General features: G+C 43.3%; 3 protein-coding genes and 1 long non-coding RNA gene across 7 annotated transcripts; 1 reads left to right on the plus strand and 3 right to left on the minus strand.

The window, feature by feature from the left end:
- Positions 1 to 8,581: 8,581 nt before the first annotated feature.
- LOC136297078 (uncharacterized) lies at positions 8,582 to 23,299 on the minus strand. Its single transcript, XR_010723088.1, has 3 exons — positions 23,215 to 23,299; positions 9,313 to 9,382; positions 8,582 to 8,878 (listed from the first exon to the last, which is right to left on the minus strand). It is a non-coding gene; the product is annotated as an uncharacterized lncRNA (long non-coding RNA).
- Positions 23,300 to 36,099: 12,800 nt separating this feature from the next.
- On the minus strand, positions 36,100 to 46,438 carry LEO1 (LEO1 homolog, Paf1/RNA polymerase II complex component). Of its 2 annotated transcripts, none has more exons than XM_066196368.1 (12): positions 46,335 to 46,438; positions 44,838 to 45,563; positions 44,489 to 44,596; positions 43,877 to 43,971; positions 43,079 to 43,224; positions 41,601 to 41,685; positions 41,178 to 41,272; positions 40,770 to 40,904; positions 39,954 to 40,089; positions 39,476 to 39,662; positions 39,114 to 39,211; positions 36,100 to 36,376 (listed from the first exon to the last, which is right to left on the minus strand). In XM_066196368.1, exons 1-12 carry the CDS (start codon positions 46,390 to 46,392, stop codon positions 36,308 to 36,310), a joined length of 1,938 nt encoding a protein of 645 aa, XP_066052465.1. In that variant the 5' UTR covers positions 46,393 to 46,438; the 3' UTR covers positions 36,100 to 36,307. The 2 variants fall into 2 exon arrangements, with proteins under 2 accessions (XP_066052465.1, XP_066052464.1); XM_066196367.1 differs by having other exon boundaries at positions 36,100 to 36,380; positions 46,335 to 46,437.
- Positions 46,439 to 46,863: 425 nt separating this feature from the next.
- Positions 46,864 to 72,989, minus strand: LOC136296649 (tropomodulin-3). Of its 3 annotated transcripts, none has more exons than XM_066195922.1 (11): positions 72,926 to 72,989; positions 66,451 to 66,648; positions 64,928 to 65,084; positions 56,455 to 56,577; positions 55,772 to 55,861; positions 55,175 to 55,305; positions 54,126 to 54,233; positions 52,543 to 52,686; positions 52,049 to 52,193; positions 50,873 to 50,959; positions 46,864 to 49,903 (listed from the first exon to the last, which is right to left on the minus strand). In XM_066195922.1, exons 2-10 carry the CDS (start codon positions 66,574 to 66,576, stop codon positions 50,904 to 50,906), a joined length of 1,080 nt encoding a protein of 359 aa, XP_066052019.1. In that variant the 5' UTR covers positions 66,577 to 66,648; positions 72,926 to 72,989; the 3' UTR covers positions 46,864 to 49,903; positions 50,873 to 50,903. The 3 variants fall into 3 exon arrangements, with proteins under 3 accessions (XP_066052019.1, XP_066052020.1, XP_066052021.1); XM_066195923.1 differs by lacking the exon at positions 72,926 to 72,989 and adding an exon at positions 70,952 to 71,168; XM_066195924.1 differs by lacking the exon at positions 50,873 to 50,959.
- A 5,711-nt stretch (positions 72,990 to 78,700) lies between these two features.
- LOC136296858 (tropomodulin-2) lies at positions 78,701 to 113,508 on the plus strand. Its single transcript, XM_066196350.1, has 10 exons — positions 78,701 to 78,789; positions 88,854 to 89,078; positions 90,882 to 91,038; positions 102,294 to 102,416; positions 103,484 to 103,570; positions 106,241 to 106,371; positions 106,973 to 107,080; positions 107,361 to 107,504; positions 107,828 to 107,972; positions 110,043 to 113,508. The coding sequence occupies exons 2-10, from the start codon at positions 88,953 to 88,955 to the stop codon at positions 110,075 to 110,077; spliced, it is 1,056 nt and encodes a 351-aa protein (XP_066052447.1). The 5' UTR covers positions 78,701 to 78,789; positions 88,854 to 88,952; the 3' UTR covers positions 110,078 to 113,508.
- The last annotated feature ends 15,915 nt before the right edge of the window (positions 113,509 to 129,423 follow it).

Raw genomic sequence — 129,423 nt, forward strand, 5'->3', positions numbered from 1 at the left:
TGTGAGGCAGGCAGGGGCTCAGCACTGAGGCTTCTCCTGAGAGCAGGGCCATGGGGCACCACGGGGCTGGGGACACCACGGGGCTGGGGACACCGCGGGGCTGGTGACACCACGGGGCTGGTGGCACACGGGCAGTGGCTGGGCTCTCCAGGTGCTGACACATGCCCAGGCAGTGTGGTGGGGATGAGGTGAAGTGTGCCCAGGGTTACTCAATGCCAGTGCCTCCAGCTAAGTGAGGAGCAGCAGGAATAGAGTCTCTGGAGCCTTGTCCAGCCCTGCTCCTTCGGGCAGGCAGCAGCTGAACTCAGGCATTGTGAAAGGTGAGAGGACAGGGAAGTGCACGTCTCCATGTTTCCCACAAAAATGAAATACCTCAAAGATTTTCCTACAAACCAACAGTTACTTGGATTTCTCACTACTGGTCACATATTGCTGTGAATCCCAGAGAGGTGTGGTGTGCAACCACTGCTGGGAACAGGGAGAAGCTTCACTTGGATCCACAGACGAGGTGAGTCTGTGTGAAGTGCATAAAGCCACAAGTGACAGAAAGCTGCTATTCCCATAGCTTCCAGTATGAGTTTTGCTAAGAAACAAAAAAGGGTCAGAATGAAGCCTTCAGCTGAGCTTATTTCCAGATCTTTTTCCTCCAGGTGTCCTGGGATCCCAGGTATCACCTTCCTGTAACCAAAGCCTGCCACCAGGGTCAGGGCACCAGGGTCAGAGCCTGACAATGACCCAGGGTGAGGACTGCTCTCTCCATGCTGTTGTGTTGGCTCCAAGGAGAGCCCAGGGAGGTTGATCAACCCCTTGGAGTTGAGACAAACCCAAAACAGCTTTCAGAAGCATGCATCCTTGCCCTGCCCTGCCAGGGAGGATCCATGCCTGCACAGCAGCCAGGCCCGTTCTCAAGAGAAGGCACAAACCCCCCCAGGTTTCTGTGGTGAGCTCTTGGGGATCCCTGCCCAGCCTCTGGCAGCAGCTGGGTAAGGGTGAACAGACCAGGCCTTCTCAGTGTGGAGAGGTGAACTGGGAATCCTCCTGCCACCTTTGTAAACTGAGTCATCTCCACAGGGGCATTGCTTATCTTAACAGAATAAAAGTGAGGACAGAAAACATGGAGCAGCAGTGCCCCATTCCGTGGCACTGGTGAGCAGGGCTGCCAAATTCCCCCTCTGCAGTCACAGTCTGAATCTGGCAATGTCTGTGCTGCAGAGAAGCCTTTGTCCTCTACATCTATTTATCACAGAATATGCTGAGATGGAAGGAACCCACAAGGGTTGTCAAGTACAACTGGTCCTGCACAGGACCATCCCCAAGAGTCACCATGACAATATTGTCCAAACACTTCTGGAACTCCACCAGGCTTGGTGCTGTGACCACTGCTCTGGGGAACTGTTCCAGTGCCCAGCCACCCTCTGCTAATGCTAAGCCTAAAGCCCCTGACACACCTTCAGGGGATCCCCTCGTGTCCCGTCACTGTCAGCAGAGATCAGTGCCTGCTGCTCCTCTTCCCCTCACGAGGAGGCTGCACCTGCAGTGAGGTCTCCCCTCAGCCTCCTCCAGGCTGAACAGACCAATTGACCTCAGCCACTCCTCATATGGTTTCCCTTGAGGCCCTTCACCATTCTTGTTGCCTTCATTTGATCAAGTTTGACACAGGCTGTGCCAGAAGCAGCCCTTAGTGGTGACTCAGGTCCACATCAGCCCTGCAGAGGTGCAGCACAGGCATGTAGGCACTGGGGCAGCAGTCAGGTCAGAACCAGCCAACTCCACATCACTGAAAGCAGTTACTCACAACACATTCCTTCTGCCTCCATTTTAAATGAGATTTTTTAATGGGTACTCCGGAGCCAAGAAAAGACATCTTTAGAAGGTTTTCTCTAAAAGCAAAGACTGATACTGGGCTAGAGGTTCAGGCAATGTTACAGCAGAGCTCTACCAATGTTTACCACAAAAAGAGAGAGAGAAAGAGGAAGCGCCTTTAAACAACACAGCCAGAATTATCTGTAAGGTGCTCTGTGATCAAGGTGGTGTCCTAAGAAAAAGGGACCCGGTGCATCAAAGTCTTTAGGAGATATAAGGGAGAAAAAATTCCAACACCCCCACTCCTGAGGTGCAGTTGAGGTCTTTGGCAAAATCTAAGCGATGAGAAGACTTGTGTAATTGCTCTTTAGATGCCAAACCAGGGCAGGTTTCAGGAGCTACAGAAGAAAAGCCAATTGTGCTGCAGTGCATGAGAGACGAGGCACAGGGTCATTGGCCTCTGGGGCAGCTGGCTCCTGTGACTTTGATCAGTTCACCAAAGCTGGAGACAGACAGTTGGCAGGTCAGAGTATTCTCTGGAAAGCATCAGAATTCTTGCCATGGCCCCTTGCAGTGCCCATCCCACTAGTGCGTCAGTATGAGCAACAGAGTTCAGAGTTATGCAAGTTTCTACTCCTGTTAGATCCAGCACAGGGGCTATTCAAGCTCTGCTTGGTCAGAAATGCTCTTTGAACTGCCAGTTCTGGGGATTTTTTTTTGATTCAAAACTGGCATAAGCACGTGTATGGTTGGGTTGTAGTCACTGGATTTCTCATAGGCTTTATGGAGCTCTCAGCCACCAGGAAGGTGGCACAAGGTGGAACTTTCATTACACACAAGAGCAGTATTTTGCTTACCTACCTACAGGCAAGTGCAGGCTGCCCATAGGGAAGTTCATGCTTGGCAAAGAGAATTATGAATTTGATTCTAGCAGCACTACAGAACCTGTTTGCCTAATCAGAAGAAGGGGTCACCCAAGTTACCAGAGGATCCAGAAGGAGAAATTCTTGGCCTATACCAGGAAACCTTCAGGATGTGTTGTTGAGATGCTTCATTCCTGACAGGATGAACACCAGGTGCAGGGTTCAGGCTGGAATGCCATGTGCCCTGCCTGGGAGCACAGACAGAGCCTGTCCTCTTGCTCCTGCCTTCCCAGCACAGGACGCTCAGGGCAGGGCAGGACTGCAGGACCAACACCTTGCACACCCTCTGCACAGACAAAAGCAGAACATTACACAGGCTGCCCTCCAAGAAGGCACTCAAAACAGAAAGGATTTTTACCTCTGCCCACTCAGAAATGAAGAGATTAAGTGAGAAATCCTGACTCAAGGAAAATGAGCAGGACTTTGCCACTGATTTCAACAGGCCCAGCTTTTCACGCCGAGAGCCTGCTCTGCTGTTGAGTAAGGAGATAAGCTGCCAGCAGCAATAGTCTGGCCTCGGAAATCTGTAGGGGTTTGTTGGCTGATTGCAGAAGCAGCAAATGTGCAGCTCTCCCACAGTGCAGATGTAATTTCTCTGCCTTCCACTTTCAGGAAAGCTGAAGGTTCTGTGTTGTTTATTGTGCAACAGGAAGACATTAATAATCATGTCTGATAATGTTTAAGAATGGAGATAAAATTCTCTATTATCATGGATTATCAGTTTGTCAAAGGGTACCCTGGCAGACAGAAGCTTTACTGGGATGAGGTTTGCATTTCAATGAGCAATCTGCATGGAGAGCTTTCATCTCCTCTGCCATCAGATCCAGGCAGAAGCAGATCTGAGCTGAAGCGTCCTTCCAAGATGCCCTACAGTGCTTATAGAGGTCTGATTCCAACCAGGTCATGGTCAAGGCTGTCAAGGCTAAAAATTAGAGACAACCGTAGCTATAGAAGATGCTATGCTGCAGGGTGAGTAATCAAGGATTTAGGATAGCACACTGGAAAGACCATATTTCCTGCTATTTATAAAATGCTGCAGAAATACAAACTGGAAGCACTGGCATAATGATTAAACTTCAGTGCTCCCTCAGACCCAAGGTGCTCAGATCCTTTCCAGAAGGGAACAGTAGAAGAACTGCCTTGAAAAGACTTTAAGGGCTTTGCTGGGAGTCAGAGGCAATCGTGGCAGTATGAAACTTTGCACAGAACTGAACTTAAAACCAAGGCTCAGCATGACTAAGAGATTATCACCACTTTGCACTTTGAAGTCTCTTTCTGCAAGCACAGGAGCTGGAGACATCCCTCATTTCCTCATCTCCCTTTACAAAAGAATACTGAGATTTCCCTGAAATATTGTGCATCAAAGAGCTGTGTCTTTGCCAAGCTACCAAGTACCTTGAGAGTCACAATAGTCTCACGAGCTGATAAAGCTGAGCATGTGGCTGAGAAGGCTCTGGGAGATGAAAGGCAAGCCACGTTCCTGCTTTGGGCCTTATTTCTACAATCCACAAGACTCACACAGGGGATAACGCTGGCTGCATCAATTCTCATGGTCCCGAGGATCTCCATGCAGGAACCAGCTGACTGCAAAATCAAATTCTTCTTGTGTACAGCACCAACCCTCTGCCACGCTTTAAAACAGACCTGAGATGCCAGCAGCTACAGTGACAGAGTCACAAGACAAAACACCGGCTGCTCTCCGTTTGCTGGAGGAAGCAGCCACCAGCTTGTGTGGCTGTACGTGCAGGGAGCATCTGCTGTGTGCTGGGAGTGCCGTGGGCTCGGGCACACACACACACACACACACACACACACGCACACACACGCTCACCAGCCACAGCCTCACACCATAAACACAAGCTGCTGCTCAAGTGTAACGCTTGGCTGGGCTCCCTGCCACTGATAAAGCACTGGAGTGGTTCAGAAACAAGTAGATTGCTGGGATAAAAGTAACCAGCCATTTCTTCTTATCCTCATTCCTTGGGTGAAGGAAGTCAGCGTGTTGCACCTACTATGAAGACCAGATTCGCTGAAGCAGAAAGGCAGCAGTACAGCCCTGGCTCCTCCTGCCTCATGCCAGCCCTCCTTGCTGCAGTTTTGGCCACTTTCTTGATGTGTGATCCTCCATGGGCCTGGGGCACAGACCCTGACTTCATACTTGAAGCCTGTTCTCTGCTTCTTTAGCCCTTTGTAGTTTAGGCTGGACAGCCTTTATTTCAGTTATTCCATGCAGAATATGGTGTGGGAGGAGGAGAGCTGCTATTACTTTTGCATGGCTTTGCCATTACTATTTCTGCTTCTCTTCTGTAGTGTGATCCACCACTTCCCTCAACTACTGTACGCAAAGCCCAGCTCCAGAATTTCAGCTGTAGCTGCAGCTATGCAGAACATGGTAACTGTTCGTCTGGGTCTTGCTGGCTGCACGGCTGTCTGAGGCTGTGTGACAGTGCCCTGGCACAGTCCCCTGCTGTGTGAGGTGAATGTGCAGTTTCACTGCATCCAGGCAAAGCTAAGGCAGTCGGGAGCTCAGGAAGGTAAGTGCAAGGAGCAGTCCCTGACTGTGTCCCCATTTATCTCTGTGTCTGTTTCTACATGGCAGGGGAAGAGGAGGTTGGAAAAGCATTTCCCGTTGCAAGTCACAATGACGTGAAAGCGCCCCAGCAGGCTGAGCCCCAGCAGAGTTGTCTGCACCAGACAAAGAGCAGCAACGACTGTGGCTGCACACAATGATTGGAGGCAGCAGAGCCTGCATGCATTTGACAGACAAAACCCTAATAGACCAAGCACGCAGCGTGGGTTGACACAGCTGCCGCCCTCTCGCTGTCTCTCTGCCCTCCACAGAAGTGCACAGTTTGTGCTTCGCTGTGAGGGCAGAGATGTGCTGGTGGCTGGGTTGTACCTTCCCCCCTTCCCTCGCAGGGGCTGAACCGTCCCAGAGCGAAGGGGTGAGGTTTAACCTGCCTCTCTCCACCGCCCCTCGCTGCCCTGGGGCAGGGGTTGCTCTCCCCAATCATCATTCCTGGTTCAACACCACTGATACACTGCCAGCCTCCACAGATGGCCACGGAACAGGGCTTTCAATACAAGAAACAGTTGAAACAACAAAAACCCTGCCGAGGCTGATTCAGCTCGTGAGCCTGCATCCCATTAAGCAAGTAATTTTTTCCAGTTGTTCAGCACAGGAGCCACATGGTCGGGCAAGGCTTCCCAGGCAGTGGCTGGCCACACTGAATCAGCTCTCCCAGCCAGGCTGCCGGCAGCCAGCTTACTCCAAACTGGACCAAAGTTGCTGCTTCTACTCCAGGAATCAAGTCCTTGTGAAAACAAGTCCTTATGATGAGGACTTCCAGCCAACTGAATACTGAAGTCACCCTGGCAGTCCAATTCCACCCCTAGCAGCCCTCTCCAGAGCACACTGCTGCCTTTCCATGCTGATGGAGACCTGCCCAATGCCAAAAGGAGGGAGTTTCTTAATGTCCCCAGCTGGCAGGCTCCAAACATGGTCTGGAAAACAAGAGAGGCAGCTGCGAGGCTCTGTGGGGTCCAAGGGGCAGCACAGCTCCTGAGGGGTGTGAAGGAGGCAGCCAGCTCCTGCACACCATCGTGCTCCGGAGCCAGAGCAGACACATTAACTTGACTTTTCCCCCTTTGTATCATGTCTTGGACTTTGATCACCTCACAGACAACTTCACACAAATTTTGTCCTTTTGAGACATGCTAAGTCATAGTACTAAAAACGTTTCAAGTGCTTGTAAAACCTACAGCTGGTGGAACAGCTCTCAGACTGTTTTTCTCCTTGATGACTGCTGAGCTTTTTGCTGTCCATGAAGTGATGCATTCTCCAGCCAGGATGAGGTTTGTGCCATTCTGCATCTGTGTCACCCACAGAAGATGCTAGACAGAATCAAATCTCATCAGCTGGGAGATTTCAAGCAGGACTTTATAAGAAAAGAACATATTTTTTTAAGGGATGGGGGGGGTACATATCTGTAGGAATTCAAAGACCACAAAGTAAATTGGGGATTAAATTCTCTTCCAAAAGGATAGGTGATAGGAACTATATGTAACTGCACCTTTCATGGACTGGCTGCATTTGAAAATATGTCCTTTAGTCATTTAGCTCAAGCCACATTTGCTTTTAATTTAGCTTGGGAGGCTTTGACTCACAATTACTACTGACGTACATACTGCTCTCTGAAGTGAGGCGCACTGAATTGTGCCTTTTAGTAACAATAGGATAAATATTAACTGGGTAACCATTTTGCAATTGTTAAGCAAAGTCTAGAGATATGGGAGTTTGCTTAACGAAACTGCTCAGAGGAGTTTGCCATAGCCCTGGACATACTTTTACTTAAAAGTCATTACCAGCTTGCACTGGAATCACATGAAGATGATGACTGTAGAATTACCAAACTGTTTGAGGATTTGAACTCTGAAGCAGACTGATGAATGGTTTTGGATTGAAAACGAAGGCTCTTCTGCCCTGTGCAAACACCTACTTGCTGGAAACATGAGGAGTCGTGTAACTGATAGTGCCAAATCTGATAGAGATCACAGAACTGATCCAGAGACACAGACACATGCAGGGTCCTTCCTCTGCTCTGACACAGTTTCAAATGTTAACCGTGAAGCTCTGGATGACCCTTGGGTGTTGGGCCAACTACTAACCTTTGGAGCAGCCCAAAATGTCTCTCTCACTTTCATGGGGCTCAGCCTCCATACCTACAGATTTCTGCTGCTTTTATTTTTCTATTTTCTTTCACATTTGAGAGTTACGCAAAGTACCCATGCGAAATGCTGCAGGCATTTCTGTACTGCTAACGCAGTTCCCTGAAAGCACCAGCGCTGGCCTGATGCTGCACTTCTGCTCATGTGCTCAGGTGTTGTTGCCTCCCCAGGCAACTGTGCAGGACCCATGCCAGAGCAAAAAATTAAACACTGTGTTTGGGTGCATTTTGTTTTTGCCAGGCTATGGTGTTTTGAATTTGGATTGTATCACATTACAGAGTAGTGTCTGATCTAGATAATCTGAAACCAGAGCAGTGCCAATCTTGCAGCGATCCATGTCAACATGCTTATTCATGTCTGCTGGGTTAGGGAATGAGGCACTTTCCCTTCAGCCTGAGGCTGGACCAAAAGTACCAAAGGGGTGCAGGCAGAAACTGCAGTTATAAATGAAGACATCACATAACCAGCCCTGCATAGAACCGAGATCATGCTCCAGGCTCGAGCTGGCTGCTGCATTTAGAATTACTGAATAAAGCAAGTACAAAATTTACCAGTTTATCACTGGGAGATATTAGCCCTGCCAAAAGCCATTATACAAAGGTATAAAGTGTTACAGTATGTGGAGGACCATGACACAGTTAAAAATAAACCAAAAAAAAAAAACCCAAGCCAAACACAGAAAACCTCAACAAGTCATACCCAGGATTTTTTACTGAAAGAAATTTAAAACTTGGTTTTATCAATTTTCTGGAACAGGATAGGAAGTTTTTAGCCCACATGAAAATTCAATTTTTTAATTTTAGCTATGAACTACATAACATTTAAACACTGATATAAGAAGTGAATCATCTCAGATATTTTTCTTCCTTCAGACTAAGTATATATTTTGGAGAAGGGCCACTGGCTATCCAGTAAACAGTGTACTTCACTAAATTACCCATTTCCTCAGCTAGACCATTTAGAGGAGATATTCATTTGCTTCCTGTAAGTAACACTTGTGGAAGAATTTTCCACTGTGAAACAGGTCAAGAGCCAGAAAACAGCCCTGAAGCTCTGGGTAAAAACCCACAGGGCAGAGCAAGTTAGAGAATGCTTACACTGAAGCAGCAGAAATGGGAAAAGCTGGAATGGCAGAGCCTGCCCAGCACTGGCTGGGTATGTTTTCCTTGATAGGAGGCAGTAGGAGAAGTGTAACAGAAAGGTGTTGAGAGAATCCTGTTTTTTCCTGAAGCTCAGAGGCAGCAGCCTGTACCACTGTAGAGGTCCTGCTTTGAGGCCTGACTCAGATACAGGCAGTGTCTGCTGTCACACCAGGACAGTCCTGTTCCTGCTGTGGTCTCCTCTCAGCAGCAGCCCATGTCTGCTCACTCTCTGGGGCCTTCAATGGTCTTTGCACCCTTCAATTCCTGCAGGGGTAGGTTCACCTTGAAGAGAAAAACAACAAAAAGCCAACCTCAAATCCTTCCAGCTCTCAGGGGTTGCAATGCTAACGAGCAAAGACTCCCAGCACAAGAGCAAAAGCCACAATCTTCACAAGACTCTAAGAACCACCACTGTGGGTCAACTGGATCAGACCAGCAGCCAGTGTACCCCAGCCCTGTTCCTGACACTGGCCAGTACAGGACAGCAAGGACAGAGCAGGAGGAGAGGGTGAAATCAGGAGGGATTTAGCAGCATGTTTCTTCATTCCCTTGGAGATGATGGAGAAGACCAGGACTGCACAGATGAAGGTACAGGACTCTCTCTGCTGACATGTCCACTTTGCCTGTACTCGATGTTCTCTTTGCCACAGACAGCAAGGCACCTGCAGCTCACTGTCCTTGTCCCCTGAAACACTGAGACCCTGGTGAGCCCTCACCTCCTGGATTTACAGACATTCCAGATTCCCAACAAATGTGCAAAATGTGCGGCTTCCACTTGGATAAGACCTGTAGGTGGAAGAAAAGACACATTTAGAGGGAGGCCTCCTACCTAGAGCAGGATGGAATCTTGCTGTTAGACCTGACTGAAAGATGCCCAGCAGACACTGAACCATATCACCTCAGAGTCCATTTATGGAAAAGTTTTCACAAAATGATGATATGACACAAGACTTCTAGCCAATCTGAGGTATAGGGGAAAGTGACAAGTGGGTGCTATTGTGAGAAAGCTTAGGAACACTGTGAAATTCCATAGTACTCCTAAATTGCAGATGAAATTTGACAATTACAGCTTTCTGCTTTCAACCAAAGACTCTGTAGACTCTTCAGAGTGCTTTCTTCTGTCCCCAAAAATGCTCTTTGACTGCCTTGGACTCTGGTTTTCCTCCATAAGCTGATCTCATGCAAGCTGTAACCTCACAGGGGTGGTGGTGTGGTTAAACATAATGAAAAACAGCCACAGAAGTCTCTCACTGTGATCCTACTGGCATTTGGGTGAAGATGTCCATGCCAGTTCAGGTAGTGACTGCTGGGGATGCTAAAAAGCAATAGCTTCTAGAGTCTTTGCTATGAGAAGGAGCTGGTAGGTACCTTTACAACGTTTTGAAGGGATATATATATTAAACTCAAACTTTTTAAAAGAAAGATAACATTAAAAAAAAAAAAGGGTGATCAGTCATTAACGGCAACCCCCACAGCAAGGAGTTGGATCTAGATGATCACTAAGGTGCCTTACAACTCAAACCATTCTATGATTCCATGAAAATAAACTAGAAGAAAACATTTTAAAAGGGACTTGTATTCCACTGTGGTTATTGTTGAACACCAGAGCCCTTTCTCAGCTTTGTTGTCTCAAACCCGGTGAGGTAAAGGTTATGCTGAGACATTATACTTTCTTTTAAAGATATAATCTTGAATGCTTATGAGGTGCTACCTACTTAAGAGTAGAAAGCACACACAGTAGAGGCAGTCATGTGTTACAAATAATAAATAAAGGAAATAGAGCTGAAGTGTTAGCAAAGACTTTCAGTACTACAAGAAAAAGAGCTTAAATATTGAAGTAATTTCTGAAAGGCTCCTAGAAGTATGCACATGGACAGATCATCCAGGAATCCTATTCTCTGACTAGAATAAGATTTTGCTCCCTTAGATTTGGCTCCTAACCTCCTCTTCACTGCCTTTTCCAGGTATATTTTCTAAGTAAAGGGTCTTTCTGAGCAGCCTCCCTCTGTATTTCTTTAAAAATAAACTTCAGGTAACCATTCAAAGGCTCTGAAAAGTCTATGATTTGGAGATAATCCAGCTTTTTTGATCATCACAGGAGCAGTTACAGTCAAAGGAAAATAGAAACAGAGCCTACCAATGTCTGGCTGAAGTAAGATCCAGACTCACATTCACTGCACGGATGAGTTTTATCACTTTTTTAATGTGGACCATTGTTGCCTAGTTTATTCACATGTATTGCCTTCTGGAAGAAGACTAATCTGGAATATTTTTACAAAAATGCAGTGTTTACATAGGGCTTCCTGACACAGTCTTTGAAGGCAGAGGGTCCAGCTGGAAGTGTGCTGTCTGTGACATTTGCCATCCGTGGTTTGAGAACCCCACATCAGTAACAGGGACCTGCAGCTCCAGCATCTCGCATGGCCCTGGCTGAGCTAGAGGGCTCTGTCAGCTGGCAGGGCTTCAAAGCACTGCTCGAGCAACTTTATAGCAAAACTGGCTAATTACCACAGTCTGCAGCCAAGATGGTCTCTCATATATTATTATACTGTCAAGTAAGGAACTGTGGCATCCCTAAAGATCTGAAGAAATTCCTGAACTAATCACTATTGTATATACCCAGTTACATAGCAGAACATTAAAACACTATGATATTTCAAAGCTGGAAAAAAAAAGAGTTTAAAAAAAGAAAGCCACTAAATACCTGACATCACAAAAATTCATTATAATGGATCAAAAGCAGCTTTCAATTTGACACCACTTCACTGTCCTCCCACACACCCACCAAGCAGGAGCAGCCCCTCCACTGCCAGCCATTGCTCCAGATCCCATCCACCATTTCCAAGTGCCTTTGTCCCGTGGCCAAGGCTTTGCTGAGGGAACACAATGCCAGCTGTGGGATATAGCATTTACCCCAAGGTAATTCCCTTTAGGGCAGTTATTCACCGCAGCATGTGAAAACAGCTCTGGGGGAAGACATTCTCATTTGAGCCCTGACCATCCACAAGCCAGAACCAAACTTGAGCAGGCAGTTTGGGTGATGACACAGCTCTGTGAAAGCACAGAGTCTCTCTGCTGCTCTGTCACCATTGAGCACGCACAACACACACATCAACAGGACCCAACAAATCCTTCTCACCAACGTGCCCCAGTTTGATGTGGTGATGTCTGTTAGGATACTACTTCTGACTAGTTCTGACAACCCTCTCACCGGGCAGTGCCATCCAGCCCGCCAGGGATTCTCAGGAACCACAGCAGTAACAGTGTCTCAACATTAACAGAAGGAAGCAGGGATAACAGAAACTCAACTTAGATAAAGTGATGCAGCAAATTGACATCAAACAGGGCCAGCACCTTTGTGTCTTGGTTCCTTGGTAAATACTTTTAAGCCAACATGTTCCTTGCCCTAATTTCCATTGCTCTGAAAATATTAATTTATTGTTGCTTTCAAATCAACTTTCATGTGAGATTTTGAAACACTTGGCAATAATTACTGATGAAATTAACTTAATATGGTGCAAATCCTGAAGTATGCACCAGGATACAGAATGATTTATCTGCCAGTATCTGAAAGCACCTAGCTCAGCACAGCTTAAAATTGGGCACATGCAGCTGGGCAGACAGCACACAGCTGAGTGAGAACTTCTGTACAGCCAGCCTTAGGAGTGTAGAGCTGAAGCCATGTAGCCAGCTCATCCTAGAGAGGATGGAGAGGAAAACACTGCCCAGTCCTGATGACCCAGAACTGCCTGGGAGAAGGCTGGTACTGCTGCAGACACACGGGTTTCTTCTTGCTTTTTCAATTTCATTCACAAGGCTAAGGATGCTTGGTACTCCTGTTTTTCTGGGAATATTGTCAATTGCTCCCTACTGAAGTGGTGAAACATTATTCTGTGAATCCAAATTAATCCTTCTTAGGAAGAAGCTGGAACAAGTTTCTTATGTAAGGGACTTGCATTGCTACTCTCATTTCATGTAAAATGGGGCAAATTTTTTTCTGCTTTTACAAAGAAACAGGGAATGCTCCACAGCCCCAACCTAAAAGCAAAGCAATACCAAATTGAAAAATTTGCTGTGCAGATCAGGGAGTCCCCATAAAAGTTACTCTTCTGGAGAGCAGAGTCATGGATCTGCATAGAGATCCAGGAAAGTCACGGAGCTAGGAAGAAATACTCCCTCTTTCACTGGAACAAATACCAGCTACTGGTGCATATCTGTGAATATATCTGAGATGAAATGAGTCCTGAAGGACTGTGGGCCTATATTCAAGGTACCCTGCGGAGGAAGTGACTTGCAGCATCATTTTCTCCTCTGGGGAGAAGAACAACTCACAGTACAACCATGTAATAACAGTTATTTCTTCAAGATTCCTTCAAAAGAAATCCAATCCCCCACCAGGCTCAGACCTGCAGTGAAAAGGCTCTGATCTCACCTGTGCATGCCAGAGCAGGCTGGGACACAGACAGGGCACCAACTGGTTACAGCACAGTACCATGGGGGGGTAAAGCTTCTGCTGGGAGGAACTCTGAATGCTCAAGCTACTTTCACATGGCAAATACAACACCAAGCCGAAGGACAATGGGATATTAATTTACATCCTGACATGTAAACAGCCAAGCAAGAAGGGCAGTGAAAGCAGGCAGAGGGAAGAGTTGCTCAAAGATGACTTGGAGATGACTTGAAAGTCCAGAGGGAGCCTCACCACTGAGCAGCCATTCCCATCTACAGGGAACCAGAGGAGAAACAAGCCCTGGTAATTAACAGGGTACTGGGGTAAGGTAGAGAACTGAAACAAGCTGCCTACAGCAGAAACCAGTCCACCCTATTAAAGTCCACATAAAGCTAAGTCTTGGTTTTAAGGATTTACACTGCTTTTTCTCCCGTGTTTCTGAGCCGACAGAAATCTTACCCTATTTTAGACTGTGTTATTGCTTTATAAAATGATTAATACAGCTTAGCTTGCCTGAAAATAGAGAGGAAGACCAGTCTAGTTAGTTCAGAAAACCATGCAGGCTTGTGCGAGACCATCACATCAGCATTTCTCCCTTAAATTCTCTCCTGAAACACTGGAAAGCTGTGTTGCCTTTAACAGCCATGGGCATTTGTCTTGGCCACAGCTGTATCAGGTTGCTAAGGCCACAGGAGAGTGAGGGGGAAGGCAACGTGATGCCTGGTGTCACATTGTGCTGCAGTTCAAAGGAAATCAACTTCTGTACAGGAGAAAGCAATTAGCTGGGAACAATGTGGATATCTGTAATGGCAGTGTGGGGTAGGAGCCTTGGGCTGCATCCAGTTGTGGCCGGGAGGGCTGACTGAGCAGGCTCTTGCTTGGCTAGCTAGGGCAGGAAAAACAGACTGCCTCATTTTGTACTTTTACCTCTCACAGTGTCTAAATGATATGTCTGCTCATCTAAGTTTTCCACTTAAACACAGTTAAAATAATAAGTAAAACAGCTACCAGAAAAAAACCCTAGTGAATGAATCAGAGTTGTTAGAGAATATTTTCAGGCACCAATTTAACTGGATGCAAAGCCAAGTGCAAAAGCAGCAATCTCAAAATAGCAATGTTTTACAGATCATGATGCAGTCGAGCTCACTTACACGGCTGTCACCTGTCAGTGAAGCACAGCTTCTGAGGTTACAGCAGAAATTCACCTGCAGCAACGTGAGGTCTTACCACGGGCTAAGTGTGTGTGTTCATTTATCCAGCTCCTGTAGGCTGTGTTGCCCTGATGATCTGGGGTGCTGTCTTACCTGCACTAACCAGCACAGAGCTGGCTGAGGTATGCCTGACATACCTACCTGCCAGGCTTTACATCTGCTGGCTTCCAGAATAGCAGTCCTTTTATTTCTTTTGCCTGCTCAGACATGTTTTAAGTGACTTGCTGCATTTCATTCCACTTCAGATGGGTCTCGAACAGCAGAAGGAGGAACTTGAGTAATACCTGGGAGCAAAGACTACTCTGTAATCTCAGTGCAACACTCCTTGCCTCATATATTATCTAAAAAGATTGTTCATAATGGAGGAGTCAGAGATGAAGTAATTTTCTGTTTCTTTCAATTTTTCTGAGGAGCTTCATGTGACTCCATCCCACAATGACAGTCTGTGCTCGCTGCTGCCTCGGAGCACATCATTCTCCCCCAGACAGGTTCAGTGTGACTGCAAGGGAGGCATCACAAACCATATTTTAGAGAAAGGGAAACCAGAACATGGAGTCATAAGGTCTCTTCCCCAAGGCCATCTGCTGAAACCAGTGACTGCTCTCCTGGCAGGAGTGGAGCTCCCAGCACATGCTGAGTCCCAAAGACAACACAGGAAAAGCCGTGCGGACAGCCCTCCTCTCAGACTGGACAACTCCCTCAAGAAACGTTTTGTCAGAAAGTCTCGCCCCTCTGCATTGTCCCTGAGGATGCTCCCCTGCAGATGCTGCAGCAGGGAGCTGGGTGCCAGGGCCAGACTCCTGAGCAGCACCAGCAGGGCTCGGGGCACAAGGCTGGCTTTGAACAGCGGGTCAGACACAGGCTCTGATTGTTCCTGCAGCACTGAGCAGGAAACCTCACTCCAGCAGCCAGAAACGAGGCATTAAAGCACAGATTTCAAAACCTGTTGCCACAGGAGAGGCCTCCAACATGTGGCCCTCGAAGCTGTGATATGATTAGGGGGCTGTGAAACACTTGTCAAGGGCTGGTCTTTGTTAGAAAAGCTTGCAAGCAACATTTACAGCAAAACAGCTGCTGTAAGCTTTGCGAGTCCAGCTGCACACAGAAGTTATAGGTATAAAGATATAAACAGTAGCTCCAAAACCAATTCATTTTGACTGGAGGAGGTTGTGCAGCTGCAGTGGCACATCTGAGGGAGCCTCTGGAAAAGCAGATGGTTCTGCTATGAAGGCAGGAGCTGGAAGAAGGAATTTGCCCAAGCCCCTACCAGGACTAGCCAAACACAAGTATACCAGTTCTCAATAGATGAGCAGCCAGAGAGGATTGGTGCTCTATTAGTTTAAAACCACTTCTTTGGCTACACTGGTGCAAAGCTGTTTACAGGTCAAGCCTCAGATTCAATATTCCTAAAGTGCATTTTCACCAGAGAGCCAGAAAACTGGCATTACCTCGCTGCTCTCCCTTGGAAGGTGGTACTCCTAATCCCTGAATCTCTGCTGCCTTATTTCTGTTATCAAGAGGTGCCAAGCACCCCTTGGGGTACAGCCTGCAACTCCTCCACAGCAGGTCCCCCAAAGGCAGCCAGGTCTGTGTGACACCATGCAGGGGCTGGCACAGGACCGTGGCTCCTGCCCTGCAGCTCAGGTGCACCCCAGAGAGTGAAGAGGTCTCTGCAGGTGTGCTCTGCTCCCGCAGGCAGCTCCCTGGGGAGGGTGAGCTCATCCAGACTCTGTCTGCCTCCACTGCCAGGATTTCTTCTCATCTCAAACATCTGAATACCTGTGTCAAGCACATGTGCAAGAGTTGCCGATGCCAAGATCACTCAAAGCCACACAATTTATGTCTGTTAGCCAAAAAGCCTGCAGGTCATGTTGGCCTGGGGAAAAAAGAGGCAAGAATGAGGATACATTGTGGGAAGGATTGCTGACCTGGCAGAGAAGAAAGTGCAGTTCAGCACAAAAAATAATGGTAACACGAGGAGAACTGTGGAAAGGTTCTCCTGTTATGCCAGTGGGCACCAGAGACACGTCAAGAGATGGATTCCTACAGGAGCAAAGCATGCCAGCACATCATAGAAATTGATCCTATGGGCACAGACACAGCTGCTAAATGCAAAACATTTGCAAAACTACAAGCTGTGGCCCACAGGCTGACCTCTCCAGCTTGTCACACAGCCACTGCCACACTGCTGGCTTCACAGAGTGGCTTTGTACTGACAGCCTCAGCAGGGATGTGGCAGGTTAAGGTCACCATCCCACCTGAAGTGCTTCAGGAGAGCATTTCCCTGAAGCATCTCCTCAAACACTGAGAAATCTACAGCTGCAACACACACCTCTGTGGGCTTCTGCTGAGGGTGGAGCAAGCTGAGGAGAGAAACTTCAGTGGAAAGATGTAACTTTCTGTGATTTGTAGCACTCTTAATCCGAAAGCAAGAATAAACCTGGACTGGAATATCCTCTTGCACCACCATCTATCACCAGCAGCTCTCTGCACTGTTCTCCAGGTCCCAATTCATCAGCTGAATTTACACCTTTACTGAGTCATTTTTTGCCCTTTACATAACTCAGCACCAACTCCAGTGGCTCCTTGCTCTGAGGGAGAAGGCCTTTCCTTTTGCAAGACTCTGCACAACCCTTTCAAGGGCTCAGATAGGTCAGTGTTTTTCCTAAGCTCTAAACAGAAATGAAAACATAGACAAACTGCTATTTGACCAGCTATGCAAAACAAAACCTCCTTCAGCAGGGTATGATTTGTGGATTAAAGGTTTTTCCCTTGAGCTCAATGCAACCCAAAAATCTCTTCCGGCAGCTTATCACAATTTAGCTAATTCCAATCCTTAAAAGACTTCTCTATCTCAGCACACCAAGGAAGGTCTTTGTCAGGGACTTTCCAAGAGCCCTTGGCAAACCTGCTGCACACAGGGCACAGTGCAGGCTACTGAGCTTCACAGAGATGCCAGAGTGAGAACTCAGGGGGTTGATGTCAGGAACAGAACAAGTCTGGGCATTATTTCACTTTGAAACCTTTCGCCTGTCATCTGGAAACTCAGCGTGTTGTTCCAGAGGCATGGAAAACAGGGGGCTTCAGTTGGAGCATGCTGCTCCTCACAGCCAGGCTTTGGAGAGGTGGCAGCAGCTCCCTTGGGTAGACTGGAACTGGTCAGTGAAACAAAAATGACAGGAAAAAACTCGTAACATCTCTCCTGATTTCCAGCTGCTTCTTCACAGGCTACACTTCTTTTACTCTCCAAGACATGCGTAGACACGAGACTAAAATGTGTGCTGTGAATTTGCTGGGAGAAAGCAGGACAGACATTGCTATTAAACACTCACAGGCTTTTTTGGTCATTTTTGTCTATTCATAATAGTTCCGTTTCATAGCCCTCTTAAAACCCAGAAAATGCTATCCTGATGTAATCTTACCAGTTTCACAAACAGGAATGAAAATACCTCCAGATCTGGATAGGCAAACAGAGTATTTTCATTATAATTAATCTAAAGAACAAGATAAACTCCACAACCAGCAGAAAACGCATTCACACTAATTTATTTGCAGTGGAGCTACATATTGTTGAACAACGCAGAATTAGGAGCTAGAGTTCTATGAAAACATGCCTATAGCTCCTTGAGAAAGCAGAACATCACATAAAAGTATTCATAGCACACACAGAGTTAACCGTTGTGTGCTGCCCCCTCAAACAGAACTGGGTTTGAGATGTATTTGTTTAAACAAGTTAAGAGAAATGTCAGAGGCCATTTCACCAACAGCACATGACGACAGCCTCCTTCCTCCTCTATCAGCAGAGAACAATCACACACTGGGCACCGAGGGCTTACTGATGTTGAGTCAGAGCAGGAAAATCCATCCAGAAAATACATGCAAATGAAGGAAAAAGAAGTCGGGCTTTGTATTCTGCTTTCCCCCTCTTCCTCCTCTCTTCCCTCAAACAGTGTGAGCCAAGCAGAGACTGCCTGTGCTGCTCCTGCTGGAAGAGGCTCATGGAAGAATTTGGCCCATCAACAGCCTCCTCAGTTCCCACAGCTCCCATGTGGGTACTACTGGTAAATCGGATGTGTGGACAAATCCTAACGAAAGTTAACGGCTTCTGGTTATCTCAGGGCAGAAAACTGTTTTCCAGGAGTGGCAGGAAACTGTTTTCCAGAAGCATCAGGAAACAGCACACCATTCCAAGGCTGGGCTTGTGCATAAAGCACAAGGGCTCTTACATCTACTCCAACACGAGGAGTTTCCTATGACCACATGGACAAAGCATTCTGGTGTTCCCCTCCAGCCACAGGGGACATGGGAGGCTGCCTTCCTTCAGCTCACAAGGCTTGTTAGGTATGGAGCATGATAAAGGCAGAGAATTCCTTTTTTTTCCCCACTGCTGAAACTTACACTGCCAATGGCTTTGCTCTGCCATCCTTTCACAGATGGATCCATTGCCTGTCACAGGGGCTCTGCAGCACCTCTCCAGACTGCAAATGGACAAACCACTCTAAGAACACTACCAGCCTCCTAACTCACTCTAGTTTTTATGAGCAATGCTTGCTCAAAACAAACTAACAAAAGAAACGCTACATTTGAAATTTCTGATTACATGGTTAACTTTTTATTTTCAGGAGAGGATAAATACCAGGTGAGATGCAATGAGTTACTCTGATGCAGTACCATTTAATTTCTTTCAAAAAACTTAGCCATAAATAACTGAATCCTCCCACGTCTTCCAGGAACACCAGCATGGCTCGAGCCTCAAGAAAAGATGTCATGGGCAGGTCACTGCTAGAGTCAGGAGAGTTCACCTGTTCTCATTAGAGAGGGTAAAGGGTTCTATTGAGTCAGTAGTTGTAATCAGAGAAGCCTATTAAAACATATTTTTTCTCCCAGCCACTGCACTATTATCTCCTGTTAGCGTTTTTTAAAGTCAATCTCTCTTTCCCATGTATTTTTTTAAAACTTGCTCTCCTAAAATTATCACAGTCACTATTATTTATGTACAGCTTGTACTCCAGAAGGAAACCAGAGGCTGAGCAAGCTGTGTGTGACCCTATCTGTACCATGAAATGATCCAGGACACTTTTCTCAGAACTGTGACCCCACCAAGATCCCTGGAACCCCGAGCTGCTTCTCCCTGGTGTGAGCACCAGCCACCTTGCAGCTGAAGCCCACTGAATTAGTGTCAGGGCAAGCAAGGGGAAATTTATTAACAAATGAATTCCTGCTATTACAAACCACTTCCACCGCACTGCCAGGGCTTTTAAGGGCTCATGACAGGATAAGCCATCTCCATTCCCAAGAGTGCAGTTGAAGGCTGGATTTTCATGATGCTGAGTTGTAACTGCACCTCCCATTAGCTGCAGCAGAAGCTGTGGGTGTTCAGCTCCTCCAGAAAGCAGTTTGATGAAGGGAGGCAGGGTCCACACCCTGGCTCTGGCAGGAGGCTCCAGATGTAGTCAGTCAGAACTCCCAATGTGAGGGGCAAGAGCAAGTAAATGCTCAAGGAAACCTGTCCCAAAGTGTGGCCATGGGCCCTGAGCAGGGACAGGAACAGGCTGCACCTGCCAAGAAAGGTTTGTTTCCAGTTCTTGCCCTGGTCCCTGCAGTTCAGGGCATCCAGAAATGGGCAGAACATGCCAGGTCTGGGTGCTGTGGGACGTGTCTTGATCACAGCCTTGCACCAGTCTACAACACAACTGCAGCAACAAGCTGATGTGCTTGTGAGGGCTGGACCCCCTGAAACTTCACAGGAGCAGCAATTTCAGACCTAAATTTAATTGGCAAGAGGAAGATTTGATAGACATCTGCTTTCAGTTAGAAAGTGCTTTAGAGAGAGAACAAATACTTCAAAGTAACTCTCCTGCATCACCTACAGTTCCTCCTCTTATCTAAATGCAGTATCAGCAACCTGATATTGATGCTCCACAGGGGTTTAATTATTTGCAAGAAAAGACTGTTTGCTGCAGCCAGCAGCCAGTGCTGGGTAAGGTCCTCTGGGATCAGACTACAGGCTGCTTTATGGCTTGACATCAGAAGGAAATCACCTGAAAATAAGTCTTCTTGTACATGATCAGATAAATGCACTTGTCAAGCACAAAGCTGAAAGCTCTTCAGTGAAGAAGAAGCGGCGTTATTTTTTTCTTTTTCAAATACTGATACAAATTATGGTGTCAAAATGAACTCATGAAACACTTTTCAAGCTCTAGTGTCTGCCAAACTCATACAGACTTCTGTGGGAGGTCTGTTTTGAACAAGGCTATTTTCAGCCATCCACCTGGGGAAACCTCAACCAACCAATAAAAAAAAAAATTAAAAAAAAAAGAAAAGGATTTTTGTCTCAGTATAATCTAGTTTTACCATGTGATGCTGACTGATGTGTGATAAAATTTCCAGAGCTCAGCAGGTGTTTGGGGAGTGACTGCAGCCACCCATTCCACATAACAATACACAACCACAAGAAAAAGATCTGAAACAGCAGTCAAGGGAACAAGCGTGTAGGAAGGTAGGTGTGAAGATGAATGATGACAATAGATGAAACTTGTGCCAAACATGATTTACAGTAGAGAAACTGAATTCTCTTTCTGGGTGAGACTGGTCCTTGTTAGAAGTTCTCCTACATCACGCTGACAGTGACACACACTGAGATACCCTGGGACAACTGGCTGACCCCAGGGACCCAGGCCAGAACACTTCTTGCAGCACACTTTGTCCACTTACTTCTTGCACATCGTTGCTACTACATTTGGCAAAGGAAAGGGATTTTACTCCTTCTCTTTCAGAGTTCCTAATGTCACAGAGAAGCTGAAAAACAACATCAGAGTGATGACATAAACTCAAGCAGAACCAGTTCTTTGCTGATTGCATAGCCCAAACACTGATGACACAGAAGAAAGTTCCAGCTCACTGTTGGTACTCAAACACCCAAGCACTCACAGCCCAGACCTTCTGGCTGTCAGATGTTTCAGAACCATGTACTAAGTATAGTCATGACCCTAAATATACCCCATGCACTGTCTGCAGAGAGTGGAGCACTCTGCGTGCACCAGCCAGACAGATCTGTGATAGTACTGGTGTCATGTGCAGGATAACTTATAACTTTGCTAATCCCAAACTGCTGCACTCCTGCACAGGCTGCTGTGCTGCACAAACCCCATTTCAGAGTTAACTACAGAGCAACAGGACTTAGAGCAGCAAGGCTGCTTAGGGCTAACAAGTACAAAGGCAATGACATTAAGGAGATAACCTGGGATCGAGTTACCAGGCAGAAAAAAGGATGGATACAGAGTCCCTGCACGTAGGCTGGCTTCCCTCTCGGAAAAGAAGGCAAGCACCATTTCACACAGCTCCCTGCTGGCTCTCCTGGAGCCCCTTCCCAACACACAAGCAGAAAGGCTGGTGCAGCCCTGGGCAGCAGGCACAGCCCCACATTCCCAACACAGGGAGCCAGCCTCCCCTCCTCCGTGGGGGGATCTCAGACCAAATAAAAAACTAAACATTTCCCAACAAGGCTTGCATGTACCAGGAACTTCATTGTCCAAGGAGCAGCACACCAACCTCAAAGTCTTTCCCACAGAAGCTGGGGATAGTGGGTTTATGAAAGCTTGGTCATTTCACTTTCTGTGCAAGCTGGTTTTACTTCTTGCAAACTCTACCCACTGTATTACTGAAATTGGAGCAACCTGGTCCAAGAGAAGCACATGCTCAGCAGCACCAAGTCTTGCTCCTATAAAGGGAACGAGCAAAACCAAATCAAACTCCTCTACTACAGAAAGCTGCACTTTGTCTGTGTATAGATATTAAAGATTTTGGAGTATGTCTCTTCAATTGGTGTGGGATACTGGCAGTTGAAAAATACAATCATAATTTTATTTTTCTGAATCCTCAAATCTTGTGCTCTGCTCTATTTTCTAATACAAGGCAATAAGAAACTAGAAAAACCCCACCACAAACAACCCAAAAGATCTGATGGGCGAAGCTTCTCCAAAGAAATCTGCAACAAAATGGTCTGACCAGCCTGTACAAGGGCTGCCCTAGTTGCTGCCATGACTTGCACATGCAAGGACTTTAAACCTGATTGCTACTGTAGTGACGAATCATTGCCTAACTGAGGAGGCCTTGAGTGTCGTTGGCAAAGGGATCACCCTCTGCTGGTTTTTCAGTTCCCTGCTAATTTTTTCACTGCTGCAACTCCAATCCCCAGAGAAGGACCAGAAACACCCCAAGGTAATGACCCAGCTAAACACGACTGTATTTATAGCACTATTATTTCCCCTTTAGTACATTTCAGAGTACAGAGAGAGCAATCAGACCCCTCGAGGATTATATTCCAACATTCGTACTATAAATATTTATCTGACTGGCTTAATTTTAGCTTTACCTAGGTCTTTCAGGGACACAGAGTGGGCCTTAGCTTGGGAAAGCAGAGAGGCAGCACAACATGACCTTCTCGTGTTGCAGGCAGTTTCCCCTGACTCCAGCTGGGTCGTGTTACCTGTGTGCAACCGGCCCCGCAGCGTCACCGCTTTTCCCAGAACGGATCCCAGGACTCTCAGTCCCTGCATTCACTGCTTAACTGGGTGACAGAGAAGGTAACATGTTCTATCTTACTTCAGACGACTCTTTGCCATGACATTGGAAACCTGGCACTGCCCAGACTGGTATCGCTCCAAAGAGGTAACTCCTTTCTGCCTATCGCAGTATATTCTCGGGAGAGAAAAATGTTCGTTCAGCTACTAAATAATAGAAAAGATAAAATCCTGGTCCCAGTCACATATTGGTATTAAATTGCAAGTTGGAATAACAACATATCTTCTGGAGCATGACTTGAATGTCTGCAGTGGTGCCTGTCTGGGCGCCTCACACCTTGTCCTGTAACCCACAGACTCACAAGCGGCTCCCTTCTCCAGCATGGTTTCTCACCATGTGCCAGATCCCACCCAGGAGCCCCCACCCCAGCTTACCTGGCACACCTGTGCAGCAGGAAGACTTGTGGAAAGGTGGCCCAGGTTTCTAGAACCATCTTTCCCAAAACAGGGTTAGCAGCTGCCCTACCCGAATATGGCACACTGAGCATTGGCAGTGTGTGCTTCTGCACTCCGTGCCTCCTGCTCTGTCCCAAGCCTCTGCTCTCAGGCAGCCTTTAGGGCTGGCAGAGACACCCTAATTAAAGGCTGTTGTGAGCAGCCAGTGCAACCAGAGGAGAACCCCTGCAGTGCCCACTGCCCTTGCTCCACACACACTGCCAGCTGCAGAGCGGGAGCCCCGGCACTGCAGGCTGGGACAAGGACTCACTGCAAAGGGGAAGGTCAGCAACAGCTCCAAAACAGCCCCTGAGGAAGCAGAGCATCAGCTCCAGCCCTGATGAACCGCCATGGGGCTCAGCTAAGCCCACCTGCCTCAGTCATCACTCCCAAGGGTGGCCCAGTGTCACAGCTGGCTTTTGGATGGGTTTTCCCTACCGCAGTTTCCCAACTCAATACCACTGCCCTGAGGATGCTGGGGCAGTCCAGCATGGTCTTCTCAGCTGCTAACAACAAATTTACCCTAACAATGAACTCGTGACATGTATTTACACACTACTTCACTGCCAGGAGGAAAGATCAAGGAGGAGTGTGATAAACTGAAAAAGTAAGACAAATTTAAACAGCCTTAGTTCTGCATCTCCATGCTGCACCGCAAAGCTACCATGAGGCTGGATGAGGAAAAGAGCTCCAGATTAACTGAATCACTCAGATTTGGCCATTACAGGCAATTCATCTCAGCATAAAATGTAAATACACAAAGTAACCTGTGCCAAAAATACAGTTCCTCCTCTCCTCCCCCTGGTTTCAGGGTGGAGACAGATTCCTCAGACACACTTGCAAGGCCAGTGCTCTCTCCACTGCTTTACAATATTATGAGGTACCATGCAGCTCTCAAATGAAGGAGCTTAGTTCAGGAACAAATTTTCCTATGTTTAAAGAAATTTTTTTAAAACTTTGACTATTTCAATATTCCCACTTACACTGTGGATCCACAGGTAGGTCAGTGACAAGAGGAAAAACCCAGGCTGTTGGAGCAGGAACAGTTTTGTCAAGTGGCTTTGGCTTGTTTTGTCAGAAGGTTTTATTGCTAAAGAAAACATGGCACTGAGCTGCACCTTGAGTCACATTTTGGTACATGAAATACTCCCACAGGCTGCAGTTCCCACTTGCTCTCCCTGCACAGGCCAATGATGAAGAGCTGGCTGACTCCCACTGCACCAGAGCACGTGAGGGGTGGTGACTACAGGCTCTGAGGTAACGTCAGGAGACATTTGGCTCTTGACTTGTGACTTTTAAATCCTTCCTTCTCCAGACAATTGGTTGAATTCTCAGTGCTGAAGGTGGCACGAGCCACACAAATTGCCACAGAAGTTCTCACTGTGAGTTCCACCTCCCCTAGGGATGTTCATTCTCCAAGAAGGTAAAGTCCTGCCTAGTTCTGCAGCCAGGTGTGGTTAACCCCACCTGGGCTGCAGAAGTGGCTGGCACCTCCTCACCTCACAGCTGGCTGCTCCTTGAGCTGTCACTGACTTTTTGTGGGGCTTCACTAACTCAGGAACAGATCTATGCCTTAAAATTAGTAACATTAAAAGCAAGTAACATAAAATCAGCCTTGTGTTTCCTTTAAACACAGAGCTGCAGGATTCCAACGTGCAGTTGTGTCACCACAAGGGGAGGTTCACTCAGTGCCAGAGCCCAGGACAAGAAGCCAAGGGCGGAGTGGAGGATATTGCCCCCACAGCACCCACACCATGAGACTACAGCCACACCAACTCACTGCCAGAACAACCTGTCCCACTCCCACAGGCTCCGAGGAGCCCTGTGGCAGCAGCAGCAGCGGCACTGAGCAGGCTGAGCAGCAGGAGCTGCTTCACACCTCATCCAGGCCCCCAGAGCCCTCCCAGGCAGGGCAGCAAAGCAGTGCCTTCAGCACATCCCAGACCGCTTCCAGGGAAGGCTCCTCTCTCTTCCCTGCTCTTCCATGTGGAACAGGTGGCCATGGCAATGAGCAGCATTGCAGGAGGTGATGCTGTTGACGGTGCCCCTGATCTCCTTACACTGACAGTGTCCTGCAGCACAGTCAGGATCACAGCTCCACAGGCTGCTGGCCACAGCCTGCATGGATCTAAGGGGACAAACATATCCTTAAGGGCTGTTTCAAACACGATGCAAGAGTGGATTTATCTAAAATACCACAGAAAACAGCATTTCCACCAGACACTGCGTGAGAGGCATCTCAACACCGAGGGAAAGTGTTAATTGGGCTGGCAGGGCAAGGGTTAATTGGCTGCTTTGGCCACTCAACCCCAACAAGCCCTGGGTTAAAATACTGCAGAGGCTGCTGGAGGGACAAGGTAGAGGCCAACAGACAAGGATGGGTGTGGGATGCCTGGGGAGAGCAGCCTGCCTTCCAGCCCCTGGCTTGTGAGGAAACCACATCTGCAATGCAAATTGACCATGCACAGGCAAGTTACAGTCCCAGACAGGCTGGCAGGCCTGATCTCTCACTTCTGAAAGGGAAACCTGGGTTCTCACCACTGGTGTTCATACTGTAAACGCACTGCCAGCAGCCCACTAGTAGAGGAGGGATCAGCCAACTATATTAAATGCAATTAAAAATAAAATGAAATGAAATGAAATGAAATGAAATGAAATGAAATGAAATGAAATGAAATGAAATGAAATAAAATAAAACCCAAAGTCTTGGGCATGCCCCTGTCACTCTCAGCCTGTCAACAACATAAGAAGATGTTTTGACATTGCATATCCACAATAAGTAGACTCTCCCCAGTGGATGGGAAAAGTCTGCTTCTGTGGCGAGACCCAGTCAAATCAGGCAGGTGACAGGGACAACCACAGGTGGAAGATAACAAAGGATCTTTCTTGGGTGCAGTTTTACACAGTGCCCTCAGAACTTGAAACCTAAACCACTTATCTGTGTCCTAGAAGGTTTATACTTGTGCAATGAACCTAAGCATTAAGTGACTGATGCACCTGGTCCAGAAAACAAAACAAAACAAAAAAATAACCAAACCCCACAAGTCCTGATACAAATATAAATGTGTCACATCGGACAGCAACCAAACTTTCTGTAGAAAAACATGCGACACACAATCTCTCCAACCAAACAAAAAGACCTTAGGGCTGTTTGCTGCCGACAGAGCTGTGTGCAGCCCTGTGCAGAGCCCACTCACCAAGTGACCTGCTGACTTCTGCTGCAGGTTACCTGCCACTGCCACAGCCCCATCAGCCCCAGAGGTTGTGCAAGCCCAGCTTTGGGCACACACAGCTGGGTTACCTGAGGTCACCACCCAGGGCACGTGCAATTAATTATCTGTTGTACTGAAATAACTGTGGCAGCGTTGAACTCTGGGGCAAAAACGAAGGGTAACATCTTTAATACACAGAGTTAGCAGCCCTCGGAGGCTCTATCTGGCCTCGCTCCAACTGGGAATTGTTTAAAGAAGATTTCAAGCCTTTACCAGACCTTCCAGGCTCTCACCTCCCCTCTTGTATCACCCACAAAGAGCACAGCAAACCTTTGTACCTGCACCAGAGGTGAGTGAAGCAGAAAAGCCCCCTCAGCAAGCTTGTGCACCGGAGCACACCAACCTCCAAGTGGTCAAACACATTATGTGATAAGAAACACCAACAGCCCCTGAATAATTTATGTGGTAAACTATTTTTGGAGCATTTGATCAGCTCTATTGGCTACCATTACTTTTGCTGAATCAACAGCCTCCATCAGAGCATATGCTGCAGTGAAAACAAGCGCTGTGACAGGTTAGGAGAGACATTTACTAAATTAAAGGCTCGCTCCACTGAGCCATAACGCGGCGCATCCATGGAAATGCAGGCGGCCAAACGCTTCCTCGAGCACTGGCTGAGCACACACCGTCTGTCCCTGCAAGCCTTGCCATTAGCATAACCACGTGTGCAGCCATAAATCAAAACGAGGGAGAAGAGAGCAGGCTGGCAGAAGAGCAACAGAGAGAAAATACATTGCGGGCCATTTTGCAAAAGGTGGTGATTAACCATCGTCAGCTAAAAGCAGCCGCAGAGGGAACAGCTCTGCTCCTCGGCGGCCTGGGGGAGTGGGAGGAGGCTGGGGAGAAACAAGGTGTTCAACTGCTCTTGAAAACGGAAACAAACACGACAACGTCATTTTTAAAAGATACTAAACCCTTTGTTTTGTTGCTAAATGCACACCTCATGTCGGAATTTACAAGCAGAACGAAGCTACCGGTGCTGAGTCCTGTAGAAGAGTCAGAGGACCCAAAGCAGTGGGGAAAATGCAGTCAGGAAGCACGGGAAGGGCCCTGGGGAGAGGCCACTCTGCACAGCTGCCCTGGTACCTCCCTGAGGCCACTCAGGGCTGCTGTGGCTCAAGGGCTGCCTACAATCACACAGGGTGGAATTTCCAGGAGCCACCCCTCCACTTCAGGAAGCAGTGCCCTGGATTTGCTAAGGGCAAAGTGATCAGGTTTTACTACAAACATTCTCCAGGGACACCCCTCACTCCTACAAAATCTGAAATCCCTTCCTGCCACCACCTTTCTCTAAATGGCAGCTGGGAACCATACTTCTGGTTGTACAGAGTCGGCAGATTTTCAGAAAAAGAAAGAAAACCAGCCATGAAGTGCTGCTGTTGGACAGGTGACAACCTGATCAGCACTGGGATCGGAAACTTCTCTTGCAAGTGAAAGAGCACAGAGGGCACACGAGCCCCTGTGCTTGTACCCAGCTCCGTGGAAGCGCCTGTGGGATCACCTTGGTAGATCTGGCAAGAAAACAGCCACTGCTTGTTTCCCCAGAGGTCCATGGCTTTGGAGAAGAGCAATCCCAGCGTGTGCTGGGGCCTACGGCTCAGACTGTGAACCCCCTTCATATTTGGTGTTAACAAAGCTCCAGCACTGCAGGAGGGAGTCTCACAGTCTCCCCTGGATCACGCCGAGGCTCACGGGGCTCACAGGAACACCCTGGCCCAGCAGGTTATTTTGGGGCGGTGAATCAGCCCCGAGCCTGCCAGCGCGCATGACGAGGCAGGAGAGCTGCCAGCTGCCCTTCAGCTGCTGGAGCAGCTCCTCTCTGCACAAACACACTGCCACAACACCCACTCTCTATCTGCCATCAGTAGATTTGACACTGCTGTTAAGTACAGGAATCGTTCTAGAGCACAACAACAAAGTCACACGCAACAGGTTTAACCAAAGCTGCATATTTCCCTGCTATGGAAACCAGTCACAAGAACCAAAAAGCTGCCTAGTGACAAGAATTTTGTGTGCTGCTCTCTCCTAATCTGTCCTGTTCCCTTCTGAAACCCTGAAACTGATGAACAGCAACATGAACTAGTTACAGCTGGCCCACAGCAGCAATCTCAGCTTTTCACATCTGAGCTCTACCAATGCCTTTTCAAGGTCACACTGAAGCACAAGGATATTTCATCTCCCACCTCCAAATGACCTCATGCAATGTGCAGCCTTGCTTCATCTTCACAAAACAGACTCCCCACATACAGACAGACAATAGAGCTTTCAGCTATAAGGCCTAAAGGCATCTTATTTTTTTTCCCAGAAGCAGGAATAATCCAGGGATCTGAGCAAATTGGAGCTGACAAGTGCTTGGTGGTCCACAGCTGAATGAGAGAGACACCACCAGTTTAGGAAAATGCTCAAAGAGCAGCTATGTAAATTGCAGCCCTTCCTTGTTCACAAAATATAGTACTAACTGAAGCTATAGCAAAAGGTGAGCTGAGACTCAGAAAACCTCTGGGAAGTGGGACACAGCTAAGCAGCACAATCAGCACTGTGAAATCACAGTTTAAAATCTATCAGAAAAGCTTACATCGAGTTTATCCTGTCTCAGAGGACAGAGGTCCACGTGCAAGCCTATTTTTCTATGAACTTAAACCCACTGGTGTTTTATGCCAAGCAACCCGATGACCAAGGCCATCAGAACTCTGTACTGCAGAGTTGTGGCTTTAGAGATGTGCTACTCTCCACATCTCAGCAAACATTTTCCTGCTTTCTAAACCTTTAAAGGGTTTGTAAGGCAAGCTGCCATGTAACACCAGTCCTGCCATGCCACACCAGGGCCCCAAGCTCACCCCCTGAGCCCCAGAGAGCCTTCACACACACGTGTTGGGGGTTGAGTGCCCACTAGAATTATCTACCAGCAAATGTGTCCAAAACCAGCATGACAGGCTAAACCCCAGCACTGTCCACAGCTCACGGGACCCTTCCCACAAACTATCTCGGAGCAGGATGAAATTACACCTTGCCTGAGAAACACCATAACTCAGGCAACAGCCAAACACTTCAGACTAGAAATGCAGCGCAGCCTGGCAGGAGCAGCAGCACAGGGCGAGCACACAGCCTCAGGTGGAAGGATAAAACAGTGAGTAATAGGAGGCAGGCACGTGTTGGAGCTGCACGGGCCGGGCTCAGGAGCTCAGACCCACGCCGGGCTCTGGCAGCACCAGCCTGGGGCTGCACCGCTCCCTCCCAAGCTGCCAGGGCACGGCACCCAGGGCTGTGGGGACGGGCAGATTCCTCATGCCTTCCTTGCTGAATACAGGTAATTTTTTTCAGCCTAAATTGCACTGGTATGTATTCTTTCTTTTCTTTCTTTTTTTTTTTTTAATTTTTAATTTTTTTTTTCTTTTTTTAATGCACATTTTCAGTTTATTTTATGGCCGCTTCTGTCGCCAGTTTTAAAACACATATATTTCTATGGCTTGGAAAGAACCATCTGGAATAACGATTTGAAAAACACATCCTTCTGGCAAACAACTTGTGTACTTCTGAGTAATTAGGGTGTTTATAAAAAGCTGGGGCGTTCCTGTCTTTTAATTTTTTTTTAATTTGTGAGCCCACTCTTCATTAATTGCCACCTTTTCCGAAGCCCAAGAAGTAACATCCTGCCTCTCTGAGCCTCAGCTGCAGCAGCCCCCGGTGTGAGAGGCCAGGATCTGACACACACCTTCCAAAGGTAGGTTCTCCCAGCCCTCCTGCACCTTTGTAGGCTCTGCCCCAGGGCAGGTGGGTCCTGCAGAAGGCAGCTGCACATTCAGACAGGCCCAGCTTCACCCAAGAGAGCCCCTCCGTGAGGTTAAACTCCTGCTAGGAGTTCTGCCCCTTCCCTGCTTCCAAAACAACAAGACTTTACCCCTCTATTTAATTTCAGATTTCCTTTAATCCTAAAGTTTTTCAGGATTTGGAAGTAACGTGGTGTAAGAAAAACCTAAAAGCTGGACGTGTTCAAGATCAAAGCCCTTCGAAAAGCCAATCTACCTAAAATCTCTAATAACTTTGGAAAGGCTATATACTCTTTTAAATTTTTACAGTCACTGGGGAAAAAAAGGTTTGCTCAGAGTTCAGCCCCACAGCATGCAATACACCAGTCCTAAACCACTCGCAGAGATCCCTTCACACAGCTCAAATGTGACACCTTAACTGTGTCAAAGCCGGAGATCTCATTTCTAGATCCCTGGCAATAGAGCTGATCTGGCAGCGCTCCTCGGATGATGTTGTGTAACTACAGAAACCTGTTTGGCCCAGGAAAGTCTGAAGAGATTTAATAAATTGTGAAAGGAAGGCAAGAAGGAAAACAGAAACAGGGGTAAAGAGCGGCTCAAAAGGAGCCCATGACACTCAAAATAATTTCTTTCCCTTTACAAGCTTCCTCCCAGCTTATCTGGGAATGGTATTTCTGTGCAGGAAAGTGAGTGTCAGATGAAAACTACTGTCATATCCAATGCTATTCCCCAACTATGAACTATCCCAAGCATCCAGGTCAGCATTCTCAACCTTTTCCAACTCACAGCCTCAATTCTTGACAGTGGCATGAGCTCCTCTGCATTTCCAGCAGAAGCCTCTTCCCAGACATCCAGCTCCTCTTAGTTACCTGGTGTGGATCTCTGGCAAGTAACTTCAGAGACAGAAATCAGACTTAAATGCTGCTCCACACAGTGTGACTTATGCAGAGGTGTAAGTATTTGTAGGGAACACGCTGCAATCACAATGCTTTGCACATTTATGTAATTCCCATCATGTAAATCCAGAATGCCCTTAATAACTGTCATTGCGCATGTATTAAGGACATTTAAATGGCTTGAAAAATCTCAGATAATCCAGCTTACTCAAAAATTTTGCTGGCTAACTGAAGGGAAAGTTGTCCCAAGAAAAAACAGAAGCAGAGGTAAACAGCTGAGGAACACACCAGCCCTGAAGTCCAGCAAAGTGCCAAATTACAAAGTGACTCAAGTCTTCAAACTGGCAGTGCAGCATTCAGAAATTTATTTTCCCCAGTATCTAGCAATGTTGTGCTGTGGCAGGACGAAATCTTAGACAGACAACCACATACATGGTTCTGCCTGCTACATGCCAGCAGCTACTCAAGTTTAGTGTTTGAGCAAGTCTGAGAGCCAGAATAATCCTATTTATTTCTGAGAGATCAAACAGGATTTGCAAAAGGGTAACATATCCACAGATTACTGAAATTTTCTCAGTTTAAATGTGGTCACTTTGCAATCATGTCCAGTAAGTATTTTCATCTGTAGATTTAAAGGACGTTTTTGACCATGAGAGACATGAGAAGTGGAAAATACACATTCATATATATGGATATATGTGAGAAAAACCTGGAAGTGGTATTCATAAAACACCAATCCCCCCTTACATATTCCTCATGCATTTTGACTCACTCATACAGGAAGGTTCTTCTGCTATGAGCAGAGGGAACACACCAACAGCTCACAGCATCTCCTTAGCACAGAAAGAATCAACATTCTCTGGTAACTGACGTTTCTAAACAAGGTTTTCTTTGGGAGAAGGAACTTCAGGACACTATCAAGCCAGCAGTTGTTTAGAAAGATAGAGTCCAAGCTGGTATTATCTACAATTAATTCATAATGAATCTAAAATGATGCCCAGTTGCATGTGCCCCACAGCCAGCAGAGCCATGGAGGGGGGCACCCTCTCCATCTGCCTCGAGAGGCTGATCTCTGGAGAGAGCCACAGACACGAGGAAATAGGGGAAATATGTGTCAGGGAAGCTCAGCCTGGACTTTAGGAAAAGGTTCTTCACCCAGAGGATAGTTGGGCACTGGAACAGGCTCCCCAGGGAAGTGGTCAGGGCACCAAGCCTGACAGAACTCAAAAAGTAAATGCTCCTAGTCCTGTGGTTTAGTTTTAAGCAGCCCTGTGAGGAGCAGCAAGTTGGGCTCACCAATCCTTTTGCTCCCTTCCAGCCTGAGATACCCTGTGATTCCATGTGCCAAACCACACCTGCAGCTACAGCAACTCCCTGTTCTGAAGAGCTTCCCAGAGCTCACTGTCCACAAGGGTCTTAACAAGGGCTTAGGTGTGAGACTTCCCTGTCTTTGTTGTTAATTCTTTGTGCACTGACACTACTGTGAGAACAGCAGTATCAATCACTCAGCTCACAACAGAAAAGCCTTCACCCAACTCTGAACCCACTGCTTCCGAGAGAAAATGCAGCCCCCTTAGATGATGGGAAAACACAGCTCAGTTTACAGCATCAAACCCCTGATGTGAGCTGAAGGGCAGCAAGGAATCCTTCTGAAGGAGCTCTGTACAATACTCTTGTTCTAAAAGCAAAAACCAGCCATTTGCAAGTGGAGATCCTGGGAAAACATTACCTAACCAGTCACAGCAGACACAAACCTAATTATCAACCAGACAAGCACCATAAATAACCTAAACAGATGCACAGATGTTACCTCTGTGATAAGAACAGGAGCAGTTCTGCAGCTCATTCAGTCACTACAGGACAACTCTTGAATATTCATTCCCCTGCCCCATATTGTTTCCATCCCACTGGAATGAAGGATATTTAAAATCAGATATGGCTATTTCAATACCCATCATACATGGGTATTAAAATTTTATTCACAGCAACATCTTATCCGGCACGTCTACAGTAAGGGCAGCCAGATCGAATTAGCTGGCTGTCAAGATAAAAGTCAATATATTCCCTATGTATTCCCAGTATCCATGACTGCAAGAGAAGGAAGTGCCCTTGGGTTTATCTGAAGATGTAATTCCATAATGGAATACTTTGGCTCAGCGGGTAGCAATGCCTTCAGGGTGCTGTGCTCAGCTGGGCAGCTCTGCCCTGACCTGAAGGCTACACAAACTTCCAGAACATCTGGGCTCACTCGCTGACACATGCCCTGGGCTCTGACAGCCCCTACTCAAACCTGCCCTGAGGCAGCTGTGTTGCTCTCCCTGGCTTGTTTGGCAAACTTTTGGAAAGGCTTCAGTCCAGACCTGAAATGAACACAGACAGTGACCAGGCACAGCCTGTAACTGCACGCTGCACTGAGTGCTGAAATAAAGATCATTTTGTCCTGATAACTTCAGAGAACATCTAGTAATAAATTCCTGTACTTCCCACTGGAGGTACTTGCCTTTCTTCCCAAGAAAGCTTCATTTACACATCTTACTTAGGCAGGAGAAAACTTATTTCCGCAGGGAATCTGCCCTTCCTCCGACCTGAGCAGGAGTATTTTGCTTTCACAGCAGTGCCCACAGGCAGTGAGAGGTCAGGGCTGAGCTCTCTTGACACCGTGCAAACACACCTGAATCTTCTACCAACCTACTATAGGTACTCAGCAGGCACTAGAACAGGCTTTATTCACCCTCATTCCATCAACAGACAGACTGGGAGGCTGGGAACAGGGAGAGCAAAAATTGTCTTCGAGTTAAATAAAACCATACATTAGACACACAGCTAAAAAAATACTGGGGATAAGGCTAAGTTCATTCAAGTGACTTTAATTACAAGGCGATTGTTAAACCAATTTAAGCTGAGAAAACACTTTCTAGAAGTCCACATTTAAATAAGACTTTAAAAGAGCAATTTACAAAAGACGACAGTGTAAAAAATTACTTCTTTTCATCTTCGTAATCCACAAAAAGCCTCATTTTTGGAAGCTAAAGTGGACCACTTACTTAGTAAAGGCTTAGTCAGCATCCAACTTGCGAAAGTGATTAAAACATTTTCACTCTTAGGAGTGTAGTAAAAATAAAAATAGCCGATTTTCCATTAAACTGATATAAAAGTAAACACATTACCAGTGAAATGGTGCTGTGTTTCCATATGCCAAATTTGTTGGTGTAAGAAGTATCTGGGAGGCTTTTATGTGAAAGTACAGCATGTTACATCCATATAGAATGAGTCCCTTCCCAAACAGCTGGCTTCTTCCTGAGAAAGTTAGCAATGGAGAGCAGGTAACCTCATGTAAGGAACCAGTCTCCCAGCAGAGGTCTGAACTAAAAGGATTATAGGGTCAAAATTCCAGCAGCTGGAGGACTTTATCTGCACATTAAAGAGGCACAGAAACTCTCAGATAACTATTTAAGAAAAAAAGAAAGTTTCTCAGGCACTCAGATATCCAAGCTGAAATTTTTCACTTTTTCTTACTGCAGTCAGCTGCTCAGCAGAATATATTAGCACATGCAGAGCTCTTTGCTCTGCAGCCAGAACACTCCTGTGCCTTCCAGACAGAGAAGTGGAGGTAGAGCATTGTGGCAAACAACTATCCTAGTTAAAGATGACGAAAGCAAGATGTCCAGGATGGAAGCTCTAACTCAAAGAGCCAGGGAATGTCACAGGCAAAACGTTCACTGTGAGGCACTTTCTCACTTCTGTTTTAGGAAAAAGCCAAATTCAGTTTGGCAGGAGAGAGATGGGGACCAGTCCCTCTTCAGTAACTACCAGCTACTTTACTTCAGCTTATGTAACACAAATGCACATCATAAACCTTGTACAGCATCACTCAGTGGATTTGTTTATAGGGAGTTCAGCTACTTCTGCTTTCTCAACTTCAAATCACATTCAGGCTCTGCAGGACTGTGTGAGAAAAAAAATGACTGTGTCAGCCAAAAAAGCAGCACAGATAGCATATGAATGCTCTCTCACCAGTGAGAAAATCTGCACTTGGGTATTTCATCTCTGAAAGGGTGGAAAAGTTCATTTACTTCTTTTACTGCTTTACAGCTGGTATTGCATCGTCAAAAAAGGTGTTTACAAAAAGTGTAAATGCAGAAATGGTTCTGTCCAGAATATTCTCCTCCAGTGATGTTCCAGCTGAACAAAAGAATTTTTAAAACCTACCAGAAACAAGAGGAAACGGCTCCAGAAGAATTACATGAGATTGAGACACTATTGTCATGTTGTATTTTTTGATCTGTGATTCATCTCACCTTTTAAAGGAGACTTTCAGCTCTGCTTGCAGAAATGTCAGTTTTGTTAAAATAAATGCTTTTACTCTGACATTTACATCACTAGCACATGACTATTATTGTTATTATTATTATTATTATTATTATTATTATTATTACTGCTCAGGCAAGATGCAGATACTCATTCTGGTCTTCAATGCATGAAAAATAAATGTTTTCTGTGATCAGTTAACTGTGAAATTCATGCAGTTAAAATGATTTACTCAAACATGGCAAGAAATATTTTTAGTCAGCAAATTATACCAGCACAGCAGTGTACTGTCCAGTAAACAGGAAATAAGGAATATCTAGGGAAGAAACAGAATTGTACTCTACCACTGTATGTTCTTAGCAAGCTCTATCATCATAGCCTTGTGTCAGGGTAACTTCTCATTTAGGCATTCCATAGAGATTAGCATGGCTTCTCCTAATGAACTCACCAATTTACTGACCAATTCACTTGGTAACCAGCTACTACAGTTCTCAAAACTGAAATACACTGTGCAGGGTAAAAATCAGTACTGTGATGATCCCTGGTGCAACATTTGCTGCAATGAGACAAAACTCTTAAGAGTCAAAGGAAGTCAAAAAAACTTTATTCACACCAGAAACGCAGACTTAGGAATTTTCCTTTATCAAAATAAGCCCCTTATGGTTACTTACATCTGTGCTCTAACAGAACTGTACAATATATATAAACATATATATATAGAAAAAACAACAACAAAAAAAATCAACTGCTGCGCTTCCTTAATCATCATCTTCTTCCTCTTCATCACTGATCACGTATTTCTTAGGCTTCTTACTTGCTTTGTCATCATCATCTGCTTTTCTCTTTCCAGAAGGTTCACCTTCCTAAAGGCAAAAAAAAGGACAAAAATAAACCACCATATTTCCAGCTAAAATAGAAAAAACACAGAACAACAAAAAGACCTCAAAGTCTTTCTTGTCAGAAAAGCAAAATTACTAGTTCTAGTTTTTCCATTCTTTGCTATTGTGAGGCAGGGCAGGTTCTACAGGGCTGGTTCTGTGCCAGTCCTTACCCTCGGCACTGAGTGGCTGCTCCCAGTGTCACACCCCAGCCCAGGAGGGTCCAGGAAGCTGCAGCTCTGTCCCCTTGCTGGCCATGCATCCACACCTGCTCTGCCTGAGCATGGCAGGCACAGAGCCCCTGCATTATCTGCATTTACAGCATGTGCAGAGGCACTCTCAGCAGGGCTCATCAGCATGGACACCACCTCCAATTTGCAGTGAATTTCCCAGCATACAGACACATTTCCTTCCAGCAGCCCCTGCAGCTTTACTAAGTTTTCCAACAGTTTATACCTGTATGGCCTGAATCAGAGCTGCTGAAGCAAAGAATAAATTCAGGAAGTCGGCAGGCATTTTGTCCATTAGGAAGACAAAACTAAACTAACCACTCTCTGGCATAAAGAAAAAATAAATAGGAGGAATCACTGGCACTCAGAATCAACACCAGTTTACAGTCCAAGAAATGTAACAGTTTATGAGGCTTCAAAGTGCTGGTTAAAGGAACACAAATCACTGAGTTAATTACCTGCTTACAAGCAGTACCATAAAGAGTTTTATAGGGTTGATGTTCAGTTTTTAGTTCATGGAGTCAACAGGTTGATTTTTGCTCCATGTACATTTCCACCAGTTCAGTTTGAATCATCCTTCCAAACATCATTTTAAATCACGAGTTGTTCATGCAAAACTCATCAATTGTGACATGAGGAACAAGTGGTAACTCAACTGTTGTTGAAAAAGAAGAGTATCTTTTAAAATACTCTCAGGTCTAAGTAACCTCATCCCCTTTTCCATTTGTTGGTTTTGGAAGTGTGGGTTTGGTTTTTTAATTTTATATTTCTTTAAAGCAACTTGCTTGGATTTTAAGGAGGAAAGACTGAGTTCTAGAACTTCAGAGTTTCAGAACTCTAAGGCATAATTATTTATCCAAAAGCATTTGATTCTATATTAAGTAAGTACCAAGAGAATTGCAGTCACAAAGGAATTTTAAGCATGGAAAACAGAAATTAACAGGGGTGGGAATCTCAATGATAGCTTCTTCCTCAGAACAAACATTTTCTTGTAATCTAGCTGGGCTATTGTTCAGTGAGTCACCTTCCTGTTCAACAGAATATCCCCATAAACTGCAGCAACAGGGAAACTACTTGCTGTGTGGTGATAAAGTGTATTATTAAAAACAGACTGACATCTGCAGTAACAGTAACAAATTGTTATCAGCACAAAGATTTGTGCTGTGCTGTTGACTGGCAACAGGTGAAAGTGAGTGTACAAGGAAGCCACAAAAGTTCCACGTGTGGGTATGCACTGAACACTCCCCGTGTGGGGACTGAGCACAACAACTCGAGCACCACTGGGGTGTTCTGTGACACTGCAGCACCACTCCCAGGCCCCGGAGGAGCATTACCTTCCAGTCACTCTAAAATGGAGGCTGCTGGTCCTCAAGCAGCAGAGAAATGCTGTTGATTAGACCTTTCCTACTGAGAGAATGGGACTGCCAAGTCCTTACATTGCTGTACCATGAACTAACTCATCTAGTAAGAGTCTTAAAAATAAACAATTCAATTTCTACTAACAAACACTCACAAAAATTACAGTTTTGTCTACATGAGTCACTGTGGCTGTTATATCTTCTGAAATACTATATTTTCCTGATGTATAATAAAAAGCCAGAATGTATGTCTTTAGAAGACAAAATTAATTTTCACTTCCACTTCACATTACAATGCTTGTTAGTGCAAATAACTCAGCTGACTCTGTAGGAGGACTAAGAACCTGCATTCAGCACACAGAAAACACCCAAGGGGCTAGGGAGTGAGGCCACCCAGGGACTTTACAGGAAACACAGGACAGAAATGAAAATGAGAGCAGCTTTCTCCTTGTGTACCACTGCAGTGCTGTATCAGCAGTGACAGGACTTGAACTAAACCTCAAATGCAATGTTCACGAAGACTCATTTAATAATACCCAGCAGTCATAAATTACAAACCAATAAAACACCATTTTAGATTAGGAAACAGCACTACTGCTGTAGCTAACAGTTAATTTGATCAGGCCCCAATGTTTCACATGATACTGGGGTGATAGAAAATGTATATTTAGCAATGGACAATCAGTCTTTTTACATCTTTTATTAGAGGGTTTTTTACCTCTTTTATTTAAAAAGAGCAGAAATGCCATGTGAAAATGCTTCCACTATTTCCATAATAAACAGGAGAGGACCATGTAACTTAGGTAACACCGCACTAGGATTCCAATATTAAGTCTTCTTACTCCTTGCATAATTTTGGTAAAGTCATTTTACATAACTCTGCATAAATTTTTCCATCTTTAAATCAGCAATAACAATAGTGTCCTCCTTTGGGAATCGCTCAGGTCTGTGAACTAATGCAGTGCATAAGAAATTGGTGATTAATTACCACGGAAAGCATGCCAAGTCAAATAACACATTCATCAGGGCGTAAATGAAACCACGTAAGTCCCAAGTTTAAACACTAGATTTAGTGAAGGAAATGTTCCTCATTAAAAATGAGCAGCTTAGGAACAAAGTCCTTCTCTTACCTCATCACTATTAAGTTTCTTTGCCTTGAGCAGTCTTTGGGTTTTATCTTCATCTGAGCCTTCGTCACTGTCAGAAGAGTAGATTCTAGCACGTTCCTCTGCACATTCCAGAAAAAATTAAAAGGACAAATATATTAATCTGAAACTGGTGAGGAAGAGAGAACATTAAAAATGCCTTACATTTAATGCCACAAAACGTTTGCAGAAGCTAAGTCCAGAGTGAACAAAATAACCTTATACAAACTGAATTAGCATCTCTTCACATATCAGAACTGGCAAAATCCTGTCTAACCAATGCAATCAGCCTATGCGAATGACACAGGCCTATGTGAATGACACATGCTGTTAAGGCTGATGGTTACCTCTGATGCCCCCTTTGTATCTGTTTTTGATGGCTGCCAGGCTGATGGCGTCGTCGCCCTCGTCCTCCTCATCGTAGCGGTCGGGCTCCAGGTAACTGGCGCTCAGCCCGCGCTGGTGCTGCTTCTCGCGCATCCGCCGCTGCTGCGACTCCCTGCGGATGGACGCCCGCAGCCTCTCCTCTTCTTTCTGCCCAAACAAACCATGCGCTGAGGGATAAAAAAACACCTCAGGAGCACCTCGTGTTCTACTGCAGCTTTTGAAATCATCTCACAGCAGTGTAAGGGCTCCAAATGTTCTCCTTGTTTTGTCGTCTGCAAGGTTAGGCAAGCCACGCCCGTGGCTCGTAGAGCTCTGGCTTCAAACGCCAAAACATTACTGTTTATCATGAATCACACAATATTAAAAAATGTCCAGCTGTACTACAGTTGTGATAAATTAGATTAAACCAGCAGATCAGAGAGTTCCATGCCACAATACCTTGATCATTTCTGTGCGCTGAGACTCTGGATCACGGCCTGCCATTGGCAAAATACGAATTTTCTGGGTCTTTGAACATCTGTCTGCCAGAGACAGAGTCATCTTCCTGTGAGTGGCACTGTCTGTAGAGTGTGGCCTGGTAAAAAATTGATAGGGGTTAAAAACTTCTTTAAGGAACATACCCATTTTCAAAAGACAATGGTAGAGCCAGCATACTTGAGAATTCAGAGATTCATCTGCACAAAGTAAAAGCATCAACCCTTTTAAAAAAGTATTTATGTGCACTGTAACAGCTACTGGAGACAGCAAGTCTTCTCTCAGAAAATCACCAGTCCAGCCATTAACAGTTGGACTCAAAGACCTCTAAGGCCTTTTTTTACCCTTAATGATGCTACAATCCTACAACCTTTGACCCTTATCAACCTAGACGTCTGTCCTCACAGTTCACATCAATATCTCAAGAGGCAGTTGCCATCTTGATAGCAACTGTACCTCAAACAAAAGATTCATTTCAGGGAGTAGTAATATTTTTTCTGACTCAAATAAGGACTTGCATGTAAAAATGCAAATTAAAACATATACAGAAAAAACCTATACGTAGCCTACATAATGCAGGAAATGGCACATTAACATTCCCAACTTAGACACCTAATGTAGGACAAATCTTACTGAAAAACTGAGTTTGGAAAACAGCACTTTGTTACTAACCAGTGAAGCTCTGAAGCTTTACAAACTGGTATATCTAATCTTTATATACTAGTTACAATACTTAATTGCAAAAACAGTATCAACATTTGATATAGAACAGCAGTTTACCTGAAGGTTAACTTGGTCTTGAAAACAGCCTGTCCTTGCAGGCCTGTCCCTTGTCTGATGAACAAATGATTGTGATCTCCTTGTAGCGGCGCCTTGTACACGTCGAAGACCTCATTGCCCAAGTGGAGGGACATGCTTAAAAGAGATTCCCACATCAGTTACTTGATAAAGCCACTGCAGTCTACTTTTTTTGCCTCATTTATAAATGGAGAAAGCCTTCATGTTTCCTTTTTATATCTAGCCAATAATTATATTTCAATCTAAACTAAGCAGACCATAAACCTTTCAAAGCACTGAGACTAAAACAATTTGTATCATGCAGAACTGATGTTGAAGTTTGCTGACCTTCCAATTTTGCATGCCACTGCAAGAACTGCATTATTTCAGTAACAAAGAGTGCAAACTAACCTTCCATCTGACCATTTAACTATCCGTGCATTACTTTCTCTGATCTCGTTCCCTTCTTCGTCTCGTCGCATCCGCCATCGTATCGTGTTTTCTACCTGTAGGGGGAAATAAACCAAACAGTTTTTCTAGCTCATAAGGAATACTCTGGTAAAATATACTCTATATAGGTCAAGAACTGCAGTTAGAAAGGCTTGTTAATTTGTGGCATAATGCAAAGAAATAAAGGTGAAAAGTATTGCTGTTATAGGTGAAATGCAGCTGTCAAGCTTTTTAAAAATTTCTGACTAAAATAGATCAACTGTCCTCAGTGCCCACACTTTCATAATCTGAAAACTCAAAACACCATTCCAAAAGATCTGAAATAGACTTTGAAGGAAAGTGCCTAAGTGAATGTAAAAGACAAAAGGAAAATCAATATTATACCTTGAGTTTTAACCTAGTTCTACCCTCTTCATCAAGCATCTCCTCATCTTCAAATTCATCTTCATAATACTGAGGATCAAAAGGTCTGCAACAAATTTTACAACACATTCTTTATTCTTCCAAGAAAATTAATCCAGATTACTGCAGAGTTGTGCAAGTTAACAGGTGCTTGAGAGGTTTCTTCCCTGCCCACAACAGCAGGCCCTGCAGTGTGGGACAGCCCTTTCTGCAGCCGGGAAGTTCACTGCACTAATGCCCAGCCTGGGGGCCCGACCCAAGTGTACTCTCTACCATCAGCTACAGGGTAACATTCACACCCTTGGAATGGTTCCAGCTGAAAAAAACAAGTCTGCCTCAGAAAATTCTGTTTCCTTATATCAGCATGATGAGGTCAGGGCTAAGTGTGGAACAATAAATATATGAGATCCTACAGGGAAAATAAAACTAAAGAAGTATCTTATAAATGAGGTGAACTGGGGATTTTCTAAGAGCGATCTTTGTTAAGTTTTTTCTTTTTGTTTATTTCAATCTCAAAACCAACCAAAGAGAAAGGAAGATGAGGTTGTTTTTCCTCCCTTCCATCAAAAAATCTGATGACTGCGCTGGGAGTGAGTAGGGGGGAACCCTTTCCCCAACCTCCTTCCTAATAGCTCCCAGGCAAGGGGAAAGTGATAAACAGACTCTGCTACTGTACAATTCTATTTTCAATCCTGTCTGACCTCCAGAGATCACCAGGACTCTCTCACTAGTAGCAGTCACCACCCAGATTTTGAACAGTTCTCCACTGAAACAGCTTGGAGCCCCAGGCCAGAATAACTGAGCTGAGGTGTGACACCAACAATGCTGAGCTGTGCAGCTGAAACTGCAGCTGGGGAACAGGGCAAGAAAAGTGCTCAGCGGAACACTCAGATTCAACAGCATTGTGCTGCAAGTGCTGAAGGAGGCCTTTAGGGAAAACCTAACGTCATAAACAACTCTAATAATGGATTTTGCTGCTCCTTATGCATTCCAGTAAATGTCTTCAGTTTGGGTTGGGTGAATAGAAAAACATGTAACCAGGCTCTCCATAAATAGTACATGCAACATACACAAATAAAAAAGGCCTTATTCTGAAATTCAAAATGATGTTTTTAATCACTGGAAAGTGCATAAAGGTTGTATGCATTTGCCTTTCACATCTCTGAGCACCTAAACTTATGCTTACAATTCAACTGATAGCATGTGCTTTCAATTAAACCACATTTTTGTCTGTTTTTTACAGACAGTAAGTTATTCAATCAAGCTGAAACCAAACTTAATAATAAAATTACCTGATTAGAAAACAACAGCCATTACTATTGACTAATCACAACCCAAAACATGCATCTTAATGTCAACAACTTTAAACAGGACAAACACATTTAACTGTATCACTAAACAGAAGCAATTTAAGGAAATACAAGAAGACTTTATCAATCCTGTATGTAACATGTGATTACCTGGGCTCCACACTGAGGAAGTTGGGCAGCTTCACAAAATACAAATCATTACCCAAGTCTGTGTTTACTTTTGGTATTTCTACCTCTATTCTGGTCTCTGGAATAGGCTCTTCTTCCTGCTGTTCTTGACTCAGTCCATTCTCATCCTAAAGAAAAAAAAGAACAGAAGCATAAGTGAGAAAAATCTATCTGGCTACTCCTCCTCTAATAATTACATTTTACTTAAAGAAAAGTCATTCATAGGCACAGAGAGATCAGGAAGATTTGAATAAAAGAATTCAGGCATTTTCATTGAAAGGAATTCAATTCAGCATTGTCATGTGGCACTTCAAGTGACTTCAAGCACCAGTGTAAACTCAAAAGACCAAAGACAATAAAGAATAGCAAAGAAGCCAACATACTTTTCAGCTGAGAGACTCAGTGGACACCTTCTACAAGATTAAAGAAGGTATTTTTATCTATTATCAACAAAAGATGAAAAAATATAAAAATATTTCTCAAATAGCTGCAATAAGGTACCAAAGACAGCTGTTGGCTTTGTATTTTACTTGGTAGCAATCAAACTATTCTTTTTATTTTTTTAAGTACAAAAAGTGGGGCAGGGATGGGGGAAGCCAGATAAATCTGATATTGTTATGTATAAAAATGTAATAATTCTTCCAGATAGGACAAAATTAAGTGTAATGCTACTTAATGTCACTGTTCTTTTTTTCCCTAGAATATTAGCTAACTCAACTGCTGTTATGCATTTCAAAGTGGAATGGCATGTTAATTATCTCAAAAGTCAAGTCCACTCACAATGGGCTGTCCTGGGGTTGGTGGCTTGTCTTCTCCATCACTCCCCGAGGAAATGTCATCGGCACCTCCAAACAGATCCATGACATCTGCATGCTCTTTAGCAGAAAAATTACAATTTTAAACCACATATATATGGTTTAATATATATGCACACACAGCCCCAATGCATTTATCAAATAAGGAAATCAAGTTGAAAAATGGCAACAGAAGAGTTGATAATCCTTATTCAAGTAACTAAAAAGAGGTAAAGAAATTTCATTACTCATTTTGGAGGTTTTACATCTCAGAAAACAAACGCCTCCTCCTCAGCCAGCTAAACCCTCACAAAACACAGTACAGGTTCCCTGGGCTGTTTTGATTAAAGGAACCCTTTTTCAGTATCTTTCAGTAAAAAAAGCAAGAAAGAACATTTGCAGAGGAGAAAACTTGACAGAGCTAACTGGAGAGTATCAGTGTGTGCCTCCCACAGAAAACTCCTGATGTCTGTTTTGTTATTTCCATGGCACTGTACAGCAAACGCTACCAATTCTACCAAGCCCTGTGGCTGATGAATGGCACTCTAAAGAGGAGAATTAAAGGACCCAAAACCCCACCAACCCCCCCACCATCTACCTTTCTGCCCTTCTGTGTCACTCTCTGCTTCTGAATCTGATGTAATCGGTTTCTTCCTCTTCATTCGCAGAACCTCGTCCTCGCTATCGCTGCCTCTTGCAGACTCTCCTAAGGAGCATAATTATTCTCAGCAAATTAAAAATTTTGGTCCGCAAATTTTAAAATTCCTCTTTATTAATAAGCTCTAAAAGCGCTGCATAAAAGAAAAAAATTGCAAAGATGACTATAGTTAAAAGCTGCATAATTAATGTCTTTACACTGAAGTTTCAATCTTTTCAGGCCAATGTAAGCAAAACAATAAAGAGAGACCAAACCAGCAGCAAATCATTATTTCTGTATTCAGTCCTACCAGATTTGTGCTCTTGCTCCTCTTCATCAGAGTGCTGGGCCCTTTCCTCATCATCAGAGTTCTGCATCTTCTCCTCGTCAGACCGCTGGGCTCTTTCATCGTCGTCAGAGTTCTGCATCTTCTCCTCATCTGAGGCCTGTGGCCTTTCTTCATCATCAGAGTTCTGCATTTTCTCTTCATCTGAGTTCTGGAGTCTTTCCTCATCATCAGACACCTGTGGCCTTTCATCTTCATCCGAGTTCTGTGCTTTCTCTTCATCATCAGAGTTCTGCTGTCTCTCCTCGTCGTCAGAGTTCTGCTGCTTCTCCTCATCATCTGACTGATCACTCTTGTCCTCCTTGCCCCACTTCTCATCCTCTGAGTGTGCTTTCTCAGACCCATCTCCCTCTGAGTGATGGCTGCCCTCCTCTGAGCCGTGCTCGCGCTCATCCTCATCGTCGTCGTGCGCGGCCTCGGAGGCGCTGTGCTGGTCCCCGTCCGACGGCTCGTTGTCCTCGTGCTCCGAGTGCCCCGAGGCCTCAGAGCGGTTGTAGGACCTCTCAGAGTGGTTGTCACTCCCCGAGTGATGGGATGCCCCTTCATCCTCGCTGTCATCTCCAAACAACTCCTTGTTGCTGGGTTTGATTGCCTCCCTGTCGTCGTCCTGGTCGCTGTCGCTGCCAGAGGCGTTGCTGCCAGAGCCGGCGTTCTCCTGCTCCGAATCCGAGTCAGAGCCAGAATCCGAATCTGCAAAACAAACGTCACCCTTTCACGAGTCAGATGCCCCTCTGAGAATGCAGAGATGATGTGCACTGCTTTAACAAAAACCCTGAAAACACAACCCAACCCCCAGAGAGAAACCCCAGAGAACTGTAGGCAAGACCAACAAAGTTACCGAGAATAGTAAAATAAAATGTCTGCTAATAAAAGCACAGCCAAAGAAAGGCACAATGAAAAATGATGGATGTCCCAATAAGTTTCTGACCACAAGCGGTGAGCTAAGATTCTAAAATTGCAGAAAGTAAAAAGAATTACACAAACGAAAATAACAACTGGAATAGTGAGGGCTTAAACAAGTAATTATACAGACGCGGCTTATAAAATCCTACAAATCCAAAACTGTCACTCCGTATTTAATCCAGGTCATCTACCCAGGGAGGTTTATGACAATGGAGCTACTCCTCAGTAGCTGGTAAATGCGCTTTCCAACAGGAAAATAATAGAACACCTGCCTTGAAAAGTAATTTACAGGAACGCGGGCAAGAATTTTGAAAACGTCAGGGACTTAAACCAGGTGTTCCACGGTTTCCAGAACTCGGCTGGAGGCGAACAACCTCCCCTGCAGTCACCGACCCCCCGGCCCGCGGCTCCGCGCCGCTCGCCCTGCTCCCTCCCTCCCTCCCTCCCAGCCGCCCTCACTCGGGGGCCGCGGCAGGGGCGCGGCGGGGCGGGCAGCGCAGCCCGCGGCGGGGGCACCCCGGGAGGAGGGAGGGGGAGAGAGAGAGAAGCGCCCCAGACCTTTGTGCTCGGGCTCCGAGTCCGCGTCGCTGCCGAACAGATCCGCCATGTCGGCCATGGCGGCAGCGCGGCCCCGCCGGCGCCGCGCAGTGACGTCACACCGGGCGCCCCTCGCGCGAGCCGCCTGCAGCCGGGCGGGGGCCGCTCCTAAAAGGGCCGCCTCCTCTTAGAGGGGCCGCGCCTGCGGCCGTGAGGGGACATGGCCCGGCCGGGGAGCGGCACCGCGGCGACAGGGCCGGGGCCGCGGGTGCCCGGCTGCACCTCCGCGCCCTCCCGGCGTGGCTGCAGCGCTCCGCACAAAGCTGCCGCCCGCCCGTCCCCGCGCCGCTCGCTCGGAGCCAGCAGGGGCCGCTGTGGCGGCGCCGCTCCCGCGCTCTGCTCGCCCCGCCCCGCCCCGCGCCGAGGGAAACCCGCCCCCTCAGCGCCGCCGGCTCGCTCCCTGCCCTGCCGGGGAGGGAAAGGTGCTGCTACAAACACAAGGGTTTCAAGGAAGTCAGTACAAAAAATGCAAACAAACAAAACCCCCAAAGCCACAACAAGAATACACTTCTTTAATCATCCAAAAATTAGTAACTGTTTTACAATCTGACAGCATATAGTGCTGATACGCTAAAATACTCAATACCTGTTTCCCCAATGGAAATTTAAACTGAACACTTGCTCGTTTGTAGCTTACAAACGCAGAATTACTCAAGCTGTAGAGAGAATGAGGCTATTTCTTTAAAATACAAGAGTAAATAGGTAATTGCTCTGAAATATTGGTTATGTTTCCATGTTTAGCTTGGAACCAACATAATCAAAATACGCGGTCACTTGATTTCTGCATTAAGCCGGAAAAATAATCAGTAAGAAAACAGTTACTCTTTCAGAAAAAAAGCCCTTGTGTTTATGGTAACTGGTAATCGAAGTAATACCACTCCTGCACTCAAAATCAGTGAAGTCATATGCAGGATCTCACCACACTCGATGGCATTACATCACTCTGTTTGTTGAGACTATGGAAGATTCCTGGCTACAGATTGAATTTCTTCATTTATTCCAAAAAGGATACGCACTGCAGGCACAAAAGTGATTGCTGTTAGCTGTCCCATGCACCATGCCAAAGGTCTTACAACAATCTGGATGATTAAACCCTTTTGGTTGAAAAAAATTTGTTTTCCATGCCCAGCATGTCAGGTATCTGTCCTGAAAGTACAAGCAGTCAAATTTTTAGCTGCCGTCAACAGAGCTAAGCCATTTATTAGGGTCCAATACTAAAATTTGTGACAGGACACCTAAAAGCTGCAACTTAAATGGCCCTGCCTTTGATTGGTTTATAAATAATTAAGCAGCCAAACTTGATTTAGTAAAAGCAAGAAAGGGATTTGGGCTATAATTTCCATAATCCAGCCTTTCAGTTTTCTCCTTCATTTTCAAGTAGGAGATAATTGCCTATCTTTTTAGGTAGTGATAACTCATCATAGAATCGCAATATATGAACAGATTCTGTGAACATGCAGCCCTTCAACAAATGAAGGAAGGTATTACAGCCTGTTTTTTGACACAAAATTATTATGGTGCCTAGCAAATAAAAAGTAAAGTACAGCTTTAGGCAACTCAGCACATGACATGCTTTGGCCATGTTTATACAGCAGTGTCTGCCTGTAAAAAGACACTTACCTTGTGACTGTATGCATATTGTATTAGACCTATTTCAAAGTTTATTTCAAAATCTAAAAATTTGAGAATTTACAAAAGTCCAAACCACAAGAAGCCCTTTTTGTTACTCATCAGAACACTTTTGATGTTGTTGTGAGGTTACAGTAAATGTAGTCTTTGGTTTTAACTGAATTAATTCTAATTTGGTTTTCAGAGCACATATTTATTTGTAATTCTAATAAAAGGCAGGTTTAGAAATAAGGGGAAAAAAGGTGCTTCCACAAGTATACACCACTTGTATACACCATCCTCACTGAAAGCACTGTAGTTCAAAATTCACTGCACAGTTGCAGTAAAATTTGAAGCCACCTCCAGAATGAAGTCTGTCTTTAAAGATCCAAACCAAGAGATTTGCAGCAAATTGCAATGTGGGCACAGTGTCAGAGACTTGCTCCGTTTTTACAGGATATACAATCTGATGCAAAAATCTCAGTCCAGTATGTTTCCTACACATAAACTGTCACCACATTATGATCTTTGGATGAAAACAGTTGTCAGCTGAATTCTCTGTTGCTGTAAATACAGCCAAGCTGTCCTGTAGAACATATTTGTGATCTCAAAGCAAACTAATACAAGACAGTCCAAATAGACCTACACCAGAAAGCTTCTAGATTTTCATATTTCAAAGTGTACTGTGATTATGTACAGGAAGATGAATTGATTCTTGTTGCCTTATTAGTTTGCTTATAGAACTTTAAACACTTTAATAATGACTATGCCCTAGAGATTTGACACTACATATTGGTTAGTTTTTGCATGTCTTAGGTAGTGTTTCAACATCAAGACAGATATAGAATGGAAAAACTCTTTCTTAAAAGTGTTAAAAAACTGTTAGATCTGTATGAAGTACAAATAGCTTAATGTAATGCAACTTAGGTCAGTGGTCTTACAGTTAAGGCTGCTTTTCCTGTACAGTTATGCAGTATTTTAATTATGAATGTTCACTACTTCTAGAGAAATTGATACTTATGAATGTAGATAACAATTTTTAAACAAAGAATATAAACTAAATAACAGTGATGAACACATGAAATCAGTCTAAAACATGTCCAATTTAGATATAGAGCAAGAGACAGCTATGGGATCTTTCGAAAAAGACTTTAAGGATTTAGGTGTAACAGAACAACTCTCATTTTGCAAGGTTCCTATTTTTTTTTCTTTCTCTCCAAGGCTTCCATGTTTGTATTAGTCTCTCTAATCTCTTGGAAGAAGTCCTTAGCCAATTTATTTTTGTTTGGCTTAAAAGGATGTCTTTGAACTGGATCACAGTATCTAGAACTAGTAAAAAACAAAACAGTAGAATTACAAATAACATTGCTGTGAAGGATTTCTCTTCAGTGCATATGAACAAAGCTGAACAGATCTACATGAGTCCAGCTGCTGGGTGAAGAATCCCTTCTGACTAATGCATTGTTGTCAGCAATATACACACCCCTCCACAGAAATACATACCCCCAGATTTTCTTACAAACACTTCAGTTGGGTCAGTATCTGCCCAGTGATCTTAAAGGTCCCATTCTTTGACTACAGACAATTATACCATTGATTTGCAATTACATTTTAAAATTTTTACATTTAGAAAGCACAGCCAAAGTCTTGAAATACAAAAAAAGTTCTTAAAAAAACCCAATCAAAACCTATGGTACAGAGACTGGCACAGTTACTGTGTCTCCATCCATCCCAAAACCGTGCTGCACACCAACAGATGATTCTATTGCTTTGCTTTAAAAGGAATGGGGTTTCCAGTCTTTTCCCTTCTAACCCAGGTCAATGCAGTCCAAGATTGCCAAAGCCCACGGTGCTGCCCGTGCTGACTCCACAGTTCTGGCATCAGCTTTGCTAATTGTCTCCTTCAACCCTTCTCTTCCGAACTGCAACAAGAGAGACAAAAAAGAAAAGCTTTGCTATATTAGCATTTTAACTGGTTTTTGTGTTTCTATAACATAAACAGGTACTTTGTCACATGAAGTACCACAAATTAAGGTAGCTAACACGTAGCATTAGACAGCATTTTAAACAAATAAGCCAAGCTTATCGCCTTATTCACAAACAGTTGCAAATACTTCCAAGGAAGGACTTGTGGGAAACATTAATCATCTTATGTCTGATAAGCAGATTTAGCCAGAATTCTTTCTTTACAGTTTTTGCAGTTTTTAGAGGTGAATTTAATTTACGTGGCTTCAAAAGAAACACTGCCAGAGTTTCATAGTATATCTAAGAAAATTTATACACACAAAGATGTTACAATCAACAGCCTAAAATCTTCCATTTATTAATAAAAACATTCAGTTGTCAGAAAATGCAAGAGCAATAAAATTTTCTGAATAAAATAACTAAAAGCTCACATGCTATTAAGATTTGAAAATATGCTATATGGATTGAATGACTGGAGCTTTCCTCAACATTTGCATTACTTTTGATGTTTTCTTTTCACACTGTCAAATTATGTTTTCCTTTTCTGGGCAGACAAAGCAAACGGCACTAAAGGTCTGATGGTACACATAAAGGACAAAATATGAAGGATTTTGCTTAAAAAAAGTGAAGCAAGGACACCTATATAAGAAAGTGAATCTGTTCTCAAATCCACTTAATGGAAGGTATGTGGCAGAAGTTATTCATGCCTGCTTCCATCAAACTGCAAGAACAGATGAAAAGAATTTCCAGCCCTAGACTTCTCCAATCATGCAGTTAAAAGCACGCAGACAAAGAACAGGGAAGTGGTACAACACAGTGTGAGCAAGGAAGAAGAAGAAGAAGATGTAGAGTTTTTTTTTAGAAGGAACGTACAAAGACAGAAATGAGAGACTTCGAACATCTCGGTTTGAGTGCTCAATACCCACGTGGGTATTCAGAGGAACCTTCTCTGTAGCTTCAGGGCTGGAGAGATGAAAAGGTATTTGCAGAAACTTTTACTCGCATGCTCCAGACTAAGAAAGCAAAATAGGCAAGATATCAATAGAAGCATAGATTTTGTACGGTCAAGCACTAATAACAGAACGAGTGAGAGGGGAAACCTTAGAAAGCTGTGAGACACCTGAAGCATTATGATAAAAAACCAACTGGTTTAGAATCTACTTTGAGAAACAGATATGCAGTGTCTGAGTGCCTTTCTTATCTCTTTGTGCTCTATTCTAGTTACTCATCCATATCTTTCAGAGCTGTTCTCCTCCACTTAACCTTTATTCAGAGGGGAATCAGATCCTTACACCAAATTCCAATTTCTGGTGTCGTTCCCTCTAATATATTCCTTAACTACAGCTACTACTTCTGAACTGCCTGGCCCCTTTTCACACTGATGAGAGGTTACCATAAAGCACCTAAACCCAAAAGATTTAATTAAATAAGACTTTTAAAATATATTTCTATTTGCATAGATGGACATGATTTTGCAGTTGAGTGCTTCAAGTATTTGACATTATTATACAAATTATTTCTGTTCATGTGCTATGTTTTTAACCCATTTTCTGCTGATCCATTTAATTAGGATTCTAACTGATGAGCTCCAACAAACCTGGCTGCAGAAAATAGAGATGCCACTGCTATCAGCTACTTGTGCATGAACAGAAGCACCAGGGGAGAGATTATCCAGTACCAGCCTCTGTACATGAGTAGTTTCCTTGCTCAAGCCATCCCAGTGACATTGGGATACTGGCACTGAACAGGGCATCCTACACTGTTAATTTCAAGTACTGCTTTTAAAGAAGAAATTAATCTTATCTGAATACAACTGAGTGATCAAAACTATTGTTTTTACTCCCTTTGCCACAACTCACATGAAATTTGAATGCTCCTGTTCTAGACTATGCTAAAAATCTTTCGCTCATGTACCTGAACAGCCTGCAACAAAACAGAAAATACCAAGCAACAATGAAAAAGTAGGAGTAAAGCAGCAGGGAAACTTGCAACTGATCTACTAATCTTGTGCTATTCTGGTTTTGTCAAGGGAGAAGGGGAATAACCTGACACTTTTAAAGCCTGTGTCACACATCCATTCAGTCAATAATGACAGGTCTTACCCAAATCATTGTTTTTTGTGATAGCTGCAGCTGCCCTGGCTCGAGGTCCCTGTTGTGTGAAATGGTATCCAAATTTGAGGATCTTGTTGTTTTCTTCAAGCATCTTGGCAATTTCTACTTCTGCAGCTGTGCCCAGCTGCTGCCTCTGTTAAAATAAAAGATACACAAAGACAACAGAGCTTATGTGTGTTCATCCTGAAAGAGATCACAATACTTTCCCCATATCAGCCAATAAACACTCAGCTTCATTCTAGTTAATCAAATAGGTAGAAGGTCCTAAAATACGTTGTACACTTGAAAACAGAAGGAAGCACAGAAATTACTAGGAGTAACCTCAGCTGGATGCTTCTGACAATCTTAAGGGCAATTGTTGATGGTGTTAAGATAATTAAACATCAAATATTTGAAGAGTTTAATCACAAGCTGTCTTCTAAAATATTCAGTCAATTAGGGTTGGCTAGGTTTAGCTATGGTATCACCACCACCGCACTTACCTGATTATCAATTTTGATCTCTGTCAACGTTTCATTGTCTTTCAGTGCATCAACCAATGCCAGAATTCCAACTCCAGTGATGAAATTTGATTCTACATTCAAACTTTTTAACTTTGTGTTTACTCTCAGCATATCTGCAAGGGCCTTTGAATATAAGAAAGCATCATTAAACTTTTGAATTTTGCTCCAGTACCTCATAGGACACAGCAATAACCACTTCCACTAACTAGTTCCATGGAAGCAGCAAGTTCAGAGATGCAAGTTGTACCTTTGCAAGCTTTCATTCACTGAGATTGAGATATGTCTTCAGCCAGGCATTATCTACATTCCCTTTTTAAACAGCATTCAGTCAAGAGAAGGCCTGTCTTTCTCTTGTTACAAACTAAAAAGCTACACAGAATATAAATTGTCTGAAATTAGCATATTGGACCAAATCCATTTTGTAAGCCTTCACAGCACACAGCGAGCAATGCAGGCTGCTAAGCAAAGGCCAAAGAAAGGGCATTAGTCAACTGAGGGGAGAATTAGATACAGTTAATTTGTAATCAGGAGATTTGAATTCAAAATGCTTTTGTCTACAGTTTTGGTAGGAAGAGGTAAAATTCAAAGCTCTAAGCATAGTACCAGCATGTAGCTAAAGGCACTTCTATACCTGATGTTATTTCTGAGAAAGAAAGAAAACAGGAATGGCTAACTGCTGAGTTTACTGTCAGAAAATCTGTACCCTTTGCATTTTTTTTTCTACCAAGTCCCAATACAAAAATACCCAACAAAACCACATCTGAGAAAAGAAGCAATTATAGATTTTTATTACATGTTTTAGTCCTAATGAAAAGAAACTTTTTAATTGACCGAAACCCAAAGCTTTCAAATGCTCATTTGTTCATTTAACAGTCTTTCAACTAGTTGCTTTTTTCTTAATTTTAATTTAAAACAAGTGCAAAGGACTGTCCTTGCAAAACAATTATTTTTGTTTCCTTACCTCTTTATTTGTAATTAAGTAAGTAATTAAATTACTGCTTTAATTCAATGTAGAAAAAAATGACCAGACAATAAATTCTATTTAAGTTTCAATTGTATCAAACTAGATACTTTGACTAATATTATGCTTTATATACCAATATTTTAAGCCACTCTTTGGTACCAGGGAGATAGAGAAACAGGTATTTTATAAAACTCTAGTTAGTTGAAAAATATTATGGGTGTTTTAAAGTCCTCAAATGTGCTTCTTGTAAATTAATTTTGACTGAATTACTGGCTACTGAAATGAACAGAAGGAAGTAAACAAGTAGGAAAGAAAGAAAAAATGAAGGAGGTTAGCAAAATGAAAAATCAGGGAAAGGGACTGGGAAAAAGAACTCTCCCTCACACATCTGAGGCACTGCTGCATATTAAGTTACTAGTAATCATTTACCAACTTAAATATAAGAAAGGTTTGTTAAAGAAAACATACTTTACAGTGTAGCAGAATGGACACATTTTCATCCCCGAATATAGACTGGATTAAATTCAATCCCTTACTGTTGCCTTTCCATCCTACCTTCCCTTGCACCCCACTTAAAGCTGTTATCGTGAGTACTTACAACAGCAACAGGATCATTGCTTCGGGTGGCTGCCAGGCTGAAATTCTTCACATGTGTGTTGGTTTCTAAGGCTTTTGCAAATTCTTTCAGCGTTGGAATTGGTATGTTCTTGAATTAAAAATAGCATTTTACTCTCTTGAGATAGACAAGTTTATCCCCTCCCCCCAACTTCTCCCGCTATCTTATTCTCTTTACAGCAAAATGCCCAACAATATTAACTACCACTGGCCTCCAGCAGCCTCACAGTGAAGACTTATCCTAAGATGCAATGGCTATAAGAGTCACCAGCTCTATAAAGCAATCATTTTTACAGTATAGTAGCAACCCAGCTTAAAAGGAATAATTTTAAGGAATTAATGGGGGTCGCAAATGTCTCAGTTTACTGTATCAGAAACTTTGATCTGTTGCCTTTTTAGGCAGTTATTTTGGCTAGCATTTACCTGTTACATAGTATTCTTAAACCATGGATTTTATTTTCCCCCTTTAGTAAGGGGAACAAGCAGGCCTGGCTGTCGGCAAGGCTGTCCCTGGTGGCTTACAGTGCAAGTCAGGGGGGCTGCAGTTCTGGTTTCTTTCAAGCAAATATACAAAAGCTTGTCACGTGTAAAAAGACAACTGTTACACTTAGGAGAAGAAGCTGCCCTAACTTCCACCAGCCCTTTTGTACAAGAATCAGAAGGATGTCAGGTACAAATATTCCTTTGCTTGCAATACAAACTGAGAGCACATTGCTTCATCAAGGACAAAGGATTCAACAAAGTAGTTAACTCCATGATAATGAACTGCTGGAACTGCTGCCAGCTTGGCAGTAATGGAAATCTGGGCTGGCAGTGAGAAAGTCTAAGACTTTTTAAATACACATTTGGCAAAAGAAACTGAGATGGCTTATCGGTTTAGCTGCAGGTCCTGAGCTTATACACACTACAACATTCAGCAGAAAGATTACTGTACTTAGAATAAGCCTATCATGCTCTCTTAGAGAGTTTGCAGGTTGAAGTGTCTTCTACTGAGAAAAAGCAGCATATTTACTACAGCCTTCAGGTAATTACCTTAATGTTATTTAGATTAACTTCAACAAGACGAGAATCATTATCTTTAATCCTTTGCAGTGTCTCCTCCACGTTTGTGGGATTTGGTGGTTCATCAAAAACAGGCAACATTTTTTCACCTTTTACTATATCTGAAAAGTAAGGCATTTAAATGTAATCAAACAGGCTGCACACATTCATTGTGAATAAATGATACACATACTATTTACTGTACTGAAAGATCATTTCATCAGTCCTTACATCTCTCCCCCAACAAAGTTAAGTTAAATTCTTTTTCAAAAGTCCTCACAGCCTTTCTGCTTTTTTTCAGAAGGCACATAGGAGTAGAATTACAAATACAAATATAAAACCTAAGAACCAACACACTTATGCCTGCTCTTGTCACCAAAAAGTGACTTAAATGCAGAGGATACTTTAGTGTACGTATATTTTAATCCCACTCTTGCCAGAACTCAATTAGCAACGTTACAGGCATACACACAGACTAAGACTTAGGAGTCTAAAAGAATGTTGCTGCAACAGCAAAAAAAGTGAATGCTAGAGTAACTGTGTGCAGTACAGAGAATTGATTTTTCTAGCACTTGTTTACACACTTACTTGAGAAGCTGTCTTTGTCAACCCCATTACTGCTTCCTACTACATCACAGAACTGATTGTTTGTTATCAAGTTGGACATTCCCAATATTGCTGAAAAATAAGAAAAACAAAAAAATAGTTTTTACTGTTCCTGATTAATTCAGCTCAGATGCAGGGTTCCTTTAAATAACAAAACCTGATGTTTTTACAATAGTCACCAGGACAAAAAGCCATTCAATATCTTAATCATTTGAAAAATGTAGAAAAAAATAATTAATTATAGACATTTTAGTTGACTTTCACATTTTAGAAAGTTCTGACCTCACCAGGTTCAAGCACCAACTTTAAAAAGTGCAGCTCAATCACAAAATGAAGATTAAAGAATACAGGCACATACAAACACATTGTTATACATAAGGAAAAGCAGTCACATACACATCAAAAAACAGCTAGTCTAAGGAATGGATTTAAAGGTTTTGAGTTTGAAAACCAGGTATCTTTTCCAGGCCAAAACAATTACCTTCCTCACAAATCATCACAAATCAACAAAGGTGAAATGATTCAAGCAAACTGGCAAACAACATTATCTAGTTTCTATCACAACTACAACATCCTGTAGTTAGAACAATACACCACCACATTAATTATACACATCTTTCTTGTCTAAAAATGTCCCAGCCCTTCATCCTTCAAAAAAATCTCACCTGCAAGGTCACCTAATTCTGTGTCTGTGGCACTGGTCAAGGCTTCCTCCAGTTCTGGATCAAGAGAGAATTTTTCTTCTGTGAAAGACTGTACAGGCTTTTGCTTGGGGATGAATATTTTCCCTGGAGTAAACAAAATGGCAAGTCTGATGTTACTTTGTGTTATATAGCTACTTATCTTTCAAATACTATGCACTTAAAGAATACATATTACATTTAACGAATCCTAGGAGAACCATAGACAACATAAAAGGTTTTTCTGCTGTTGCAAGTCAGAGATGAAGAAAGAGCATAAATAGGAATAAATTTTCAAGAGTCTGGATCATGATTCCAACTTATTTGTTTCCCCTAAAGATTAGAAAGTACCATATAAACCTCCACTATACAGGGGCTCCGGGCCAGGCGGCTAGGGTTACAGGGGCTTCGGACCAGGCACCTAGGGTTACAGGGCCTCCGGGGGAGGTGGCTAGGGTTACAGGGCCTCCAGGCAAGGTACTAGGTTTACAGGGGCTCCGGTCCAGGCAACTAGGGTTACAGGGGCTTCGGGCCAGGCGGCTAGGCTTACAGGGACTTAGGGTTAGGGTCAGGGTTACGGTTAGGGTGACGGTTTAGGGTTCGGGCTAGGGTCACAGGTTAGGGGTTAAGGTTAGGGTAAGCTTAGGGTTAGGGGTTAGGGTTCAGGTTAGGATTAGGGGTTAGGGTAAGGGATTACGGCTAAGGCTAGGGTTACACGGCCTCCGGGCCAGGACTAGGGTTACAGGGACTTAGGGTTACGATTAGGGTTAGGGTTACGGGTTAGGGTTAGAGTTAGGATTAGGGTTAGGGCTAGGGTTACCGGGCCTCCCGGCAAGGCAACTAGGGTTACAGGGGAATCGGGCCAGACGGCTAGTGTTACAGGGACTTAGAGTTAGGGTTTAGGGTTTGGGTTAAGGTTATGGGTTAGGGCTAGGGTTACACGGCCTCCGGCCAGGCAACTAGGGTTACAGGGACTTAGGGTTAGGGTTTAGGGTTTGGGTTAGGGTTACAGGGCCTCCGTGCGAGGTAAATAGGGTTACTGTGGCATCGTGCCGGGCCGGTAGGGTTACAGGCACTTACGGTTAGGATTTACGGTTCGAGTTAGGGGTTAGGGGTTAGCGGTTAGGGTTGGATTAGGTGTAGGGGTAGTGGTTAGCGTTCGGGATAGGGTTACAGAGCCTCCAGGCCAGGCAGCTAGGGTTACAGGGTCTCCAACCAGGTAAGTAAGGCTACAGGGCCTCCGGGCCCGGACTAGGGCTACAGGGGCTTCGAGCCAGGCATCTAGTGTTATAGGGGCTTCGGGCCAGGTGGCTAGGGTTACAAAGGCACATGACCAGGTGGCTAGGGTTACAGGAGCTCTGGATTAGTGTTAGGGTTTGGGGTTAGGGTTATAGAAAGACTGTAAGAAAGATTTAGTGTCACTAGGGAATGCTGAATTTCCTCTCAGGGGAAAAAGAGACCCAGGCAGAACTGTAACCTGAATGTGTCAGAGAAAGAATATCATAAAGTTGTCTGAAATCACACACCTGACTATTCACTGCTGTTTTTACACTATACATGATATTTTCGATTTCAGATGTTAACCTCAGTTCTGAAGCAAGAAACTAAAGCTGATTTAGAAAATCATGGTTTGTGAACAGCACAAAATATGGTAACAGGTTTCTCGGCCAGTGACACTGTTTTCTAAAATGATACTTAGAAAGGTCATCGAAGATTCAATGGCAAAAGAACCAAGAGTAATATTACAGTCTGTACCAACTTTTTAGTTATTACAGGCATGTAACGGGAAAACTTAGTTTAGAAGACATGAATTAGGTAGAGATCTGTGTTATTATCATAATTCCTGCATACACCTTCACCTGGAAAGTTAGGGTAGGAGATCAGATTATGAGACAGACTTTCTAACAGTTCAGCTGTGAATGGTTTAGAACTGGTCCTTCAGAACAAAAAAGTCTTCCAGTGGGTAAGAGCCAGGACAGATAAAGGATGCTTAAGTTCAGGACAAATTAACACAGCAAACAAAAGCTCTTGTACTGATGCATTTGAGAGAAATCGCTTGCAACTACACAACTGTGAATCAAATCTTAACAGCTATTTGAAGTTCAAGTTTTTCAAACTTTCCAGGCTGCCTGAGCTATCAGCAGAAAGAGCAATGGGAAAGGAGTTCCAGCTTCCTTTTGTTATTTCCTGGGGTAGAAAGTGGTGTTGATAATCATCCTATGAAGTCTCAGTCCTAATTCAGGAGCCCACCCTCTGCCATATCCATAGCTATAAAAAGTATTTCCACACAGGAATCATCCTCACCCCAAAATCCCAGTTACAGTGATAGTTGGTGGAGTTTAGCATCACTGAACCCAAATTCCTGTGTTCCATATCTTCTCTACATTACAGTAGTTTGTGGTCATTTTCCTTTTAAAGGAAGTTAATGCATTCCCATTAGCATAGATTACAGTGAAGCACATCAGGTTTTTCTCTGACAACAGTCTGGTGACCAAGAGCTGTTGCTAGCAACATGGTATTTTTGTTCCTGGGTTGCTATCTCTTTGGAAACTTGTATAAATGGTCATTATCCACATTTAGAAGCAGAAAATAATCCTCCTTACATAACTGTATTGATTCCAAACAGTAATTAAGTGCAGCTGACATGCATTACCACCCATACCTCAGCTTTGATGGACAGTGCAAAAGAAACTGCTGGTGATTCAGGATTAAAAGAAAACCTTCAGAAATTGAAGGTTTATGTAGCAATTGTTTCAGGTTGTTTTGATAAAAATGATGCGATACATTTCTATCATTTTATTTTACCAGCATCACCTACTGGGGAGAGATTAACATTTAACTTACACTGTAATTTATAGAAGAGATCCAAGAATGTTTGACAAGCTTTTCATTAATCCATTAAACACTCTGAGCAGCACACACGATGTGAAGCCTTTCAGCAGCTATGTTTGTGTTACTTTCCCTCAGTAACATGGGCTAGTAAAAAGGTGAGAATTTTGGAATACAAGGAAGGAAGATAGTGGAATTCGAGAAACTGAGCCTTTGTTCAGCCATCCTATTTGCAGCATCAGTGCAGCAGGAAGAGACCAAGAAAAAGAAATTGATCTCAATTAAAAGCAACTTGGCAAAAAAAGTATTTTAACGTAGTTCAGCCTTCTGTCTAGTTCATCCCACAGTGCTCACAAAAAAAGAACTACTTTTTCTGATGTTGCTTTTCAGTAATTCTTAAATTTATCAGTTAGAGACATCTGGTTCAAATATCTGCTTCCTAAGAGTAATACTAAACTTATCCATACATGCCTGACTCTTTAGAAAAGCCAGAGATAGAGAGAAGTATAATCAGTTTTTAGTAAAGCAAAAATGTTAAAAGGCACTGCCCTCCAGAAATGTTCACTGCAGCCAACTCCAGTCACACATGCTGGGTCAGGAGCAGTATTTGTTACAGAACAAGTCACACCCTTGTGTACATAATTTCTCATTCACTGGCTTCACCTCACCCTAGACTAGAAATCAGAGGTTGACAATGCACATACAAAAGTAGGTCCTTCCCCACTCCTAGCAAGGAATTTACTTCCAGAAGGGTAAGACCCCTGTGCCTCTGGGGAAAGTGATCTCACTCAAGGCCTGCTGCCAATACAGTACAGCAAGTCCCTTCCCCCTTCCTAATGCAAGCTTTAAATAAAACCAAAAACCACTACACATCTGCACAGCCCATGAGATGTGCAGATTGCCTGGCCCTCAAGTGGAACATTTCCAAATAACAGGGATTTGATTACATGAAGGAACATGACAGCTCCTTTTCAGCCAGCCAGGATACTGCAAAGATTCAGCAATACAACATGAAGAGGCAAATTTCAGGGATGTTCACATCATTTTTGTAATAATTATATAGGTAGGTGTTCCATGCCTTTAAGCTGACATGTTAGATGATGCACATAGAGGATTAAGTCACAGGCCTCCTCTGCCACAGAATGAACTTTCCCCAAGTTCCACACAATGGTATTGCTCTATAGGCAGGAACACTGGATGGTGTTCACTGAAGTGCCCTAGGCATTTCCCACACAGATTCACAGTACTTAAGGTGGGACTCAGCACCTTGCAGAAAGGTCTCTTCAGTGGGGCCATGCCCTGGACATTGCTGGCACTATTCTCACAAACCCCACACTAACAGGCAGCAGGCAGCCACACCTTGCACACCAGAAGAAAGTCTAAAATCCACTTTTGGGGTAGTCCATTTGGGGAAACACATCAAGTGCTACCTGAGAACAACTGAATACAAGCTTTTCTCATCACTGACTTCATGAAGAAAAGTGAGCAAGATCTGATGTATTCCTTACATCTTATGTTCTTTAACCTTTCCTTAGTTCAGAAATTTATATAATCCACACTTCATCAATCTCCAGTTCTTACCATGTAACAGACTTAGGTTTATCAATTCACTTGTAAGCACAATTTTATTCTAATGTTTTTAATTCCACTTACAAGTGAGTTCCTCAATGTGCAGAAGCAGAGCTGTTATCTGCTATCTGATTACAGGCCATATAGCAGTGAATCAGAAAACTGTTTCACATTAAGGCCGGAGTATCACATGTTATTTTTTTCTAGTACTCTTGTATGGAGAATATCAATTTGACAAGCTGTTTCTGCAAAGCTCCTACAGGATATTAGCTTCACTTCACAACATGTAACACACTTCCTTTAAAGACTTTAAAGTGATTCAATGGCAAACAGAGAACACAGCATCCCAAATCCTGTTGCAACAGGAGGCAATGGTGATCTAGAGCAACAACTGAGCAGGGTGCCAACAAAAGAGCTTTAGCCAGGTGGCTACAGTTTCAGTCTGTTTTCTGGGTGACAGAGAAGGGGAAAAACCAAACAAAGCCTAAAGCAGAAGTTACATGAACTGCAAATCTACACAGAACAAACACACCCCGGCAGGAACACAAAGGGAAGAGAAAGCCACAGTTAAGAGAGTGCAAAGGCTAGAAATGCAAAACTTAGTTTACATAATATTTTGCTTGCACTATACAGCACAAAGTACATTACTATCTCAGATATGTTTTTATCTCAGCTGCAATAATTCTCTTCTTCTGCTGTTCCAAGAGACGCGAGCAGGAGGAGGAGCATTGGTCAGTCAGATGAGTGAACACACTTGAGGGCAACAGCCTTCAGTGCTAAAGCCTTGCTTTACTGTTTGGATGAGAGCTCCTCCTCCTTGCAGTACACCCTGTAAAATCTTTATGACATACTTATGTACACACATGGAGACAAAGCTAGTTTTGTTGCAATTATTACCACATTGGTCTCACGAATCTCTTGAACAATGGTTTGCTGCATGGTTCAACATCTAATTGGAACAGAATGTGACTTAAATCATGTTTTAAAATGAAGTAAGTTTTTAAGGATGCTTTTAGAAACAAAAGCAAGGCACTGGGAAAATGGAATAGAGGATGATTTAGGGATTAAACTTCACATTTCTTTAGCACTGTTCATTTCACCACAGCAGGACACTTTACATTATTTCAGATCTTCCACACGTCATAGCACAAAACAAAAGAGGTTCCAAAGACCTGGAGAAATTACATCATCTATCACTAAAGGAGAAGGAACATTATTTTAGTAACACATTACCCCAAAATCAGGTACTTGGGCCCTCTGGAAGAGAGCATTTTCCTTCACACTCTAGCAGGAAAACAAGGTTACCAGAATCAGTAGCAAGACAGGATATTTAAAATTACCCTAGGGTAAGCTTCTTTGATAAATCTGCAGACCAAATCACCATGCAGGACATCAGTTCTACTGAAACAGAAAAAGGAAAGAGAAAGGTAGATTTTCCTCTTCTTGCTCCATGAAATGAATAATTGGAACAAGTTAGAGCAACAAGACCAGCCAGGGACACAAATATTTTAGCAAATTCTGACCCCAAAAAACCAGCTGCAGCTTCAATCCTTCTCTCTCCTCCTAAAACCTCTTGAACTGAAGGTTGTATTTGTCACCTTTCTCCTAATTTAACAAGAGAATCAGGCAAGATTTTCACCTACCCTTATTCCACAACTTGCTAGAGTTTCTCCATAACATGTATTTCTAGATGAAGTGAAAAACTATAACCCATCTTAGTTGTCTGTTGGCTGTTTTAACATTAACAAAAAGCACATTAGGATACAAGCCCCCTATAGAAAAATAACATCCTACGCAAGAATTAAGTTGTGCTCCATGCCCTTTCCAAGTTCTACATCTAGATAAATATAATGATTTCTTGATTTAAAAGATAAAGTTATTTACATTTGCCATTTTTTGTGCAAAATGGCAACAAATGTGACAGCAAGTCAAAGTTGAACCATAATACTTTCATCAGGGGAAAAGGTAATCCCTCACCTACTACAACATGAGCTTGACCTTCTTGCCTCCTGCCCACTCAACACAGCATCAATTTGGAAACTAAACATTTGTTTCCACATTTTTAGTTTTAATGAAAGTAATCTACATTTCATTTTTCGTATTATTTTCTCTTCTCCTACAGCACTAAAATAAATGACAGAAGTTACTAAATATCAACTTTTTTTTATGAGATACAGGAAATTTTACAAACTACACTGGTATGACTCATTGCAACATGCAGACAGATTATTTAGTAATACTTTATTACATAAAGGAAATGACATTTGATCTCTGTTAACCAAGCTCTGCATTACAGCTGGACCCTTCTGTTTCTCTACAAGATTCTCACAGATTTTATCTACCCAAGCAAATATTTTATGTGTGCATGTAGACGTAAGCTGACTTTAGAGAGCCATCTATGTGAAAGAAGAACATAGCAGAAAATGTTGTATTAGAGCACGTCCTCCTTGCCCAGCTCACTGCTCCCCTGAGGGAGCAGCACACAGGATGCAAGGGATTCCCCAGTCACCTGTGAGCCCCAAATATACCAAACTCAATCACACTTAACCAGCAGTCTGTCTCCAAAACAGACTGGTAAATGTGTCAGGAGCGCAGCAGAAGCTGGGCACAGCCAAACACGACATGAACACATACTTAGCAGCAGCAGAGGTACCATGAAGGCACTGCTGCTATGGGTGCCTCTTGCCTTCCACAGTCAATACATTGCATGGTTCTTACTTGGAACTCCTACAGGTTCAGCCACCAAACCCTGTTCTCCTGTCAGCAAAGGAGTGCCACAGTTACCTCTCAACACAAAGGGAGTTAACTACAAAATAGAGCTCCACGAAGAAGTCCATCATACACAGTGCAGCACTCTGTAAAGTCACAATCTCTCTGTTACTTCATGAAAGAAAAGGGAGGTACCAGCATTGCCAGGTAAAATCTGGCACAGGGAGAGAAAATGCAAATACCCCCCACAAAATTTTCCCCAAATAGACCCCACAATCATATACACAAACTCAGTGGATGAATGAAGACTCAATTCTGAAACAGCAATGATTCACACCAGATAATTAAGTAGAATTAAAGGGTTTCAAACCCATAAGAAAAGAGGGGCCTGCTCATCTTGAGCAGCTGAAATACAACTTAGGAAACAATTTACTGAAGTACTAGTGCAGCAGATCTGCCCTGCTGCAGGGGAAGGTTGACATGAGCCAGGACTCACAAGCATGCTCAAACACTGTGGTGACAGCTAAAAGCCTGCTCCTACACATATGTGTCCTGCACAGCTCTGGGAGTGTCTGTGCCTACCAATAGTGCTTTGTAAGGCACAACAAATTTGGCAACTTCTGTTCTGGGTGGAAAAAAAAAAAAAAGAGCTGTTCTTACAATATTTAAGATGCATATTCTATTTCAATTTTCTTCTGAAAAGCAAAATGCTTCCATTAAGTCAACGAAAATACTAGACCCAAAGCAAAAATTTAAAATCCCAGGCTTTAATAACGTATCTGTAGTTTTCAGACCACAAACCACTGCCAGATTGCAAAACCTGTGATGATAACTATATAATTAGTTAGGAGTAACTGCAATCTTATTAAAACTTTCAATAAGGAAAACACCATGACTGCATATACCACTTGTCTGGCCTTGTCAGCCTACATCATCTTCAAACATTACTGTCTACCACAACATCATCCAACTGCTATTTCTCTAGCCCAACACAGTGTTACAAAGGTCACTGTCTGCATTCAGCACAAGGCATAAGCCACAGGCAGCATGTTATTATTGACATAAATCAGAGTTAGCTTTTACTTTGAGGATACCATGCCCATCAGAACTTCGTAATCCATGATAAAATCTCTGAGTCTTACTTCCTTCCTGTGCTACACACAAAAAGCACACCAGGGGCACAAATGCCTGAACAGGAAGCCTCCTGGCCCTGCACAGTAGCAGCTATTTGGAAATGCTGTGAGTAAAAGCATTACAGGTGCCAGTGCTTCAATCAAATTTGGTTCACGGTAGTTCTGGCTCATCCACCTCAGAGGTTTCACAAGCCCTTCCATGGAAAAGGTGGTGTTACCTTTCTTTTCTCTGGTGAAAGGCACATAGTCCTCCCTGTCCTTGTACTCCAGTGCCTGCTTCTCCAGATAGGCCAGGAGCCGCTCCCTGTCAAAGGGGCCCGAGGCCTTCTTGGCAGTCTGGTCCTTCTGCCGGAAGCCCGCGGGCAGCAGCGCGTTCTGCAAAGCAAATGGAGCACAGGACAGCTCAGAAAGGCTGGAGGAGCACCTGCTTAGTGTCATTTTCCTCTTCCTTCTCCCTCTCTGCAAGATTCAGCCCTGATACATCATCTTTTGTAGGCAATCTTTGATCTCCTGCCAACTTCCTTTTTTTGGGGCAGGGAAGGACACAGGGTAATCTAGACATGGAGAACATAATGAAAATGCAGCACACTGCGCTCTCAGTAGGACTGAAGCAATTCTTTAAGTATAATAGCTCCCAGCACTCAATTTGCCAGTTACTTTGCATTTGCATTTCTTTGCTAGAATCAGCACTGTTTAAATGAGCAGTGCTAAATAAAACTCATCCATTTGCAGTTTACACATTCAGCAAGAGACAATTTCCTGTGTCACTTACATCCATGTGATTTTAAATCATTAACTGACTCTACTATTATTTTAATACAGAGTATTTATGGTTTTGACCTAAATCAAGGTGGAATGTTTCTTCGATAACATCAACATATTTCAACTAAAGAGAGAAAAACAAGGATATTAGTACAGAATGACCAGAATTCTGACTGCCATGAAAGACAACCAGTCCCTTTTGCCAGTTCTCCTCTGTTAAAATATACATTAAGTCAAAGGCATGTAAAGTATCAGGAATTTCTTGCAGAGCAACAAAATAGTTGATCATATTATTCTGAACCAATCCCTGAACATCAAGATTAAACTAATCCTAGTTTTATTAAAGCAAAAACAGAGAACCTGAGGTGAAAACACAAGTCTTGGAGTCTGACATTAGCTCCTATAGCTGTAGAGGCCAACTCAGCTCTTTGTAGCAGAAAGCTGTAATATTCCTTATTCAATACCCCACGCTGACATAATCATTCAGGAGCTTAGCAATCATTTGTCTTCTTTTCACAAAGTCAGCATGAGGACAGGAATAGATATAAACTACCAGATACAGGACCAGGAATCATTAGGAGAGGTTGGCACCCTCCCACTCCCATCAAACTCCACAGCAGAAATAATAAAACAAACATGGATGCAAAAGGGCTGTTTACCAGACAGCACTGGAAACAGGAAAGTTAAACAGGCCTTTCTAAATAAACTTTCTTTTCAAGAACATGAACAACAGCAATTCTTATTTATAAATAAATGCCAGAAAGCTCCTCCCAACATCCTTTCTTATGTACTTCTTTACTGCAGTTGTGTCCACCTTGCAAACAGGAAATAAGCATTATATAAACATATATATCTGTGAGATCATCAGCAGGCTATGAAAAAAACTCTGCCCAAAAGTATATTGTACAAAGTCTCAATTTATTTTAGATTAGAAATGGAACAAATGAGAAAAAAGAAACTTCTCTTGGCCAATGCCTACCTCTGGGTCAAGATCATCCAAAACAGTTTCCAGTTGTTTCAGTTCTTCTTCCGAAAGTTTGCCAAGAATTTCATCCTCATCGAGATCTTTGTACTTGTCCAAGTCCTTTCGAAATGGGAGTGTCATGACTTGGGCAGCAGCAAGTTGCTCAAACACTTCAAAACCCAAGTCTTAATTCTTACCCAGATCTATGAAAAACTTTCAAAAAAGAAACAAGCAGAGTTAAGGCAAATATCCCAACCACAAAGCATCCTCAGCCTCTGTGTACATCTGTGAAAGGACAGCTTTATCACCCAGTATTGGGATCTGTTATTCTACAGCTGACAAGGAGCATCTGGAAGCTGTGTTTCTTCACTGTCCTACCATGCCCTTGTCCAGCAATAATTAAGCTATATGTAATTAAGCTGCATCTATTTTCAGATCAAAGTCAATACCCAGTCCTCTTGACAAGAACTCCAAAGCCATAATTCCCACAAAGCAGGGCAGGTTATAGGGCAGGACGGAGGAGATCCTACTATTTATGAGTCCAGTTTAATGCTTTCATTTTTTACACATTTTGTACATAATGAAGCCAAAAGAAGAGTTAAGATGCTCCACATTTATTGTTGCTACAGCAGTTCAAGGGCACTTAAGGATAACTTCACTATAAACAAGGTAATTGGTTATTACTGACTCATATCCCTGCATATTACCTACAGAGGAAACAAAGGAAGTTTGCCTCCAAGTTAATTATAGCACTACCATCGAAGCAACATTCTGTTCTGCCCAAGGAAAATTACAATAGCTTGATGAAAAGCATAGGAAATACAGCTCCTAAGTGGCAGCAATCCAGTCAATCCTACTATCATAAAAAATTAAAAATTAAAAAAATTAAAAATAAAGAATAAACTGTGTGAATGATCACTAAATATTATATTCAGAGGAAACCAGGGTCCTTCAAAATGTACAGTCTACAGAGCACTTCTCACAGAAAAGGAGAGTGCAGGGAATGTTTTTTCTAACACTTGCAATTTTTGAGCATTTGTCTTGGAAAAAACCAGTTAATCACAGCAGTGTTCAAGCAGACAAGTTTCTTCCTCTCATTTTTCTGAAATAAGTTCTAGGACTCTCCTTTTGTTCAGTCAAATTCTTGCTTCAAGTTGACCATACAGACAAAAAAAAAAAGGTAATTGGGATGACTCTCTGTAAGTAAGCAAGAGAGTCCATAAGGTGTTTGGGAAGCAAAAGCTAAATATATACAGTCCTGTTCATTAGTCTCCTTAAACCCTTTTTTTGGCTCTATAGAAATACTCAACACAGACCAGACTCACAGTAAAAATCACTTTTTCTCCAGAAGCCCCTATTCAAGGATAGATGCTCACACCATAAATACAACTGCATTATTTTAAATTCACACTTACACTGTCCTTCAAAACCAGATCAACTTAGTCACTGCCTCTTAAGTAGCAGGAAAAGGCAGGCTGTATATACATACACGTTATACCATGGGATCCTGCACACAGGATTCCTCCACCTCAGTTGTTTACATCCAGAAAGGTCTCCCTGGCTGCCTCAGTTATATATGGTGACATTTTAATTCAGAGACACTGAACAGACATGAGCACACAGAGGTTCATCCACACCATTCAGCCAAGTGTACCTGTAAAATTATTCTGGTTTTAACAACTGCCTTTGCAAGAACGGTGAATTTCCAGGTCCTATCAACATCTACACCTGAATGAGGAATATATTCAGCTATTTTCAGGATGTCTGCTTTTAAAAAGGTATTGCTGATATAAATACAAGAGCTTTATTGTGAACTACAGTTGACACTGATGGGACTGGAGCTGACCTCTGCAAAGTTCTCTCAAACATAAGGAGGAATTCTCCTTTTTGTGGTAAATTACATCAAAAGAATTCTGTCTTCCTCTGAACTAAACCAAATCATGCTGGAAGAGCCCCAACCTCTTGCAAGAGGCTACAGAGCTAAGGACATCCAAGTTACTGGCTGCAGAAAATGCAGAGGGTAGCACACCTATGTTTTCCTAAGTTCCAAAAGTAATTAAAGGAGTGACTCTTCGGCCTAGAGAGCTGCCTCCTACAGTTTTCATAGTCTGGTAGTATTTGTTTCTCCAGGTGCAAGCAGCTGATGGACAATTAGCTGATGCCACACAATCTGCATGTGAACTTCTCATTCCTGGAGCCTTAATGTTCTGCCCTTCCTCACAGTTCAAGCCATTACACAGGATCACAGGAGAAAAACATTTCCTGCAGCTGATTACACAACACTCTTTGTGACCAGGCTGTGCCATCCGCCATCCGAGCCCTACATCAAGACACTGCCATTTACCACATTTCTGCATGTCCATCTGCATTCAAATATTAAAAGGTGTCGTTTTAACAGGTAATTATAAGGAGCAGAATGGTTAGCAAGCTGCAAAATAATGCTGCCCTTACTCTGAAAGAGAGTAGCACTGCATAACCATACATTATCTTCATGTAGGCTATATTTCCTCTCCATTAGTTGTCACAAAATGCTGTCATCTGGAATTAATTACCTTTTATTTACTGCATTGGGATGTTTCATATTGGAAAACTGCTCATCCTTTATAGTACATTAATTAATTTTCAGGTCACAGCCCTTAGTTTCACTTATTTGTATACGACCAAAGAAGTCATGTCAAATCTTCAGGTACAGTGTTTTCACACACACACAAACACACAAAAGTGAAAAATAAAGCAGCAGAACAAAACAAAAAACAGTTTCTGTAACTGAGGCTTCACTTCAGCAAGAAGAGAATCACATGTGGCCTGGTAAATACAAATTTAAAGATTTTTGGACATATTTTCGAATTCCTATCAGGGATTTTTTTTTTTTTTTTTAATATGAAAGCATCCTTAATGTGAGACACCTTTAAAATGCACAATGGTAGCACTGGCTAGAATGTCTGTAGTACACTGAGATTGCTTGGCAACGACTCTCAGAAACATTCCCTACAAAAGAAAACACAGCATATACAACACTTGCATACAACATGCTAAAAACCAGGTTTTAAAACACAGTGTCAGGAATTCTTATTGCCTAAAAAGGGCATAAAGGCCAGCTGAAGCCCTAATCTAATCAAACAAGCCTTTCACCTCCCATTAAACACACTTAGTGCTCTATTTGCTTTCCAACACTCACTGCAGCAGTTCAGCATAGACACACATGCATAACAAACTACAAGCTTTCAAAAGGAGCAGTTACTTGGCCTGTGAATATCTGTGGCACATTTTATGTATATACATACATATATATATATATATATATGTATACGTATATGTGTGATCTTACTGCAAAGTCAATGGCTAAACTGTAACCACCAATTTTGGCTTTGCAAATACTTTGCTTTTTTTTCATGAGCAGAGCTAGTTTACTTCTAAGTATCCTTCTTAGCTTTACCATGAAAACATTGCATAAAAGTCCAAAGAGCCAATATTCTTTTTCACATATATAACTGTAACATAAAGTTCTTCACTCCAGCAACTTTCAGTCACATAAGAAACATTTAGAGAAATGGAAAGAAAGCCATCACTTCCAGTCCATCAAATGTCAATTCTCTGTTAAGCAGAAGAGAAGCTGAAAAATCAGAAATGAAGAAATTCTGCTGGACATCAGAGAGGAAAATATCTTACCATTATTTTCCTTACCTGGGAAATCAATGAAGAACTAAAGAAATGAGAAAACAGCAGTAACTTTACTTTATGGCATTTTATAATTACCTGAATAATCACTTGAAAGACTGTCAAGCAGCTTTCACACATCTCTTATCTACAAGTCAAAGTATTTTTTCTCCCCTCCTCTCTGCAAGTATATTTTCAAAAACCAAAAGATTCGAAAAATAGCAAGCTTCCAATCATCATTCAAAAACTCCACCCCTTGCTCCCCCTGAAATTTGTTATATTCAAGAACACAATTTCTAGGGACCCAAACAGGAGAAACTCTTTAGATATCACTTGCCCACAGGAAACGACAGTGCTGTTAAAGTCCACTGTAAATGGCTTCCGTGACTTGGATTTTAAAATAGAAGCAACATCATGAAAAACAAACTGAGCTGAGCTTGGCCAGCACATTCACAGAGTTCACTTTAATCTCGTTTGCTCCTCCTGAGACTCCTTCCCCCCAGCCTCTGGGTGAACCCTGTGGAGCAGGGGGGTCTGCAGGGCTCTCAGCATTCCTGCTCCACTCAGGGGCCCACACCCTCCCAGCTGCTTGGAGGAGCCTAAAATGAGCATTTCCCCAGGGAACCCCTACGATGGCAACAATTCTATTTTCCAGCGTGCAAGATCATACAGAACTGTTTATGAAGAATGTGCTGCACGTGAAAGAGCTATCTTTACTTACCAAAGCAAGGAGAAAAGTGAGTAAATATAAACATTACCATAATCCCAGCAGGTTCCTAGGGATATTTTTATAATGCCTTGTAAGTCTGCTAAACAGCCCGATGCTGCCTTTCTGAGCAGAAAGCTTTTAGAAACCCACCTGAGGCTTCCAAACCCCCAGCCTGGGGTAGGGCACAGGATCCGGGCTGTCCTGCCCCAGGAACGAGCAGACATCCCCCAGCCCAGAGGCTCATGGAGCCAGCAGGTGGCAGCTCGTCTTTGCCTACACTTCTCATCAGGGTAAACTGTGTTTTCCAGGCAGGAAGACACAACTGTTCTGGGCTGTCTTCCTAGAAAAGCAAGCCCAAGGCTTCATTCTGTTCAAAGAGACAATTCACTAAGCTTTATACATGGCAAACTGAGCTTCTCTAACTTCACATTTGCCCACACAGTGACCCAGGGAGTGGAGGGGGACAGGCAGCTACTGCAGAGTAACTACACAGACCATGAAGATGCTCCCATAATGAAGGAAATCTGAACACATCTGTTTCCAGTTCCTGCAATTCCTCCTCTGCATCAGACGGCACCTGCAACCAAAGCCCACTTTGCTCTTTTATATATCCTGTGTACAATGACACAGAACTGGGACACAGCTCTCTTGCAGACAGGGTGCTCCCAGTGATGGCTAAGCTTCCAAGTTAGCATTATCCCATAAAAACTTACTCCTGTGTGCCTGTCCCTGAATACTGGTCACCCACACGGCAGGGCTAGATGGACACACCCAGCCAGCCCAGGCAGTGGCAGGGGGGACAGGCCAGGAGCCTCACAGGCAGGACTTGGCAAGCTGCACAGGGCATGCCAGTGGCAGTAGTTCTGCACACCCACGGCACTTTCAGGCAAACCAAACTTGCTGCAGGGCAGGTGTTACGATCTCAAATAAATACAAGGCTGAGAAAAGATAAAAATCCCAGGTGCCCTGAGAAGTTCTTCTGTCAGGAGTCTCCACTCCAGCTGTCCATTCTCTCTCCCAACATGCATGAAGTTACAGACTGGCCAGGATGAGGGATGTTCAGGCATAGTTTTTTTCAGATGATACCTGGATGTTCTTCACTAGAAACCTGCTGCCCATTAATATACAGTATCTGCTCCTGGAGGAACTGCCTGCTGGTGTTTTAGTCAAAAAGAAACGATGCAAACTACCTGAACGTTTATTGAAACATTCAGTTATCTTTTATCCACTGCAGAAAAGTGGCAAAACTTACAGGACTGGAACAGAACAGTAGAAGAAATTTAATTCATTCCCACTCTATTACTTCAGGAAAACTTATGAGTACAAGTCAGTTCAAGTCCTCCCTTACATCACTGGCTGCCTTTCAAGCTCTCTACACCTGACACCGCAGTCAAACTTTAGTTATGAGGATTTATCCAATACATTACAGCAAATTTAAAGCACACGGCAACCTCCCTAGGACATCACTTTTTTCATCACACCTTGCGCCTACCCGCAGAGCGCCAAGCTCTGAGAACAGGCCCCCAAAGCCCCGTGCGCAGCTCCCGGGACAAGCCCTGTGCCGGGGCCACGGCAGGCTCCGGGAGCTGCCGGGCCCGGTGCCGGTGCACGGAGCGCACCCCGCCCCGGAAAGGCATCCCTCCGTCACTGACTGTGGGGACCCGAGTGCTGTGCGAGCCGCGGAAAACACATGCAGGAAACTGAAAGAATTACGGACACCAACTTCGCTCTACAGGCGAAGTTTCCAAAGTCTCCGTTTTCGAGATTCGCAGCAGAGCGGGGCGCTGGCCGAACCCCCAACCCAGCCCCGCACCTGGGCGCGCTCCGGACCCCCCCGGCCCCTGAGCCCCGCGCCCGCCGCACGGGAGGCCGCCCAGGCAGGGCCCCGCTGTGGGGCCCACCGCCGCCCCGGCCCGACCTCCCCGTGCCCAGCACCAGCGGGGCTTCGGGCCCCCGTGAGCCGCCGGGGTCCGGCCGGGTGGGCGTCAACCCAGCCCCGTCTTCCTCCTCCCGCCGGGCTCCCGCCGAGCCATGGCTGGGGGCGGAGGGCTGTGCCCGCCCGAGCCCGGCTCGGCTCCGCCCGGCCCCGGTCCCGTCCCGGCGCGCCGCAGGCGCTCCCCTCACCCGGGCGGCCGCCGGTCCCCGCTCGCCCAGCCCGACCAGCAGCGCCGCGCTGCGCATGCGCCCCGCGCACGCCGGGGGCCACGGACCCGCCCGGGCGCAGGCGCCGACGAGGGCGGGGCCCTGGGAGCGGCGGGGCCTGGACGGGGTGGCCGGCGGCCCCGGCCCCGGGCCTGGCCATGGAGGTGCTCAAGGCCAGGTTGGACGGGGCTCTGAACAACCTGGGCTGTGCAAGGTGCCCCTGTCCGGCAGGGCATTGGATCGAGGCGATCTGCAAGGTCCCTCTGAGCCAAACCGTGCCTGTGTTAGGGTGGCAGCCGCTCCCGACGGGCTCACGGCGTGTGCGCTGCCAGCGGGGGCAAAGCGCCGGGGCCGCCCAGCTCAGGGGTGCCTTCTTGGCGCTCCACGGCCTTGCAGATCTCTGTTGTAGCTTCTTCCTTCTTTTGGCCCCTTCAGGCTCCTCGTCTTCCCTTCTGCCCACATTCCTGTCTTCTCTGTTCCAAACGTGCAGCTTCCCCCGATGGGCTGTCAGACGGGTCACCGCGCAGAGGAGTCCAGTGCCCTGTCTCTCCCCGACACACAAAGGGAGCAATGGCGGGGAGACAGCGGCTTCTCCTGGGAAGCTCCGGGCCAGCGCTCCTTCAGCGCTTCTGCTGGCACACAGCAGGTGAAATCCAAGCTCCAGCGTGCCCTATGTGTTGGTGTGTGCTTAATCAACAGGATTTTGTGGACTTTTCAGCTACCTCCTGAACACCACGTGTTAGTAAACAATATTCTGTGTACATTTTTTTTAAGGTTTATAATGTGACTAGAAGACCTGGACAACAGTGGAAGTTCCACTGGTGCTGAAACCATGTTCATGCACAGCAAGAGCAGATGCAGCATGGAGCTCCTCACTGCTGGTCACTGAGCTGAGCACAGCAGGAAAAAAAGCCTCCGACATAATCCTGAACTGATTAGAACATAATATATTTACTCTCTACAATGCTGATGTGGTAAAAATGAAGAATATGGGTTCAAAGTATATGGCTTGAGACAGAAATAAATTCCTGCTGAGAGAATTCACATGGGATGTAGACAGGAAGGATGTTGTCAGTAAAGTAGATGATGACAAAAAGTGATGCCTCACCCTCTGTCCTATATATCTTTTTTTTAAATGACTGTCCAAACTCAGATTGAAACAAATTATGAGTGAGGAGATCATATTTCTTCCAGTAGCAGCAAAGCAGCATGGTTCAGTCCTGGTTCTCTTGAGACACAACCTGAGAACTTAATGTTCTGATGCAAAGGTTAAGACAAGCACATTCCCATGAGCTTACACAGGCTTTGGTAGGAGGCCACAGGGGTAGAAGGCCACTACCTACATGTGTGTGGAAATTTTTCCCTTTTCTTGTGGATGGTTGCCTTGTGGCCAGCCCGGGGCCCATCTGCTGAGGCATGTCTGGGGATGAACTCAAGCACCAACCATCACTCATGGCATTCTCAGCCCCTTCTGCAGGAGCACACACTGTCTGACATGCTCTGCCCAGCATCTGGGACCACCCCTCACAGGGCTTTGTTTCTCAAGTAGACTATTAAGACAGTTTAGACATATTCCAAATGATGCAATTCCCTGGGAACTGACTGTATGAAAGAGAAAAGTGGTACAAGAAACATGCCCAGTGTATACTGGCCAGCTCCAGAAGGCCTTTGTCTGACCTTGGACCCCTGGCTCTTTAGATAAAGAGAGAAATTCAATGCTGAAGAAGTTGTTCTGCAGATCCATTCATTGAGAAAGGAGAGGAACAGAAAGGTCTTCACTATTCGCAGGCCCTGTAAAGAGAGGAGCACAGTATCTCTTGGATCCCTCTCCTACCTGAGGTGCAAACTACTTTCAATGGGACTATGTAAAAAAGGTGGGGATTTGGCCAAAATCTCGTCGTTCTCATCCCAGAACAGACAGCAGAGTTGGGGTGGGTGGAGGTGAACCACATCTCTGTGGATGGAGCAGAATCATTTGCCTTTACTCCAGGATGTCTCCAGGGCAGTGTGAACCAACCTAAAGCACTTCTGAGCAGGCTGCCTGGAGCAGAGTGGGGATGCAGAGCTCTGTAAGGGGGCGCAGAAGATGGTGAGGTGCTGGGGTCTGGCCCCAGGCTCAGTAGTGGTCATCTTGTGTCCTGTGCAATCATTTCCACCTTTCAGCCTTCAGCCTGTTCCTGTTCCCAGTGGGGTGCTCGCCAGGTGGGCCCCAGATTCAGATAGCCATCTGTTCTGTGTCTCACTTTCCACACCCACAAAATGAAAATTGTGGTTCAACTGGATATCTACTGCAAATTAACTGGTACAGATAAGATATTTGTTATTAGCTTTACTACCATGGCAAATGCAGTGTCTAAATCGAAATGCATCTTTTCAGGATTTGTAGTGCTAAGGATGTAGAATGGTTCACAGGAAGCAAGTTTGGGTGAAATAACAAAGACCTGATGCTGGTGTTATTTAATGTATTCCTGTACCTTGCCTTATAAAACAGTCCAAGAAAATCCTATTATCTGTCAAAGCAATGCAACTAAAAAATTACAGTCTAAATGAAGCTGGGGATTGACCAGCTGAAATGCTGCTGGCCAACATTTTAAGGCCTGAACCATCAAGGTCTTATGAACTGAGGCTTCTTACACGGACTGGTTTTCTTTCAAGGCCATTTCAGAAGTATCTCCCCAATTCAGTAATTTTACATGTGAGCAAGAGTCAATTTTTTTCTCTACCCTAGGTCTGAAATTTGCTGATCAGGAATTGAACCCGGGGGGTTTTATTTACAGGTCACTGAATTTGATCAACAGCTGGTCTTTAAGGGAAGAGATCAAAACATGCACAACACAGTAATCAAGTCCAGATGTTGTCTAGAAGACAAACTCCAGTTCTAGCAGGAATTAATTAAGCACAGTCTTACAAGCTATGTCATAAGGAAACCAGATGAAAACAACTGCCTGTGGGTTTTTTATTTAAAAAATGCAACAAACATTTTGAAACAACTGACCACATTTTGGCTAGAAATAGTTCAGTGAAATAAAACTTGCTTTTGGGTGCCCCAGTTAATGATTTACTGGTACAACCTGCTGGCAGTAAGCCCAGTTTAGCCAGTGTTGGAAAAATGCCAAACCTTTACACTGCATTCACCACAGAGCTTGTGAAACAAACTGTCACTGGGTGTAGGGGAGGCTGAGTCAGTAAATGCATTGTTTTGGGATCCACAGGATCCCAGCTCTCAAAGGCATCCCCCAGAGTGGAGTATGTTTTTTTCTGGGGTAGTTGTCCCCTTATATGTTATATTCTTAGGGTGTTTACTCTGCCACTGCATTTCTTTCAACAGGTCAAATACGTAAATGAAAATAAAATTAAAAGGCTAGGTGGGCAAAATATTATGCAAAGGTTCTGCCAGGGAAAAAAAAGGACTGCTCAGGAGCCTTACCCTGCCCTCTCAGATGTGCCAGCCTGAGAAATCCCACACATGGGAAATATGGTCAGGGTAGGTGGCCACAGTAATTTGATATAAATGTATCACAGCAGGCATAGCCCATAAATAGGATCTCCTGTAGCCCAGACATGGGATAGAGCTCAGATTCGTGAATTGTATTGAATACATTTGTCTTTTAATGTTGCAGTTTGGGAAGAATGAAAGATTATCTAGTACATCTGCATTTAATCTATTTACTCTGCATGTTTTTGTTGGTATGGCTTATGAATACAGGTGACCTGCACCTTTTCTTAAACAGAAACTGATCATATTTCTAGTTTTTTGATTGCAAATTCCATGCATGAGGTTTAAGGAAGAAAGAATCATGAAACCACAGCCAAAGAAGAGCAGAATCTTGACTTCAGCCAAACTCTATACTCCTTGCAGAGGATTGTTACTTTTTTAACAGAAAGTAATATGAAGTAAATTTATCATCAGATATATGGTATGCAGATGGGAAAGTCAGCATGGGAGGATTTATTTTCCTTCATATCAACTGAGAAAGAGTTTCAACTTAATAAATACATTTTAAGGCATGATAGGAAAATCTGAGTGAAAGAACTTGTAGGAGTTTATCAAAAACCAAACACTTCAATGTTAACTTTCACTCTGTAGATAGCATACATTTCCCTTTCCCAGCATTTGTATAATTATGAGTGACTCATTCAAGCCCTGATCCTACAGACCAAGATTAAATCCCAAAAGAGGGTTTAATCCATGTCAATAATTAAATCCACATTTCTGTCTCATGGCTGAATGAGACCCATTTGCAGGGAAGCCTCAACCCCACCACCAAACCAAGAAATTGCTCTTCAGCTTGAGCCACCAAGTTACAGAACAGAAGATTTCAAAGCAGTTTGGTTCAGCTTCCTTGATGCTTCTGGGGCTGAACAAACAAAACCACAGATGCAAACCCTGTTTTCTTTGAAGGCTTCAAGTCAGGGAAGGAAAGGGAAAAACTGCAGAATAAATGGATCTGAATATTTTCCATTTTTGTTGATCTGATAGCATTTTAGATGTTTGGCAAAAAAGCTGTTTACTAATGGCTGGATATCCCATTTTATGACAAGTTTGAGGCAAGGAGGTTCCAAGCAGGTAACTGCATCTTTGGAGGATTTTTCTACACTCTACACATTATTGTGGTTACAGCTGTTTTCCTTAGCAGCAGTGGCAAAACACCCATGGTAACCCTTCAGCCCCTCATATTAGCCTGTGTTTCCTTCTCTAAGTCTTGCTATGGATGCTTGAGGTATTTGGCAGGATTTGGAGTTTCCTAGTTGTACTTTTTTTTCCATAGGAAAATTCAACTCTAGTGCAGCATCGGCTTCTTAACAAGGCAATGTCTTCTTTTCCTGCCAATGTGAAAAGAAACTTAAAGACATCCCAATCATTGGAACTGCTTTTCTGTTGCTCGTGACTCATCACTTAGTGTTCAGTACCAAGGGCCTGTGTTCAACTAAATCACAACAGCCAGTGAAAGCATTCTGATAAATTAAATTATGGATATGCTTAATTAAAAGGGGTTCACTCAAATAGTACTACATATAATTTCAACCAATGGTTAACCTTACTATGGAATAATAGAATAAATATAAATTGAATGGCCAACACTAACAGAAGGAAGGAAAAATATCAAAATGGTCTCAGAGGCCAGCACCGTCTAGTCCAAAATTGGCTCCCTGGGGTGACACATCTTGGTTCAGGATGAGGGCCAGCAGGTTTCTGCTGCAGGACCTGTTTGCCTGGCTCAGTTTGCAGCGGGTGTTGAGAGGAGCAAACCATGTTCTTTGGGACCAGCTGCCGACACGTGTGCCCAGAGCTGACCAGCACGGCTGCAGAGGAGCCCGGACACCAGATGCGAGGAGTGCGGGCAGAGCTGTGCTTGGGGCAGGGGCGGCGGCCGCGGCTGGCAGAGCACCCAAACCACAGCGCAGTCTGTTTTCATGAGCCACACAGGTGAGGGAGAAGGGTGAGGCTGCATCACGCCGAGCCAAAGGCGACAGGGAATATGTCGTTAGGTGGCACCTCACTTGCAGGCTTGGGGCAGACAAAAGCAGAGAGGGCTGAGGGGGGCAGGGGGACCAGGAGGGTGGCCTGGCCGGGGGCGGGAGGGCCGGTGCTGCTGCCGGAGCCGCCGCTGCCGCTGCTGTCGGCTCGGTGCCGGGGCCGGTGCCCGCGGCGGCCGCTGGCGGCTGCCGGACTACGAGTCCCAGCGTGCCCGGCAGGGCCGGGGCTGCGCTGCGCAGCCGCCGCGCCGGGCACCCACCTGCAGCCGCCGGCGCTGGGCTCGGGGCGCGGAGGGGCGCAGGCGGCGCCGGGCTCGGGCGCGGAGCGGCGCGCAGGCGGCGGCGGCCAGGCCCGGCCCCGCGGCGGGGTAAGGCGGCGGCCGGGCCGGGCGGGACGCGGGGCGACATCGCCCGCGGGGGCTCGGCGGAGCTCCGCGCGCTGCGGAGCGGGCGGTGCGGGGGCGCGGCGGGTGTGGCGGGTGTGGCGGAGCATCCCCTGCGCGGGGCGCGGATGCGGGGCGGGCTCGGGGCCGCCCCGGGGTCGCCGCGGGAGCCGTGCGGGGCACGGCGGGCTCGGCCGGGCGGCCCCGCCACGCCCGGGCTCGGCGGCGAACGCAGCGCCCGCCCCGGCCGCCCCCGGCGCCTCCGAAGCTTTGACAGGCGAGTGCGCGCCTGTTTATTGCGGAGCGCTCGCATCCTCCGGGTCACGCGTGGGAAGACAGAAATTAGATGGGGCAGTTTAATAACATACGTAAAGAAGGTGTTTGTGTCAGTGGTGATGAGCTGCCCCTCCCTGGAGATCTCCTGCCTTTTGTATGTCACAGATACAGCAGGACCGGCGGAGGGTGGTTCTGCTCCGCCGCCGAGCAGCGGGTCAGACCAAACGAACCAATGACAGGTTCAGGAATAGAACGCCGATTTAGGAACGTTTAGGAACGTTTCCAGGGTCCTGAGGAGCAAAGTGTACCCTCAAAACCTGCACATTGGCATATCGCGTACTGTCTGTCCTATCATCTTCTAATTAAAAATTATCAGGGTGCCCTAATTCAAGGGGATTTGCTGTAATGGAAACTTTGGGGGAATTTCTTCTGCTAGAATGAAAATCCACAGGTGATCAATGAGAAACAAGTAAAGATAACTGAGGACAATAAACACCAAAAATTAAATGACAGCTGGTTAGATTAACATAACCATCCTGAGCTTAGCATTGACATAAACTTCTGAAAATAATACTAACATTATTACTAATGAGACAAATTCAGAAATTTATCAATATCAAATATAAATTTAAAAATAATTGGAAGAAATAATTATTTTTAATACCATACACTGTGTAGATCTATGCTTTTGAAAATGTTTAGTAGAGGAAATCTTCATCAAGTTATTGAGTTGTTTATTTGTAGTAAATAGATGCAATCTTTCAATTTCTTGTTATTTGAAAGCTTTTCTTTACCTGATTATTCTCAGAAATTATCCTTGAACTTCCTCTGATCTGCCCTTCAGTCTTGGAGAGAGGAACATGTAATGGGAAAGAAACACCTGGGATCAGCTGGCCTAGTACTGTAGGCATCACATCCTCTAATTCTTTGCAAGGGATATAGTTAGTGGAAAACTGAACTTAAGCACAGGGATGCATAGTGATGTCCCACTGAATTACACTGACAATATCACAGTCCTTTCCATGTTATTCTGCACTCATTTGCTGTCTAACAGCCTGCCTGCCTTTGCACTGGTGCTCTACACTGTGCACATCTTAACTGGTTTCCACTATTGAAATTTTTACCACTGAGTAAGAAAAATGAAGACTTACGTGACTCATTTTAGTAACTTCACCAACCTAAATTCCTAATGTGTCTTTTTCCCCATTTATCCAGCTTGGTTGTGTGTCTGAACTTAGCCAGTAGCCTCTCTCATCTTGATAATCTAAATAATTTTGTTCAAAGTGGTGTGTTTTGCTCTCTGATTGCATACCTTTTCTTCCTTCCCTCCTCAAATTAATATTATTTCTAGTATTTTACAACTTCTGGCAAGCAATGTTTATGTGTTTCTGCTGTTAGTAATCTGTTTTATGGTTTTGTTTTGGTTTGTGTTTTTTTTTTTGTTTTGTTTTGTTTTGTTTTTTTGGTAGCATTCCTATATTATTGAACCCCCTAGTTTGATGGCTTCCTGTAATTGAGTGTCCTTTTGACTGAGGCTGAGGTGGCTGTGCAGGGTTTTGCACTGAGAGGCCCCTGGTAGCATCCTGTAGCCACAGGTATTTGCACATGGTGGGTCAATTGTGGGGTGAATGCCTGTGCTCTGCCTACTGACCACAGCAGACAAGTGTAGTGCTGGCTTCTGTTCAACAAGAGGGGTTTGGTCATCATTATTTGGTGCCCCAGAAATCTGTAAATGTAGTTTTTTAATCCTTCTTTCAAAGAGCAGCTGGGACTGAGTGTCCAGCTGCTATGCTAAAATAGGGAAATCTGAGAACAGTGGTGACAAAAAGGTAGTACTTGGTTTGTTATCTGTTGGCAGCACAGGTGGAACAATGCTCGAGTTTATGTTACTCAGTGTCCTTTTTTCCTATTGATGTTTCCAACATGTGAGAAACAAACACTGGTGTTGTCATTTCCAGGGCTGGTCTGGTCTATTTCGTTGAAAAAATAAAAAGTCAATTTCCAGGTAATTCCTTCTCCTGTTTGTTGTTTCAGCTGTTGGGATGTGCACATCCTGCGTGGTTTCTGGCTTTGGTTTACAGATAAAATGCAAAAAATGTTGGTAGTTATGATGTCTCTGCACATTGTAAGGAGAAAAAAGCAGCTTAGGCAGGATGCAAAAAGGGGTTTATTTAGAAGGTACCTAGCAGTGGTCGCTATTCAGGATCTCAGTTCTTCATTATTGCAGTCATTAGTACATTAGTTTTGGACATAGAGTACAAGAGTACATTAGTACTCTTACCCAGCCTTTGGGTCTATCTGCTGTGTTTTCACTTGGCACTTCACTGTTCATTTAAAAGATCCACTTAAATGTATAAGATGTCCATGGAAGAAGGGCCCATAGCCAAAGAAAAAGCTGTCCAATGCTTGACACTTGGAAGATGGTTCAATTCCTTATCTTGCCACAGACTTCCCGCTTGACCTTGGTCAAGGCATTTCTTTCTCCTGCCAGGGCAGTGGAGAGGCTCTCATGTGGCTGATGGTGTTCAGGGTTCCACAGCAGCTGGTTCCATGGGAATAGGATTGGTCAAGGAGGAGGCCAGAACCTGGCCTTTGGTTTGCCTTTCCAAGTTTGCCTCTGCATAGCTGCATGTGCTTCCTACCCCAGTGTGTGCTTTGCTTTGCATTCATGGTAGATTTGCTGATTGCAAGGACTACAGTTCTTTACTGAGCACAAAAGCTGGGGCTCTGAACTGGATGAAGACACCACCTTGTAAACATCACAACTATTCCTGTAATGTGTATGATCCGTGTTCCCCTGGGGACAACAGAGCCATGGGCTGCTGTGTCACAGGACTGGGACGTGTCAGCTCTGGGGCAGTGCTGACCAGGGGATACAGATCTTTACCTGTTCCAAGTAAATCAGCACCTGTCTGCTGCAAACCTGCAGAGTCTGGTAGTTGTTGAAGGAGGTTAAAGCATCATTGATGCCCCACAGAAGATAATGAAGCCATTTTCTTCTCCTTGCTGTCAAATGGGCACTTATCCATCAGTCAGGCACCACTGGTAGAGCTCAGCAGCAGGGTATTTCTGTGCACGTCAGACTGAAGCAGACAGATGACAAATTGTGGGTGGAGCTGCCACTTCATCGTCTATTTTGCCTGTTTAAAAGACTCTGTCCTCCACGATTCTCAGCCATGGACTTCACACCACCCTCTGCTTCAGACAGTGACTCTTATGTTTTTATCTTAGAAGAGCTAATTAACATTGCACAGATTTTCAAACCATCACTCAAGTTCTATAAAGGGAAGAACCCTACCTTTGAGTCCTGCAAAGTTACCAGCTGCAATGAGCAGAAAGATTCATTAGTTTATAACTAAACTTTACCCCTCTCGAAACAGAGGGGAGAGTTCATCTGCATGAGACAGGAGATACAAACAGGTCTCTGGCGTTTTCCTGTACTTGATGCATCACTGACGTGTCAGACCACCATACCACAATCCCACCAATGTCTGCAAGGCTTACATTTGTTCTGTCATCCTCTTCTGGGAGGTAGGAACTGAGTGATTTAAAGGTTGGATTTCTTTAAGTAAGACTGAAATCATCATACGGTCACTGTATAATTAGTCATCATATGTTTGTCTGGAAACAATTCTAATGGTTATGATCTAAAAATATCATGATATCCAGAAACAAGCTATAAATTCATCAGGCATTGTAAAGAAATACTTCCTTTCCAGGACTCAATTTCATGTTTTGAATGGTTATGAGTAATACCACTAATGTTATTTTAGAAACAATTGGAAATTGGTCATTATGTAACATTCTGCATCAGTGGGAGAAGCAACAATGTTTCATCTTTCATTTTAATCACCAGGGAAAAACCTTTCATGTTATCTGAATCAAAGGGAGTATATCCCTTCATGTCTTCTGTAAATAATGATGCTTTCACATGGATAATTTTGCAATATACGTGGTGGTTATTTTTGTATAAAGGGCATGACTGAAGTCCCATTACAGTGAATTAATGTCTCACATTTTATTTGCATGGAAGTTATCAATCCCCATTTAGGCAGTCAACTGTGATGTAAACTACAGAGCAGCATAAACATTACCAAGGTTCAGAACGCCACATCCAATTATCCAGTGGAGTTTTTCATCACTGAATGATTATCCTAAAATTTCAGGCCTAGTCTAATATTAGGACAACATAATTGTTAATTATCCACTGCTCTATATGTAGGTCTAAACCAGTTGCTGGGACCAGAGCATGAGGTAACCTTACATTAGGTCTGGAGAAAAACAGCATTTTAAATATACAGGGAGGGATTTTGAGGGATTCCTTGCCGCAGTGTGACCAAGGATGGCAGCTGGGCTGGGAACAGAAGAGATTTGGCCACACTCTGACTGTCCCAGAGCCAGCCTTGAGGCAGTGCCCAGGGCAGCTGTGCTCCCCCCTGCCAGCCCCAGAGACACCCTCTGAAAGACCCAACTCTACAGTCCTCAAACAGGTGATTTGGTCTGATCCACAAAGTGACCATGCTGTGTCATGAATGTAAAAGGGTTGGAAAAGGTGACTAACCTGGAGCACTTCAGTGCTCCTTATGTTCTGAAGTTCTTCTGAAGTTCTTTTTGGGAAACAGACAGAAAAGTCGGGGGATTCTAGAAGAGGAAATACTTTTCTACAGATCTCTCTTCCATTTTCTACCTGTGTGAATTTCTTTGACATGTCTACTGTATCTATACCAGGACCTGTAGCTAATGCTATTCTCATCATGGACACACAAACCCCAGTTTTGTAATGCCGTGTTCCTACCACACTTGTGTTCTGTGCTGGCCCTAATGCATTCCTTGTAACTTTTCTTAGATTTATGAACCTCCTACTGCAAAACATGATCTCCCAGTATACATCCCCCATATGTTCATGGTTAGGAAGTACATTGGTACATTTGTCTTGTCTTTTTAAGTATAAAAATTAAAAAAGAACCTTATTTATATGTCAGATAATGGAGTATTTCAATTTTTAATTTTTTTTAAATTTTTTTTTAGTTTTAACTTTTAGCAGCTCAGCCTTATTTTTCATAGACATTCCCAGACAGCAGAGATGTTCCCTGTCTGGCACTGGTTTCAGGGTGTTGGTGGGGGCACTTCCTTGCCGGGACAGCGTGGGACAATCATCTTCCTTCTACTGAGCATCTGCTTGTGTTGTACAAATGCAGCTCTTAATCTTAATGGCCCCAATCCTATTTATTTGGACCAGTATCAATTTAACTTGGGATTAATTCCACCTGGTTTTTATTTTCATGTTTAGCTACAGGAGTCTATTTAAAGAAAGGGAAGACTTTTCCCCACATTTACAGATCAGTATCACAATTGTTTTTCAAAACACAGATATCCACCACTGTGGATACAGAGATAGTTTAAAATAGGTCATGCATCAGGATTTCCTTTCTAAAGATCAGTTGCCATGGTTTGTAGCAATGAGAACAATTTCTCAAACCTGATTATAAAAAATATTTTTTTCCAATCAGAATGCAAAAAACTGTATTAATAGATTATTTCCCATTCATCTCTCTATACTTCATAATGCACATTGTCATGCAGCTCCATTCTTAGCTTGTACACACTATCAAACCTGGAAATTCACATCCTCTGTGTCACAGTATTCTCCTCTCTGCAGGACCCCAGAGACAGATGTTTCTCTAAGTGTGTAGTCTGTTTTAGATAGCAGGAGTGACCTGAAGTGCATTTGTAGTTGCTGCTCCATAGGAAATTCTACAGTTCTTGTTCCAGCACTTCCTAAGGGATCCAAGCAAATGCGAGTGGGAACCCTGTGACATTCAACATTAATTCAGCAGAGGAGTGATTCACTCTCAGAAAGAAACATCTGTATCAGCAGTAGAAGATTACAACAGTGTTATGGTATCAGCAGAAACCACAGCTTGGCTCCTCTAGAAAGCCCTTTCAGAAGTGTATAAGCATAACAAAAAAGTACTTATGGAACATGGCAAGGTACAGAGGGGTTATACCACAGCAGGTGTTAATTACACTGAGCAATAATGATTTTATGTAGGCTGACTAATGACACCCTTTTTCTCTTTGAAAACATAGTTTGAATCCTGATGTTGACAGGAATAGGTGAAAAGCTGCCCCAAATAAAACTGTATGTATTTCTTTCTTTAGAAGGAATCAGAAATACAACTATAGCAAGGAGTTCTTTGAAGCTCACTGTGAAATCTCTGTGCTCCACAAAGATTTGAAAGTAGTACATGGGTAGCAGAAATGCCTCTTACAGTTCTGCCCCATCCAGACCGAGCACAGATCTCACCTGTTGGGCCTTGCTGTTTAGCAGTGGGGCTTAGACCCATGAGAAACTGAGATGCTCCAAACTGAACCTCAGTGGAGAAAAACAAATGGGGTATGTTCTCCCCTGTTCCTTAATCTCTTTCACTCTTCCCAGTAAGTTTGAAGGGAAACTGCTCAGTGTTATCCATGGTCCCTCATATTGCTTCCCTCAGTTTCCCTAATGCAGAGTGACATTCAAGAATGCGTTGCCTCTGTGGTTGGATTGGACATCTCCCTTCTGCTGTGTAACACCTGATCTGCTTTTATATGCTCAAAATAACAGCAGCAGGGAGCTCTGGGTTAGAACTGCTTTTTTAACTAATGGAAGCTTTCATACAATACTCATTGTATGAAATGAAATCATTGCTATGCAAATCCAATGGATGTAGTATGCAAGAAGTAAATAGTTGTGCACACTCAGGCCACAGTAAGGAGCTGCACAGACAGCATATGGCTGTTTACATACACAAAATTAACAGTATCAAATCCAATTAGGAAGGTGGAGATCGTTATCATCACATTAGACAGCAGTTTCCAGAGTGTGTGAATCAAGAGCTCAGCATTTCCTTCCCAGTCTGACTGATGCTGAATTGTTGGACTTGTTCCCTTGATTTCTGATACTGTGACTCTGGTGAAAGGTCGATAGCATAAACCCAGGACGTGAGTAATGGGTGTTCCAGCCCAGCCTGCAGTAGCCTGTGCAGCAGAGTGAAAGCTCCGGAAAAGCTTTACTGCGTTCAGGGACTGTGGACAAAGAAATTCCCTAAGCACTGTCTTCTGCTTTTGTTCAGTCACAAAAGAGTAGGATTCTGTTGTGAAAGGGAAAATTTCAAGGGACTTTCTGTTGCAAATGTGTGCAGGCAAGAAAAGCGTGATTCCAGACTCTTCCATGCACTATCAATCTAGTAAGGGTTATTCGACACACTATTCATGCCATGAGAGAAGTTAGGCTGATACATCTGTAATACCTGGGTTTAAATTTCCCTTTGGGGTATCCCTGCTGGACATGGTCAAACACCTTCTCTTCTTAATAATTAGAAGTCACAGTATTGAGAGCTGTCACCTGTCCAGAGTGTCTCCTGGCACATCTTCCCTTTATGGCTGAGAACTTGGGCAATTCACAAAGAATTTGGGGGTGTCTGGTGCACACAATCATATCATACCCTGCCGTGCCTCCCCCAAGCACCTGGGCTCAGCTTTACAGGCCTCACAGAAGCTCTCAGATCCATGGCCTTGCTGACCCCAGTGACACAATTCCTTGTTGTAATCCTGCAGTGCTGCACATCCGAGGGAGAGGTCCTGGTCCCAGGTGTCCTGCACAACTGGACTGCTGCCCCTCAGCCAGGGGAACTCTTGGACTCTTACAAGTTGCTTTTTCCTACAATATTTAATTACCCTAACCTTGGGATTATATTTCTGTCTTTTCCCGGGATGTGATTAAACTCTAATAAAATAACCATTTAAACCTAAATAGTTTTAAAAAGCTGTAATCCCCTCAAAGAAATTTTTTAGCTCAGTTAATGACTGCTAGCTGAAATGTTATGTTTGTAATGAGTTTATCCAAAGGAACTTAGTGAAGGTACCTGATGCCTTAGTGCAGAATGTTGTACTGCAGCTCAATTTGGTTTTACAGTTTAAACAAATATACTTACCATTTTTAAATAAAATGCTTTCATTATTTAAAAAGTGAATCTGATAAAAAATTGCATGGATTAAACACATATCAAACTGGTGTTCTTCTTAATCACAAAGTACACAAAAACATTAGCTCTTTTGTACTCTTTTTGGCCAAAATATCCCCCACATTCATTGCATATGATGAAATTTTGGTATTATAAGAAAATTTCACTACAGCTGTAACTTTGTGAAACATCAGATCTTGACTCCCTCCCTAAAACAAACTCTCAATTTAAAGAATGGTTGAATTCTATCCCGACATTTGGAATGGCTTGATGATGATGATGTTTTGCTAGGAAAACAGCAGCCACAAACAGAGCAGGAGAAGGAAAAAAAGGAAGTGTGTAGGTAAAAAAAAGATTTTTCTTGGAGTAGGATATTTAAGTGTTTCATGTCAAGGCTTAATGTGCCTTCCAGTAGTCATAGAATTCCAGATATTTCAAATTTGTAAATACACTGATTATTGCCTTCCCTTTCAATAGGTTGCTGATTTCTAGTCTTTTTGATAAATAGAAAAATGAGATGTGTTTTAATATTTAGTATTGAAATAATAAAACTTGTAAGTGAATGAAATCTTTTCATTTGGATTTGGAATAAAAGGAAAACAAAGATCAGGCTTCCTGCTCGTATGAGAAGCAACAGAGCCCACATGGATTTTATCAGCTTATGACAACTAAAAACCTGGCCAAAGGAAATTAGGTTTGGGGTTGATACATAAGTCAATGGTAGGTGCCAGTTGGCTGATTTCCATATCAACCATAACTCTGAAATTTGTGAATGCAAAAACTCAGCTGTGAAGCTGCACAGCTAACATTTGGAGAGTGCTGGTGCTGCTGTGGGAACCTGGGCACATTGGGAGGGCCTGGAGCACACTGGAAGTCCCCAGTTAAGGCTGTTTCTGATCAGAAGTTAATTCTCTTTTACTCAATCCCTTTACAGGCTGATTCTGGTTCTAGAATTTGCTCTGGACAAGAAAAAAAAGAGCAAATAAAGACAGAGAGTCCTTTGTCATATTGTCATATGACAGATAATATGACAATGACTGTTGTGGTCATGCAAATGAGATCTTCTTGTTCCTGGTCGGTTGGGATCATCTAACAAGGAATCATGTTCAAATTTTAAAACAAAAAGAGTTTGTGCAATACTAAGTCCATATTCTTTTCATGACTGTTTTGAACTTCTGCAGGTCCCCCATGTAGCAGACAATTACAGATAATATTTTGAGCTATAACTAGCATGTCCTCACTCCAAGAATTTTGATGATAAGCGCTATCATTTGTATCCAAACGTGTTGAAGTAAGACTAACTACCAGTGTAACTGGGAGATGCTTAGGTAACCAGAATGTGCCAAAAAAGTCAGCCGAAATGATGTGGGTTAGCTTTTAGCCACCATCAAAGCTGGTGATAATACCTCAAGGCATGACATTTTGGTTTTGTTTGTCAGTGTTGGACTGCTGTCTGTGACTCTCCCACTTTCCTTTGCTTCTGGCCAAAAGAGCAAACAGATACTGTTTCCAAGCAAATGAAACAAACCAGCTATATTTCTATGAAAAAGGAAAAGTTGCTAATATTTTCCTTATCTCTGTCTCGAAGCTGCGGTTTGCTGCTGCCCCCAAGTATTCTGAACCTGTCCTTGCCATTCCTTGGCTACTGCTGCCCAGGACATCTTGCTGCTTTGTTTTCATTAATAAGTGTCAATGTGACCCTCAGCACGTGGGCTTTCCAGGACTCTCAGCTAAATGGAGATCCTCACAATGCTTTATTGTTGGCAGTGAGCGAGGCAGAGGAGCTCAGTGGCCCTGGATGGTTGAGATCCTGAGCAGCAGCAGCAGCAGCAGCAGCAGCAGCAGTGGAGCAGTGCAGCAGGAGCCATGTCTCTGCCCTTCAGGAAGGAGCTGGAGAAGTACAAGAATATCAACGAGGATGAGATACTCAGCAAGCTCTCAGAGGATGAACTGAAGCAGCTAGAGCATGTTCTGGATGACCTTGATCCTGAGGTTAGTGATAATAATTGCAGCGCTGCCTGTTAGAAATGCCACACACTGCAGCATTTTTAATTTGTATTCTGCTACCGTAGGGACAGTGTACCCTAAGGTATGAGCAGCTCAGCTACAGACATTTTGGTTGTATTCCTGCTGGGATGTGCTACTTTTCTAAAAGTCACTGTGCTCTTGGTCTGTCCCATGTCTATTTAGACAATCTAAATCTTTAATCATGTTGGCACACTGCAACACAACGAGAAGCTTTTTATGGCTGCTATTTATGAGCACAGCAATAAACAAACATAACCTGTGTTTATGGAGATCAGGTCTTCTGAACTTCTGAAATCTGTTGACCATGTAGTTCAGCACATATATTTTTAGCTGAAGAGAACATATTTGGGCATGATCAAGAAGAATAGGATTCAGCTACACAACTGTCATTTTCCAGAGAGAAAGAATTGTTGGGATATTTGAAGACATTCTCACAGAGAATTTAAAGATCTCTGGTCTGAGAACCACTTGATCCTACAATAATGATGTTACAGCCACAAGTGTGCAGGGAATTGTGATTGTACCTACCCAAAAATATTCAGACTGATGTAGGAGTTTAAAAACGGGCAGGTAAAAGGTTCTGTCTGGAGGCAAAATGAATCTGGAGAAACACAGATAGTTCTTTAGCACCAATTTGCCTGGAAATTAAGAGAGACTTTACTGTTCTCTTCCTCCATGTTGCCACTTCCCACACTACTACCAATAGTACATTTTCTGGTATTTTCAAGCATCTGGCATCTCAAGTGGGGACAGTGAAAACCATTAAAAAAACAACACCAACCAACCAAATAAATCAGGCCGTGGTGCATTTGTAGTTAATGCTACATATGTGCAGTGAATTTGGAGTACTCTGGGGACATTTGTGCATGCACAGATAAAATGACTGGTGACTTGAGTTCACTGGATGTGCTCAGAATTTCCAGGGTATTTGCCATGGATCAGATTTACTTGCATGCTTTGGCCAGTGAGGAAATGTTTCTGAAGTGCTCTGAGGCACCTTCAATACGTTGGCTTTGCTGCATGTGCACTGCAAGGTCCACCTACCTGTATTTTTTTCTGGGATTTCCTGGACTGAAACATGGGGGCCTTATGCATATTCCTGTGTTACAGGATGCAGATGAAATCACAAGATCCCACAGCTACATGTTAAAAGTGGGAACTATCTGCTGGCTTCCTCATACTCTGAATAGCTGAACTCTACCTTATTCACCAGTCTCTTTAGTGCATGCCATTTATTTCTGAAGTCTGAGAGACATCTGCTTTAGAATGAAAGGATTTTTTTTTTTTTTTTTTTTTGTGAGAGAAAAATGGTGAGGAAACAGAGGAAAGGAAATGTTCAGAAAATGTATCCTGGTCTGTATACCTCAGCTGCAAACTCTGGTTATAATATGTGTAACAAAGGACTCTGACCTTACTTAGTTCTTTGGTGCTCTGACTGTGAACATGGTTAATACAAATATTAATGGGTAGAAAATCAAGAAGACTGAATGATATACTGGGTTTTGTGGTTACATTTAGGTAATGTGTGTTACTGCTGTCACCCAAGAGCATTTATGCAAAGAATGATTCACTTAAAAACCAACAACACTGAGATGAGATTTGGAGCACTGTGTGAACCTGCCTCCTCTCCTCTGCACGCCCCTCTCTCACAGAATGCCCTGTCCCTCTCTCTCACAGAGTACCCTGTCCTTCTCACAGAATGCCCTGTCCCTCTCACAGGATGGCCTGTCCCTCTCCCTCACAGAATGCCCTCTCCCTCTCTCACAGAATGCCCTGCTTCCAGCGGGATTTCGGCAAAAGGACCAGACCACTAAACCCGCCACGGGTCCCTTCGACAGAGAGCGCCTGCTCTCCTACCTGGAGAAGCAAGCCCTGGAGCACAAGGACAGAGAAGACTTCGTGCCCTTTACAGGGGAAAAGAAAGGTACTGTCCATCCTGGTGTTGGCATTGGTACCAGACTGCCTGGCTGCTGCCTGGCTGTTCTGTGGGACATGCTGGGACACAGGTGAGGGCTGGCACAGTGCAGGGCGAGGCTCAGGGTTCAGGACTCAGATCAAGAGCTGCTGGAGCAGAGGGGAAGGGGCGTTTATCTGCTGCTGGTGACTGTCTCTGCTCTGGAGTCCCAGTGGCAGCTCCATGGTCTGTGGCAGGTTAATGGCCTCGGGGGGGTACGGGAACACAGGAGCACCAGTCCAGCAAAGGGCTCAGCAGCAGCTCCCTGGTCAGCCAGTGCCTCTGGGTGCACTCAAGCACAAAGGTGCCCTCACCAACCCTACAGGGACTGTTCCCTGTTAAGCATTAGGCCCATGCAGGGGGATTGCAGTGGGGGAGGTGTTCAGGAGGAAACACATAAATGCCTTTCTGAGTGAATCTTGCCTACAACTGCTGTAAGTAACAGCTCAGGGAATACAGTTACAAAAAATAAGTATTTTTCCACTTGTTTACTAGCACATCTGGCAATGCTATTCGTGCAGACACTTTCCCTGCTACCCTTGTCCTACAGCTACAGGAAAAAAAGGGGAAAACAGGAAAACCTAATTCTAATAATTTAAACACTGGTAGGATAACCTCAGGGCAGGAACACTCGTAATTTAAACAAACATTATTCCTTTAGCACCAATAGCTCCTTTTCCTTGTTTATAAAAAGTGGACAAAAATGCTGGCCTCAGGCAACCCCTTCATTCAAGAAGGAACTTCCTATGTCTGGGTCCATTTCTGGCTATGGAATAGATTTGCCATTATTTCAATGGGATCTGCTTAAGGGAAAGCAGATACTTCAAGAAAGTCAAGGACAGCATTTTTAACATTATTTACCATTACCAAAGATGTAAAATGTTATTTATATAACATTTCATAGGCCGGGAGTTGTTGCTATCATGACATTGTGTTCTCAGTCTTTGAAACAATGATTTCAGACAAATGAGATGTTTTTCAGCTAGATCTGATTGATGTGTCATTTTACCATGCAGCATATTCTTTAACCTACTTTTTCCCCTCATCAAAACACCTACAATACTGCTCTTTATGGGCTGATTATGAGCCCACTGGCACGCAGGGCAGGGCAGTCAGTGGTCAAGCACACACTGTGCAGGAAGGAAAGCACTTTACTGTAGTATGGATTTATTACCAATTGTTTCCAGTCTCCTGCACACTGCTGTGTCAGAGCAGTACAAGTCTCTGCTTGCAGGTCCCTGGATATTTATACCAACACCTTCAGTCACGTCTCACCTTACTGATATTTACAGACTTAAGATTAAGATTTTGCATTTTTCACTGTAGTTATATCTGATATTTCCAAAGAAGCCTGAAACATCAGTGCACAAAACCCAGCAGTATGTGGAATTGTATATACCCATAGGACTGGCCCTTGACCTGGACAAAATGAGGCCCTGTATTGTCCCTGACAGTGGTACTGTATGGGCTGGGCTGTTTAATCCATTTCAGTTTTCTTTTGATGAAGCTAAAGCAATATTATTCCTGCATTTGCTTCCAGATGCCCTTAAAGTGCTTGTTAGTGCTGCTTATTAGTTCCTGGTGTCTCTGGTGTGGAAATACCACTGCTTTGCAAACACAACCAACCACACATTTCAATTCCCCCTGAGCACAGAGGGAATGCAGCCCTCCTAGCATTTAAAGCTGTTCTTAATTTGGCTTTTGATTCACTGTGTTCATTTACTTCAAAATTACAATTTCAAGAATTATTGCAATTATGAGGTAATGACAGCATTTTAGGCCGAAGGAATTATTCCCTTAATTTCCTCTCTTCGTTGTACAATACAGATTCATGACAAAACCTTCAGCTTCAGCTTTAGCAGATTAAGTCAAATGAAAACAACCACGTGTCCTGTGATTTCTGCTGTCGTTTTACAGTTATAATCTAAACACACAGAATTACACTACATTTTCTTTGAAGTCAGGGGCCAAACGCTATGAAAATACCCTTTGTTTCTTTGTTGGTTAGAAATAACTGAATTAATCCAAGATCTGATGAGGTCCAGTACCTTGACTATTGAGAACTGATGGGCTGCACAGTGTCATTTTTGTGCTTTGAGAACAAAGTTGTTTATTTTGAGCTTGGCATATCTTGAATTGGTACTGGAGTGTGAGTCCTGCTGCCCCTCTGTGGCTTGGCAGGAGATGTCCTGTAGAAACACCACCAGACTCCCAGCAATGCAGAAGCTGAGCCTTATAAAACATGTAACTGAAATCTCCATCTGCCAAAGGCACTGAAATCCTCCCATGGATTGTATGACAATCCTGCTAATTGGTTGAATCTGGTGAGACGTGATGAATATTGTACAAAGTCCATGTGTGGCTATTCCTGGATCTTAGAATCCATGCTTGTAACTGCAGTGTTGCTTATTTTGACACTCTCAATTGTAAAAAGCATAACAACAGGATGACTGTATTAAAATATAAATTACTTGATTAACATTTGTAAGAAGATATTTCCCATGCAAGGGAACAAAGCAGTCCTGAATGAAGTTTTCAAGATCTGATACTACATGCTAGATTTAAAGTCACTTTAATTAGAGAATAATTAGTATTCTTTCAAAGCTCAGTAATTAGTTCAGGGAAAATAATTGAATGTGTCCTCAGAAGAATTCTAAAGAAGGATATCTCTTGAGGAAAATCTTATTTTCCCTCTTCTGCATGTTGATGGTCTCTAAGGTGTATTTACAGATTGGTAAATATTTATATGATTATATTATATAGATTTCTGTTAAATTATTTCTTTACACTTTAGAAGCACTCTAATGTAGCCATTCTGTAAATAACTCCAAATTAATTTGATGCTATTTCTGCTAGTTAAAAATTAAATTTTCGAGCAGCTCTAAAATGCATTCAGTTGCGTATATTTAGGAGATACCAATGCAAATTTGCCATCTGGCATTTATGACCAAAGAATATTTGTGTCAGTAGGATTAGAGTATGTCAAGTGTTGTTTGAACGTTTGTCAGTGTTTCGTACTATGATATTTGCCACTGGGAAAGCATTTGTTTTTTCAAGTTTAGGAAGTGGGATGCTTCTACTAAGTGTAAAGTGACATTTCTACCAGTTCTTACAGTTCTCGTACAAAGCTAAAACTTGGAAATTCATAAGCTGAAAAGAAGGTGGCATTTAGCATATTTTCCTTCCAGACTAGTCTGTGGTACATTGTGATTTTTCATCTCCTGTGACTGCCTCTCTTTTTTTTGTTGTTAATATTCTGTTAGAGAATTCTTGACCAAGAAGCAATACCAAGCAGCTGCTGAAGGACATAACTCAGTTGCCTATGTTGGTCTCTATATGCTGAGCAACCATAAGGTTTTGATTGTCCTAGAAAACAAGCCAAAACAAATTCCAGAGCTGACAGGGATAGCCAGAATGGTTAAAACACAGGAAGTGTTAAATATGAGCCCAAGACAGGGGGGCTGATTATGCAGGGAATTGCCTTGTTTTTGATTGTAATTGTGGTTTCAAGAGGTTGGAGACGTTTGGCAAAAACAATCAAACGTATGGAATGCATTAGGGTTTTGGCCCTCTGCCATATTGCAGCTTGGTAATGTACTTCATTAATTGCTGTACAAAAAGGATTTAAGCCTGTATGGGACAGATCTCAGATTTCAATGGAGACCCGAGGTTGGCCCGAACTGGGGCTGAAATGATCTCAGGCACACACCCGAAGCTGGCCACTGAGAAATGCTTTCAGACTGCTTTACCCACATCCTCCCTAATGCAAGTCAGGGCTGGGTACTTCATTTCAATGCCCCATTGTGTGGTTTGAAGTGATCTGGTGGCTTTCAGGAACTCTTGTGCAACACAGATGTCTGTTAGTAATGAGCAGTGGAGGTGAAGGGAAGGGGCTGGTAACGGGGGCCATGGTGATGGGCAGTTTTTAAGTGTTTATTTTGTGTATTTTGGATATGTTCCTACTTAAGATAGATATTCTAGAAATCCTTACATAGAACCTGATGGTGTGTGGAATTACTTAGGCTGACCCACTGCACTTAACACATACAGCTGGGACAGGTCGTTATCAGACTTCCATCACTTCCATGTGAAGTGTCATTTGCAAGTTCATGAATGACCCAGGAATAAAAAGAAAAGGTGGCAGTGCAGGCACAAAGCATTCCAGAGCTGTCAGTGCTGTGTTTTCTCTGCAGTCTGTACGTCTGACCTCAGTTAAGAGCTGAGTCCTGCTGTGATACAGACATAAACTGGTAACAGCATTTCTGCTTCTGCTTTGTTGCAGGGTTTCTCCGAACTGTATGGTACTAATGAAACATAATTTTAAAAAGTTCTTCTGTAGTGAAATGTCATTAGCTATGAAAGGTTGCTTTAAGGATTGCTGTTTCAATCCTTCACCACTGTCCCTGTTTTCTACAAGGTCTTCTGCTCCTTGCCAAACCATTTCATTTTGGATCCAATCCAGTTTCTCATCAAAGTCATGGAAAAACTTCAGTGGATTGGGCTATTATTATTTGTGGCTGGAAAGGGGAGGGGAGCATGCTTGTATGTGATTAAATACTAACATTTTCAGCAGATTGATAAAAGGGAAAGGGAAGAAAGTATCGGAGAACTTTTGGCCAAACCTGTGTTTTCAGTTGCTCTGGCAGAGACTAAGTTGCATGTGGTGCTGGGCCAAGCAGAGTATCAGTGCACAGCACCAGTAATAAGGACAGTCATTTTCAGAAGGTCAGAGAATTAGAGTAGATGCTAATGAGTTCCAGTTCCACTGTGTCTAACAGACTGCTTTGGAAAGTTAGGGTTTAGTACAGAGACACAGTATCTTTCTTGGATTGACATAGCAGTCGTTTCACCCCCAGTGCTTAAACGGTTTGTTTAAATTTTTGCCACCTTTTTCTTATTCTTTAGGGCTTAAATTTAGAACTGATGTTTGTCTCTTAAGGCATTGAAAGCGTTTCAGTTGCTGACAGTAATGCCTCTAGATAGTGCCTCTCGCTGCTTGCTTTTCTAAAGACTCTCTTTTAGTTGCTCATGACTTTGCCAAACTTGCACAGTTCACAGTGAAATTTCCCATGCTGAGAGGCTGCCTCAAGTTGAATTTTTGGAAAGTGTCAGCAAAAAGGACTTAGCTGCTTCCAAGAACAAGATTAGGAGAAAACACATTGTTTTAACCATCTAGAGTAAATTTTTCCAGCTGTTTTTTTTTTTTTATGACCTGCAGTGCCTCCATACTTTGAAGAGAGGACTTGAAATGTATGCCCTTTGGAATCCCCAGGGAAATATACTCAAGTCTGGCATCCTCAAAATATTGTGCTTTCTTGTACATCCAGTTCATTCTAGCGTTCTCCAAATATTCCCCCTGCTGGGAGTGCTGGTCAGAGCTCCTGCCTGCCTGCCTGTGCAGGGAGCACATGTGGCAGCACAGCAGTGCCCAGAGGGACTGGAAATTCCTCGTCTGAGAGGCCCCTGTCACACCAGGACCAAGGGCAGGGAGACTCCCTCCTGCTCTGACAGAGCTCCCCTCCCTTTGTAAGGGCACTGCAAAGGAGAAAAAAGAGTGAAGAGCCAGCAGAGAGGCTGGGGCAGAGAGGGGGGGCAGAGAGGGGCGGCGGAGGGTTTGAAGAGCTGTATGAATATTCCAGGATGGAGGACTAGATGTGGCAGCTCTGGGGAAAGGAGCTGCAGAGAAGAGCAGTGGTAAGGAAGGGAGGGCAGAAGAAAGGGAGGTGATGGGAAGGGTCAGGATTCAAAGATTTTTGAAACCAGGAGACACAGGGGATGGGGAAGGCACAGGGGGCAACGAGGGAAGGAAAAAAGGAGAAGAATGTGTTGGGTGGGAGAAAAGAGGGCAGAAAGGAACATAACTAGTGTGGTATTCAGCCCTGCCCATGTTTCAAGGGTCTTTGATGTCCAGATGGACCTGAAGTGCAGTGGCACAGTTTGAGTTTCTTCCTCCTTTTCCACCATTCCACATCAGACATAAGAGCTTTCTGCTCTCTTGGTGGAGTGGGTAACCCAGGAGGTAACCCAGGAGGTAATCCAGAGGACTGCCCTAACTGTGGGCAGTTAGGATCCAGAGGCTGCATCCTAACTTGTGATAATCCATGCAAGGGTCTGACGAAATTCTGGGCTTCCTTCTGTTTTAAAAAATTACAGGTTGGCTTTTGTTTATTTTTGTTTGAGCAAGCATACTTTCCAGGAGAGTTCTTTGAAGGGTATTGCTGCAGTGGCAGAATCACAGCATGCTGATCAAAGTCAAGGATACTGGTGCAACTTAAGTTCACTTTTTGTGTTTATGCACAATAGATTTAATAACTTTGGAATGCTTATCTTTGCAGCCTTCCTATTCCATTGTCATAATCTTTAAGGCATAGAATATGCTGACACTAATCCAAAAGCAACAGAACAGCAACAATTACGAGACTGCATTTTTATTACTACTGGCGTTCAGCTTCACGCTTACTTGAACTTGGCCTGTTTTCTCCTTCATAGTACAAATTTATTCTTGGTAAGAACTTATTTAGCTCCATTTTTATAGGATATTTGTAGGGAGGGGTTTAAGAAAGCCTCAACAGAAAAGAATAGTGTAAAATGGAAAAAGTGAATCAGGTGCCTGTGATTTATGCAAGGCAGATTTCCAGGATTATTGAATTTCACTCCCAAGGTCAGTGTAGCATTCTGTAATTGAGAACAAACAGGCACTCACTGTAGTCAGTGATTCATTGAGAAGTCAGAAGTAGTAAGTGTAACCAGGTATTTTCTTGAAAGTACAATAATGGGAGCTACATACACTTTATAGGAAAATAAAGTACATTATTGTTTCACAATTATGGCAGAAAATGCATTTGTATTATAAAATTAAGTAAATATCCTTAAAACATTAGACGTTAAATTAAAGGAGATTTTTTTACAGCTAATATAAATGGGCTTATTTCCCATTGCTCTGTGTTTTATTGAGTTTTAGCTTGTACAGTTTTGACTTGTACAAGATGGGAATAAATACCAAATGTATACTAAATATAAATAAATACTAAAGTAAAAATGGTGGCAATTTATATTTATTCATAAAAGTCAAATGATATGAGAAAGAAGGAATAAAGGAGACATACCAGAAATGCTGCTCCAAATGCTGCAAACCATAAACAAAGGTGAAATACTCAAAATGTTTTTAGATTGGGCTTGCTATGAAAATCCTACCAACTGCACTATCCAAATCCCTTTTTCTCCTCCTCCTTACATAACAATAAATAAAAAACTCACTTCAGGAAAATACACTTGAAGCAGTTCCCTTCTCAGTTAATAAATCCTCCTATAGATGTGCATATTGCAGTTAATAATTACTGTGTAAGAAGGTGGGGATCTCATTTCCTTGCTTTACTCTGACACTTCTTTAATGGAGGCATTTGCACAATGCAGGAAAAGAGACCTGGCTGATCCAAGTGGCAAAATGACATCTATGGTTTCATGACTGTTCCCAGTGAATTTCTTTTTTTTATAGAGAATTTGCTTTCCTTTTACCTTGGTCCACATTTCTGTGTCTCTCTGCAGTGCTTTCCTCTGAGTCCTTCTTCCCTCTGGTTGTCAATGGATTTTGTTTCCCCTCGCCTCTTTTGAGGAAAACATGAACCATATCGTATTTCAGCTTCAATAGAAGTCTTGTTTTTGCAGTGGGTGGAAAGGAGTAGGTCTGCTGTTAAACTGAGCCAAGACAAAACTCTGCTCACTGCACTCACACTCACAGAGGCCCTGTTTGTAACAAGCTGCCTCAGTCATCATCCAGGTCACCCCAGACACTCACCCCAGCTTGGCTATAAGAAGGGGAGAATTGCAGTGATGCACACTTAAAATTTCACACTGAAGAAAAGCACTTGGGATTCCACACACATTGGGTTTCTATGCTGGTATAAAAATAAAATTACATTATACTGCAATTGAATTTTGGTTTGCAGTTAAAAAAATATATATATTTTTATACAGAAGTGTGATTATTTTTGTTTTGTTAACAACAAAGTAGCCCAAGTTATGTATAAACTTTTGTCATCATGTTTTCATTGGTAGAAAGTTAAGCTATTGCTATTCAGACTTAGCACAGAACATTAGCATATTCTGGAGACAAAAAATAACACAGCCAACATTAATTATACCACATAGAATATAGTAATAATAAAGTACCTTCTAAAACACAGTGTGAATATAAGGAACACCAAGAGCAGCAGCCTTTCTTCATAAATCTCACTTTACAAAAATAAAATGTCACTATTCCTCCAAGGCTTCTTCCAAATAATAAATGTTAAGTTGGACCATTGAATCAAGGAAACCACAATCCATATTTTATTTTGTCAGTGAATTCCATGATGCATTGGATAATGAATTTACAATGTACAGATGTGGGACTAGGAGACATCTCCTCAGTCTCTAAACTCTGTCCTTAATTAAAGAAGGAAAACTGGTTGACAGCTGTCTATAAACAGACACATGGTTTTGCAGGTGGTGGACAGGTAATAAATTCCTAATAACATGCTAAATAGAGAAGTTTTTCTAACCTACATCAGCTGTGCTACAGCATCTCTTCACAGTGGAATGTTCTTATCTAGACAGCAGAAACAAGAATATTTTTAAAACGTCACTGGATGCCAGCAAAGCCCACATACATTAAAGATATATATTACTACCTTTGACATGACCTTGCCCCTTTAAATATTTCATATAACCAATAATAGAATTTTTTTTCTAAAACATTTGCCAAGAATGCGTTAAATGAAACTATCACTGGGAATTATATACACATTTAATGAGATTTGGGCTGTTATCCAAGAATTACATATGCCTGAAACAAATGTTTAGAGCTGTATTCCTGTGTATGTGAACTGGACAGAAAAGGTATGAGCCTCTACAGGTTTCCATTACCCCTTGGTTTCTTGCTGTGCAAGATACTTGACCTTCACATATCCAAAGTCCTTAGAGAAAGACCAACCACACCACATACCCAGTTTAGTCCACACTCAGGGTGCTGTGTCCCCTTACAATGTTATGTGTGAACGTTCAGATTTAGGTCAGTATTTGTTAAAAGTGTGAGTCGGGTTTGGGCTTGTGAAGAATCACTTACTGCCGGATGGAGATGCTTTGTCTCCACCACGAGCTGTGGCCCTGTGGAGTTTGCTGCCACAGAGCAGTGTTATCAGTCAGGATAAAGATCAGCAGGATTCCCTCAATGTCTCAAATAACCTCCTGAATACTTGAAACTCACGTGGAACCACCAGTGATCTGAAAAGAAAACACTTTAGGGACAGTATTCCTCATTATTGATTGTTTACTTGGATGTTCTGATTGATTTTGGTTTTCTAGCTTCCATCATAGTAATGATTTTTTTTCCTTACGTCAAGCTGGCATCAAGTTAAGTCTTGGTCAGTGGTGTCTGGAAGCTGCCATCCCACACTTCGGATGAGGTGGTAGCACGAGAGAGTCTGGAGTCTGACCACCTGTGCTGCTATTAAATCTGGAGAGCATGACTGACCTGTCTTTACAGAGTGTTTCTTACCCCAGATTTCAACTTGATTTTTGTTTGAAACAGTTCTTATTTTTCACCCACCAAAGGCTTTTATCTTCTTGAAGCCTTTTCTGAAAAGATTACTTACTTAAAAAATGAAAAATAAATTAAAAATAAATCATACCATGATACTACTATGACTTTCCACATAACTTTCTGTCCAGTTGTGTACTCAGAAGTGGTTTAGCCTTGGCAGAAATATCTCTAAGGTAAATAATTTAAATCATTTATCAATAAACCTTGCCAGTTTCAGAAATTTCCATTAAAATTTTTTTTTGAGCTTATTCAGTGACTTGAGTCATGGAAGCTGAGAGCATAAAAATGGCTGTAGACAAACTTGTAAAAAAGATATAAATGAATTGGAAATTACTACATGAGGGAAAAATGAAGCCACAAAAGATGACAATATTGAGAAAACAGAGGCAAAGCATCTGTAATTCAATACTAAATATCAGAATAACATTTATGAATGGTAACAATATGACTAATACAATTAAACTATTTTAGAGACATTTCAGAAAGCCACAGGACTAGATGTAATGCTTGAAGCATTACATCTAGAGTGTACAAAGCTGCACAGAAAGCAAATTTAAAGCTGACAGTGGGCCAAAGCTGCCTGCACCAAAGATCATCACAGCTTCATTACAACAGGATTAATAAAAGTCTGCTTGAGAAGTAGTTGTTAGGGACAAGGTGAGGGGAACTATTGCACAGCAGACGGTAGACCATGGGAATTCACTCAATTATTGGGGCAGTATTGATGCCTGTGCATCATCTAGTGTAGCACTGACTGTAGGGCTGGTCAGGAAAACTGAGTGGGAGAAAAGCCCAGCAGTGCTGGTGACTCGAGTGCAGCTTGAGCTCTGATTTAAAGGGCCTCACTCCAAGCATTTGCAGTTACATCAACACAGTACTGAGGTTAACCATCATAGCAGCCTGAAGGAGTAGTGGAACTTGTTGTGTTGTTCCTGGATTTATCCTGCAGTTCCCTCATTTCAGCAGACAGGCCAATGACCTCAGTCTTGGGGGAATATTGCATCAAAACACACATCTGCTAACCCAAAGGTATCAGCAGGATACAGAGAGAGACAAATATGTCAGGAGTCTTTCTTGGGCAACATGTGGTTCAGTTCAGACTTTTCAGGCCTGCACAAATGACCAGGATAAATCTATTTATGTGAATGATCATCAGGAGAGACAGAGGGAAAATATTCTGGAGGGGCTGGGAATTAAACTGAGTTACTGGAAGAGACCAGGTTTGCTGAGCTTTCAGGATCATGTATGGAAATTCATGGACTGAAAGATTCTTGCAGTAGAATGGTTTTAACTGCTCCTAGTGCCTCATTTAAATATAAGGATGAATTTTCTGCAAGCTTTTTGTGTAGACCTGATTCTGCCTATTTAAGGACACTGGACCTTAAGAAAAATCCCAGCTGGGACTCCTCCTGAGAAAATTTCCTAAAATAACAATCACCGACACAGAGCAGTAATCTGCACCTTTTATTTTTAGACTTACTAAGATCCTGGTGTGGAAGATAACATCAAGTAAGACAGAGAAAAACATGCATGTGATAATATTTCCAAGCAGTTCCACTGTCCCAGACCTATTCCTCTGCTGCCAGGAGGCAAAGAAGTTGTTGCAATAATTCATTACTCACTCTGGCTTTTTTTCTTATCTTAGGAAAAATATTTATCCCTAAAGAAAAGCCCGTAGAAACCCGCACAGAAGAGAAAGTGACCCTGGATCCAGAACTAGAAGAGGCCCTGGCCAGTGCTTCAGACACTGAGCTCTATGACCTTGCAGGTTAGAAAACATGTAGATATGATTCCCTCCACATGTCCAGCTCTTCTCTGCCCAGGCCTGCCACCAGGAATGTCTCATGGTGACCCCTCAAGCGCCTGGTGCTTGTCTGACAGGTGGCCAAGCCGTGGGCCACATGTTGCCCAGGATGATTGAAACTGCTGCATTTCAGACTTCTCTACTTAAAATTGATGTGTCAGGCCAGGGGGGAGGATGAACCAGCTTATGTGATTTGGGGAAGGGAAGGGTGGGCGGTGGGCTGCAGGCTGGGGTGCTGGCACTGGAATGGAAGTGACTGATCCTACTGTATCACATTGTTTGTAGCAAACTACTGCTACCTCCTCTCAGCTCTGACATCCCAAATAGCCAGATAAACTTGTCACAGCATGCAGTGGATAAAGATCCTGACTCCATGAGGAAATTTGGAATCTAACCCCTTGAATGAGAAAATTGGTTGCTAGGTGATTAGACCTGGGTATCTTCGCCACTTCTGATTATTTTCCAGCATGTTAATATTGATGTGCTCCCATAAGAAACCCTGGTGGGAATGCCAATGCATTAGGCTCACCACATGTACAATGAAATTCTCAGATACACCAAACAATAGAACATAAAAGTAATAACAAGTTCAAGTTGTATATTAGGGAAGAAAAGTTATTGGGAGTGTAGCATTGAAACAATTTACCCAAAGACGTTGTGGGATTTCCATCCCTGGGTGTTTTCAGACTCCAGCTAGACAAAGCCATGGCTGACCTCATTAATGCTGGCAATGCTCCTGCCTGAGGGAGAGGCTGGACAAGATGACCCACAGTGGTTCCTTCCAGCTGGCACTTCTGGGATATGCATTCTACATTGACTCAATTGTTCAAAAATCTATATTGAAAGTGTCTGTATCTCCAGAATTTGGAGCCCAAAAGACTTTCCCTACAAGCAGGCATGACACACAGTTAACATTTTATAAAGGGGACTTTGTTTGAGGAACTAAACTACAATTTGTAGCAGATACTTTCCTGCAGTCTGTGTTCCTTTCATTAACATTGTACCCTCTTGCTGGTGTTTACACATTTCAGCTGTTCTTGGAGTGCACAACATGGTCAACAACCCAAAATTTGATGAAGCAGGAGCCCGTGGTAAAGATGGAAAAGGAATCGTGAGAAGTAAGCAAGCAGATTTCTCTTATGGGCTGCATGTCATCTTTAGGGGCTTCTACACCTGTAGGTGGGGTCTGTTGGTCTAATTTAGTGTAATGTAACTGGGTCTAACCTTGATTGATCTATTTAATCATGAAAGGTGACTTTAAAAAAGTAAATACAATCTTAAAATTCATTAGAATAACAACAGTAGTATACAAACAGATCATTCCAAAGGAAATCTGTTTTCCTAGAGTGCAGTATCTGGCTCTGCAGAGGTGTTTGAAAGAGTGGGAGTATTTAGGAGGCCAAGACATAAATTTCCATTCCATTTCAGTTTAGACAGCAGTCAGAAAACAGAGTGAGCTGTAGCTAAGAGTTAGCCACAGTTCAGGCCAGGCCATCTTGCCCCAGGTTCCTACATTTACACACCTGAAAAATGACTTGCAACCACTGGGCTCAAATGTGGCAGAATCCCTGTCAGAGTCACACCTGGGACCAGAGTCACCTCGAGCTGCATTCACAGGGAGGCAAAGACTGCATGGATGTGCTCCTGCCCCAGGCACTCCCTCTGATCTCCCACCTCCACCCAGCCCCTGTGGCAGTGTGTGTCCACAGTGCCTGTTCTGGGGTTCCCTCGGGACACAGGAAATGGAATCGTTCTGGAAATCCCCCAGGAGAAACAGCTGTAGTTATTAAACACAAATCCAGAAATGTTTGCACTAAATAAACAGACCTTTGGTGAATCAGATCTTAGCTCAGCTCCTCCCATAGGAGGCTGGATGGAGGGAGAAATGGGTGCATCTGAATTCCAAGCTTTTCTTGAGAGCTACCAAGCCTTGATCCAGAATTTGTCACCTCCAGGCCCTGGGATATCAAGTGGGCTAAACTTTACTTTTTAAGACAAAACTATGGAAAGCCCTTTCCTAGGGAAACAGTACTAAAAAAATGTTTTCTTCTTCTAAGGCCCTGAGAACATCAGCTGTCTTTACCAAGGGCTTTCCTTTCCATCTTCCATTGCTCAAGGGGAGGTGGGAAAGTAGACAGGACACCGTGTCACTTCATTTTTCTCAGGATAAAGCTTCTCTGCAAGCCTGCCCAGTGGGGCCCTGTGTGAGCTGCCATCTATCTCATAACAGGCAACTGCATGCATTACTAATCCTCATAGATTTCAGAATATTTTTGTTGTACTGAGTCAAAAAGTCAGCTATGTGAGTCAGCTAAACTATGCTCCAATCACAGACCTACAGACCAGAAAACCACCATCCCATCACTGTATTCCTTGGTCCAAAAGCAATACATTTCCTTAGCCAAGTGAAATGCTTCAGTAAAAATTTGCTCATCAATGTGGCAAAGCAGCATCATGGTTAAAGAAACAAGAAAAACTCATGGAAAGCAACAAGAAGTAGAAAATGAAAATCCCTCCAACTCTAGACTGAGTACACTGTGATGTCTAACCTGAGGACAGGGTGCTTGTATCTCCTCTGCTCCCAGGCTGGCAGGATGTTTCCACAAGTGCAAAAAATGCTTTGCCTTTTTTGTTTACTTTATATCCTTGCATCCAAGGTGAATTCTCTAAATGTAGTTTTCAATTCCCAGCTCCCTAGGAAGGCTGAAGTGTTATTCAGAGATATGTGAGGTCTCTCAGGGAATCAGTAAAACAAAAGGTTTGGCATCAAAGGGAACAGAGTGAAAACCAGCTCAAGATTTGTCTATGACCATCTCTACTACGAGTATGAGTTCTAAAAAAAGATGTGCTTTTCTTTTGGCCCATGATATGGCATGAACTTTTACCCATTGCAATGAACAGGAATGTGTAGTACACTGAGGCTTGAGCAGAAGTCTTCAAAATCTCTCCCTGTCTGCAGCACAAAATAAAAGGATTCAAACATACTTGTGGCCAGCAACATATTCCATTCTTGATTCTAGTGGCTTGGGTGGTCAGGGTTAACAAATTAATCTCCACGACTATATGTGTGGGAATTAGAAGTACTAATTGTGTACTAAGCTATGATTTTTATGCATCTCTGAGAATATTTATAGCTCATAGCTTCCAGCACTAAATACCATAGTTCTCTGGAACATGACTACTCAAAGATCTCATAAATCTTGATGCTGGCAGACAGACTTACTTTTCATGCTTTGATAGTTTTATTATTTAGAAAGTGCAGATGTTGCAATTTTACAAGAGCTAATTGAATTTATAAAGGCTGATAGTATCAGCTGAGAGAAGGAAACTGAGGGGCCTCCTGCTCATGTTGCTTTACGTAGCATAGTCTATTCATAGGTACAGGGGCATTTTCTCACTAATATAATGGGCTAGTTCTGAGCACACCTTTCTTTACAGATACTAGACAAAGTGCAAAGCAGCCCTTGTGGTATATCACATCCCAAACAATAGCCTTCAAAGCTGCTTTGGCTCCAATTAATTGTACAGGGGTTTTGTATATAAAGGAGGAATTTGCCCATGATGATGCAGCCCAGCCTCTGTGATCACAGCCTCCAGTGACAGCTCTAGGTGCACAGGGGTTGCAAAGGGCATGGCAGGGATAACAGGGATAATACTCCTGCTTGCAGGTTTTGTGGTTCTCATAAAGCCTTCCTGCATTGCTGCAGTACAAAGCTAAATGGAAATGGAACAGCCAGAGTGATGATGCCTGTTCCTCCGTTGACATTTCATGAGATTTTGTGTTGCAGATGTGGTGAAAGGTGAAAAGGTCAAGCCCATCTTTGAGGAGCCACCTAATCCAACCAATGTGGAAGCAAGTTTACAAAGGATAAAAGCAAATGATCCTAGTCTCACAGAAATTAATCTCAACAACATAAAGGTAGGTGCTGTGGTTTCGTTTATGTCATCATGGGAAGATTTATTCAAACATTTCCCAAGCCTGTGCCTTTTATCTTCAGATTTTGTCTCTCTTTACTGTTTAGAAAAAGCAGGACATGCAGGGATGGGGTGGGGAAAGGACTGTTGTAGAGGTTCCAAGGTCATCGATTCCTGATACTGAATTAAATGCCAATTAAAAACCTAAGGCTGGACTCCCTTTGGCTGCCTTTCTCAGCAGATTGTAAAGGAAGATATCTCATGGGTGCTATGTAATCATCACTGGCCAAATTCAATTAGCCCACACAGGCAACTGGAGGAGGAGCTGGCACGTGGAGACTGCACAGCTGGCAGAGGAATAGGAAAGCAGCTCAGCCATGGTCACGTGCTGGCCTTGGCCTGACCCAGTTCCAGGCAGTGCTGACACCACGAGCCCCTCGGGGCCACTGTGCCCAGAGCATGCTCTGGCCATGCTGACATGCTCCTAAAGCATCAGGGATGTTTCCCTTTCATAGACTGTGGCTGTTCATCAATCAGCTTCATAATAATTAAAATCAGCAGTGTGACTGGCTTTCCTAATTACTGGATTTGTCTTCTTACCCTAGAATATTCCTATTCCAACACTGAAAGAATTTGCAAAAGCTCTGGAAACCAACACACATGTGAAGACATTCAGCCTTGCAGCTACTCGAAGCAATGACCCCGTAGCTATTGTAAGTTTTAACATTACTGAAAAAAAACAAAACCAAAAACACCACAGCAGATTTTAAGTAGGTCCATGTCTGCTTTAGGATACATTCTTTTCTTTCCCTTGCAGGAATTCCCTATGGCTATGCAAAGCAGAAATATAATCTCTTCCGATCTACCTCTGTGTTCTTCTAAGCATATTTATGTTTTGTTTCTTGTTGGTACTAAGCTCTGTTTTGCAGATTCCCTGTTATTCCCTGAAACTTTCAAGATGTTATCTCATGTTCCCTCTTTTTGGCCCTTCAGGCATTTGCAGATATGTTGAAAGTGAACAAAACACTGAAGAGTCTGAATGTAGAATCCAACTTCATCACTGGGACAGGGATCTTGGCACTGATTGATGCACTGAAAAAGAATGAATCCCTAACAGAGATTAAAATTGATAACCAGGTAAAGAGAGACCACTAGGGAAGTTCAGTTTTGTTTCTCTTCTATATGGATAGCCAGAGGGTTCTACTTGGGGACTTTGGCAGAGTCAAGGCATCCTCTGTGGCTCAGTCATTCTGCAGCTCAAGTCCCCAGTCAGTGCAAACAAAGAGTGGAAAATTTCTCAATAAAACTACTCAAAGCCAAATACAAAACTCAGGGCAAAATCTCCAGGGACGGGATTGTCTTTGTAGTTTGCAGCCCAGTACTTAAATACAACCACTTACTTCTCTCTCATATGAAAACAAATGTTTCCTTTTCTTTTGGGGACACTTCATTGCCAACAGAGGCAGCAGCTTGGGACAGCTGTAGAGATGGAGATTGCCAAGATGCTGGAGGAGAACTCCAGGATTCTCAAGTTTGGATACCAGTTCACAAAACAAGGTCCAAGAACCAGAGTAGCAGCAGCCATCACTAAAAACAACGATCTGGGTAAGATACCATGAAATGTACTCATCACTTCTTTGTGTGAGCCAAGCCCTGTCCTTCCCAGGCACAACTCTCCCTGTCTGTACATTCAGACATTTTGACTGCAACATTCAAGCCGCTCTGGATGAAGGGAGATGCAAAGCTCCTCAAGCTCTAGAGTAGACAACAGCAAAGATCTTACTCTGATTAGGAGCCACTGTTTTTCTCCTGCTCCTTCTGGGAAGGGGAGTTATTTCAGCCTTTTCCATGGAGTGTCCAAAATTTCTCACTGCTCTATCAGCTGTTCAGTCCAGTAAAGGACAGAATCAAACCCATCCGTTTTCAGAGGACACAGAACTCCTGACTTTGTTGTCCAACCCATGATGGACCAGGCCTGCCCAGCCAAGGGAACAAACCATTCCCTCCTGCCTGTGTGACCAAGTACAGGCAGACAATAAAACCCAATAAAAGTGCCACCTGAGTGTGACATGCTCTGCCCTGTGTGCTCAGTACTCAGAATACAAAGGAGATGACTGGGCAGAAGTTGAGATTGAGAAGGGAAAAAAAAAAAAACCAAACAACCTTTGTATTTTTAATCCACTCTGCTTCAAACTGGGGTATCAAACCATTATGACTTTGTGGGTTTCAGCTTGGGTTTCCCTCTGTGGGAACTAAGATAAAAGTTGAGCTAAAACCTCTTTCTTTCATACATACTTTTGGGGTTTTGAAATTTTAATTTTTAGCAATACTTAAGCATTCCAACCATACACTATTTTTCCTAAAACTATCAGTGTCCCAGAAGGATATTTGAAATATCCCATCTACAAAGAGAGAAAAACTCTTTTTTTTCCATTATTTTGCCACTTGCCATTACACTTATGTCCTAATCTTCATTTTCCTGTGTTTGTGTTGTGTGATTTTGTTCAAGATTTTGTAGGACAGAATTCCTAAAGGAATTCAATTAAATAAAAAAAAATGAAGGAACAAAACACTGAAAGCAGACACAAATGACTGATACTACACTGCAGGCTTTGGATTAATGCAGTCTGTTTGCCAAAAAGGCAGAGTGAAAAAAACCTCCTCTTAGTAAAGTAATGGGATGTTTAGCAATATATTTTTGTTACTGATTTTCTGTGGTGAAAAGCATTCATTCATCAAGTTCTACTGCTTTGTTCTGTGCTTCAACCATTCAGTATCAGAAACAGGACATGACACTTTGACATAACACTAAATTTTGTATCACACAAACAGGAGAACCTCACAAATCTTATCTGGGCAGGTCAGAAAAGCCTCAGTGCATTTCATTAGAATGTGGAGTAGCAAATGCTGTCCAACTAAAACTGCTCTATACCAGGTATAGTGTATCTTAAGTGTTGCAAAAATTCACATGGGGCTGCTTGTCAAAATAATCATGCCCATAACACAAGGTTTACCACTCTGCTTTGCTAAATGGCAACTTCAACCCATGCGGTTTCCAGTGAAAAACCAGAGTTAATTAACTGACTATCAGACGGTTGATGCAGTCAGAGCATGTGATGTTTAAACAGGTAATTGAAGGTCCAGTATGATATTATTTTGCCAATAGCAACTGATATCAGTATTTAAGAGTACTTCAAATTATTTTCTAAAAAAAAAATTATTTTTGCTTACCTACAGTATACACTGTGCAATTACAGATGTTATTAATTTTTGATGCCTAAAGCTTAAATAACCCAGAGCCATGCAGACTAGAGCAGACCAGTATCAATTTAGCTGGAACACAGTGGCTTTTAAAAGAACAATAAAACTGTAATAAAAATCTAAGTGGAATCACTGGAAGGAAGTGCAAGATTTCTTTATCATCTAAAACCTTTAGCTCAGAATGTGATTTTTGTGGAAAATGTATTGATATAAACACTTGGTGAAATTCTACAGTCTGCGATACAAAAAACCCGCAGTTTAGGTACAATTGTTGTGTTGGGCATTATGATCTATTAATTATGGTATTTGTGGGCATAATTCTGATTTCATGTTACTGGGAAGGTGGGGTGTGTCTGTGAGAGAAGCCCTGGTCTCTCAGGAGGGCAGTGGTGACTCTCTGTCCTTGTTGTGCAGTTCGGAAGAAGCGGGTGGAAGGGGAGCGGCAGTAGCCACAGCACCGAGGACACCAGGCACCACTGGAGGCCACCACCAGCTGCAGCCCCAGAGTGCTCACTGCTCAGAAGGGAAGGCACTGGAAAACTGTTACAATGGGAGTTGCTGATTTCTGTTAATGTCTCCTTTTAACCTTGAAAACAGAGCCTATTCATTTTCAATTTTCACGGTTGATTTCATTCTTAAGAGAAAGGTTCATAGTTGGTTTGATTTTTATGAAGAAAACGGTTTGCGGTATCTGAAGCCAATATGCAGCATCGTAACTGTGTTACTGAGCATAACATATAGTGACTCTGACCCTTATTTTAGACACTTTTTGATATATAAAAATATGACCTTGTAAATGGATAAGGGATTCTCTGAAAATAGAAGTCTTAGGGCCAAGTTCTGCAATGCCTTATGTTTTTGAATAATCCTTACTTATGTGTAATGTCCTGCTGAACTGAATCCTGCAATGGGCTGCTCCCAGGAGTAGAACTAGTGATGCCAGTACAGGTTTGCAGGTTCACACCCTTGAGCCTCTCTCCTGCAGTGGGATCTGGGCAGCTGGAACCACCTTGGAATGGCACCTGCCACCCTTGTTGAGTCCCCACCTGTCCAGCTCCCAGTGCAGGGTCACGCCTAGACGTATGAACATTGTCAAAGCGTATTTGTTTACATAAGCTTAGGTTAGGTGGATCATTTTGCAATGTTACACTGATGTTTTTTATTCTTACTCCACATTGTAAAGTAATATTAGTGCTGCCAATCCTGTAGACGTTGAATGTTTTGAGTTTTTTTCTAGGCCAACAAGTTTTTGTTTGCTACTAGAATGCACAGTTTACAGCTAGTGATCTTAACCTAAACAAGTATTCTGAGCAATATTTGTTTTGCTTTGAGCCATGAGTTTGATTTTTTTTTTTTTTTAATTCTGGTATTTATGTACGTTTGTTAGCATTATAGGACTGTTCTCAGGACCTTTTAGATGAAGATTAATTAAATACTTAATCGAGGAGAGCCACTGTGCTACCAGGAAAAGACATTAAAGGGGTAGTTTTGACAGCTACATAACTGACATTTATATGCTGCAGTTGAGGTTTGCCCCTGTATCACAAGGCACATGGGTATTCGTGCCAGTGTTTATCTGAATAAGGGCAGATTTAAGCACATGCACAAATGCTTTGCTAAATCATGGCCTTAACTTACGTGCTGGACATCATCCTAACCCAGTGGAAAACACGAAGCAGCAGCTAACCCCAATGCTCAACAGTGTCGAAATTTCAGTAAGAATTCAGTCTGATGTTTCATTTTGTGTATTTTACCTTCTAAAACTACTTTCTACCACAGTTGTATCACTGCCAACAGCTGACTGACAGCCAGAGGTTCATTTTGGTTACACATGTGCATGCTGAGAGGAGTGAAGGGACACTCAGGTCAGGTGTGTCACACACCCCAAGCTTTCAGAAAGCCACAGAAATCCTCCCAGCTCTGTTCCCTGGGGCACACTGGCCTCTCTGAGAGTAAGGGTGAAGCACTGCTTGCTTGGGGCAGAGCTGGACGCCACAGTCACTGCAGGCTGCTCCTGAGCCAGCAGAGACTGCTGTGGAGCACTGCAGCTGGGCATGCAGGGATCAGAGAGCTGGGGAGCCCCGGAGCATCTGTGGGTGCTTGGCACACTTCCCCGAGCGATGTTTTCACCTGGCTGGGGTGTGAGCTAACAGGATGAACCCTCCCTCTGTGCCTTTTATAACGGAAATGAGTAGGTCCAAGGCAAAGCTCCTCCTGTGGGATACTGGTCTTTGTAGTGGGGTCCAAAGTGAATAACACTCACTGAAATCCCACTTAAAATACTTGGCTAAAGTGGTCTGCTGAGCTGGGATATAAAGTGCAGTAGCCACAGTTTACTTCCTTAAGAGCTCCCAGTCTTTACAATTTCCACTTCCCTTCCTCAGAATAAACTGAAACCTTTGCTTTGCAAGTAAAAATCAAAACACAAAGGGGAGTCTGGCTGAGGTTTTCCCTGGATGCATGTAGGCTTTGCTGTGAAAATCTTTGATATCTCATTTAAAAAATATGACAAGTTCTCTAATACACTCATAAATCTGCATGGGTTAAATAGAATCCTTAAAAAACATTTGGATTACAAGGGGAATACTGGGCTTTGCACCATGAAGTTTCATGAGTGGGAAGAATCCTCATCCACAAAGCCTAAAAATTATGTTACTGATAACCTTCAGTGATAGGAATCACACTGCCCGTAATTTCTTGTTCTTTTTCTTTGACCAACCAAGGGACTTCCAGTTATCTATAATTTCTTTGAAGACTTTTAAATTGTTATTTTTTCTTTAAGAGTGGTACGTATCTGTGTTTAAGGGAAACAAGTGCAATCCATTCCTAGTCTTAATTGCCATTGACAGTGTTGGTATTTGCATGCAGCAGTTTCACGAGGATGGCTTGGTCTGACTGCTTCATGGTGTCTGCAGCATATCCTCTATAGCGTTGCTCAGAGCCACACTGTGGTTACACAGTCCAGTGGCTCCACGTGTGTTTTGCAGCCCCAGTTTGCACCATGGACCGAGGTACCTGGCTGGGAAAAGCCCTGTGGGCTTTCCATCCCTCTGCCTGCCATGCCCTTTGCACAGCCACGGCTCCTCTGCAGGGAGGAGCCTGGCCCTGGAGGGACCATCCCGAACACCAGCCCCACCGTGAGCCAGCAGACAGGGCCAGAGCTGGGCACCCCATGGCCAGGGCCTGGGAGTCTGGTCCTTCCAGCACGTGTGAGGAGAGCTCCCCATCCCTGGCTGTTTTCTCTAGGCAGCTGCTGCCAGCCCCTGCCAGGAATGTCTTTGTCCTGCCTCTTCTGTGGGCTCCACACAAGCCCTTGGTTGTCACCAGCCCTGAGTGCGACAGGTCAGACATTGCAACAATATCTGTTGGATGCAACAACATCACACAGTGGTCATGCTTGGAGGCAGGTTTTCATACTAATCCAGGACTATTTAGCTGGTGAAAAATCTCGGCAACTAAGATGAAGGGGGGCAGGATGTGACAAGTTATTTCATATCCTACTTTCAGACATCTGGCATTGTCAATGCTGAATGGGGAACAGGGACAGAAGAGTCCTTTTTTCTTAAGCAAACATTCAGGAGTAACTTTGTCTATTTTTGCACATTGCTTCTCGTGTTGACTGCTTCAGTTTGGTTTGTATTTTTTATACAGTTTTTTCATGGGAAAGCTCAACTTTGTGCGTGTCCTAACATCCGTGTGAAGTGTAGCGTGCACTGAGGACCGTATGTGTACATGTATAAATGACGATGTTATCTCTGGAACAAAAGTAATTGCATGCGCACAGTGTGGTGCATATTACTCAAGAGGAAGAGAATTACCACGCTATGTAACAGTGACTCCCCAGCATTGTTGTTTTTTCTAAATAAACCATCAAAAAGGATTTGGGTTTTGCAATTTTTCATGGGTTTGTGATTTGAATCAAGGCCTCCTTGGTGCTCTGACATCAGATTAAACGGCTTTTCCCACTGCGGCTCTTGCAGCTTTCACTCTCCTGGATTTCACCTTCTCAGGTGGAGAGAAGTGGATTTCCTGCCCTCTGTTCCTCACAGTGTCTCAGCGATTTCCATTTGGCACCTCATTAGAATCTGACACGGAGACACACGGATTTCTTTTGCACTATCCGCAGCTCTAAGGTTCAAGGGGCTCAGGCCCATTGCAGAGTGCCTAAAGGCACGGACTGAGTTAAGGACATGGTTAACGTGGCCCTTAGAACCCGTGCTGCATGATAAAAGAACTGCCAAATACACGGAACTGCACAGTGCATAAGGACAATTGAAAAGGAAATGTTATCTCCCCATAGACAATTTGCTGTCCGCAATCCCAGAGAACTTCACAGTTAACCCACAGAGAAACAAAACATTTTCTCTACCTGTTTTAAGACTGCCTTTACTTATGTCAGTACTTTAACTGTGAAATCTCCCAGTATCTTTATTCTTTTCATCTCAATGTGAATAAGTGGATGAGACTCTTGAAGAAAATGAGGAAATCTCATACTGAAAGAAGAGGAGGTGTCTGAGTCCCAGTAAGTGGTTCTGCTGGGATTTGCGGAGCCTAAATCAGAGGAGTGCTCATGGGAAATGTGCAGCACAATTCCCAGATCCTCCGTCATAAGGGAATCAGAGAATACAGCTGCAGAGAAATCATGAGATCATGCACTCCATTTCCTATCTCCCAGATAGAGTTTTATTTCTACATAATTCATAGCTTTTACCAAAAGACCAGTTTTGGTCCTGCATCCCTTTCTTTTCTGTGTTCAATTCCCTTGGGATTTTGAATATAAATGCAGTACGTGCCAAAGAACACAGATACTGTATCCCACCTTATCACTCTGCACCTTTATTTTCGGAATCAGCTTCTTCCCTTGCACTCACTTTTTTCAGAATGGAAGTTTCATACACAGTTGAAAAATAATGACTTTACAAAGAGAGAATTAATACTATTCTTAGTCTCTGAGCATTCATCTTTTTATCCTTCCTATTCCAATCAGTTCAATCCTCTCCCAAGCCTGAGCAACAACAGTGCAAAGCCCAGTGCTTCATATTCTACCAGGAATGCTAGGTCATTTCCCCCATCAATATGATATGGAGTGACAGCCTGAACTGCAGGAAGCTGCATTTCCCACTGTCCATCCATCCCCCCTGCAGCCACACCGAAGGCCCCTTGCTTGTGTTCTTTTGGTGCATGTACCCAAAAGCAAAATCTCGATTTTGAATGAAACAGAGACTTCAGGGACTTTTAATGCAACATCAAAGAATGGAGTGCAAGCTGACTAAATCTTGTGCTCTACTGCAGGGGCTCCGATCTGTTGGCTGGTGTGTTTCTCTTGCCACAGCCAGAGAGCTCTGTGCTCTCTGCCCAGCACAAGCTGCTGCCAAACCTGCAGCAGGCTGGCACCCAAATGCAGCTCAAGGAGAGCACAGAGAGGAACCACAGGGCAAGTGCTCTGCTGGGGATGAGGCTGTTGGACAGGAACCACGAAACCATGCAGTTCTCAAATCAACGTTCTGGATATTTTAACAGAGGACAGCATTTACACATTAAACCCAACAATCTGTTTCAATCATAGCAAATGAACTTCTGTCTGAATGGAGCAGAGTGGTGTTCAACAGCCTTTGAGGCTTCCTTTTGGAGGAGGTGGCAGAGAGGCAAAACAACAGCAAAATTGTGTTCAGCTGGTTCCCAGCCACAGCAAAGTGCTTTAAATATTCATGCTTTTCTCGGCCATTCCCATAAAGCAGATGAGCACAAACAAAAGCAGCACAAGGGGCCTCCCTTAATGAGGGTCTGTTTGTTTCTTATAGCCAGCTGCCTGACTTTATTGAGTCTGACATTAGGTAGATTCATTCAGTGAGCAAGGGAGAAGAAAACAAGGCAGTCAGATAAAGCAATTGCATGTATTGTTTCACAGTAAATCTTTTCTGAGAATGACTGCATTGATAATAAATTGAAGAGAATCTGGAAGCTACAAGGGAAATTTAGGTTGGATGTCAGGAAGAAGTTTTTTATGGAAAGAATGATAAAGTACTGGAACTGTCTGCCCGAGGAGGTGGTAGAGTCACCATCCCTGGATGTGTTATAAAAAAGATTGGATGTGGCACTCGGTGCCATGGTTTAACTGAGGTGTTAGGGCATGGGTTGGACTCAATGATCTTAAAGGTCTCTTCCAATCTAGTGATTCTGTGATTCTGTAACATTTCCTAGTTGCAGAACTGTTTATTTCCCAGCTTTCACCACAGATGCAGGTCACCTAAAAGCTGCTTACATCTCAATCTGTGTTGGTGAGGACTAAAGGATTCCCCAGGCCTGAGTATCTTGCATTAATTCTGCCACTTGTCCATGAAAAGGCTGTATACTCATCATTCATCCTAATCGGCTTTAGAAGCCTTCAGATGATGATGGTGGAGAAAGAGGTCACTGTGCCCAGTGTCTGGTGAACCTTGGCACACATGGTCAGTTTGTACTCAGCAATGTTGGCACTCACTGGTGTTCATCACCCACATGGAGCAGATTGCTTTGAGATCTAATGTGGTTTTGTGTTATAACATTTCACGGGAAGCTGCACTCGGGAGCAGAAGAACAGAGCCATTGGCAGGAGCTGCTATGGAGGCTGCCCCCACCCTCTGGCTGGTGGGCAATGCCAGGCAGCACAGTCACTCTGTTGTATCTCTGTATTTATTTTTCCTGCATGCTTTTAGGCTGCTTGAAGGGGGAAAAAAAAAAAAAAAAAAAAAAAAAAAAAGGTGTCATTAATGTGTTAACTCACTTGAAAATAAGAATAAGCCCTCAAAAGAGTCCCCATAAAATTTCATTCTGCAGAACCAATTGCTCTGATGAAAGCTGCAGTTAAGCTCCCTCTGCCTTCACACTCCAAATGTGCTGGTTGATCCAGGTGAACTACTGGGACATCTTAAATGCACCACAGGGAAGTTTATGGCATCTCTTGTGATCCTGGAATAAAGTCAAGAGCACTTTTACCGAACTTGGGCCTGGTTACCTCACATTTAAGTTGCCCTCCTTTTTTGCAGAGTACTGATCTCATATGCATTTGTGGAAAAAACTAGAGTGCTTGACAGAAGGGAAATGGAAGTTTGATTGTCATGAGTGGACAGAAGTGCTCAGCAGCTGTGACAAGCCCAGCCAGCAGGAACATAAGTGGTTATGCCACCTGCCAAGAGCTGGGGCCCCTTCCAGCACTAGGGATTCATGGGGTTTGAAAGATCATTTTCATGATGAGAAAGACTGAAGGTTTAAACAAAGATATGTGATGACATTTAAATAAAAATGCATTTTCTTTCATTTCATATACATTTTTCATTAAAATGAGACAGCTGTACTTAATATTTTCTAGATATTTCCTATATACTATTTCTGTACCAATGAGAAAATCCAATTAAAAATATTATTTCCCTTCACTCTTCTGAAGCTTTCAAACTGACTCCATAATTAAATGAACAAGTCATAACAAGTTACTTTTAACATTTGCACAATGGAAAAGACTGATTCCAAGGAGAAGCAGCATGATCCTGCCTGCTGAGAAGTCACCAGGGACTCCAATCTGCACACAGCCAGTGCTGGAAGGGCAGCAATCCCCAGAGACACTGGCTGGGGCACCTCAGGCTGCTCCTGTGAAGGACTCACTGGGCTGTCTGGACAGCTTGGAGTCAGAGTGAATCACTGCAAGAATGTCTGAGGAGATCTGGGTGTTCAGGAGGAGACTTGCACAAGGTTTTGCTTATTATTTGTCCACCGGTGCACACACTCACTGCAGCATCCAGCTGTGCCACTCACAGCAGTGTCAGGTAAGTCAAAGGCCTGGTGGGTACTTAAACCACCTGTGGCACAGGTCACAGCTTTGCCTGTGAGTTGCTGTCAGTGCCTGCAGCTTTGAAATCACTTGGTGCTTTGTAATGATTCCATTTGGTCTCATTTTTCCATGAGAGGGACGATTAGAGCCACCTAGTCTGGCCTCTTGTGTATCTGATATCCTTAAACTGCTTGCCAGTACCCAGTCTATAATTTAATCAGGCCAAATACTTGCATCATAAAGAATAAAAGAAAAATGTTGACACAAGAACTATGCTCCAGAGAGTAAGTGATGCAATGGCAGGAATGAATTAGGTGTGACATATGCAGATATTTTCATGTGCTGAAGGTAAAAGCCACCTGCTACAGGGGAAGTGAAAAGCCTGATGTCTCCATCAGCTCAGATGGGTGGAGAGAATCAGCTCAGAGTTGGTGATTAAGTTTACCTCTGGACACATAAGCAGTTTGGCACACAAGATCTGCCAGAGATACTAAAAAAGCATTGGCACCAACATTCTGCATCCTTTTCCGGATGTTCACATTGAGTCCAACCAATTGCTCTGCTTGGAACCTGACAAAGAAATCTCAGCAGGGTAATTTACTTGAAAATGTTTAAACCTATGCCAAGCTAATCAGCCCTCTGGATGACTCTTTGAATCTCCTTCCCCTGAACAAAGCTGCTCTGAATTAAAGAAAAATTTGCCCCCAAAAGGTTTTAAATACCACAAGAGTACATAGAAGGGGTGGCTATCAATGGCACTTGCCCTGTAACTGGTACAGGTGACATTTGAGTTTCTGAACCATCTTCAAATCATTAATAAATCATAGTTTGCTGCATTGGCCAAGCACTTTTGATGTAAACATTAGAAAGTACTCAAACAAAGACTACTGCACGTATCCTTCACACATTACAGAGGTGGAAACTGAGGTACAGATACATTCAATGTTTTTTTTCTCATTCACCCAACAAAATGTTAAAAAAAATGTCCCCTTGATATTCGTTGTAGGAGTTCCTGCAGATCCTGATGCACTAGCCTGTCAATGAAGATTTTTCTGCTGGCCATGCATTTGTTTTCCAGTGGAGCTCATTGGGGCTGCAGTAATGCCCTCTGACCTGTGAGTCACCAAAGCCATTGGGGAGCAGTGTCACCCTCTCTGCACAGGGACAGCCAGGCACCCCAGCACAGCAGAGGGGAGCATGAGGAGCATGAGTCAGGCTGGAGCATCCAGGGGCAGTTATGCCATGGCAACTGTGCTTTAACCACTGGCTTACTCAGACTAGGCAACCTTTAATTAATGGCTTGATTCTCACTCCCTCCTTTCTCCCACACTCGTAATATTTACTGCACTCCCCAGGCAAGCCACTGGAACACTCCAGACAGACAGCAAAGAGCACGTGGGAGAAAGCCCTGACCTCCTTGATGAATCAGGGCTGAGTACAGCTGCTGGCTGCCTCAAGGAAGGGCAGTACCAAGGCAAATGACACCAGCTGGATCTGCCTGGAGCCTGTGTGCTCATCCCTAGAAGAACTGAGATTCACTGCCAGTACCTGTCAGCCTTAACACTGAGATAGCCCCTTGAGCATCACAGCAAGGAAGCAAAACATGTACTTGGAATTAGAAGCTCCCAAACATGTCCTCATGTAGGTCGTGGGAGGAAGAGGCCAAGGTTTGTCTCCTCTCCTCACAATGGGATGGCTCAGACCTACAATAAATGGGCTTATGTCTTCTGGTAGATGGACCGTAGGCCAGTGACCTTGAGGAATATGAAGTCTATGGGCTAGAAATCAGTTCAGAATTGAAGACACAGTTGGAAATGTTGAGGTTTTTCTACTGTTTCAGTATTAGGTGAAAGCCTATAGTAGCAATAATTCAGGAAAAAAAGGTTCAAAATCAAAGAAAATAGGAAGACTAACATGCATGCTGGTAATTTTTAGCATTGACACTTTTGAAATGCTTCCCGCCCTACCCTACTCCTCAGATGCCATTAACTCTCTCTTCTCAGAAGACACCCAGGGTTCAGGGTTCCTGATGAACTTCCCTTACAAGGGAAAAATTACTGCACTATCCAGAAGAAATTCCTGAAGATAAGAGGTTTAAAGAGCTGAGGACTTATTTTGGCTCAGCGAGAAACAGAACATATGGGGTTTTTTGTAGAACATAATTTTCTCTTTAAAAAGCTCTAGACAAAAACCTGTTTAAGTACAGGGAAAAAACATGACTTACAAAGTGTTTTCTCCAATTAGAGGACAATTTCTTGTCCTGCACTTCATACCTGAGCCACAGAGGGGTTTGATGCTAACAAGGCAGAACTAACTTATTTACAGGGATTTTTCCCAGGATGACACAGGGAAGAGCAAGCCTTCATTTCAAAATGACCAGTCCAGTTGTAATAAAGAACATGGAACTTTTGTTGTTTTGACCTAATCCCATTTACACATGCAAACTGGGAGGAGAATAATGGTTTTAATTTGAACACACTTCAGACTGACTTGAAAGATTTATGTGTCACACCACAGACTAATCAGGGTTCATACTCTTGTTAGGGGATGAAATAATACAACAGGCATAAACTGATACTGTTTGTGGCCACAGACTGGCCTGAGTCCCCTGAAACTCAGCATGGAACTGAAATTGCCATCCAGGAGCATCTACACTGCTCTGTGTAATGGCACAGCTGAAATAACAGCAGCCTCATCCCCAAACCAGATGTAAATCCCCAAAACAAACCCACATGCAGGGAAGACTGAAATCTCTGTAAGAAAATGCTGCTACTTTTGCCAAGAACTGGGTTTATGAGGACTAGAGAGCCTGGGAATACAGGCAACACAAAAGGCCAACAAGGATGTAATAGTTGATACTCTAAAATGGAACTTTACAGACTGTCAGTGAAGGTAGATTTTGTACACAGAGGATATACTGGCAAGAGGGATAATGAGGAGAAATCCTTGCAAGCAAAAACATTTGCCAAGAGAATTCCCAATTAGTGATTGCAGGTGGGCAAGGCACTAAATTACCATGATGTTGTCCACTGGAAATAGGGTTTGGTACAATCAGTTTTGGAAAAATAAATTCACTTTGGAGCTAATCCTCATAGGCTTCACCTTTGAAATGTTATCTCTGAGTATACATTCTACTTGACTTACTTGTGTATTAGATTTAACATTCAACAACAGAAGCCTGCCTGTTTACAGAACCAGGTCAGGAGCTGGTCACAGGACTACAGGATGTTACAAAAGGGACCCAGGAATGTAATCCAAGTGAGGATGAGTAATGGTACCTGCTTCTTCAGATGTGCGTCAAAACCAACCATCATTACGAGGTTTGGACTGTTAATCTTAAGATTTGAAATGCTGTTAGAATTTAAGTTATTCAGGGACAGAAAGAGTTATGATTCATAAAAAGGCTTTTAAGAAGATGAGTCTAAGCCATGCACTGGAACAGCTGATGTGGTGCTCTCACTCTGTACCTTAGATGATCACTTGGGTCAATTAAAAGCTACAAAAGTAGCACTAAAGATGCATGTGTATTTGTAACAGCGGTTTGTAATTTACAGAGCTTAGCAGCCTCAGCTGTGTGGGAGGCCCCAGTGTGCCATGCAGAGATCACATATCTAGCAAATGCATGGTTACTATTGCAAAAAGATTAGAAACTAAACCACAGCAGGATTATTAGTTCTATTTTAGAGTTCAAAATTACAAACACACATCTGGCTCCACTGCACCTAGAAACCCAGCTGCATTTAACTTCATGTATTCTGGTCTCTCCAGTGACCTCAAGCCAAGGTCTCTCTGAAAGCCAGACTGGACCAGCCCAGGCATGACTGAGTGCCCAGGGACCCCACTCAGTCTCTGCAGCAGAGCAAGGACTGCTCACCTCCTGGACCTCCACCCTCTGCTCTCCATAGAAACTCCTCTTTGTTTGCAAGTGTTTTCCCCACAGAAATCCCTTCTGGGTGACCAGGACCAGCACAGCCATTGAACTAAAACTCGTAAGCAGCTGCAGTCCTACTGGGGAGAAATATCTGCCCAAAAGAACTTCAGTTTATTGTTCCCACTTTCAGACTTAATGTAAATACCAAAGAAAAGCACCAAATCCTTTTAATCAAGAAGAAAGAAAAGGTAGTTTATGAGTTTTTAAACAAAAGCTGAAAACTGCTGTTTTTTCAGGACACTAAAGCACTGGAGAACATCACATGTGTTCACAGTTTGGATTATACAATGAATTAAAAAATCAGTAACTAGAAATCAGCTTTTTTTGGGGGAAAAGTAGTTATTTTTGCAACAGAAATGTTGCAACTATGTCCAAAAGGTCCACAACTAAAAGTGTTCTCTGACTCCTACTTTGAAACAAGTCTAATAGTTGCAAACAACCACAGATTTAAAAGGTCACTGCATAATTCAATCTCAGTGATTATTTTCCTTTTTAGTTATGACTACACTAAAATAATGATCTCAGTACACAGGATGATTAAACACCTATTAATTTATTGCAGTAAAACAGGCTGCGGAATCCTTGTATAACCAAGCTGGCTGAAAGTGTAGGTCACACAACCTTATCATTCAAGGGCCAATTAAAACAAGAAAACCCTAGTTCTTTTTCAAACTCAGATTTTTTCCTACTCAAAACTGTGAAATAAGATTCCAATTTTAGTATCTACTTCAGAGCCAGCATCTCAAAACTACTGCTGAACATTACCCTGCTAATTTTAAACATTCATTATTGCCCTAGGAGGCAGATAATTGTTTACTATGAGAGTTCCCCTGCTGGTCGAGCCATTTGTACAAATATTCACCATGATGAGTAATTGCACTTGATATATGAAAAGCCTGCAACTTCCCGAAAATTATGCCCTCAGAGCCACTTGATATCCATGGTTATATCTTTCTGTAAGAAACATGGTTTTAGCAGACTTCTCTTGTTTTTTCTTAGATTTCATTTATTTCTCAGCACTATCTTGGACATGAATAGACATCTCCATCAAACAAAAGAGCAATCAATCTGTGATATTCTACTCCAAAGAAGTTCTTTCTTTTCTTGCATTTTGTATTTTACATTTCATACTAAGGCACTGCATAAGCGAGCAGAAATACACTGATCGTATGAAATGCTACTTTTAATCAAGGAAAATTAACCTCTTACCCTGACAGACAATTAAACCAGTAAGTAATGAAAGCAGATGGCAACTATGTCACATCGCTTAAGAGAGTAATATATTCATTACTTCTTGTTTCTCAATTCATGCATTAAATACTTCAGGTCAGCTTGCCCAGTTTAATCTGTACCACTAAATACACGGAAGTGGGGTGAGGAGGCAAGAAGTCCAGCCAGCTCTTTTAGCAGCTTCACATTATCTCACATTACGCTCAAGGGTCTGAATACCCATCCCACAGTGCCATCCTAACCCCTGGGGACCCATGCACAATAAGACCCCAGTCTTGATAATAACCATTATTTGTTTCTGTACAAAGTCATTGGAGAGGCACAGATACAGCTCTACAGAGACCCTGGCTCCAGAGGGCTGCTCTGACTCTACTCCTGACATATGCTTGAAGTCCTTGAGCTTCTGTTCCCAGCTATGGAGCTGTGCAGGTGAGGGAGCTTCATGTTTTGTACATACAAGGTCAAGACACAGCTCTTGATATATTTGCTCTTCTGATGGGATTCCTTTACCCCATTTTTGTCTCTTTCATTTTTTCTTTCCTTTTTTTAATGTGGCATGTATCTCTAGAAGCAAGGTACTGAGCAGTATGCAATAAACAAAGCACTTAGTGGTGCCACGATAGTGATCACACTGTATTTTGTGATGGAGGAATGCATCTTGGCAGCTGTAACCAGTATAACAAACAAATATGCTGCAGGGTTCTATATGATTTTACAACAAAGTCAAGCTTGAAACTAAATGCTAATTAATTCCCTGATTGTTCCCTAATGAGAAACCTACTTGGGATTCTCACCAGGAAGCAGCAGAAGATTGATCCTGAGAAACTGAGCATACCTTTTCAGACTCTTCACATGCATGGAGTTAGGAAATGATTCAGAGCACCTTGAAAGAATTGCTTAACAGGAAAGAAGATGTGAGGCAAGTTCCAGCAAATTTGTGTGACTAAGAACAAAACAGGTATTTGCATAAACTCTTTGGGTTCTTTCAGGTAATTGGCTCATTTGCCACCTTGAAAATATTTGTTCAGCTGCTACAGCTGATAGGACTCTCACAGGACAAGGTAGGTCTCACACACAGCTCTGTTCAGGTAAATCAGCCGATGACAGCAGTTTGTTCTGCAATTCTTCCACTCCATCAGGTTGATGGCCAGCAGCAGAGTTCATCTCAGGAAAGTGAAAATCCTGATGCCAAAGAATAAAGCGACAGATTGGAATGGTCTATTTTAAAAAAGAGCTGCCATGTCTAGTTAGTATCACACAGAGATTCACTGCACAGTAACAAATGGATATTGGACTGAGCTTGGAAACTCAAGCCAAAAGTATATGGAGTATTTCATCCAGAAAAAGGAAGAAAAAAAAGCTTTTCTGCACTGAATTGCAGGGAGCAAACATTCTTATTTTACTGCTGTTCTTCATTTTCCTCCCTTAAATTTATTTTGTTGTTATTAAGGACACAAAACAAAATTTGAAATCCAAGGGAAGTAAAGAGGTTTTGATGTAAGCAGCAAGCAAATCAATGGGTCCCTATTCAATTCTGGTTTCACCCAAATGGATTAAATATATCAAACTGTATTCATGTCTATCATAAACAAATAAGAGTTATAATGTCACCAGCACAGTATAGATGAAAGAGAGAGTATGCCTCCTTATGCTGCAGCTCTGGCCAGTTAACTACCTTCATTTACAAGTCCAGTGAAAAGTAACTACCATTGTCCAGACCTCTATATACATACAGCCTAGGCACTGACATTAGCATCTTATCTATCTCTGGTTTAATACTAGACAAACCACTGCTTCAGGCACTCCAAGTGATTAACTTCCACTCTAGAATTAGCTGCCTGTAACATTGGCTGGAAAGTCTAAAACTCATGTTTGAAAATTCAGGGCATGAACTGATATGTACCTGGTTTCCACTGGAATAGTCTGGGCATTTCCTTTCTATATTCTTCCTTGTGGTAATAATGCCCCAAACAGTCTTCCCATACTTCACTGTGTTTTGATGGGGTTTCAGAAGTGCTGGGTAAAAAAAGATTAGGTGCTAATATGATCATTTGAAAAAAACCACATTTTATGGCCACCATCAACATCTTCATTAAGGAGCTTTCAGCAACTAGAAATAGAGATGTAAATTGTTTCTGGGAGAGCTTTTCAGTAAAAGAAGCCTTTATCTAAGCCAAATTACTAAGGAAATTATTTAACTGACAGTATTTGACAGAGATATTTCACACAGAGCCTCTCAGAGGCCTTCATATACTCATACATGCCATATATTCACGTACACACATAGGCAGAACTATTGCCAAGAACAATCACCTAAAGCGTGGTGAGCAAGAATTAGCTGGTCATTGCAGCAGGCACCTAAGCAACCAGTCCTGAAGGACTCCCTAGAAGGGACTCTGCATCTGAAATTATCTGACTTTCTGTCTTAACTTTATCTGAGTTCAAACCATAGTGATGCTTGAACAAACAAGCCTATCCCTAATTAATTGTGTTAATGCAGGAAGAAATGATGGTATTTGCATATTGTGCAGGATGACAGAAGTTTACAGTACATAGGAAAAGCACTATCTTCTGTTTTTATGAAAAGATGAGAACATGAGAATATTCCCAACAGGACACACTTAGGTACTTGCCAGAAGAGTTAATCACATACAGGCAGGATTATATATCCTTTGGACAACTGGTCTTCAGTGAAGCATGGAAACATGGAGTGCTCTTCAAATACTCTGGGAATGCTAAGAACAAAGTCTTCCCAAAAGAGACCTCTCCCTTTATATAAAAACCCTTCCTCGTTTTCGTTTTTGCTTTTTACCTTGCAGGTAAAACAAGTCACATGCTGACACAGTTTTCAGTGGCCCAGAAAAACAACCATCTGAGTAAAACCAGTACACCAAGCCATGACTTACTGGGTGAGGAGCCAGCGTCCTTATGCTTCCAGCAACACTGCTGCAAATGCTGAAACCTCTGGCATAGAGACACAGAATAAAGCTTAAAGCAGTAATGCCTCAAGTTGCTTTACCACAAACTACCTTTTATTAACTCCTGATGTAGTATTCCAACTTAATACACTGTTGGGGTGCTCTGGAGCTCATTCAGGACCTTCATACAGGATCTTTGACACATGACATTCCCTCCTAAGACCCAGAGAGCACAGTGGAGGTACCGCTTAGACCAGCTCAGAGATCTTTACCCTATCACAGAAAAACACTCTTCTACAAAGAGTTTTTACGTTAAAACCTTGAACTCATGTAAAGGAACAGTACAACAGATTGGAAGAAATAATCATATAAATTAAATTTAGAGGGCTTGTGATGAGATAAACACATCAAAACGCTAAATTTCCTTCTGAATTAGAGTTCTCCATCTTCTTGTAAAAGCTGAGGACATTGTTGGTGTCAGGGAGTTCCAGCTGCTGTGCCATAGCATTGTTTGGAAAATTCCAGCAGGTTCCTGCACAGAACAGGCTGAGCATCTGGTTCTGCTGGATGCTGACTCTGGAGCCCCGCTGTGCTCGGGGCTACCCGGCCACCAGGAACATTCACCTCCCAAAGGGGCATCAGGACACCGGGCAGGCAGGAGGAACAGCTCCATCTCCCGTTGGGATCAATCAGCTGGTCGCCACTCGAGGGCAGCATTTCAGTAAAAAAAAACACCAACAACATAGGAACAAAACTGCAGGACACCAAACTGCCGGACTGTGTTAGCTCACCGTGAGGATTGTGTTTGCAGGCTGATCTCCAAGCTTTCTGTAGCTATTTAAACAGGGTGGCAATATGAGCAGAGTACTGAAGCGTAAGCAGTGAAGGAATATGAGGTCAACACCAGATAAATCTGAGCAGAGACTGTACAGGCATTTTAGTTTACATATGGCTTAGCTACCCAAAGGAAAAGCGGATGCACCCACATCCGAGTCTCCCACCCTCCTCCAATGGGAACAATTTATCTGAAAAAAGGAAGAAGTTTTCACCCAGAGCAGCCACTTAAACCAGATCTGAGAAAGTTCTTGTACAGTTGTGACTTTAAAAGCTAAGGAACAGCACCCAGTAACTGTCAGGATACAAAACAATGACCCACTTGGACCATCATCACCTCCTCACTTCCAATAATGCCATAGCACTTTTAAGGCCCATTGCCCAAAGCCAGAAGCCTGGAATAAAAGGCTTGAATGCTCCTGGTTTAGTGCTCTACTTACACCAGCTTAAAATAGTCACAGGCCAAAAACATAGTCCAGTTTTGAACACTGAATGACAACATTGGCTATGAGGCCAATTAGGTCAAATTAAAATATACCAACAGAAAGAAAGTAAGCACTGGTAAACTTTGTCTGGAAGGCAAAGAGAGCTCTTGGAATAGAAACTTGCTACACAGCTTCAAATGCACCCAGTGTCATTGTTTTGCCTTCTTATTCCAGAGACGCTTTCCTTCATACAAGGACAAGGCTGCTCTCAGAGGAGTGTCAGAAGGGCCACCACCTTCAGGCCTGGGGTGCTGTAGTCTAAAGCAGGCTCTGCACTCTATAAAAGACAGGTGATTTCAGAAGTGACTCACAACACATCAATGAAGGTGCCATTAATATCCATACTACGTCCAGATTTACCGTGTGTGTTGTTATTTAATCAAAAGAGGCTAAGGTAGGGGTTAATAGCACTGAATTTGAATTCAGCAGGAAAAGGAAGACACTGTTGTTGACTCGGCACCAGCAGGCTCAGCAGTGATGGCAGAGTGGGATAATGGTGAGGATCCTGCATATCCAGCTGTAGCTGTGTTGTAGGTGCATATGAACAGAGGAGGCTTATGGGAAGCAGCTGTTAGCATGGACAGCTTAGGCAATGTGAATAGAAACATACATAAGCTAAATTAAAAAACATGTTAACACTCAAAAGCATTTTGCAGTGGCTAATTGGCAATTTGACATTCATTTCACTCCAGAAACTGAAATCAAACATCCCACCGTGAGGTCCAATGATAATGGAATGACTTCAATGTTCTTCACACACACTTACCTCCATGTTTTCAGCACTATTTTTGCCCTCCTCCCCTTCCAAAATGAGCATGATGTGCTGCCATCATCCTGCAGCAGGGTTTACATGGACAGCAACAGATCAGTAACATAAGGCAATTCCCCCAGCAAATCTCTAAGGCAGCACAGGAGGTAAAAGGTGTGCTGCCAATGTCTCATGTCACTAACGTGCTACACAGTGCAAAAGGAAATGTGCTACTGAGGCATTGTGAAGTTTGTCAACATTGAGCCATCTGCTAATCTCAGGTTGCACGTCATCAGCGAGGCATGAATCTAATGAAGGCCCTAGCATGACATTTTATTTCTAAATTGAGTACATTTAATCCAGTAGTCATTGAAGGACAGCAGATACTGTCCCAGGGCACCTTCCTAGCAATTGCTTCTTAATATAGAACAGTGATTGACGTAGTTTATGATGTTAAAGGATATATATGATGATGATGATGATGATGCTGCTCCAAATGTTTCCCCCTTCTGTACTGTTGGCTTCACTGCCTGATAACTTATTAACCAGAAAAAGCTGTAAACAGCTGATGATTTCAAGGAAAAGTTGATAAACCTAAAAAGGGTAAAAACAAAATATGAGGAAAAAGAAAGCCTGAAGGCCAGAGACTATCCCTGAAGAGCCAGTGGAGAGCTTGTCCCACACTCCCCCAAACCACTGTCAGCAGAAACTCCATCCTGCCAAGTCCCTCACACTGTACTGGGTACTGCCTGCTGGCCCCATGTCCCAAGGGCTAGTACAGCCATGGATGGTTCCTCTTAGACAGAGATGTGCAGAACATGGGGATTTCATCCTACATATTCAGCCCACCTATTTTCAGTGAAAACAACTATGACATTTCCAAGAACTGCCTGTCCTTTCAACATGCACAGGTAAAAAGCAAATATCAGTCAAAAGATGTAGTTAAGAAGAAGAGGCTGAGTGGTATCATCACTCTTCAGGAGGTCACACCAAAAACCACACAGCTGGAGGAAACAACATATCAGTGATAGCAGAAGCCAGCCCTCACCATGGGACCCAGACTGGTTCTGTTCTTTCCTGGGCAAAATTGCTTCTACCAGAATGGGACTTGCAGTGCTCACATTGCCAAGTGGCAGGTGATGGACTAGTAAAGCTGGAGACACTGAAGAATGAATAATCATGCACCACAGTCCAGCTTAGAACAATATCCAGCCTCTGCAAATGGTAAGGAAGGGGAATTAAGAAAATTTCACTAGAACTTTATACAAAGCCAACAAAGCTCAAAGAGTGCAAACTCACAGCATATGATATTGCAATGTTGTCTTGTAACCTTAATACAGAAACCCACAGTAACCCCTGCTAAGAGCGTTAAATATTAATAATGGCTCCCAGCTGCTACTGCTACATAATGGGCTTATTTTGATGAGGAAGATGTGCACAGCTTAAGTAATGTGCACCAGTTCAGATGATCCTACTTTCTTTTTGAAATTCATGCAAGACCCTCTCTCTTGCTGCAATTAATTGAAGAACCCAGGGCTATTTGTCTTAAAAGGCAGGATTTGTCTCTGATCTTTGTCCTACATTACTTTTTTTTTTGTCAGAGGTTGCAACACGAGCAGAGGTGGATGGTTTGGCTTGATACACGACTCGTTACCAGAGGGCAGCCTTCTTTTCCTCTGTACTGTCCTAATTAGTGTGAATCTGCCCACACAAATAGCCCACAAGGATAGGGTTTTTCATTGTTCTCTGTCCTACATCAGTGCAGCTATTATAAATGGTAATGTTCCTGGCTTGCATCATCATAAACATCAAAGTTAGGAAATGCTCAGTTTCCTTTTATCCTTT

The sequence above is a fragment of the Chamaea fasciata genome, unplaced genomic scaffold (assembly GCF_029207755.1).
Source record: "Chamaea fasciata isolate MVZ Bird 193981 ecotype frontalis unplaced genomic scaffold, bChaFas1.0.hap1 SCAF_14, whole genome shotgun sequence".
Taxonomy (NCBI): domain Eukaryota; kingdom Metazoa; phylum Chordata; class Aves; order Passeriformes; family Sylviidae; genus Chamaea; species Chamaea fasciata.

Excerpts from the sequence above, each read along its gene's own strand:
- LEO1 (XM_066196367.1), bottom strand. The coding sequence starts at position 46,392 with ATGGCCGACATGGCGGATCTGTTCGGCAGCGACGCGGACTCGGAGCCC. Across the intron at positions 43,972-44,488 it reads TGACACAGAAGGGCAGAAAG|AGCATGCAGATGTCATGGAT; the intron begins GTAGATGGTGGG and ends TTTCTGCTAAAG. Across the intron at positions 41,273-41,600 it reads GAACTAGGTTAAAACTCAAG|GTAGAAAACACGATACGATG; the intron begins GTATAATATTGA and ends TTCCCCCTACAG.
- LOC136296649 (XM_066195922.1), bottom strand. The coding sequence starts at position 66,576 with ATGACACTCCCATTTCGAAAGGACTTGGACAAGTACAAAGATCTCGAT. Across the intron at positions 55,862-56,454 it reads AGAATTAGGTGACCTTGCAG|CAATATTGGGAATGTCCAAC; the intron begins GTGAGATTTTTT and ends CTTATTTTTCAG. Across the intron at positions 52,194-52,542 it reads AGATCAAAATTGATAATCAG|AGGCAGCAGCTGGGCACAGC; the intron begins GTAAGTGCGGTG and ends TTATTTTAACAG.
- LOC136296858 (XM_066196350.1), top strand. The coding sequence starts at position 88,953 with ATGTCTCTGCCCTTCAGGAAGGAGCTGGAGAAGTACAAGAATATCAAC. Across the intron at positions 89,079-90,881 it reads TGGATGACCTTGATCCTGAG|AATGCCCTGCTTCCAGCGGG; the intron begins GTTAGTGATAAT and ends CCTCTCTCACAG. Across the intron at positions 107,973-110,042 it reads CACTAAAAACAACGATCTGG|TTCGGAAGAAGCGGGTGGAA; the intron begins GTAAGATACCAT and ends CTTGTTGTGCAG.